General features: G+C 52.1%; 1 long non-coding RNA gene across 1 annotated transcript; it reads right to left on the reverse strand.

The window, feature by feature from the left end:
* Positions 1 to 9,752: 9,752 nt before the first annotated feature.
* LOC140403738 (uncharacterized) lies at positions 9,753 to 89,930 on the reverse strand. The gene is made up of 4 exons (XR_011938407.1): positions 89,902 to 89,930; positions 30,654 to 30,966; positions 10,083 to 10,133; positions 9,753 to 9,840 (listed from the first exon to the last, which is right to left on the reverse strand). It is a non-coding gene; the product is annotated as an uncharacterized lncRNA (long non-coding RNA).
* Between the last annotated feature and the right edge of the window lie 54,249 nt (positions 89,931 to 144,179).

Here is a 144,179-nt window from a genome sequence, read left to right on the forward strand (position 1 = left end):
CTGTTATTAATATAAATTAAACACGTATTGCAGCTCTCGATGAAGTACCCTCTGGTGTTGGACAATTACAGGGATCTGAATAGATGTGTTATCCAATCTATTGATCCATCACACTTTCATTTCATGTTTACTTTGAAGCAGTCTGTGTTTCAAATTACTGTGCAGAGGAATAATGATGTTCATAAAAAGATTACACTGCCCGTAACTTTCAAGATGTGGAGATGCCGGCGTTGGACAGGGGTGAGCACAGTACGAAGTCTTACAACACCAGGTTAAAGTCCAACAGGTTTGTTTCGATGTCACTAGCTTTCGGAGCGCTGCTCCTTCCTCAGGTGAATGAAGAGGTCTGTTCCAGAAACACATATATAGACAAATTCAAAGATGCCAAACAATGCTAGGAATGCGAGCATTAGCAGGTGATTAAATCTTTACAGATCCAGAGATGGGGTAACCCCAGGTTAAAGAGGTGTGAATTGTCTCAAGCCAGGACAGTTGGTAGGATTAGGCCTGCGTAACTTTCAAGACAGACTCATTTTTAATAAATGTGTTTTATTTCAAATTCCAATGTTTTTGTTCCCCAAATCACCAGTGTTTGTCCGTTTGTTTATTTTTCCAAGTGTGAGTGAGGAATGGACAATCTCCAACCTTGCCAGTCACTAGTCAGAAGGTCGATGCAGTATTGAAGCCTCCGCTTGCGCTGTCGTGTCAGCGGCGGCTCGACCGACGGCACTTGTCCCTCTGAGCGTGGAGGCTGAGAGGTTCAGTCCTGGCCTGGGACTTCAAGTCCAACGCGGGACTGTCGGCGGATTGTAAAAGATGTCTGGTGCTGAATCAGAGGGGAGCGGAGTCCTATCCAGGCAAAATGTTTCCCCCTTTAAGAAAACACCGGGATTTCACGAAATCGGAACAAAGTCCCATGGCGAGCGCGTTTAGCAGCCTTTTTCCCGGCCCTTGCAGCGCCAAGAAACACAACGCTATAAAGCGGTACCCGGCTGAGGTAGGGGGGCCTCAGCGGGGAAGGCGTGGCCGAGGCCGCACATGTCCTGGTTTTGTGCACCGAGGAACTCTGCTCGCCGGAACCCCTCAGTGTAGCGAGAGAGCCACGCCAGATCTCTGGAGCCCCCAAAGTGACCCCAAGCCCCAACGCGCTATGGGAAGATCCTTGGGGCTGCCTGCGCCCCCACCCCAACACCTGTGCAGGGCACCCCCCCCGGCCCGATTGCCGCCGCGCAAAATATGCCAGTTGGCCCCTTTGCAGTGCCAACCTGGCAGCCTGGCAGTGCTACCTGGGCACCTTGGTAGTGCCAGGCTGGCACAAAGGATGCCAAGCTGGCACTGTCAGGTTGACAAGGTGCCAGTCTGTCCACGTGGCACCAGCAGTGCCAGGCTACCAGCCTGCCCAAAGGGCATGCATCTGGGGCCTCCAATTCCGTAGGTGACCCCATGAGTGCCATTCTGTCTGGTCCCTGTTTGTGGAGACCAGCACTGAAGGGCACTCACCGACGTCTCCGAGGCGAATGGACACCTCAGAAATATGCACATTAGAGTGTGATTAGCTGTCTCGCTTTACCATGCAGATTTGCCAAAAAGTGATCCCACCTGCACTGGATGGGAATTACATCGCAACGTTTTGGGTCTCGCGAGACATAGGGAGCCGGGAAGATCCCGGGAGCGGGGTCTCCCAGGCTTCTATCGGATACGCGACGCTGCGGCGAGCTGCTTTTCGGGCACAGTGTGGCCATTCGATTGCGCCCCGTATACCTGGCCATCATCACACGCGGTCTCTGGGATCTTGCTGTGCCTTGCCTGGCCGCATTGCTTCCTGCATCACAACCTGGCCGTTGACAGATCGCACTGATTGCACTCCGAGCGGTAGAGCTTTTTTGTCATGGGGTAATCTGAATTTCCAATCAGGTGTCAGGAAGGTTGGATGAAGGCTCCCTCTGACATCGTTAACTTGTCAATGAATGAATGGACAAGCCTGTGTGATCCTGCTGAATAAAGTCATTCCTCATTATAATGCCCAGTATTGTTGTCACGGCGCTGATATTAAAGACCGTTTCCATGGGACCTAAAACCCGACCCTGGTCAATACTGGCTAGTGACTGATCAAACCAGCAAGAAGAAGTCTGGTAACTTTGAAATGAAGCCCTGAGGCTCCAGTCTGAGTGCGTAAAGTGCTTTGGTCATTTATGTGACCACTACAACAACAACTTGTATTTTCAGTGTTAGCGTGCCGAGTCTTGACATCGAGCCGCACGAGATGTTTGGAAACCTTGGTCAAGCCTTGGCAAGTTTGAATGAGCGTTTGAAGGTGTTCAGAACATCGGTGCTTTTTTCTATTCAGGCCCAGGCAGACTGCCTGTTATAAGAAGGTTGTCTGCTCTGTCCTGGGACTGGAGGGGAGTTGGATTGCTTTGTGGCTATTGTTACGATATCCTGGGCTAGTGCGTGGCCAATTCCATCCCCACTTGACCCAAAGTTACAGCACAAGTGAATTCACCAATAATTCTTTTAAAACTACCCCAAGATTTTGGCCCTTGGCTGCCCAGCAATTACCGTCAATAGGATTGTAAATTTAAACACAATTACTGTTTATTTATAACAAGAACTAGAATGAAATCTGCAGCAAATACAACTGGTTAACTATTATCTAATTCCTAATTCTCCGCTTTAACTTTTCCCGCCTTCTACATTATCTTGGACTCCCTGACAACCCCGCCAAATGCTGTTCCCCCTCTCAGAGGCCGACACCCGTTACTGTCTCGATGTCCAGCATGACCCTGCACCCTCCCGTTATCCGAGTCACCTGCTTGACTGCCTCCGTGACCTATCCGATGAGACCTTCACCTACCAAACTCTTACCCTGGACTTGCAGCCACCACCACCCTCCCTGATTGTGACTGTTTCCTGTTTCCTCCTATCACCAGTACCCTGAGTTCTCTCCCAAAGACCCTAATAAAGACACCACTGACCCTGGGTTCAAGCCAATCCACCATCACCACCACCACCACCTCCCTTCAGAACCCTTCCCTGGATACTCTCCCCACCTCACCTTCCCGGATATTCCCGGACATTCTCCCTACCCTTTCCTGTTAGCCTGCCCCTCCTGTCCATCCTTCGCTCCACCCTTCCACCCTAACGCCCTGCCTTCCGGCCTTCGCCTGCCTCACAAAATGCGCCGTGACAGCCAAAGGTGATGCATAGATACACAGATACATAGAAGGTAGGAGCAGGAGGAGGCCTTTTGGCCCTTCGAGCCTGCTCTGCCATTCATCACGATCATGGCTGATCATCCAACTCAATAGCCTAATCCTGCTTTCTCCCCATAGCCTTTGATCCCATTCTCCCCAAATGCTATATCCAGCCGCCTCTTGAATATATTCAATGATAATTTAGCGTTCCTGATAGAACCTGAAGCACCACTGGCCACAGATGTTCAATCATTAATGTGCAGCAATCTGAACAAGAGGAAACAAGGACAGATGCTTTCAGGTATCAATTTTCATTGTGCGCGGTCATCTGTCCAACTCAGTCCCAAAGCTGGACACTTGTGTGCATGGTGTCCTCATTGGAAACGTGTCGGAGCTGGATTCCTGAGTGCACACTGAAGAAAAATCATTGGTAGCTGTGGGGACTGGCCCTTTAAGGGCAACACAGCAGAGTAAGAGTCACCTGACCTGGGTGACCAATCGGGACTAATAGTGGGGAATCAAACCGGGGGGTGAGGAGCTCTCCTTGGCAGTGGTATTGTAGACTCAGCTGCGAACATACTGCTGCTTTACGTGACCTGTTAATAAATCTCTTGTTCAGTGATGAAGTCTCTGAACTCACATCATTCCAGTGACCTTTTTAAAATTAAATTATATTTTGGTGTGAATCTTACTGACTTATCACGTATCAGCTACTTGCGTTCATTAGTATGCATTCCACATTGTTCAGCCACACAATTGAAGATCAAGAGGAAGACTTGAATTTCTATAGTACCTTTCCCTTCCTCAGGGTACCTCAAAGTGTTTTCGAACCAATAAAGTACTTTTGAGATGTTAGCGCTGTTGTGACGTTTGAATTATGGCGGCCATGTTTTGCACAGCAAGCTCCCAATAAGTGGCAACGTGATAGTGGCCAGATGTTAAGTACTGGAAATACTCAGCCTGTCTAGCCTCCACCCCCCCCCCCCCCCCCCGCTCGCCCCCGCTCCATGGAGAGAGAAGTGGAGATCCCGGATTTTTCATCCCCAGGGTCGGGTTTGCCGAGTTGGGAGTTTCCCTGCCTTGGTTAAACTCGACGTTTAAAAATGTCCTCCTTGAGATTGGGTTTTTGGCCGTGGGGGGGGGGGGGGGGGGGGGGGGGGGGGGGGGGTTGGATGAGGAGGACGGAAGCCGCGGAGATGGTCTCTAGGCTGCAGGAATGTATTTTTAAAAAAATAACAAAATATAAGATGTCCCTCCATTCCCCACCCCCATACAATCCCTACGCCTCATCCATGCCAACCTATGCCCCTACCCCCCATTGTCCCCAGATGCTCATGCCACCTCAGTGCCCTTCTGCCCACCCCATTGTCCCATACCTACTATGTTAATTTAATGCTAATTCATGCTAACCCATGCTACCCCACTCACCATGCTGTGTCCTTACCCGCTCCATGCCAACTCACCTATAACATTTGAAACATTCCTCGACAGGTTTGAGACTTCCCCGGCAGCTTTGACAGCTAGACACCTCTTTAACGGTTCCTTGACAGTTGGAAAGCTCTTTGACGCCTTGCAATTCCAATAGGTTTGTCCATAAAAAGTACATGATCATCTTCGCTTTTAACAGTACCAAAGGGTGCCTTACCTCGCCTAAAGTTTTCCTTATCTCTCCCAACGGTGTGCCGGATCCCGATCCAAAGGGGTACCTTGGCTATCCAAACGCACCCACCAAGTTCAGACCTCCTCTGACCTGTTCTAATCTGCACATTCCACATTCCACACTCCTGGTCTTCCAAAATCCCACTTCAGTGGAAGTAGCTAAGTGGTTTAAATGGCCAGCTGCCTTTGGGTATCTCGTCCTACTCCTGTTCTGCTCACATGAAGACGGGAAATGCCAGGTTCGCAGCAGGATTTTTAATTTGCGGCCATTTCTGGGATTTTGGCCACAATGGAGAGCTTCTCGGTCATGTAGACTCTCTGTAGTGTTGAAAATCTGGGCCAGAAATAACATTTGGACTCGGATGTGCCTCCTCTTCAGAACTGCTGATGGGACAGTCTATTTAAATGATGTTAGGTAAGGTGTTTGGCTATGACATTGGGGTGAGTTTTGTCACTCCTCTTAGGAGGACATAAAAAGATCCGCCTCAGAATAAAGACAGGACTTCAGTTTAAGGTCTCCTTGGAGAGACAGCACCTGCAGCAGTGCAGCACCCCCTCAGTACTGAACTGCCCACAACAGCCTAGATCAGTGTTTTTCAAACTTTTTTTCCGGGGACCCATTTTTACCAACCGGCCAACCTTCGGGACCCACGCCGGCCGACCTTCGCGACCCACGCCGGCTGACCTTCGCGGCGCAAGCCGGCCGACCTTCGCGACCCACGCCGGCCGACCTTCGCGGCCCACCATTTTCTCTTACCTTGTTTGTTGCTGACAAAAATGGAGGAAATGGTTTTGGGTCCCTTTGGCCCCAATGATCCCTTTGGCCCCCCAAACTTGAAAAAAAAAGGCTGCGACCATATAAAAAAAATGCGGCCGCACTGCGCATGCATGCCTGATCATCGGTGCGCATGTGCATAGTTTTGCGCGTGCGCACCGATGATCGGGCATGCATGCGCAGTGCGGCCGAATTTTAAAAATCTGTTCCTGGCGATTGCGAAGGATGCTTGCAGCCGGCATTATTAAAAGCCGGCTGCTGCGGCTGTTGCACGCGGATTTGCGCGATCTGGAGCGCTGTGACGGACGGCTCCGCGACCCTCCCCGCACCTGCCCGTGACCCATCTGCGGGTCGCGCCCCCGAGTTTGACAATGCCTGGCCTAGATCTTTGCTCTCAGGTTTCTGGAGCGGGATTTGAACCCACAACCGTTAGCGTTGGAGGTAAGAGTGCTGCCAATCAGTCACAGAGTGAATGCTTTGATGCTCTGCCCTGCACACATGACTTTGTCTCCGAGGTTGAAAAACCTAGAATGGAACCCCTCAGAATAATTGCCAAAGGGACTTTTGCGCTTTTATTTTGTAGGTCAGGAACAGCAACGGAATTCTCTGCCGTTGCGATTCACCTATAACCACGGGCAGTGCACCCCCACTCATGGGTTTCCCAGCAGTTTGGGGGGTTCAATGGGAAATCCCATTGGCAAGCGACGGGAAGAGGTAATCCCGCTGCCAGCGAACGACGCACCACCAAGAAACATTCCATCGAAGAACCAAAGCTGAGATTTTCTGGAAGGTACCGTTTCAGGTGGGATTAGCAAATTTAGGGGTGGGACAGGTAAAGGTGCAAAGATCGCCGCTGAATCCCCCACCATCAACATCCCGGGGCGGGGGGGGGGGGGGGGTCAAAATTACCTCGGAAACCCAAGATGAATAAAAAGTGTTTTTCAATAGAGAAAACAATGAAAGAAAATAACAAAATAACACTAAGAAAATAATGTCCTGTGGATCTTAGTCAACTTTGACTGTGCTGATTGTCCTGTCCCAACAGGGAAGCTCTCATTATTTTCCGATAAAAGGAACATTTTCAGTGTCATATAACTTTCTATTTGCAGCCTTCGGCCATGGCTTGTGTGTTGCATTTTAATTATCAGTGAAATTTTTTATTTTAAAGCTGCCTTCTCTCTCTGGTGAATTAATATTGAAATAGGGCAGTTGATATATGTAGGCCACAGGCCCCAGACTTTTCACCATAACTTCATACTTGTGACAATAACAGATTATTATATGAACCTATCTCGGCAACCTTCTCCAGTCCAATTGCCACCCCCCCCCCGCCCCCCAAGAGCTTTTGTAAATCCCCCCTTTCCTGTGATGGCCCATCATTAGGACTCGGGGAACTGCCCAAAAAACAGTATCCTTATTGTCCAGTTTTTACTGTTTGCGTTCCTTTTGGGTAGAATTTCCTCCTCAAATGTCTGAATCTCTTCACCTTTTTGTTTTATTGTCTGGAGTCACATGTAGGCCAGACCCAGGTAAGGATGGCAGATTTCCTTCCCTACAAGTGAGCCAGGTGTTTTTTTTTACGACAATTGAGTTTCATGGTCATCGTTGGACTTTTAATTCCAGGTTTTTATGGAATTCAAGTTTCACCATCTGCCCTCGTTTCACCATCTGCCCTTATTCACCTCCATTATTACTTCTTGTGCTCGCGAGTTTGACAAGGTGAGATTTTCCAGTCCGTCACACAGGGTGAGATTTTCCAGCCCTTCACACGGGGTGAGATTTTCCAGTCCTTCACACGGGGCGAGATTTTCCAGCCCTTCACACGGGGCGAGATTTTCCAGCCCTTCACACGGGGCGAGATTTTCCAGCCCTTCACACGGGGCGAGATTTTCCAGCCCTTCACACGGGGTGAGATTTTCCAGTCCTTCACACGGGGCGAGATTTTCCAGCCCTTCACACGGGGCGAGATTTTCCAGCCCTTCACACGGGGCGAGATTTTCCAGCCCTTCACACGGGGCGAGATTTTCCAGCCCTTCACACGGGGTGAGATTTTCCAGTCCTTCACACGGGGCGAGATTTTCCAGCCCTTCACACGGGGCGAGATTTTCCAGCCCTTCACACGGGGCGAGATTTTCCAGCCCTTCGCACGGGGCGAGATTTTCCAGCCCTTCACACGAGGCGAGATTTTCCAGCCCTTCACACGGGGCGAGATTTTCCAGCCCTTCACACGGGGTGAGATTTTCCAGCCCTTCACACGGGGCGAGGTTTTTCAGTCCTGCTGACAGCGCAACCCTTGGGAAGATCCCGCTTCTGGCTAATAGCAGGCGCCTCCTGCCACCAAGAGACACGCGGTGGGCAGCACGGAAATCCCACCCACAGTCTCACCGTACTCTGGGCAAAAGCGTTTCTTCCTAATTCATAACTAGATTTATTAGTGACCTCCTTATAACTCTGGAGTATGGTCTTTGGGTTCTTCACAATTGGAAATCCCCTTTGCATTTCCTTCATTGAACCCCTCGAATATCTGAAAGACCTCTCAATCTTGGTCAGAACAATCACAGCACCCTGCTACTTACAGGGATTATGTGTCTCTCTAATAATAATAATAGCTTCTTGTCGCAAGTAGGCTTTAATGAAGTTACTGTGAAAAGCCCCTGGTCCCCACATTCCGGCGCTTGTTCGGGGAGGCCGGTACGGGAATTGAACCCGCGCTGCTGCCTTGTTCCACATTACAAGCCAGCTGTTTAGCCCACTGTGCTAAACCAGCCTCTCTCTCTCTCTCTCTCTCTTCCCTCTGTGCCAACCGCTTCAGGGATTCTGGGAAGCCAAAGAACTTTGAGCCCTCTGTATGTTGGACAAATGCTCCATTAATTCTATTTGTTAAATGGTTAACCATACTCCTAATAGTATACTTACAACTGCTTTTTTTTCTCTTTGTTACCTTAACTGAATCAGTCCTGCCTAACCCGAACAAGAAAAGTTAATTTCCCCACAAAATTAAATGCAGCTTTCTCCAGGTCGTATTGAAGAGCATTTTCTGCCTGGCCTTCTTTGCTTCCTTTACAGCAGAGTTTTTCAAACCTTTTTTCCCGGGATCCACTTTTTGCCCACCGGCCGACCTTCGCGACCCACATCACGTCCACTTACCTTTAATGCGAAAGGGGAGCCTGCTTGGTCCTCACGATCTCACTCCAATCAGGTTCAAAGGAAGGAGAGGACGATGAACGTGTCAGGTACAGTCTTCAGACGGTTCCTTTGTGCTGTTTTCAGCTTTGTGAAAATCCAACCTCACACATGTGGGTTGCCGTGAAGGGCAATAGCAACAAAATGCTTGTTTTACTCAGCACTGGAATCTCCTGGGAGGTGCTACTCCAGAATCCAGACAGCCTCATGGGCTTTTGCCATGTTTTTAATGTGGTATCACAGGTCAGCTACAGCAGCGTAGTCTTTTCATTTAGAGTCAGCTCTAAGTTAATAACTAACACTGGGGTCTCAACCTCAAAAGGAATTTTTCACCCACTTTCAAAATCTGAAACATCCCCTCTCATCTGCCAGTACGTCCCTGCATATAACACACATGGGATTTGCATCCTTATTTGAATTGACAAAATCATACCCCAAGAAATCATCTTTACACTGTTTTGTTCCCAAGTTAAGTTTCTTCTTTGTAGGCTGTTAATCGGAGGCACTGGAGCTCTGTACAGAGATAACGCTGTAATGCTCTTATCTCTGATGTGAACAAGGAACATTTGACCTTGTTTCATAAACAAAACTATTCATTACTAACACTACATTAACTAATAACTAAAATGTCTAAGATGAATACAGTTGGAAATACAACAGAGCTACTTTAGTGAGGGCCACGAGGAATCCAGCACGAGTTTCAAGGATACAAAGAAATAACATTTATTTACGATAACATATATATACACACAACAGCAGCAACCTCACTTGCTGCTTACTCCTTCCTGCTGGTTCCAAACTGGCCAGCTTTATTTATACAGGGAGTCTGCTAATGATTTCTCTGTCCCCCCTCATTGGGGAAGCTCATACTCCCACAGGATTGTGGGATTGTCATTAGTCCCCAGCCAATGGTAAACAGGCAGGTTATAACAGCTACCTTAAACTGTGACTGTCATCGACTCCTGACAAACACCTTCTGATGGAACACATGATGTCCCGGGTCCTGGGACTGCGTACTCGCCCCACCTGCTGGTCGGATGGTAGAATTATAACATTAAAACATATAAATTATAATACACATGCAGATCTTTGAATTTACAAGGATGATGAACTACTCATATTATATACAGATGATAGTCTACTTATCATCATAAACACTAGCACTGTTCTGTCCTGCCCTGGACTCTCCTGACCGCTCTCTCCAGCCGATTCTGTTGAGAGATCCTGGCTAGTAGGTACACTGCCTATTTGTGTCTCCGGCTGTCTCTTACCTGTAAGAAAATGATCCACCTTCACAGTCTTCTTGCCTTGCTTGTTAGAAGCTAGAAAATGGAAAAAGCTCTCCTCCGTGATTTGGCACCAAAAACACGTATATAGAGGGCGCTTGACGTCAAGTGTACGCACAGGACGTGTGACTTTCTCACTGCTGCCACTTCTGGCCGGAGGACTGCTCACAGCCTCATTTCCTTCTCATTTAAAAGGCGAGGGTGGCTGCTGTTCTCAATTTAAAAGCCGGTAGCGGTCTTGGGCTTTTCTCCCGCAATCGGGGCCACCGTAGGAATGCCACAACCCTCCCGACGCCTACCCGCCACTTTGAAAAACCCTGCTTTTAACGCACTCAAAATCTTTTGTTTTCTGTGTTGAGTTACTTGGTGATAGTTCTGTCTCCTGTCTATCTTCCTGCCGCTTATCAATGGGATTTCCCATTGTACGCACCTCACGTTGCCACGGAACTCGCTGCCGGGAGCGCGCAGTCGGCGGGAAAATTGAATCGCAATGACCGGAGAATGCCGGCCGCTGGGGAAGAACAATGACTGCTGCCGAGGTATTTGACTATGGGTGGAATCGCAACCCTATCCAAACTCAGCAGTTTGATGCACACACTTTCAAGAAGGAGTGATTGGACAGCAGGCAGGAGTTGGGACCCACTTTAACTTTTCCTCCATGGAGGCGCTGAAACAAAAGGCAGCACCCCGTGAGCGACAGGGTTGCCAGCCCTCCAGGATTGGGCCTGCGGACTCCAGGACTGAAAGACACTACTGGACGCAATAATCAGGAGTGCCATGGGGTGGCACTGCAAAATAAACTCTCTTTCAATCGCTTCGGAGATGAGGATGAATGAAAGGTTATTTGGCCGACAGTCAAAGATCACCAGATCAGACAATGTGCCTGTTCATATTCCAATTGGTTGGGAAGGCTGACGTGACAAGGATGGACATGATGGCCAAAAAATGGAGGACATTTTGAGGGAGGTTTTAATTGCTAATAAGAAGGTAAATGGAATGTTAGTGCAAAGGGAATGGATTTTATAAGTAGGGAGGTTTTGCTCCACTCGTACAGTGGGTTGGAGTACTGCGCAGCGTTTTGGTTTCCATACTCAAAAAAAAGAACATAACTTCATCCAAAACAATTCAGAGAAGATTTGCTCAATCGATCTGTGGGATGAGGAGAGATTGGACAGTTTGGGGCGGTAACTTTAAAAGAAAATTAATTTGTGGGATGTGAGCGTCGCTGGCTAGGCCCTAATTGCCCCTACGGAAGGGGGTGGTGAGCCACAATCTTGAACCGCTGCAGTCCCTGTGATGCAGGTACACCCACTATGCTGTTAGGGTGGGAGTTCCAGGATTTTGACTCAGCGGGACTGAATGGCTCATATCTTTCTCAGGAGTATGCGTGGCTTGGAGGGGAACCTCCAGGTGGTGGTGTTCCCAGCTACCTGCTGCCCTTGTCCTTCTAGACAGTTGTGGTCTTGGGTTGGGAGTTTAGAAGAGCGAAAGGTGATCTTATCGAAAGACACGTGGGGCCGGATTCTCTGTTCCCCGACGTCAGTTTTATAATCGGCGATCGGGCGGAGAATCCCTTTTTACAATGAAATCGGTGGCGGCGCCGGTTTGACGTGGGTTTCACATGCTCCGCCCCCTCCATTGTCATCGCGACCCATGCCGTTGGGACGGCCTCAGCCCGTCACCCGAATCCCCTCCCACCGATGCTCCGCCCCTGATGGGCCGGGTTCTCCACCGCGCGGGGCACGTGTGATCTCAGCCGTGCGGGAACCCTGCGTGGCGGCTGCGGACTGTGTCCAGCGCCGCCGCAGTCGGGCGGGAGCAGTGCTGCTGGCCGGGTGAGTTTCCACGAGGGTTAGGACTGGTGGGGGGGGGGGGGGGGTGGCAGCGCGGTTGTGTCCAGGGGAGCACTATCTGGCAGGTCGGGTCCGGACATGACCGGCGCCATGTTGTACGGCACGACCACTACAGGTCATTCTCCAGCCGTTTATTTTCGGAGGCCGGGAGTTTAACGTGGCGCGGCTGCTCGCCCCTCACCGATCGTAGCATCAGTGAGGGGGCGCCAACGTTTTTTTCCACGTAAAATGCCACGATCCCCCTCACTTAGCCTCAGAGTCGGAGAATCTGGCCAAAGGTTTTGAGGGGACTTGATGGAGTGGACGATGAGAGATGTTTCCCCTTACAGAGGAGGATAGCACTTGGGGACACAGTTTGGGAATAAGGTGCCTCCGATTTCTCTCAAAGGATCATGAATTGCTGGAGTTATCGGGCAGCACGGTGGCGCAGTGGGTTAGCCCTGCTGCCTCACGGCGCCGAGGTCCCAGGTTCGATCCCGGCCCCGGGTCACTGTCCATGTGGAGTTTGCACATTCTCCCCATGTTTACGTGGGTTTCGCCCCCACAACTTAAAAAGATGTGCAGGGTAGGTGGATTGGCCACGCTAAATTGCTCCTTAATTGGAAAAAATGAATTAGGTCGTCTAAATTTTTTTAAAAAATGAATTGGTGGAGTTATTTCCCCCAGAGACTGGTGGAGGCTGGATCATTGAATATTTTTAAAGCTGAGTTAGATTGATTGACTCAATGGAAATAAGGGGGGTGAAAGGGTGTAGCATTCGACATTATATCAGAATTAGCTTCAAAACTCCAGTTATCCACTAAGTGCTGCTGAGGGGGTTAAAATTATTCCGTCTCAATCTGTACTGAAGTAGTTAGCTACAGAAAAACACATCTTGCAAGTGGTGGGACCCCTGGAAAGACAAACAATGGATGGCCATTATCAAGGATGACAATGAACAATGTAGAACCGTTTCACCATCTGTACTGGTGCCAGGTTGTCTGGGAAGGGAGAAATAATCAGGCAGAATTGTTATCTTGGGAAGGTCATTATACTGAAACAGGGGAGATGATTGATAACCACATGCTGGATAATGGGGAACTGGTGATGAATATTAGGAGACAACATGTACCTGTATTTGCACTGATTGGCTATTATAATTAAGTAAGCGCGCACTTACTTTAGTTGGTCAATTGTTCTCATGTACTATGCATGATGTAAACCTAATTGATAGTCATGATTGGATATAGATAACTAGTAACAGTTGATTGGTATATGCTTCTATATTGTAATCAAATCTTGAGTGTAACTGCCGGTGTAACCCTTGAGTCAGGGCTCTCTGGCATGCCGACCTGGAATGCCATCAGCCCATGCTATAGCATTGTGATAAAGGCCTCACTTGTAACTTCCAGAGTCTTTGTCTGGTTTCTCGTGAATGGGAGAGTGAAGTATATTAAAGCCGAATAGCTGTATTTTTTCTCTGCAACAGGGGGCGATAGGAAGATAGAGACCACAGTCAGATCAGTAATGATCGTATCAAATATCGACGCGGGCTTGAGGATCAAATGGTCTCCTCTTGCCCCTCATTTGCATGTTCGTATGTTCTTATGTATGATCGTATGTTGTATGATGAGACCGCCAGGAATACACCCGCCCAGATGTTTCAACTGTGCTCGGAGATCCCAGCCAGAATGACGATGGATGAGGATTGAACCTGGGGACTGGAAGATGAAACCCGAAGGGGAAACAGCGACTGCACTCAGAGAGCTTATTAGCAACACTGGCAACAGTGGTGGCAGAGAATCAATACTGCGACACCAGTGGCTCAGAGTTTATTCCCTCTCTTTGTTCATTGGGAAGCGTTGAGCTTCCTGCAGTTTCCCCTGAGCCGTGCCCCTCATTGAATAGATTTAACTGTTCGAAATAAGGTGCGATTGTCAATCGACCCAGGCCCACATCGATCTTCCTCCGAAAGACTGCTGTTCTGTGCCAACCCAGGCCACGTAATAGACAAGGGATGTCGTAGGGATCACATGCAACACAGGAGTGAAAAACGCACAAAAACAGCTTTCAATTGATTGGAACAATAACAGAGAACAGGTTGAAAGAACTCTGGATCGATCGGAAGGTGTTCTTCGCAGGAGGGCGATTGCGCAGAATTTACTGTGCAGCATCTGGCCTAACGGCTGGTGTTGATGCTTGACATGAGCCTCCTCTTGCCTGACTTCATCTCATCCCATCAGCTATTCCATTTTCCCCTCTCAAACGCATCCACACTGCTTGCTTCAACGACCCAGTCAGAGCCTCGAAGGGCAGCAGATACCCGGGAACACCGTCACCTGTAAGCTCCCCTCCGAAACACTCACCTTCCATCCTTGGAAATATATATTGACTGTTCCTTCACTGTCGCTGGGTCAAAATCCTGGGGCTCCCTCCCTAACAGCACCGTGGGTGGACCTAGGCAACTCACCACCATTTCTCATGGGCAATTAGGGATGGGCAATAAATGCTGGCTTTGCCAGTGACGCCCACATCCCGCGAACCAATAAATAGCGACAAAGAGGCAGCAGGTTCCACGTTCTGGAAACGGTATGGGTAAATAATTTATTTCCCATTGTGCCCCTTGGCTTCATCTTCGTGTGACACATGGAGAGGATTTAGTGGGATTTAAAAGACCATGGCCGCGATTCACCGACCGCGGGACTAAGTGTCCGCGCCATCGTGTACGACATTGCGTTTCACGACGGCGCAAAACGGGCGCGGGCAGTAGCGATTCAGGCCCCCACAGGGGCCAGCACGGCGCTGGATTCACGCCGCTCCAGCCTTACATCCTGGTGCGGACCGGGGGCGGCGCCAAGCCGCTCATGCGCAGTGGCAAAGCGGCAACCGCGCATGCGAGATAGACTCACGGAACGGTTCTGGGGCCGGAAGCGCAACAAAGTAGGCCCGGGGGGGGGGGGGGGGGGGAGAGAGGCCGGCCCGCCGATCGGTGAGCCCCGATCGTGGGTCAGACCCCATCGGAGGCCACCCCCCCCCCCCGCCCCGGGGACGAAGCCCGCCATACCCCCCACAGGCCGCCCCCTGACCCTTCGCGCAGAGTTCCCGCCGGCGCCGTCCACACCTGCTTTTTCCGCGCGGCCGCTCGGCCCATTCGGGCCGGAGAATCGGCCGCCCGGCCGCGTCCAGCATCTTTCTTACAAATGGGACGGGATTCTCCGATCGGCAACGCCAAAAAGCGCCGAAATCGGGAGCGTTGCCACTTTTGTGATGCCCCGCCCCCTCAAAAAACAGCAGCATCGGTGAATACGTCGCATGTCGTCAGGATGGCCTCAGGACGTCACCTGAGCCCCTCCCCCGATGCTCCGCCCCCCCCCCCCCAATGGACTGAGTTCCTGATGGCGAGGAACACTTATGGTATTTGGTTTGCGGACCCTGCTTGGCTGCTGCGGACTGTGTCCAGCGCCGCCACAGTCGGTGGGGGGTGGGGAGGGGGGGAGGGGAGCTGGGGGAGATGTGCAGCGCCGATTTTGTTGACGTAAAATGCCACGGATCCTCCGGACATAGCCTGGAACTCGGAGAATCCAGCCCGGAATCTCTGACAGTGCAGCACTCCCTCCAGCCTGAAGTGTGCGCAGGGGACTTGAGTCCTCGGGGACTTGAGGCGTGAGCACCCCAGCGGGGGTCTCGCTGGTGGAGTCTCATCACACTTTGAGCAATAAATCAAACGCAAAGAAAAAAAAATTAGCCCCAAATATCCCTTCAGCAGTCACAGAGGAGTCTGGAAAGGAGAGTTAAAACAAATGGTTTATTACCAAAGTGACGCATAAAAAAGTAACTCCCAGTCCCAGCCGGGACTATCTGCAGCTCGGGTCCTACCTGGGCTGGCTTTTAATGTCCTGAATTTCCTATCCCACCCCTCAGTGGGGGAGCTCATACTGTACGAGGCTGACAGGGAGATTAATCGGGGTTTTGTGGGGTTATAAAAGTCCCCATGCCAATTAAGCTGGTGCCCTGGTAACAATTCCAATGAGCGACTGTTTCTCCCCGTGTGGGGGGGGGGGGGGGGGGGGCGGCGGGGGGGCGGGGGGGTTGGGATATGGAAAGGGTGTGCCTCCCCCAAAGTGAAAATTCAGCCCCTGGGATTTTCTGGAGCTTTAAGGAACTGGGAGATGATTTTTAAAAAATCACACTCGACTGTGCCATTACTGTCAGAAGAATTAAGAAGCTAATGGAATTAATGAAAGTGCAATTAAGAAGGCGAATGGAACGCTATCCTGCATTGCAAGAGGAATTGAACATAAAGGTGACGAAGGCATTGCGGGTAAGGTCACGGACCGGATTCTCTAATCTAGAGATTAACAGCGGGATTCTCCGTTCCTGAGATTAGTGTTGAGGCCAGGGCAGGATTCATGGGCCGGAGTTCTCTGGTCTCTGACGCCGAAATCGCGTTCGGCGATCGGCCAGAGAATACCAGTTTCCGACCAAATCGGGGGCGGCGCCACTTTCGCGATGCTCCGCCCCCTCCAAAGTGGCTTGGTCGCAGAGTACATTGCGCGTTGTATCGTCGGCGTCAGGACGTTGCCTGAGGCCCAACCCCCCCCCCCCGATGCTCCGCCCCGGCTGGCCGAGTTCCCGACGGCGTGGGTCTCTCATGGTCTCACCCATCGGGGACTCAGTGGTTAGCACTGCTGCCTCACAGCGCCAGGGATACCGACCAGGCCCGCGAAGTAGTCGCCAGCTCGCGCACCCCGGACTGCCCCACCATAGTGCCCCCAGCCCCGAATAATGTCCCCCCCTGCCCACGGATCGGACCTCCCCCGACTGTGGCGCCGCTGGACTGAGTCCGCAGCCACCGCGCCAAGTTCCCGACGTGTGAGACCACACGCGACCCACGCCAACGGGAACTCGTCCGGTCTGGGGGTGGGGGGGTGGGGGGGGGGGGGGGGCTGAGTACGCCACTCTGGAGGGAGCGGAGCATCTCAAACGCGGCACCACTTCCGATTCTGTCGGGAATTTGGATTTTCCGGCCCGTCGCCGAAGGCTATTTCGGCATCGTCGACCGGAGAATCCAGCCCAGGATCTTTGATGCTCCGGGGTGGCTTCTAGTTAATGGGCTGGATTCTCCGTTATTGGGACTATGTCCCCACGCCGGGGTCAAAACTGTGGAGTTCCACGTCTGAAAAACTGGTGTGGAAGGGCCACATATTCCTCGCCCTGCAGGGGGGTAGCAGGGACCCGGTGTAGATCTAGCAGCTTTTGCTGCAGATACGGGCCCCTGTACGCCCTGGTCGGAGGCTGCGCATGCGTACGGCCTCCAGCGGCCGCGCCGTGCTCCATGCCGGGCTCGGACCGCGGAGCTGGACACTGAAAATATACCCCCCGATCGGCCGCGCGCCCTACCCTGACCGCCCGCCCAAACATTGCCCGGCCGCGTATCAGGCGCTCCCTGCTCTCTGACCGGCCCGCCCCCAACCAGGGTGTCCGCGGACTGAGTCCGCAGCCGCCACACTAGTGTCCTGACCGGCTGGACCACATTACTTCCGCGCCGTCGGGACTTCGGCCGGTCGGGAGCAGAGAACGGCAGAGCGGGCCTCCAGCAACGGCCCCAGGTAGGTGCTGGAGACTACGCTGCATTTCGGGGTCCGCAGAATTGGGGAAACGGAGACGGTCCAGAAGCCGTGCGGGGAAATGGATTCTCCGCCCCGGCGCCGGCCGCCATTTCGGCGTCAGGGTGCGGAGAATCCAGACCCATGTCTTTCTGAAGGTTAGGCCTTTTGATGGGTACTTCCTTTTCCTTAAACGTGTGATGATCTTCACTTCAACTCGATTCGAGGGAGAAATATTAGGCTGTATTTATTTTGACATCACAACACCGTAGGGAGCACTTACATGAACGTTGGAGTTTGGAGACGTGGTAGGACCATTTGGCCTCTCGAGTCTGCTCCGTCATTAGGTAACGCCATGGCTGACTGGAATGTGCAGATGCAGTCAGTGACATCTCCATCAGTGACTTCCTTGACGGCTAACTGCATCGGAAACAACCTCGGCCTTCACAAGAGTACTCCCTCTTTACATCCTCACATACTCTATAGGCCGGTGCTCACTGAAGTGTTGGGTGCTCTGAGATACAGACGAACTAACACGGTTGCGATTGGTACAACGCAGTTTTATTCCTTTAAACTATTTATACAACCAACTTGGTACTCAGCACGTGGTGACTGTGTGAGTGTCTGGCTTGAGGTCCTTGCCCTGTGCCATCTCCTGATGGACTGCCCAGGAAGTGTCGTGTTTCTTGTTTTGTACTGTGTATGCTCTTGTCTGTGATTGGCTGTCGTGCTATGTGTGCTAATTGGTCCGTTGCTCTGTCTGTCATTATGTGTGTGTGTATGTGCTGTGATGTTCACTTGAATATCATGACATCCCCCCTTTTTTTACAAGATTATGTGCCTACGTGGTTATAAATAGAAATGTGTACTGAGTGCAGCTAAATGTGTGTGTGCGCGTAATATTTACAGCATGTACATGGGGCTTAACTATATACAAGGGGCGATGTCGGGTTGTGACATACTAACGAGGTTATACCATAACAATAAAACCCGTGGAAATGTGGAACGATAAAATGAATGCCTGTAACGAGAAGAACATAGACATGTTAAAACAGTGGTTGCATGAGTTCAATGTGTAAACCGTCTCATAAGTCCAGTCTAGTAGGTGGGCGACGAATTCGGGTTGACCGCCTCAAGGGTGGGTCGGGAACCACTGGCTGAGGTGCGGGCCTGGCCACGGGCGGCGACGGAAGGGGCATGGTAGCAGGCAGCTCCACAAAGTCGCTATCAGGAACAGGAGGACACGGTGTCAGTGTAAGGTCTTGTTGCGAGCGTGGAAGCAGGCGAAGAGCCCGGCGATTGCGCCTACGCACGGATCCATCAGGCATGCATACCAGGAACGAGCGGGGAGCCACGCATCGGAGAACTTCGGCAGGTGCTGACCAGACACCTTCTGGTAGGTGGATGCGGACGTCGTCTCCAGGGGCCAGGGCGGGCGTTGCCCGCGTGTCATATGACCTCTTCTGGCGACCGCGCTGCAGTTGCATCCTATGCAGCACCGGAGCATGGTCTATTGTTGGTGCCAGGATGGAAGGCACAGTGGTTCTGAGGGCGCGACCCATCAGCAGCTGTGCTGGCGAGAGACCCGTGGCTAGTGGGGCCGAGCGATAGGCCAGCAGGGCGAGGTAGAAGTCCGACCCGGCAGCAGCAGCCTTGCAGAGGAGCCGCTTGGCAATGTGAACGCCCTTCTCCGCCTTTCCATTGGACTGGGGATGCAGAGGGCTGGACGTCACGTGTGTGAAGCCATGCGAGGCAGCAAACAATGACCACTCCTGGCTGGCGAAACAGGGCCCATTGTCCGACATGACAGCCATCGGAATGCCGTGGCGAGCAAAGGTGTCTTTGCAGGCCCTGATGACAGCAGACGATGTCAAATCGTGCAGGCGTATGACTTCTGGGTAGTTTGAGAAGTAGTCAACTATGATGACATAGTCCCTGCCGAGCGCTTGAAATAGGTCGACACCCACCTTCGCCCAGGGGGACGTCACCAGCTCATGGGGCAGAAGCGTTTCAGGAGGTTGCGCCAGCTGAAACCTTTGGCAGGTTGTACAGTTGAGCACCATGTTGGCAATATCGTCAATGATGCCCGGCCAGTATACCGCCTCTCGGGCCCTCCGTCTGCACTTCTCGACCCCCAAGTGGCCTTCGTGTAGTTGGTCGAGAACCAGCTTGCGCATGCTGTGCGGTATCACAATCCGGTCCAGCTTCAGAAGGACGCCATCAATGACGGCCAGGTCGTCTTGGACATTGTAGAACTGCGGGCACTGCCCTTTGAGCCACCCTCCTGTCATGTGGCGCATCACACGCTGTAGAAGGGGGTCGGCCGCAGTCTCTCGGCGAATACGGGCCAGACTGGAGTCGTCAGCTGGCAGACTTGCCGATGTGAAAGCCACCTGCGCCTCGACCTGACATATGAACCCCTCCGCATCTGGCGGCGTGCTCACTGCTCTGGATAGGGCATCTGCAACGATGAGTTCCTTCCCTGGGGTGTAGACCAGTTGGAAGTCGTACCACCTGAGTTTAAGTAGGATGTGCTGGAGGCGAGGGGTCATCTCGTTCAGGTCCTTGTTTATAATGCTGACCAGGGGGCGGTGGTCAGTTTCGACAGAGAACCGTGGAAGACCATATATATAATCATGGAACTTGTCTAAATCGGTTAGCAAGCCCAGGCACTCCTTTTCGATCTGCGCGTAGCGCTGCTCTGTGGGGGTCATGGTCCACGATGCATAGGCAACTGGGGCCCATGATGCCGTGTCATCCCGCTGCAGGAGCACTGCTCCAATGCCGGATTGGCTGGCTTCAGTCGATATTTTGGTGGCACTAGACGTGTCCAAGAACGCCAATACCGGTGCAGTGGTGAGTTTGAGTTTGAGCTCCTCCCATTCCAGCTGGTGTGTGTGTTGCCACTGGAACTCTGTAGATTTTTTGACGAGGTGGCGCAGAGTCGTTGTGTGGGAGGCAAGGTTGGGAATGAACTTCCCCAGAAAGTTGACCATGCCAAGGAAGCGTAGGACAGCCTTCTTGTCGGCCGGCTGCGGCATGGCTGTGATGGCGCTCCCCTTGTCTGCATCCGGACGGACCCCTGACCGGGAGATATGGTCCCCCAGGAACTTCAACTCGGTCTGGCCAAAGGAACACTTGGCTCGGTTGAGGCGCAGGCCGTTTTCCCGTATGCGGGCAAAAACGCGTTGGAGACGATATATGTGCTCCTGCGGTGTGGTGGACCAGATGATGATGTCGTCCACATATACGCGCACCCCTTCGATGCCTTCCATCATCTGCTCCATGATTCTGTGAAAGACCTCGGATGCCGAGATGATGCCAAATGGCATCCGGTTGTAGCAGAACCTGCCGAAATGGGTGTTGAAGGTGCATAGCTTTCGGCTGGAGGGATCGAGTTGGATCTGCCAAAACCCCTTAGAAGCATCCAGTTTCGGAAATATTTTCGCCTGGGCCATTTCACTAGTGATCTCCTCCCGTTTGGGTATGGGATAATGTTCCCTCATGATATTATAATTGAGGTCTTTGGGGTCAATACAGATGCGGAGCTCGCCGGAGGGCTTCTTGACACACACCATGGAGCTGGCCCACGGCGTGGGCTCCGTGACCCTGGATAGGACCCCTTGGTCCTGGAGATCCTGCAGCTGCAGCTTGAGGCGGTCTTTAAGTGGTGCACGAACCCTGCGAGGTGCGTGATTGACCGGGATGGCGTCCGGTTTGAGGCGAATTCGGTAGGTGTATGGCAGTGTTCCCATGCCCTCGAATGCCTCCTGGTTGTGGGCGAGGAGCGATTGGAGCTGTGCGTAGAACTCTGCATCCGGGAAGTCAGATGTGCCGTCTGGAGAGAGAGAGTGGGCTCGTTGCACGAGGTGGAGAGCCTTGCATGCCTGTGCGCCCAGCAGGGAGTCCTTCGATGAGCCAACTATCTCGAACGGGAGTGTGGCCGTGTGTGTTTTGTGCGTCACCTGGAGCTGGCAGGATCCCATGGCCGGGATAACGTTCCCGTTGTAGTCGACCATCCTGCACCGGGACAGCAGGATTGGTGGTCTGGCCTTCATGGCGTAGAAGGCGGACCATGCTATGAGGTTGGCGGAGGCGCCAGTGTCCAGGCGGAAAGTGATTGGCAATCGGTTGACCGTCAGGGTGGCACACCATTCATCACCCGGATTGATTGTGTTGACCCGGTTCCCATCAATGACCGCAACCCGGAAGGCGTCTTGGTCATCTGTGTCGTCGGTTTGGATGTCGTGATGTGGAGGCTGGATGGTCCGCACGTGTCTGCGAGGTGTCGGAGATGCAGAAGATCAACAGGTTGAGCCGCTCGACAGTAAGCAGCGTAGTGGCCCACCTTGCCACAGCGTAGGCATTGTTGGGTTTTTGCGGGGCATTGCCCTTTTAAATGTGCAGCTCCACAGTTGCCGCACGTCGTGACGTCATGGCGTTCGTTACGCCACTGCGCATGCGCAGTTCGGTCTTGCGTCGAGCGCGCCTGCGCATCACGTCCCTCAGTGTTGCCGTAGGTTTTGGGGCGCACAAGCGCGGGAGGCCTCGAAAAGCGCGCGAAACGGCCGCCCTCGTCCGGGCCATGGGCCGGGAGAAACTCGATCGCCTGGACCCGTTCGGCCTCGTGCGGCACCTGGCTCGCCGATCCGGTCGCGTAGGACCCCCTCCGCGCCGATTCGGTCACCTGAAATTGGGCATAGCGGCTAGTCGCGTTCTCGTGCAGGACACAGGCTTCAACTGCAGATGCTAAGGTCAGGCCTTTTATTTTTAGAAGCTGCTGGCGTAGGCTGCCGGAGGCAACCCCAAAAATGATCTGGTCCCAGATCATGGACTCTGAGGTGGTGTCGTAACCGCAGGACTGCGCGAGCATGTGGAGATGCGTCAGGAAGGACTGAAAGAGCTCATCCTTACCTTGCAGGCGCTGCTGGAAGACATACCTCTCGAAGCTCTCGTTGGCCTCAACGTTGAAGTGTTGGTCGAGCTTGAGGAGGACTGTGTCATATTTAGATTTGTCCTCGCCTTCCGTGAACACCAGGGAGTTGTATACATGGATGGCGTGCTGACCTGCGGTGGTGAGGAGGATGGCAATCTTCCTTTTGTCCGAGGCGCCCTGTTTTTCGTTGGCTTCCATAAAGAGTTCGAAGCGCTGCTTGAAGAGCGTCCAATTTATGCCCAGGTTCCCAGCGACTTGCAACGGCTGCGGTTTGTTGACGGTGTCCGTGGCACAGGATGGCTGATTTGTGGGTCGGTTTTGATTCACTTCTGGTACCATGAACTGTTGGGTGCTCTGAGATACAGACGAACCAACACGGTTGTGATTGGTACAACGCAGTTTTATTCCTTTAAACTATTTATATAACAAACTTGGTACTCAGCACGTGCTGACTGTGTGAGTGTCTGGCTTTGAGGTCCTTGTCTTGTGCCGCCTCCTGATGGACTGCCCAGGAAGTGTCGTGTTTCTTGTTTTGTACTGTGTATGCTCTTGTCTGTGATTGGCTGTCGTGTTATGTGTGCTAATTGGTCCGTTGCTCTGTCTATCATTATGTGTGTGTTTATGTGCTGGGATGTTCACTTGAATATCATGACACTCACTGCTTCCCACTCCCAACCACACACGCCCCTCTCCGTCCTACTCGCCATTCATTCTGCTCTCCGGGAATGGCGCAGGGAACCCCATGCAACTTGACACTCACCCCACCCCCTTACCACTCCCACCCATCCGCCCCCCCCCCACCTCAAAAACCTGCCGGAAGGGCAGTGTAAAATTCAGGCCAAAGTATTGTTTCATGGATAGACATTGGTTCGAAACCCAGCTCAGCCACTGGTGGAATTTGAATTTGATGAATAAAATCTGGAATACAACGCTGGTCTCAGTGACAGCGACCGTGAAGCCATTGTCAGCTGTCGGAAAACCCATCTGGTTGACCAATGGGAAGGAAGCCTGCTGTCCTTACCCGGCCTGGCCTACATGTGACACCAGACCCACAGCCAAGTGGATGATTCCTAAATGCCCTCCTCAAGAGTACAGTACGAAGTCTTACAACACCAGGTTAAAGTCCAATAGGTTTGTTTCGAATCACTAGCTTTGAGAGCACAGCTCCTTCCTCAGGTGAATGAAGAGGTTGTTTCCAGAAACATTTATACAGACAAAGTCAATGATGCAAGACGATATTTTGAATGCGAGTCTTTGCAGGTAATTAAGTCTTTACAGGTCCATACGGAGTGACTGGAGAGAGAGATAATCACAGGTTAAAGAGGTGTGAATTGTCTCAAGTCTGGACAGTTGGTAGGATTTCGCAAGCCCAGGCCAGATGGTGGGGGGGTGAATGTAATGCGACGTGAATCCAAGGTCCCGGAAGAGGCCGTACTCATGTGTGCGGAACTTGGCTGTAAGTTTCTGCTCGGCGATTCTGCGTTGTCGCGCGTCCTGAAGGCCGCCTTGGAGAACGCTTACCCGGAGATCAGAGGCTGAATGCCCTTGACTGCTGAAGTGTTCCCCGCCTGGAAGGGAACATTCCTGCCTGGCCATGGTCGCGCGAGGGCAATTCGGGATTAACAACAAACGCAGGCCCAACCGGCGGCGCCCACATCCCCATCATGACTAAAAACACTCCCCTTTAAAACTGGAGGCTATAGTTCTTCATTTCCAACGAGCCAATTGGCTGCCTCAGTTGGATACGAGTGTGTTAAGAAAGCTGAAAAGTTGCCCTCCGAGCGCAATTTACCATTTGACTGTCACAGTGAATTTGTTTTAATGAGATCTGTCAGTCACAATCTGGCTCAAGCTTTCTTTGGATCTAATGCAGAATGACAGTCGCTGGTATTGCAGCCAATTTAATTATTAATCCTGCGACTGAAACTAAATTAAAACAGCGTTTAAACATCTTTCTGCCGAATTGAGGACTTTATTAATAAGGTCCTGGCAGCAAAGGGCTCCGTAAGCAAACTTTCCAATCTCGGGCGCTGCTAGTAGCTGTCGGGTGTCAAGGAGATGTGTTAGGCATTGCTAAAACGGGTTCACAGAAGCAATGGTGCTGATTACGTTGACAGTGTCAGAAACGCTGATTTTTTTTGGCATGTTATGCTCTGTTACAGGGGGGAAGGATGGGTGGAGGGGGCGCCGGGGGCGGGGGGGGGGGGGGGGGGGGGGGGCGGGGGGGGGGGCGTTGTCTTGTGTCCCTAACTCTGAGATGCAAGCTTTGGGTCCAAGTCTCACTATTTCACTTGACAGGCCCCGGGGGGGGGGGGGGGGGGGGGGGGGGGGGCGGGGGGCAGGCCCGGGAGGGGCATTCATATTGTGGCCAATCAGGTCGATTACCAGCCAGTAAGTCCTTCCGCTAGATTCTGGACGGGATTCTAGACGGGTTTCTAGACGGCAGCGCATTGTCCTGCCCGCGGATTTCCCAGCACCGTGGGGTGGCTTCAATGGTAAATCCCATTGGCAAGCGGCGGGAAGAGAGAGTCCCGCCAACAACGAACAGCGCACCAGCAAGAAACATGCGGCTGGCAGGCGATAAGAGAGTGGGCGAGAATCTCTGTTTGGGATACTGTTCTCCCGCCGGAGGAGAATTGCTACAGATTTATGTACACCACCCCCCCCCCCCACCCCCCCCTACAAACCCCCGCCCCGGGACTGCAAACCAGGAAGCAACTCATTATTCCTCGGCATGCAAATTTATGCAAACATCAACTACATCAAAGAAAGGTATGTGCATTTCAGTCACGTGCTTGAGGTATTGGAATGCACTTAATGATTGGAATGCAGGACAGCACGGTGGCGCTAGTGATTAGCACTGTTGCCTCACGGCGCCGAGGTCCCAGGTTCAATCCCGGCTCTGGGTCACTGTCCGTGTGGAGTTTGCACATTCTCCCCGTGTTTGCGTGGGTTTCGCCCCCACAACCCAAAAGGATGAGCAGGCTAGCTGGATTGGCCACGCTAAGTTGCCCCTTAATTGGAAAAAATTAATTGGATGTGCTAAATCTATTTTAAAAAATTTAAAATTGATTGGGATGCACTTCCCTCTCTTTGATGTGGTTAATGTTTGCAAACATTGGGGCCGTGATTCTCCGCCACCGTGATTCTCCGTTTTGTCGGCGCCCGGGGGTTTCCCGACGGTGTGGGGCTGCCCCACAATGGAATACACCATTGGCCGGCTGGCGTAACGGAGAATTCCGCCAGCCGTTCGCGGCAGAAATGTAGTGTGGCGGGGCAGAGAATCCCACCCAGGGTTTTCAGCACTTTGAGTCACTCACCCATGAAGGGAGATGAATGAATCAAGGCTGCAGAGAAGCTGTCAATCACAGCCCACTACTAGAAACGAATGGCTTGTAGCCCCAGGATCTGAACGCAGGTGGTTGTGAATCCAAGCCGGAGCACTTCCTGGTCAGTCAGACTGCAAGGACACTGCAATTCCGTGCGCAGTGTAATCGTGGACCAATCCAATGGAAACCCATGTTCGCCACCGCTCTCTCAGGACGTGGTTTCTGGAGGAGGATGAGGAAGAGAGGTCTTTGTTCCTTGAAAATGGCTCTGATTTGTTGGGGGCGGGGGTGGGTTCTAAACCAGTTTTAGGGTCGGAGCCAGGGTCAGGGTTGGGGTCGGGGAGGGTAAGCTGGAAATCCCACGTGAGTCCCAATACGCAGCCTACACCCGTGGGGATTCCCATTCCAATTGTACCCCACCAATGAAGTAATGTGAACAGGAATGAAGACGTTGAATGTTGGGGCAGTGCCAGAGGGTAGGTGCTAGAGGGTAGGTACCAGAGGGTAGGTGCCAGAGGGCAGGTGCCAGAGGGTAGGTGCCAGAGGGTAGGTGCCAGGGGCAGTGTCTGGGGGATGTTACTTGGAGGAGGGTAGGAGTGTTGCATGTTGGGTGTTCCATGGGGGGTTAGTTCTATTGTGTGTGGGAGGACTGTTCCATGGGGGAGGGGGGGTGCGTGTGGGGTGTTCCATTGGGGTTGCCTTTGGCGGGAATGGGAAGCCTGGAAAATTCAGCTCAGTGACTATATTATGGGCTGGATTCTCTGATCCCTCAGCCCCAGCGTGCTGTTCGTTAGCGGTGGGACTCTCTCTTCCTGCCACATGTCAATGGAATTTCCCATTGAAACCACCCCTACACCTCCGGGGAATCCGGAGGTGGGGATGCATTGCCGACGGGAACAGAGTATCTCAACGTCCGGAGAATTCCAGCCCAAGTTTATGGTCACTGTTTCCGTCCAGCCTATAATTGAAAACATCTTTACATTTATCGAAGTTTCCCATGACTGACTATCTTATATTTTCAGAAGAGAGACACATGTTGTACTACTTACACAACAGGGTAAAAGGATGCTGTCAATTATGATTGGTGTTGCCATGGAAAAAGTAACAAAGCACTATAGGCTCACCAAGCTCCTGGATAATTCAAAAAGGCGCAAGGTTTGAACATGTTCCTTTTGTATGCATTTGTTTCCATGGCAATTTCTTCCTTTTGTAAAATAAATTTAGAGTACCCAATTCATTTTTTTTCCAATTAAGAGGCAATTTAGCGTGGCCAGTCCACCTACCCTGCACATCTTTGGGTTGTGGAGGCGAAACCCACACAAACACGGGGACAATGTGCAAACTCCACACTGACAGTGACCCAGAGCCAGGATCGAACCTGGGACCTCGGCGCCGGGAGGCAGCAGTGCTATCCACTGCGCCACCATGCTGCCCCTCCATGGCAATTTATCGGGCAATTGAAGTGGACTTTCCAACCTGCCAGCACCCGTTTCCTGCTACAGTACAAAGGGCTGGTTTAGCACAGGGCTAATTCGCTGGCTTTGAAAGCAGACCAAGGCAGGCCAGCAGCACGGTTCAATTCCCATACCAGCCTCCCCGAACAGGCGCCGGAATGTGGCTACTAGGGGCTTTTCACAGTAACTTCATTTGAAGCCTACTTGTGACAATAAGCGATTTTCATTTCATTGTTGTGAGTGTTTGAAATTTGGCATTCTTGCATTTGTCCAGATGAATGCAGGGTGAAAAGCTTCGCCAACATGTCTTTTTTCATGTTCTGTTACTCCCAGGCCACAGTCATATTCATAGCCTGGGGTTTTGGTCTCTTAGGCAAGGGGAAACACCCCCCTCCATTAAAGACCTTCAACAGCTTGAAGATGTCTATTAGGCCATTCTGTCAGAATAATCAGAATACCTGAAACTGAACTTTCTCGTGGGAATGTTCTCCAGGAATGTTCCATGACTATTGCATAGTGATTATCCATCCCAGTTAAACGTTCTGTCGGTTAACGCTGGCTCCCCTCCATTGAATTAACCATAGAATTCCTACAGTGCAAAAACGAGACTGTCTGCGACCACGTAACCCCACCTAACCTGCACATCTTTGGACTGTGGGAGGAAGCCGGAGTACCCGGAGGAAACCCACGCACACACGGGGAGAACGTGCAGACTCCACACACAGTTAACCAATGCCAGAATTGGACTCTGGGTCCCTGGCACTGTGAGGCAGCAGTCCTAACCGCTGTGCCACCGTGCAGACCTAACAGCTCAACAAACGGGCAGTTGTTCGAGTGCAGTTCTTGTGATATTATAGCAGTTTAGCTACAATCAGGTTAGGAGGCGAGTGGGGGTGGGGGGTGGGGGGGGGGGGGGGTGGGGTGGGGTGGGGGGGAGTTAGTTAAGGGTGAACGGGACCAGTCAGGGTAAGGACAGCAGAATTCGGAGCTCGAGCTTGCGTAAGGGGAAGAGTAAGAATTTGTCGGAACATAGAAAATGTTTTCTCAGTGAAATCTCACAAGAAGCTTTGAGGTGATGACCACGTAATCTGTTTCAGAGATGGACGGGGGAGGCGGGGCAGGGGGGGGGCGCGGTGGGGGGAGAGGGGTGTCGGTGGACGGGGACAGTGGGCCAGGTGATGACAACTCTCAGGGAAATATCCGAGTTAGCAATGGGAGTCTGCGCCCCCATTGAGGGAGAGTTAAAATCCCTACAGTACAGAAGGGGACCACTCAGCCTATCGAATCGGCACTGCCCACGCTGAAATGGCCCCCCCCCCCCCCCCGCTCAGGGCTACCTTCCCGCCCTATCCCTGCAACGTAACCGTCTCATCCCTGGATAATAAGGGGCAAGTTAACACGGCCAATCCAACCAAACTGCACATCTTTGGACCGTGGGGGGAAACCAGAGCACCCGGTTGTTCCTAGCCACCCCCCCCCCCCCCCCACCCCTCCCTCCCCCCACTCCCCGAGTCCTACCCCAGGAATTACACCAATATGGAGGCCAAGACAAGGTCAGCAACAATTCCTCCCTGGTTTGAAGGTGTCCTTTTTGCAATACGATTCCTCTGCATCCACTCTGCAGAATAGAAAGCGGATCAGATACCAGGCTTATCTGGGACAACTTGGCTCTCTGTCTAGGCTGCACCTCTTGCTTGATTATTTAATGTCCTTTGAGGCGAGAGAGACTGCCGATTAGAGGAATGATATTTTCCACAGGAATTTGTGCGTGCCTCTTAAAGTGAGGATCAGTCTTATTCGCTGACAGATATACATTGTGATGAGATAAGTACATTCTGTCAGAGGACTGTCAAGCCAGTCAATTATTGGGCGTTTTGTTAAATAAGGTGTCACGTCGAACTCTCACCAAAGGGAGGTGGCCGGATTTAGCTGCCCGCCCAGCGTTCCTCCAAAGGCTCAGAATAAACCTGTTTTGGCCACAAGGGGATTGTGGAGGGGAGGGCGATTTTTCACCCCCGTTTGCGGTGGGTGCGAATGGCAGGGGGGACGGAGAATCTAGGGGGGGTCGGGCTCCCAAAACGAATTTCACGCCAGGGATTTTTCCCCCCTCGACTGTCCCCGCTCCCTCCGGGATGTAATGGGATTCTCGCCATTAAGATACATTTAAATATCATTAGCGGCTTCCCAGGGTATTATTCCCCCAAAATTAGGGGCTGGATTTTCCTCTGGCGGGATTCTCCGTCGCGCCGGCAGAGCACCCATACCCGAGGTTGCCCGAAGGCGTGGGGCTACCCACAATGGGAAACCCTTGGTCGGCAATGCCCACATCCCATGAATGATTCTTTTGAAAACCCACTCACTCAATCACTCACTCACTCACTCACTCACTCACTCCCACCCACTCAGTCACTCAGTCATCTTCTCACTCACTCACTCACTCCCACCCACTCAGTCACTCAGTCATCTTCTCACTCACTCACTCACTGCCACCCACTCATTCAGTCACTCAGTCATCTTCTCACTCACTCACTCACTCTCTCACTACCACCCACTCACTCACTGCCACCCACTCAGTCACTCAGTCATCTTCTCACTAACTCACTCACTCACTACCACTCATTCAGTCACTCAGTCATCTTCTCACTCACTCACTCACTCAGTCACTCACTCAATCACTCAGTCATCTCCTCACTCACTCAATTATCTCCTCACTCACTCACCCACCCACCCGCCCACTCAATCACTCAGTCATCTTCTCACTCACTCACTCACTACCACCCACTCAGTCACTCAATCATCTCCTCATTCACTCGCTCACTCACTCACTCAGTCATCTACTCACTCACTCAATCACCCACTCACTCACACACTCACCCACTCACTCACCCACTTAATCATCCACTCACTCACTCACTCAGTCATCTACTCACTCACTCAATCATCCACACACTCACTCACTCACCCACTCAATCATTCACTCACTCATTCGCCTACATACTCAGTCACTCAATCATCTGCTCACTCAGTCACTAATCCACACTCACTCATTCCCACAATCACTCACTCACTCACTCATTCACCCACTTAATCACTCACTCTCTCATTCACTCAGTCGCTCACTCACCCACTCAATCATCTACTTCCTCACTCTAATCCACACTCACTCACTCACTCACCCACTCAGTCACCCACTTAATCATCCACTCACTCAGTCATCTACTCACTCACTCACCCACTCATTCATCCACTCAATCACTCACTCATCTATTAACTAACCTACATTCATTCATTAAAAGACCCCAGACCTTAAAAAAAAGTACCTGAATACGGCAGCTGTTGCTGTAAAAAGGAGGCGAGTTCTCTCCGTCTCCGCCCCTCCTGCCCTCGCACTTGACTTACCCCAAAGAGGCTGCGCTGGCCCATCCCTGCTTCAGCCGGGATCGTAAAACCTCACTGAAATGGGCAGTTCCCTCGTGGGGCTGAACTATTCCGCGGGCATTGCGTCTGAGCGGAAGATCTGTGTTCTTAATTTGCAGTTTCACTGAGGTATTAAGCTGTTCCTCCCTTCCTTTCTCTTTGATGACTCTCCATGTTACTCTCGCTGCCCATTCGTCGAAAGGAGTGAGTGTAGCTTTGAGCGATCGCTGGGCAAGGAGCCTTCTCAATCTACCTCATCCAGCATGATACATGAAGTTCATCCTTCGCAGGGCACCTAAGTGAATGCATTTGAGTTATTATCTGAATGGAACCTCGTCAGAAAACAAATCTACTTTTGGGCCTAATAATCTTGAGAGGAAATAAGATGGGAAAGTGATACTTAATCAGCCGGCTTAACAAATAGAAATTTAATCAGACACTCTGACTAGAGGTTTAAATTGCAGAGGCTGAACTGTGTATCATCCTGTGTTACACGCCAATAAATCTTTGCTTCATTACGACAGCGTTGCATAAATTGGATGTTCGATAAACGATTGTCCGGGTTCATTAAGTGTGAATTAAGTCCCTGTGGGTGAAAGGTGTTAGAGACTGATTGAAGAAGCGCGGCGTCCCAGGTAGCTCGTTTGGAGACGGGTGAAAATGTAATATTTAAACGGTTGCTTTTTAACGAGAGCAATTTTCCAAGTCCAAATTCTCACAAAATCCGTTTGCTTCCTCGGGCGGCGCACAAATAAATCCACTAAATGTCACTAAAAGTGTATGTATCATAAAAAGACAAAAGGAAATCATTTACATGTCTCGAGTTTTTCATGACCCCCAGCTTGTACCTTCAGAGCCCTGGAGCGAGGCAGGCCGCCAAGGCTACTTGGGCAGCACATTCCAAACCCGTGACCTCTATGGCCTCGAAGGACAAAAAAAACACCACCAGCCGCTCCAAGCCACTCACCATCCTGACTTGGGAATTACATCGCCGTTCCTTCACTGTCGCTGGGTTAATTCCCTGGAAACGGACCTGTACAATGTTCAAGAAGGAGATTTACTACCACCTCCTCAAGCGCAATGAAGGAAGATACAGCCCTGGAATTGTTACAGAGTCACTTCCATTCAGACGCTCCTGTTTGACCAGCAATTTTGAAAACTGGCTCCAGGGGGCTGTACGGAAGGGCTTGGGTGGCACGATGGCACAGCGGTCAGCACTGCTGCCTCACAGCGCCAGGGAGCCGCGTTCGATTCCAGCCTCGGGCGATCGCCCGTGTGGAGTTCTCCCCGAGTCCGCGTGGGTTTCCTCCGGGTGCTCCGGTTTCCTCCCACAGTCCAAAAATGTGCAGATTAGGTGGATTGTCCACGATAAATCGTCCATCAGTGTCCAAAGGATGTAGATTGGATGGGCTGGCTGTGCTAAAGTGCCCCTCAGTGTCCAAAAAGGTTAGGTGGGGTTACGGGGATAAGGCGGGGGATGGGCCTAGGTATGGTGCTCTTTCAGAGGGTCGGTGCAGACTCAATGGGTCGAATGGCCTCCTTCTGCACTGTAGGGATTCTGTGAAGGAGAAGAAGATCGCGCCTTCGCCTCATTAGTAAAATTAGTCTGAGAATTTAGATTGGATGCATTGAAAATGATTTTCACTGAGAAAGGATCATCTTTAGAAATCTTTTGTACTTCACAAAAGCCCTGACCTAACCAGCCGAGATTTGCCACCATTGCATTCCTACATTGGTATCTTATTTTCAGCTGGGCTGTTGCTGAATTTAATTTATTGTGAAGCATCAACATGCTCTGTCTGGGGGCGGGATTTTCCGGTTGGACCTTTAAATTGTCTGCCAAATTCACGATCCCGAACGCAACAATTCCCGAGGCGGGCGGGGCCGGAAGGTTTGAGCCACATGCATGTGTCAGTAGTTTGCACTCTTCATCCTCAGCCGGAATGTTCTAGGGTCCAGTCCTGCAGCGCCAGAGCGAGGCTGACACAGGCGTGTGGTACTGCGGGAGTGCTGCATGGTTGGAGGCCAATCTGAGGCTCTGTCCGGCCCCTCAGGCGGAATTCCCCCATCCTGGCTAGAAGTCCCGTGGCGGCAACTGGGCGCTTTGCGTCGTATTCCGTGGCGGGGCAGGTCTGATGGCACGCCATCCGCCATCCTATCCAGGCGCCATTTTGAAAAGGCGGCCAACATCACTGATCCACCATTGGAGAAAGAAGGTGGATCTGTGTCCGGGACCGCCCTGAGGCTGGAAGGTGGACCTCCCAAGAGAGGAAACGGAACTCCAAGACGGGTATCCCGATCCATGCCGGCGTACAACCGATTTTCGGGCTGAATTCCTCTCCCCCACTGAACCGCTGACGGCGGCTTTTCACAGAGGAGCTTCTTACATTAATGACAACCTTTCATTCGGCTGTACAGCACGTTGGGACGTCCAGTGATCGTGAAAGGTGCTATATAAATGCACATCCTCCTTTCTTTTATGGCGGCAATATATTCAGGATGCGGCCTTTGGATTGGTTGAGAAGCCTTGGAGTCAGTGCTGAGCCAATCGAAATACAGGCTTCTTTGCAGCTTCAAAATGGCCGACCAAATCAACGCAGCTCACTAACGACTCGGAAGGGGGAAAAAACTGTTTTTTCATTCTGGGTTGGGTCTACGGCTTCGGAGGACAAAAGTTATAGGCCAAGATTTTCCATTCTCTCCATCCAAGCCCCAACCCCCTTGTTTGCAGTGGAGGCAGCGCGCCATTGGCTGTCGACAGGATCTTCCAGTTCCTCCGAAGTCAATGCCGCTTTGCTTGGCTGGTCCACTCTCTCGCCAGGGAGCTTTGCCGCCTGTTGGGGGAGGGGGGGGGGTGCTCTCCTAAGGCGGGATCTAAGGGCTGGAGAATACTAAACCTAACCTAACCCAGGTGGCACTGTGGTTAGCACTGCTGCCTCACGCCGCCAACGACCCGGGTTCGATTCCGGCCTCGGGTGACTGTCTGTGCGGAGTCTGCACGTTCTCCCCGTGCCTGCGTGTCCGGGTGCTCCGGTTTCCTCCCACGGTCCAAAGATGTGCAGCTTAGGTGGATTAGCCGTGATAAAATTGCCCCTGAGTGTCGAGGGATGTGCAGGTTAGGTAAGGTTACGGGGATAGGATGGGGGAGCGGGCCTAGGTAGGGTAAGCCCTTTCAGAGGGTTGGTGCAGACTCGATGGGCCAACTGGCCTCTTTCAGCATTTAAAAAAAATGTTTTTATTCTCCATTTTCACATTTTCCTTCAGAATTTACACCCCCCCCCCCACAGACAGTAAACGGTAACAAATACAAAATCAATCCCCTTAACAATACCAACGGTCCCATCCTCCCACCACCCCAAACAACGGCCTACCTGTCAATATATGCATCCAATAAAACAAACCCTCCCACGGTGGCAACAAATAAACAAAGGAGAAAAAGAAAAAGGAGTCCGGGACCGCCCATGGTCACCATTAACCTATAGAGTCCCCCCCCCCCACCCCACTCAACGTCATCCAACCTCTGAAAGAGTACCGTACATGATACCCAAGAGTTGTAAACACCGCGCCCCCCCCCCCCCCCCTCTCCAACTCCTCCCGTCCACTGCCTCTTGGAAAACTCCTTCCCCCTCGGTTTCTTCCCCTCAACTTTCCACCCCGGCTAGACCACTCGGACCCTGTTCTGCCAGGCTCCGATGGCCGCAGCCCCTCCCCCCACCTCACTCCTGTTCACTGGCCGGCTTAAACCGGCCAGCGTGGAGGCCCCCGTCCGGGTCCCTTTCCCCCTTGACCGGCCCTAGGAAAGCCCAGAAATCCCCTTTTTAGCACACAGACCCCGCATATCCACCTACACCCCAAAGAGCCGTCATTTCGAGTGAAAGTCCCATCACTTCCCTTGTCCAAATATATACAACATTGGCTCCTTTAGCCCCTACACCCGCGCGCAGTGAAACAAAAAAATGAAGAAAATACAGTCATGAGGTTACATCGGCACATGGCCATTTCTCAATTTCTCAGTTCTGCCACAATCCTTCTGCCTTCGCAAACTCCTCCGCTGCTTCCGCCGTTCCAAAATAAAAGTCCCTGAGCTTGTAAGTCACCCTCAGCTTCACTGGATATACAATGCCGCACTGCACCTTGCTAATGTACAGTGCCCTCTTCACCCGGTTGAAGGCAGCCCGCCTCCTCGCCAGCTCCACCGTAAAGTCCTGGTATACACGTATACCAGCTCCAGCCCACTGCACCACCCGCTTCTGCTTGGCCCAGCACAGGACCTTCTCCTTCACACTGTACCTACGGAAGCACAGAGTCACTACCCTTGGCGGCTCACTCGCCTTTGGTACAGGCCTCCACGACCGATGAGCCCGATCCAGTTCATATCGGGAGGGATCCTCCCCCTCCCCCAATAGTTTCACCAGCATCGTGGCAAAATACTCAGTCGGCCTCGGTCCTTCAACTCCTTCGGGCAGCCCCACAATCCTCAAATTCTGTCGCCTGGATCTGTTTTCCAGATCTTCCATTTTTCCTCGTAGATCCTTGTTAATCTCCATCACCTTCCGCATCTCCTTCCCCATCGAGGTAAGTTGATCACCGTGCTGCAATAACGTCTCCTCCACTTCCTTCAGCGCCTCCCCTTGCTCCCGCACCTCCGCCACTGCGCTCGCCACTGCCGTCGTCACCGGGGAAATCGCCTCCTCCACCAGCGCACTCAAAACCTCCCTCATCTCCTTCCTCATTGTCTCCATGTATTTTGTAAACTGCCTTTCGAATTCCGCAGCCATCACCTTAGTTATTTCTTCAGCCATAAGCAATGCGGCCTCCATTTTCCTTGGTGACCCCGCGGTGACCTTTCCACTCCCCGACGGATCTTCAGCTGTTTTTTTTACGGCCGTTTTTTTGCTCACTCTCGACATTTTCCTTTACTGCGCCTTCACTGTGCCTCCTCTGTGCCTTCTCCCTGCTTTTGCCGCCTCCGTGGACCCTGGGACCGGGCTTAAAGCCCCGAAAATGCCGTTCCTGAGTGGGAGCCCTGGCTGCCTTCCGCCCGCCGTCACTGGAAGTCGGCCTCTTTCTGCATTGTAGAGGTTCTAAACCTGCCCACCCAGGGAGGCAACCATTTCCTGAGGCATGCCAGCAATCTGTCAGCTCACCGAGAACAGGCCTCAAGATTGAAAATTGAAAATATATAGATAGCACAGTTTTGGATGGAGAGAATAGCAGAGCGATAATAGAAGGAGGGCACAGTTCAAATTAGTTTTCATAGATCATAGAATTTACAGTGCAGAAGGAAGCCATTCGGCCCATCGAGTCTGCACCAGAGCTTGAAAAGAGCACCCTACTCAAGCCCATCTCCACGCTATCCCCGTAACCCCAATTAACCTTTTTGGACACGAAGGGCAATTTAGCATGGCCAATCCACCTAACTCGCACAGCTTTGGACTGTGGGAGGAAACCGGAGCACCCGGAGGAAACCCACGCAGACACGGGGAGAACGTGCAGACTCCGCACAGACAGTGACCCAAGCCGGGAATCGAACCTGGGACCCTGGAGCGGTGAAGCAACTGTGCTAACCACTGTGCCACCGTGCTGCCCTTTTGATCTGCTTATATTCATATTTTATGATTTATATTGGAGTGATGAATTATTTTTCGATATTGGCTTAGATTTTAATATCGCTCTCAGCTTTGTTTCGGCTAGTGTGTGAGCTGAGGGCTTCAAAGGCGAGGCAGTCCAGGAACGTCGTGACTTCCTTCAGATGCGCCGACCATCTGAAGATTAATCGTGATGCGGTTTAAAGAAAAGGTTTTTCCTTGAAATAATTCTTGTTGAAATCTGATGGCATGTCAGGCTGAACAGAGTTCCTGAACTCGGCAGTGTGACAGGACTGAATGGACCGACACACATGATCTGACAAGCTTGCCGAAACATCCTGAATTAATGGCCTCAGCTACGATTGTTAATTTAAGTACTGGCATTGTCAGGTAATCTGGAATATTCATTCTTCAGACAATACATTAAACTCAGATCCTGGCTGCCTGTTTAGTGGGCGTAAAGACATTCTGACATAAATTGCATGCAAGTGAGGCCTCAAACGTCCTCGCCTCCCATTCCGTTTGCCAATAATTGGGATTCAGTATTCAAGCTGAACCACTGAAAGAGTCAATGGGGGTGGGGGTTGGTGGGGGGGGTGGAAACCAGAGCGAGCAGTTGTCAGAATGAGGCATTGCTCTTTAACTCAGAATCCAAATTCAGGAGTGCTGTGCGAAATGAGATCCGACCCACTCGTAGTAATGGGCAACGTGTCCAATGGATCAGAAAGTTGTCAATTTGAAGTTTTTGTTGAGGAAGTGGCAAAGTCTCACTGATGCAGTCCAGGATTCACTTCTGAGGACAGGCCTAAGGCATTATATTAGCAAGGGGAAGCCAGGGGCTTGGCAGAAACTGTGGGCAGCACGTTAGCACAGTGGTTAGCACAGTTGTTGCTTCACAGCTCCAGGGTCCCAGGATCGATTCTCGGCTTGGGTCACTGTCTGTGCGGAGTCTGCACGTTCTCCCCCCGTGCCTGCGTGGGTTTCCTCCGGGTGCTCCCGTTTCCTCCCACGAGTCCCGAAAGAGGTGGGGCTGGATTCTTCGGTCGCTGACGCCGAAATCTCATTCGGCGATCGGCCGGAGGATCAAGGTTCCCAACCAGGTTGGGGGCGGTGCCCCTTTTGCGATGCTCTGCCCCCTCAGAGAGTACGCCGTGCCACGTTGCCTGAGGCCCGCCACCCGACGCTCCGCCCCCGACCGGCCGGGCCCCCGACAGCGTGGCTCTCTCATGGTCTAACCCGTCGGGAACTCGGCATGGCGGTTGTGGACTCAGTCCAGAAGGGGGAGGGCCGATCCGTGGGCAGGTGGGGCACTTCATCAGGGGCTTGGGGCACTGTGGGGCGTGCGAGCCTGCCGAAGGGGGGGGGGGGGCTATTTCACGGGCTGGGTCTGGGAGCGGCCGCCGCCTTGCAGCTGAAACCCCCCCCCACAGGGCCCAGCCTAATGTGTGGTTTTGCATCTAGGCTTTTGGGGCCTGAGTTTGGTGTCGCTTCCAAAATGGGCATCAATTTGATGGGTTCCAGTGCTACCAGGCCTGAAGTTGACAGCGCAGCACCAGCCCGGTTGAAGTGCAGGAGCAGTGGTTAGCGCTGCTGCGTAAGAGCGCCGAGGACCCGGGTTCCAGCCCGGCCCCGGGTCACCGTCCGTCTGGAGTTTGCACATTCTCCACGGGTCTGCGTGGGTCTCACCCCCTACAACCCAAAAAGATGGGCAGGGTAGGTGGATTGGCCACGCCACACTGCCCCTTCATTGAAAGAAAATCGCGGCAAAATTGACACAGTGCGAAGTGGCGGTGCTGAGGGAAGATCAGAAATCCTGGAACGCGAAACTTTAATTAAAATCTGATGAGCTGGTTTTCATTTCAGCCCTTTGAGATTTGATAAAAGCTGTGTGTATTGTAAATAAGATGTATAGATCACAAAAGATATTAAATAATTAAAAGCGATTATCTCAAAGGTCAATGCTATCTTCATCCAGCGCTAACGATCTTATTCATGGTTCGAATGATGATCAGAGGAAGGTGCACACTTTTAGCCCTGACTAAAAGGTGTTTGGTTGACCTAGATTCCCAGCGGAAGTGCGATCCTTCAGGTTTGCCAGGCGAGTATTGTCAGCCAAGTGACAGGTTTTGTTGGCAGTGTAACGCCAGTCACTTACCACGTGGGACCATCGCACCTTCAGCCTCCAGCCTGTACTGTGCACTCCCCTATTCTGTGAATTGTAACATGCCTATCGCCACTCTTCATTTCCTCGAAGCTGCAATGTTCTTCACCTTCCTCCTCCTCCATGTCACATCCTTTATGTTATAATCAGGCACTCGGTTCCGCATTAGTGAGCGGATGTTTGGACGTCTGAGGTATTTTTAAATTTGTTAATTTGATGCGGGCGTCGGTATGTCAGCCAGCACTTATTGCCCATCCCTAATTACCCTTCAGGAGGTGGTGGGGCGCTGCCATCTTGAACCTCTGCAGTCCATGTGGTGTAGGTACACCCGCAGTGCTGTTAGGGAGGGAGTTCCAGGATTTTGACCCAACGACAGTGAAGGAACGGCCAATGTATTTCCAAGTCAGGGTGGTGAGTGGCATGGGGGGGGGGACTTTATGGTTAGCACTGTTGCTTCACAGCTCCAGAGTCTCAGGTTCGATTCCCGGCTTGGGTCACTATCTGTGCGGAGTCTGCACATTTTCCCCCGTGTCTGCGTGGGTTTCCTCCGGGTGCTCCGGTTTCCTCCCACAGTCCAAAGGTGTGCAGGTTAGGTGGATTGGCCATGATAAATTGCCCCTTAGTGTCCAAAAAGGTTAGGTGGGGTTACTGGGTCACGGGGATAAGCTGGAAGTGTGGGCTTAAGTGGGGAGCTCTTTCCAAGGGCCGGTGCAGACTCGATGGGCCGAATGGCCTCCTTCTGCACTGTAAATTCTATGATTCCAGGTGATGGCGCTCTCATGGGTCTATCGCCCTTGTCTGTCCAGGTGGTGGAGATTGTGGGTTGGGAAGGTGCTGTCCCAGGGGCTTTCAATACCCTTTTACGCAACCAGTTTCCGAACAAGATCAATCATTTCCCTTCAGTTCTAGGGTCTTGTACTTGATTCAACAAGCCTTTCTGAGAGAAGCTTTTGGATAAGGAAGAGCTTCTTTACCCAGAGGATGGTGGGAGTTTGGAACTCGCTGCCTGAAAGGGTGGTGGAGGCAGAGACCCTCAGAACATTTCAGAAGTATTTCCGAGGTGGAAGCGCTACCTTTGGATGACTATGTGACACAGTGGCACGGCGGCGCAATGGTTAGCACCGCTGCCTCACAGCGCCAGGGACTCGAGTTCGGTTCCGACCCTGGGTGACTGTCTGTGTGGAGTTTGCACGTTCTCCCCGTGGCTGCGTGGGTTTCCTCCGGGTGCTCCGGTTTCCTCCCGCAGTCCAAAAACGTGCGGGATAGGTGGATTGGCCACGCTACAATGCCCCTGAATGTCAAAATGTCAGATGGGGTTACGGGTTTGCACGGGAGTGGGCCTAGATAGGGTCCTCTTTCAGAAGGTCGGTGCAGATGGGATGGGCCGAATGGACTCTTTCCACATTGCAGGGATTCTATGATTAAGAGCTGAGGTGGGGGGTTTTTCCTTGTTTAAGTAAGTGGGAATAAAGATAGCAGTTGAGGTTACTGTATTTACTGCAATGAGTCTATGATTTAGACACAACAAGAGGAGATTCTGAGTTCCCCAGTTCAAGTAAGGAAGGGGGAAATTTAAACGTTCCCCTCAATGAATGAGAGCACGGGGGCAGAGGAAAAGTGTGACATTTTTATTCAGAGATTCAGCAAATTTTACACAGGGGTGTTTACCAGCTGGTCCCAAAGAGGAATGAGCAGCTTCGCAAGCGACTGTGAAATCCCCCCCAAAAAACAATAGAATGGAGGAGTAATAGAGCGATGTAATGAGATTCACTAATGTCCCAAATAGAGAAACTCCACTGTGCAGAATTCCAATCAAATCACGCATCTTGCCTCAGTCTCCATCCAGCTGATGAAGTAACGACGTTCACAAACGCCTGATGAAAATGGTTAATTATAAATTTTACAGATGGGGAGGTCGAGGAATACACAATGGGCCCAGAATCAGAAACAGACAGATGGAGGGAAAGAGAGAGAGCTAAAGAGAGAGAGCGAGAGAAAGAGAGAGAGCTAGAGAGAGAGCGAGAGAGAGAACCAATGTTTTATCCCACCCGTGATTTTAAGATTCTGGCCTGATTTACATTTGCCAGGAAGGAACTCTGATGTTAAAACACTGAAAATCGGTCCGGATTGGGGTGGGAGTTTGGAACTCGCTGCCTGAAGTGGTGGTGGAGGCGCAGAGACCATCATAACATTTAAGAAGTATTCAGATGTGCACTTGTGATCCCAAGGCATTCAAGGATATGGCCCAAGTGCTGGGAAATGGGATTAGGGTAGTTAGGTGGTTGTTTTTGACTTGCACAGATGCGGTAGGCCGAAGGGCCTTTTCTTTGCTGCATGACTCTATGATTCACTCAAGTGACAATCGGGGTCCTACTTACGTCATAGGACAACAACTATTTCCACATACAATTGCGCCATGTTCTCATGGAACACGTACCGTGCAGAAGGAGGGCATTCGGCCCATCGGGTTTGCACCGACCCTCCGAAAGAGCACCCCACCCAGGCCCGCTCCCCCGCCCTATCCCCGTAACCCCACCTAACCATTGGATGCTAAGGGACAATTTTATCACGGCCAATCTACCGAACCTGCTTTGGACTGTGGGAGGTAACTGGAGCTCCCGGAGGAAACCCACGCAGACACGGGGAGGTCGTGCAAACTCCAGACAGTCACCCAAAGATGGAATTGAACCCGGATCCCTGGCACTGTGAGGCGGTGTGCCAACGTGCCACCATGACGCCCATCTCACGGCATTGGACAGACAACAAGAAGGCCCCTTCCAGAATTGAGACGTTGCTCGTATTTCTGTCTCCGGGTATTTTTTAGCGGAGCGGGAAAGGGGCCGATCAGGAATGCCGCGAGAAGTTGTTGGCCTCACTCTGGCAGGAGGCAATTCAGGACTCTGGCAGTTTTCAAGAGGCGGCCGCGTTCTTTTGGAAACCTTTCAGAAGGAAGACGTGAACCAGGGATTGGAGGCGGGCAGAGTCAGTGGGCATCGGTGAGCACAGAGCTGATGGACAAGTGCAATATGATAGGAGGCGAAGAGTTCAGAGGTAATCTGGGAAGGTCAAAGGGAAATGGGTTGGAGGCTGAGTTAAGATGGCCACTTTCTGGAGGTGAAGATTACGGGACAACCCTGGGGCGTGGGGAAACGTGTGACATAATTATTTTAAAAGCACCTGTTTTCGTATGCTCCGCCACCTCCAAAAACGGCATCATCGGGGAGGACGCCGCACGCTCGCCGCCGATTCTGGCGTGGTAGAACGCCGCTGTTTCCACGCCGACGACGGCACTTAGCCGCAAAATCGGAGAATCCATCCCGGGGACTCTTGTCACCATCCAAGCAACAGATGTTCCAACTCACTCTGACAGCTTGGGTGTTAGTTCAAAATGAGGAAGTTGAAAAAGCCTTTAATCAGTCTTTGACGGAGGTTTATCAAATTTAATCCCATAAAGAGGTGTTAAAAGAGAGTATGATATCTTGTTATCTACAAAAGCCAATGACAGCTTTATGAAAAAAATTGAATCACCCAGGCAGATTGGAAGATATTGATCCTTCACTGATGGCCTGGTCTCTATGGCTTACCTGTCAGGCATACTCCAAGTCCAATAAGCCCTGTTTCCTTCCCCGCTTTTTATTGCACCAGGATGAGATGAAATGGTAAAATTGAAAGGTCTTTGACAATATTTACAGCTCTGTTGTGCGGGATTGCCGAGATTGAAGAATATTGGAAGGGCGATATGTTTGTTGTTTCCAGGTGAGGTGGCAAGAGTTCAAAGGGAGGTTTGAAGTCTGAGGTAATTCCACTTCTGCCTCCTTACGTGTGGAATCCTGGCAGTTGACTCCCCTTTAAGGATTCCGAATGCCAGCTTGCCCCTGGTCCGTCAGGGCTCGGTCTCAACCCAGACATCAGAGTGAAGGCGCTCATTCCAAATCCCTTCCCCCTTTGCCCCAACACTCTGCCCCATCCACTTGGCGTTCAAGCACAGAGTTCATGTTTTAGCTTTTAAAAAAATGCTGGGCCAGCATGAGCGAGTTCCAGGTTTATGACCCGGCGACAGTGGATGGCACGGGTAGCACAGTGGTTAGCACTGTTGCTTCACAGCTCCAGGGTCCCAGGTTCGATTCTCGGCTTGGGTCACTGTGTGCGGAGTCTGCACGTTCTCCCCGTGTCTGCGTGGGTTTCCTCCGGGCGCTCCGGTTTCCTCCCACAAGTCCCGAAAGACGTGCTGTTAGGTAATTTGGACATTCTGAATTCTCCCTCTGTGTACCCGAACAGGCTCCGGAGTGTGGTGACTAAGGGGATTGCCACAGTAACTTTGTTGCAGTGTTAATGTAAGCCTACTTGTGACAATAAAGATTATTAATATTAAAGGAATGGACGATATATTTCCAGGTCAGGATGGTGAGTGACTTGGAGGGGAACCTCCAGGTGGTGGGTGTCATGATATGCAGACATGCAGATAATGATATACAGACAGGCACAAACAGGCAGCTAATGAACACAGAGAACAGGACATGACCAATGAGATAGGCAGGACACTCAGGGGTGGTATCTCACTGTAAAAGGCACTCACATTCCACCTCTTTCCACCGAGAAACATCTACAGAGTGAGTCAGGGTGTATGTACAGTATCACACCTCCAGCACGTGGCTAAGAGCTAGTCTGGTTCAGTCAGACAGAGTAACCACACTTAGGTTAGCAGAGAGTGGAACTCACAGAGAACTGTGCTAACTGTGCTACTGGTTCAATAAATCAGATTGAACTAACTTCAAGGTCTGGAGTATCTTTTGGTTAAAGCTGCATCCAGTTGCAGCCTGTGTTATCCCAGAGTACATAACACAACAGTGGGGTTCTCAGGTATCTGCTGCCCTTGTAATTCTAGATGATAGTGTCCATGGGTTTCGAAGATGCTGTCTAGGGAACCTTGGTGAGTTGCTTCAGTGCATCTTATAGATGGTACACACGGCTGCCACTCTGCGTCGGTGATGGGGAGAGTGAATGTTTGTGGATGGGGTAGCAATCAAGCGGGGCTGCTTCTTATCTTGACTTGTAATGAAAATCTTTAGAGAACAACAGGGGAACAGTTAAAGTCTCATGTATCTGGGATAGAGGCAATCATGGTCAGATAATATGTGTGTATCGTGTTCACATAACAAGCCAGACACAAACGGGGCGAAGTAACAAGACAAAATGCCTGGTCACATATTAAATAAAAGTCGCAGTGGCCACCTTATGAAAGGGAGATTGGTCTCCATAGTTGACACATTCCCTTTTTGATGTGCCTGTTATCTGAGTTTATAGTCGAAATTATTTTTAGCACCTTCGGAATCTTAAGAAGCTGCCACTAATAGCTTCCAGGTTGAATAAATTGATTGAATTAGATGAAAGTGAGCGTACCAGAGAAGCAGTTTTGCAAATTGATAAAGCAAATCTCACTGTTCACTTCTGATTAGGCCGAGCTGTAGAGAATATGTTAATTACTGCCAGTTTAATCACCCATTCTATCCTCTCACGGCCGGGCCACAGCCCTGCTCCACCTGTAGGAGTGGGGCCTACGTTTGGGTGGGACAATGGCAGGAATAGTGCGAGAAATGCAGCGGTGAGGCCCATCACCGCCTCCCCATGGCCACCCTGGGTTTCCCACCAACGCCCACCGGAATCACCATTTTAAAATTCTTTTAGTGGGGCCTCGAAGCATTTATTGCCCATCCATTGTGGATGTGGATGTGGATTGGGCAGCACGGTAGCATGGTGGTTAGCACAATTGCTTCACAGCTCCAGGGTCCCAGGTTCGATTCCCGGCTTGGGTCACTGTCTGTGCGGAGTCTGCACGTCCTCCCCGTGTCTGGGTGGGTTTCCTCGGGGTCTCCGGTTTCCTCCCACAGTCCAAAGATGTGCAGGTTAGGTGGATTGGCCTTGCTAAATTGCCCTTAGTGTCCAAAATTGCCCTTAGTGTTGGGTGGGGTTACTGGGTTATGGGGATAGGGTGGAGGTGTTGACCTTGGGTGGGGTGCTCTTTCCAAGAGCCGGGGCAGACTCGATGGGCCGAATGGCCTCCTTCTGCACTGTAAATTCTATGATAAGTTGTTTCACACACCTCGAGCGGAGGCCATTTGATATAGGTGGAATTGTCCGTTTCCGCCGATATCTACTGCATTTTGTGTGGCTCGTCCATCAGGCTGCGGGGGCTGGGGTGGTCTCTGTCGGCGGGCCCGGAAGATTCCGTCGGTGGGAAGGCCTGGAAAATCCCACCCCACATTTCCACTCGCTCCCTGGATGATCTCGATTAGTCGGTCAAGGACTCCCCTCCTGACTGGTGCATCAGAACAGCAGCCGGGAAGCAAACACTGCTCAAGGTGAGTGCTGACATGTGCGGTGCTAATGAGCTGATTCAGCACGTCCTTCTGTTTGACACACAGCTCCCGCATCAATCAATCAATCAGTCTCAGGTCAGGCATAGCAAAGGTTAGATACAGAGCAAGCTTCCCTATAATCTGCCACAACAGTGCGACGTGTCTGCGAGCAAATGATAGATGATTGCCCCATTTTGCATGGTTGGCTGCTCGGCCATTTCCTATTGCGCAGCCACGGGAGTCAGCAATGTCTGTAGATCTTGCGTGTGTTTGGACTTAATTGGGGGCTGGAGATTTGGCAGTAATCTGCATTCACTCCGAGTTTGTTTTATCATTTGGAATGCGGTGAAGGGCAATTTAGCCCCAGTCGGGTAGCATCATTCCCTGCGTGCTCGCAATGTGGCTTTGTAAAGAGCTGTGCTTTATCTTTGCAGGCGAGCGTGTATCGTTAACAGCTTAACATTGGACAAAGAGCTCCACGGGTTGATTGGTTTGGAACGGTTCACAGGCAGAGAGGGTGAAACGTGTGCAGTCGCCTCTCTGTGCAAGTAGAGTAAGGCAGCAGAAATAATGAGAAAAAAACCTTCTGGATTCAATGCTGAGTTGAACGGTTGTAAATCATAATTTCTGCCTCCATTTTATTTCTTTTTTTGGGGCGGCTGGTTTCGTTTTATCTCCTTTACTTTTTTATTCCTTCGCGTTGAGTTTGGATGGCTACCATGCAAACATTCATACCTCATCTCGAAACATCTTTTGTTTTTTTATGACACTCATTACCACTCCCTTAGGCTTTCGTGCCTTGAAAATTACTGTAACCCAATCTCTCCAGCCTGCCACCCTATCAGAGGCCTTCCCTTATGATCTTATTGTCCCTGACCCTTCCACTTGCTTCAAATGTGTTATATTTCTACCTTCCCTCAGTTCTTTTTGAGGATACAATTTCTAATTTATTTTTCTAACTAGCCAGATTAAATTAAAAAAGACTTGGAACCCTCTAAGAGACAACGGTGAAAATGCCAAGACTGCTATGCTACATTTGTACCCCAGCAATTGGGATGTAAAAACAGACACTCACACCCCTGGGAAGATTGGAAAGCCCCCCCCCCCCACCCCCCCCCCCCCCCCCCCCCCCCCACCACCACCACCTCTCTCCTGTTGGCTTCACGCCACTTTTCAAATGTTTCTAAGATGAGCCATCAAAATGCAATTATCTGTTCTGAAACAATAACTGCAGCAGGCATGAACAAAAATAATTTCTCTGGAATACACAGTCAGCTCAATATGTTAAGGACTCCTTGCCAGGCAGGAGGGAGAGAGAGAGAGAGAACAAAATACATTGCGGCACTGAATACAGGCCGTTGAAGCTCTGCTCCCTCTTTGCTTCTCTCTCTCTCTCGGAAGCGACACCCAGTTTGCAAAGTGACCATCCTGAGAAGAGAAGTCTACTGTGAACCAAGGCATACTTCGACACCCAGGAAGACAACTAAACAACGTGGCCGGCAATGTGGAATCATAACATCGGGGCCAAGGGAGAAACAGCTAACCAAATCATAGAATTTACAGTGCAGAAGGAGGCCATTCGGCCTATCGAGTCTTCACCGGCTCTTGGAAAGAGCATCCTACGCAAGGTCAACACCTCCACCCTATCCCCATAACCCAATAACCCCACCCAACACTAAGGGCAATTTTGGACACTAAGGGCAATTTATCATGGCCAATCCACCTAACCTGCACACCTGTGTTACTTTTCATGGCAAGTATAAATCCGATTACCTATCCTCTTACTCTGCCATGTGTGTTTGTGTGTATGTGCATCTGTGTGTTTGCGGCATCTGCATTTGTGCAAGCACGTGTGTGTGTGTGTATGTGTATTTGTGCAAGCATGTGTGTGTGTGTGTGTGTGTGTGTGTCTGGGTCCAGATGAATGGGTATGACGTATGACTAGTAGTTGCAATGCATCTAGTTTTTGTTTTTCGTTCAATAGCGTCAATAAATCTACTTTGTTCTTTGTTTAAAATAAGGAAACCTGCCTGACAATTTCTTTACAACCTAAAAGTATAAACACGGGGACTCTTACAGAATTGACAAAGCAGGTGTTCTCTAAGCTCACATAAAAACCTGTTGCGGTTAAACAAGTCCTGGCCAATATTCATCCCTCAGCAAACATGACTAAAACACATTATCCAGTCACAATCTTTGAGGCCTTGGTGGAATCTTTCTATGCCGCATACCCTGCAATATATCAGTGATTAAATGTTAAAATAAAAGTACTTCATTTGCCATTTTAAAATATTTAAAATGTTTTTCAAAATTCATTTGCATGGCGTGGGCATCATTGGCTGGAACAGTGTTTATGGGATGGTGGTGGTGAGCTGCCTTCTTGAACCGCTGCAGTCCACGTGGTGTAGGTACACCCGCCGTGCTGTCAGCGAGGGAATTCCAGGATTCTGATCCAGCGACTGTGAAGGAACGGCCGATATATTTCCAAGTCAAGATGGTGAGCGACTTGGAGGGGAACTTTCAGGTGGTGTTGTTCCCAGGTATCTGCTGCTTTTGTCCTGCTATCTGGTAATGGTCGTGGCTTTGGAAGGTGTTGCCTAAGGAGCCTTGGTGAGTTCTTGTGGTGTATCTTATAGCTGCCAATGTGCGTCGGTGGTGGAGGGATTCTTTGTGGATGGGGGAGCAATCAAGCAGGGCTGCTTTGTTCTGGGTGGTATCGAGCTCCTTGAGTGTTGTTGGAGCTGCACTCATCCAGCCAAGTGGAGAGTAGTCCATTACACTCCTGACTTTTGCCTTGTAGATGGTGGACAGGCTTTGGGAAGTCACGAGGTGAGTTACTCGCTGGAAGATTCCTAGCCTCTGAACTTCTCTTGTAGTCACAGTATTTATATGGCTAGTCCAGTTCAGTTTCTGGTCAATGGTAACCCCCAGGATGTTGACTGTGGGGGATTCAGCGATGGCAATTCCATTGAATGTCAAGGGGCGATGGTTAGATCCTCTCTTGTAGGAGATGGTCATTGCCTGGCACTTGTTTGGCGCGAATGCAACTTGCCACTTGTCAGCCCAAGCCTGGATATTGTCAGGTCTTGCTGTATTCGGACATGGACTGCTTCAGTATCTGCGGAGTCGTGAATGGTGCTGAATATTGTGCAGTCGTAAGCGAACATCCCCACTTCTGACCTTATGATGGAAGGGAGGTCATTGGTGAAGCAGCTGAAGATGGTCGGGGCCTCGGACACGACCCTGAGGAACAACTGCCGTGATGTCCTGGAGCTGAGATGATTGACCTCCAACCATCGCAACCATCTCCCTTTATGCCAGACATGACTCCAACCAGCGGAGAGTTTTCCCCCTGATCCCCATTGACTCTAATTTTGCTCGGCCTCCATATGCAGTCAAATGCTTGTCAACGTTGTGAAAGGTGCCATGCAAAGGCTAATTCGTTGCCTCCCTTCATTTGACGTCACAGTCCTTGACATTTAAATAACTTTTGTCCAGTAATGTTTGCCTTTGCCTCAGTGTCCCATTCTTTGGAGGCTGGCTGACCCTGCAGGGCCCCCCCCCCCCCCAACCCTCCCCCCCAACAGTTGATGGCGAGAAGTTAACCGCCCTGCGTCCCCTGGCAACAATAAGGAAGAGGGACAGCTTCCACACAAGAAAATCCCTCATTAAAAGCGGCTGAAAGAGTTCCTGTAAAATAAAAGAGGGCGTGAAAAAATAATCACACAGCGGGAGGTCTCTGGGCAAGCTGTTCACTGCCCAGCCCATTGTGGCGAGCGTTGGCATATCAGGCTTCATAATTCAGATGGGAGCTCGTCCGCTGCAAGGCACACTTAAATCTACCCGCCTTGCCTTCGAAGTCAAACGGAGCAGTCATCAATTGCTGTATCTTCACCACCCAGGATGTCGTTTGCACATAACCGGGCAATGAATTTACTAATATGACAAGTAATGATCCTGCAAGACAGCTAATGAGGGAATTACTCACACAACAAAACAAGAGTTTTAATTATTGTTTTCTCAAGGAATTGCTGCCCAGGCATTGAAAGTGCTAATTTTCTTTGATTAAGACATTTTAACATTGGGATGGTTCGAACACATGCAGTTTATTTATTTACCAATTTTGCTGTAATGAGGTAGCTCAGTGGAAACCAACAAAGGTTGAGTACGCACGTCGCTGTCCAAGACGGCAGTATTAAAACACAAGGAAATGACGCATCTCCATAATGCCTTTCGTGATGCTGGGATGTGCCAATGCGCTGGGCGGACGAAGAGGCGCTTCAGAAATCCGCTCACCGTACGAAATGCCGCAATCGTTCGGCGCGCAGCAAGATCCCACTGGCATTTCAGGGATGAGGGATTAGAATAATAATAATCTTTATTATCACGAGTAGGCTTACATTAACACTGTAATGAAGTTACCGTGAAAATCCCCCAGTCGTCACATTCCGACGCCTGTTCGGGTACACAGAGGGAGAATTCAGAATTCCAATTCACCCAACAAGCGCATCTTTTGGGACTTTGTGGGAGGAAACAAGAGCACCCGGAGGAAACCCACACAGATACAGGGAGAACGTGCAGACTCCGCACAGACAGTGACCCAAGCCGGGGATTGATCCCGGGACCCTGGTGCTGTGAAGCAACAGTGCTAACCACTGTGCTACCGGGCTGAGTGATTGGTGAAAATGGGCTCGTTCTCCTTCCAAGGTTGGGAGTAGGTTTGATAGAGAGGTTAGAGATCAAGAAGAGCTTATTTGGTGGAGTAAAATAAAAGAGAAACAGAAGGGTTGACAAGAAGAAGCCGCAGTAATTCAGGCGACTGACAAAAGGACAAGAGGCGAGCAAATACTTTTTCATGCAGTGAACGTTTAGGGTTTGAAAAGCACTGGCCACTCGTCCTCAAAAACAAAAGTACTTGAAGGAAATATCATGAGAACAGAGCAGGAAGGATTGGGACTAACTTGATTGCTCTTCGAAAGATCCATCACAAACTCAATGGGCCGAATACTCTTCTATGATACAGCACATTTTTTTATGGGCAGAATTTTACGCTCCCCCCAAGGCGGGTTCTGAGGCGGCAGGTATCCTGATGCCCCCTCTCTGGACTCCACAAGGCGTCCCTACCCTCTCGCCCCAGAGACACCCGGCACTTACCTTCAGAACGGCAGCAGGACTCAGTCCCAGGGAGAAAGCTGCAGTACCTGTTCTGGCCACTGCAGTGCGGTGCCGGGCTTGGTCGGAGAGCTGTCGCCATCTGATTGGCTGACAGCTCTCACGGGCGGGATTTGCTTGGCAGATGGAAGTCCTGCCCACTGCCAATCAATGCTGAAGTGAGAGCTAAATGGCAGTGGGCTTCCGAGAGTCGGCAGCAGCGCGTTACCTGTCGACTCTGAAGATAGCGAGTACTGATCACTCGTCATCTTTAAAATTCTGTCCAATGGTGCTGTGAGATTGACCGGTTGTAGCAATTTTGTACCATAAGACCATAAGACATAGGAGCGGAAGTAAGGTCATTCGGCCCATCGAGTTCACTCCACCATTCAATCATGGCTGATTTCAACTCCATTTACCCGCTCTCCCTCCATAGCCCTTAATTCCTCGAGAAATCAAGAATTTATCAACTTCTGTCTTAAAGACACTCAACGTCCCGGCCTCGATCGCCCTCTGTGGCAATGAATTCCACAGACCCACCACTCTCTGGCTGAAGAAATGTCTCCTCATCTCTGTTCTAAAGTGACTCCCTTTTATTCTAAGGCTGTGCCCCCGGGTCCTAGTCTCCCCTGCTAATGGAAACAACTTCCCTACGTCCACCCTATCTAAGCCATTCATTATCTTGTAAGTTTCTATTGGATCTCCCCTCAACCTCCTAAACTCCAATGAATATAATCCCAGGATCCTCAGACGTTCATCGTATGTTAGGCCTACCATTCCTGGAATCATCCGTGTGAATCTCCGCTGGACCCGCTCCAGTGCCAGTATGTCCTTCCTGAGGTGTGGGGCCCAAAATTGCTCACAGTATTCTAAATGGGGCCTAACTAATGCTTTATAAAGCTTCAGAAGTATGGACACCATGGACAACTGTTGGCAAAGACACCGGGTACAATGCATCCTTCGTCAAAGTTATGCCATGGAATCTTTCACACACACCGGCGAGGGCAAGCGGACCACTCGGTTTAACATCTCCCTTGAAAGAGAACACCCCCAGCGGTGCAGCACTCCCTCAGTACTGCACTGGTGCGTCGGCCTTGAGTTTGTGCTCAATGTTTATGAGTGGGACTTGAACCCACGGCCTCCTAACTTAGCGGCGGGCGAGAATCACAGGAAAACGCAGTGGACAAGATGAGCCCATTTGGCCCCGTGAAGCTCATGCTTCTGCGCGCTCCTCACACCATCCAACGACATTTTGAACACCCCGACTGTCTTTGTTGACACTAAGATGCCTGGTCTTGGGTTAAAGCACTTCTCTAACACTTGGTATTAAATATCCAGCAGTCTAAGTTTTGTGAGGGCCACTAAGAATCCAGCACGTGTTGGTCAAGTCAAAGAGAAAGTAACTTTATTTACAACAATATGTGCACAGTACCAGCAGTTCACTGCTGGCCCCCTATCTAGGCGGTACCACACTGGCCAGCTCTATTTATACAGTGTTATAACCTGTAACTTCACAAAGTAATAACTTAGTGTTAATACCTTGTGGAGCTACTTTCAAACAATGTCTTGAACTCAAACAAAACAAAGAACGATACAGCACAGGAACAGGCCCTTCGGCCCTCCAAGCCTGCACCGGTCATGATACCAACCTTTGCCAAAACCCTCAGCATTTCCTTGTGCCGTATCCCTCTATACCCATCCTATCCATGTATTTGTCAAGATGCCTTTTGAACTCAGTATCGTGTCTTCAGTTACTAGTTGATATGCCTCAGGCGTGATCTGAGGTGGGTAAGGTGTGCGTGGTGGTATTGTCGCTGGACTAGTAATGCAGACACCCAGCGTAATGCTCTGGGGACCCGAGTTCAAATCCTACCACGGCAGATGGTGAAATTTGAATTCAATAAAAATCTGTTATTTAAAATGTTGAAAACAAAACAACAACCCACCTGGTTCACTCGGGATGGAAATCTGCCGTCTTTACCCTGGTCTGGCCTACGTGTGACTCCAGACCCTCAGCAATGTGGTTGACTCTAACTGCCCTCTGAAATGGCCGAGCAAACCATTCAGTTTGAGGGCAATTAGGGATGGGTAACAAACGCTGGCCTTGCCTCCATGATAGAAGTTTTAAAAGGACCTGCACTCTTTGCTGGCTCCTTTTGCATTTGGAAACACTCCTGTGGTACCATTTCCTCCAGTTGTAGGTGTATATATTTCACATCATGATGATCGGAACTGGGGGAAAACAGACAGGAAAAAGCTATTTTGCGACAAAAAACAGAAAACGCTGGGCGACCTCAGCAGCTTCCAAAGGCCATTTTTGAAAATGAAAAATTTGAAAGAGTTGGGAAGTGAGTGCCCCCAGTTTGAAAAGTCTCCTCCCTCACTTACCTGCCATTGGCACTCCATTACTGACGTCAAGCTAGGGAGTCTCTGATTGGCCTTCCAGCTTTCAGTGCCCACCTGCTGATTGGCCGCTCTCGAGAGAATCACGATGAGTGACTTTCCCACACAGTACGAACATTTGGCCCCTCCATTTCAGGCTGACATGGGAGTCCAGAAGCTCACGGGGAAATTCTTGCCCGTAGTTGTCAACTTTGAAGACACACCTGTACGATGTGATCGCTACTTCTGTCAAGCTTCCCCCTTGAAGGGCCACAAGCAGCAGAGCAGGTGAGCTGTCTGTAGTGACGGGGCTCAGTGTTAACATGTTTCAGAGAGAGGGGGTAAGTACGTTCTGAAGAATCATAGAATTTACAGTGTATCGAATCTGCACCAGCACCTGGAATGAGCACCCCACCCAAGCCCGTGCCTCCACCCCATCCCCGCAACCCAGTAACCCCATCCTTTTTGGACACTAAGGGCAATTTATCATGGCCAATCCACCTAACCTGCACATCTTTGGACTGTGGGAGGAAACCGGAGCACCCGGAGGAAACCCACACAGACACGGGGAGAACGTGCAGACTCTGCACAGACAGCGACCCAAGCCGGGAATCGAACTTGGGACCCTGGAGCTGTGAAGCAAATGTGCTAACCACTGTGCCACCATGCTGCCCCACGGTCATTTGTTGACGTAGAAACATAGAAAGGTGCAGGAGTAGGCCATTCGGCCCTTCGAGCCTGCACCGCCATTCAATATGATCACGCAGAATCAATATCCCACTCCCGCTTTCTCTCCATAACCCTTGATCCCTTTAGCTGCAAGGGCCACGTCCAGCTCCCTTACCCCTCGCAAATCGGGCAAATGCATCATTTGCGCGGTGCATGGCCGACGACATTAGCACTGCGCATCTAACTGCGGATTGCTGTTCATTCCTCACGCTGATGCGCGGAAACTGCTCACATGGGCCTCGGGCTTCCCTGCGAGGGGCCGGGATTCGAACCCAGGAACGGGCTGCCATGAAGCGCGGAGCTCAGCCAACTGAGCCACTTGGTCCTCAGGTGCCAGAGCAGAGGACAGGAACCCTGATAGATGAGCCGATTTAATCAAAGGGAAAGTACCTTTGGCACTAATGCAGGCACGGCCCTCTCAGAACTCAATTCAAATGCATCCTGTCACCTACACCTCATTAATATTCAAATTTAATGAGAGCGGAGCATTCTTAATGAGGCATAATTTGAATAACACTATGATAATTTTAAATATTGCTCTTTCCCTGAACAGTTGAAGAGTCATTTGTTAAAGAGGTAATTTTCATCAGTGATGATTTCTCCTTCCCTTTTAAAGGTCAAATCTCATTGATGAGATTGAGTTTCAGGATTGATTTTTATTCTAAGGGTGATTTTCATTACTTTGATTTTTAAAAAAAATCCAAATGTTGTCATCTCTAATTGTCGCAATAAAGCAGATTATTTTTATAAATATTCATTCCCTCCGTTTTTAAGAAGTGCGCTGTGAGGGGTGCCGTTGTGTATCTCGGTGTAAGAGCCTGGAGCCACAGTGGTTTTCTACAGAGTGTTTAAAGAATTAAAGTGCCTCCGGATTTGCTATTTTAAGCTGAATGTCCGGTTAGGCCCGCGCCCCGTGCGACGCGCCCTATCGACATGGGGATCAGGCGTTGGAATGAGGTTGAGGAAAAGCCACAATCTTATTGGATGGTGGAGAAGTACTTGAGGTTCGATTTTACTCTGCGGTAAAATACGCTGAGGCTCATGCGAGGAGCAGCTGACCCGGATTCCGACTGCCATTTGAAATGCCTGTGGACCGTCATTAAGCAGGCTGCGTAGTGTCCCGTGTTCAATTATGTGAGTCTGATAACTGACCTGTGCTCACTGTGCTTGATTGGTTCGGCCTGGGTGTGGATTCAGAGCAAACAAAATAGCCACCTTAGACATTATAAGAAGCTATCAGCATGAATGCAGAGATTTTATCATTGCATCGATCTTTTAAACCCTCTTGGCAATAAACCGGCTGCACACTGAGAAAATAGCGGGCTGTATTTTGTGTTTAAAAAAAAAAAATTATTTTCATTCATGGGATGTGTACGTCGCTGGTTAGGCTTAGTACTTATTGCCCATCCCGAGTTGCCCTTCAGAAGATGGTGGTGAGCTGCCTTATTGAACCGCTGCAGTCCTTGAGGTGTAGGTACGCCCATTGTGCTGTTAGGTAGGGAGCTCCAGGATGTTGTCCCAATGACATCGAAGGAACAGCCAATATATTTCATAGTCAGGAATGTGAATGGCTTGGAAGGGAACCTCCAGGTGGTGGGGCTTCCAGGTATCTGCTGCTCTTGTGCTTCTAGATGGTAGAGGTCATGGGTTTGGAAGGTGCTGTCTACGGAACCTTGGTGAGTTGCTGCAGTGCATCTTGTAGATGGCACACACGGCTGCCACTGTTCGTCGGTGGTGGAGGGTTTGAATGTTTGTGGAAGGGGGAGCAATCAAGCGGGGCTGTTTTGTCCTGGATGGTGTCGAGCCTCTTGAGTGTTGTTGGAGCAGCACTCACCCAGGCAAATGGAGAGTATTCCATAACACCCCTGACTTGTGCCTTGTGGATGGTGGTTAGGCTTTGGGGAGTCAGGAAGTGAGTTACTCGCCGTACAATTCCCAGCCTTTGACCTGCCCTGGAAGCCACAGTATTAATGTGGCTAGTCCAGTTCAGTTTCAGATCAATGGTAACCCCCCCCACCAGGATGTTGATTGTCACGTGGGGTCAAATTTCTTTTCACTGTATCTTGTGAAACACCTTGGGCTATTTACTGCGATAAAGGGGAAGACTTCCTGTCGCCCCATGGTGGTGGGCATTTAATCGGGTGGGAGGGTGATGGGTGGGGAACCCTCTCACCACCCTGCCTCTATCCCGATTAAGTTGTGGTTGGGTGGGGCAGCCAGTGAACGGCCTTCCTGTACCGTGCCAATTGAGGCCCTTAAGCGGCCAATTAATGGGCATATAAGGGCCTCATCCAGCTGCTGCTGATGTGCACCAAATGGCGGGTGGGCGGGCGGGGGTGGGGCGGCTCCATGCAGGGAGCACAGCAAGCAAACTCTGTCGTGTTTTTCAATGTTCTGAAGAAGAGGCATACAGACTCAAAATGTTGACTCTGTTTCTGTGGGCAGCACGGTCGCACTGTGGTTAGCACTGTCGCTTCAAGGTCCCAGGTTCGATTCCCAGTTTGGGTCACTGTCTTTGCGGAGTCTGCACGTTCTCCCCCGTGTGTGCGTGGGTTTCCTCCGGGTGCTCCGGTTTCCTCCCACAGTCCAAAGATGTGCAGGTTAGGGTGGATTGGCCATGATAAATTGTCCTTAGTGACCAAAAAGATGGGGTGGGGTTACTGGGTTACGGGGATAGTGGAGGTCTGGGCTTGGATGGGGTGCTCTTTCCAAGGGCTGGTGCAGACTCGATGGGCCGAATGGCCTCTTTCTATGGTCTATGATTCTCTCTCCACAGATGCAGCCAGACTTCCTAAAAATAATAATCTTTATTCGTGTCACAAGTAGGCTTACATTAACATTGCAATGAAGTTACTGTGAAAATCCCCTAGTCGCCACACTCCGGCGCCTGTTCGGGTACACAGAGGGAGAATTCAGAATGTCCAATTCACCTAACAAGCACGTCTTTCGGGACTTGTGGGAGGAAACCGGAGCGCCCAGAGGAAACCCACGCAGACACGGGGAGAACGTGCAGACTCCGCACAGACAGTGACCCAAGCCGGGAATCGAACCCGGGTCCCTGGAGCTGTGAAGCAACTGTGCTAACCACTGTGCTACCATATCGCCTATTGAGTTCATCCATCCAACATTTTCTGTTTTTATTTCCAGATTCCACTCAACCCCTACCTGGTCTCACATTGAGGAAGTAAGAAATATGGATACATTGGTAAGGAATATATACCAGATAGGGACGACTCTCACTAGGGGCGCGATTCTCCGCTCCCGCGCCGGTTGGGAGAATCGCCTGGAGCGCCATTTTTCCCCGCGACGCCGGTCTGACGCCCTCCTGCGATTCACCCAACGGCGAGAACGGCCCCGTCGAGTTCTGCGCGGCGCAGGCAGGAGAATCGCCCGGGACACCCAAAATGGCGATTCTCCGCTACACCCGCTATTCTCCGGCCCGGATGGGCCGAGCGGCCTGCCCAAAACGACGGCTTCCCGCCGGCGCCATCCACACCTGGTCGCTGCCGGCGTGAACAGCGCGTGAACGCTGGGGGGGGCGGCCTGTGGGGGGGGGGGGGGGTGGCGAGGGGGGTTCTTTCACCGGGGTAGAACTCAAAAGGGGTCTGGCCCGCCGGCGCGCCGGCCTCTCTGAAGGAGGACCTCCTTTCCTCCGCTGCCCCGCAAGATCCATCCGACATCTTCTTGCGGGGCGGCCGCGGGGAGGACGGCAACCGCGCGTGCGCGGGTGACGTCATTTATGCGGCGCCGGCCCTGTCATTTACGCGGCGCCGCTTTTACACGGCGCCAAGGCCTGGCACGTGTAAATGACGCGGCGCCGCTCCGAGTCCCCCGGGGGCGGGAGAATCGAGGTCTGGGAACGGCCTTGACGCCGGAGTAAAACACTCCGGTTTTCACTCCGGCGTCGGCACTTAGTCTCCAGATGGGAGAATTGCGCCCCAGGTGTTTTAGACACGACATAGGCTAGTCTCTGTGCTGCTCTAAATTCTCTGGGCCGCCAAAATTTCCGGGGACGCCGGTCTGACGCCCTCCCGCGATTCTCCCAAGCGGCGGGAACGGCCCGGTTGAGTTTCGCGGGCCGCAGGCCAGAGAATCGCCGGAGACACCCAAAATGGCGATTCTCCGGCACCCCCGCTATTCTGAGGCCCCAATGGGCCGAGCGGCCAGGCCAAAACCGCGGGTTCTCCCCGGCGCCGTCCACACCTGGTCGCTGCAGTCGTGGGCGGTGCGTGAACACTGGGGGGGGGGGGAGGCCTGTGGGGGGGCGAGGGGGGATCCTGCACCGGGCTTCACCTGGAATGTGGGGTGGCCCGCGATCGGTGCCCACCTATCGTCAGGCCGTCCTCTCTGAAGGAGGACCTCCTTCCGCGGCCCCGCAAGATCCGTCCCCCATCTTCTTGCGGGGCGGATTTAGAGAGGACGACAACCACACATGCGCGGATGACGGCCGTTATGCGGCGCCGGCCGCGTTATCTATGCGGCGCCACTTTTACGCGGGCGACAAGGCCTGGCGCGTGTAGGTGACGCGGCCCCGATCCGGGCCCGCTGTCAGGGCCTGAATCGGTCGGGACCGGGGCCTTTCCGCGCCGTCGTGAACCTCGACGGCGTTCACGACAGCGCGGCCACTTTGGGGTGGGGGTGGAGAATCCCGCCCAGTGTGTTTCTTATGTAACATCACCCAGCTAAGCGATGTGAAAATTCATGAAGCATTTTTCACAGACTCAATGGTCCAAATTGTCCCATTTTTTTCCTTCTTCTCTTTTCATAGACACTGCCGAGTGTGGTACAGGACATGCCTTAAGGAGATTGTTAACTAGGCCATGGAGCCTGTTCCTTTGACACAAAGCAGGTAATCTATCCTATCCAACCGCCCCCCCCCCCTCCTGCCCCACCTACCCCCCCCCTCCCCCTCCCCCCCCGCCCCCCACCCCCGCTCCCAATCGCCTTTAATGATTGCAGGGTTACAGGGTTAGGCCGGGGGAATGGGCCTAGGGAGAGTGTTCCTCCGGAGGGTCCGTGTAGACACGATGGGCTGAATGGTTCCTTCTGCACTGTAGGGAATCTGTGGATATCATTGTTGGGCTACTGAGGGGGGAAAATATATGCGTCGATGCCCACAGTAATGGCAGCTTTTTAAAATTCATTCATGGGATGTGGGAGTCTCTGTCTGGGCCCAGCATTCATTGCCCATCTCCAATTGCCCCTTGAGAAGGTGCTGGTGAACTGTCCTCTTGAACTGCTGCAGCCCATGTGGTGTAGGTACACCCACAGTGCTGTTAGGGAGGGAGTTCCAGGGTTTTGACCCAGCGACAGTGAAGGAACGGTGATACCTTTCCAAGTCAAGCTGGTGAGTGGCTTGGACAGGAACTTCTAGGTGGCGGCGTTCCCAGGTATCTGCTGCCCTGGTCTTTCTAGATGGTCGAGGTCTTGGGTTTGGAAGGGCCTGCCAAAGGAGCCTTGGCGAGTTCCTCAGCCTAGGAGCACACCGAGATGCAAAAGTGTTGATTATCGCCCTCAGGTAAGCAATATAAAGATGAAGTGAAAAGATATGTAATTCTGAGAGTGCCTCTTCATGCGTACTGTTACCTTGGCGACCGAGAAACCGAAGAGCGCCTGTCCGCTGTGTTCTGTTGTTTCAAAAAGCGAGCTGTGACAATCGTAAAAAATTAAAAAGCAAGTCGAGGGCCGTGGAATAAAGTGCGTCTATAATTGAGTTAGCTCTGTCTGCACTGTTTCATTCTTGTACTTAAACAGTGGTGGTAAATCCATTCTGGAAAAACAAACAATTCCAAGTGGAGGCTAAAATTGAAGTCATTTGTCTTGACTAAAAAATGAACATTGCTATTAATAATTCAGGACATAAAACCACAAAGGTCCAAATCCTGATAATGGAGGTACGACACAGTCCTGTAAGCAACATTCTCAGAGATGGACTGTGTGGCGTTTGTGCGAAATGTGCTTCTTGGCTGAGAGGTTAGCCGTTGCTGTTTGTCAGGGCGAGTATTTCATTTCCGCTGCACTTCACCTGGGGCTGGCCGTACTTGAGATTTTTTTTTAAAAAACAGATGTCGCCCGCAAAGTGTGGTTTCGGAGCCGGGGCCCAATCACTGACATCGCTTCCTACAACTGAGAGGATTGAGCAGAAATAAGAGGGGCGGGATTATACTGTCCCACCGCGCGGCGTGGTGGTGGTGGTGGGGGGGGGTGGGGGGTGGATGCGACGAGCCGCACAGACATCCATCGACTTCGACGGGAGTGTAAATTCCCGCCAGTGTAAACTTCCACCAGAGATCCTGGGTGCCCTCCACTGCTTCACATGCATGCCCCTCCCCACCTCAGTTGCGTCTCCATTCAAGATGGAGGTGTGAACAGCGGTCGGTCAAATGAAAATTAGACCTGGAGGCGGAATTGTGAGGCCTTAATTTTTAAAAAATTCTCGATGGAGCTTACATATTAGATAAACATCAAAGGTGCCAATAAGGGGTGGCACAGTGGTTAGCATTGCCGCCTCACAGCGCCAGGAACCCAGGTTTGATTTCATAGAATTTACAGTGCAGAAGGAGGCCATTCGGCCCATCAAGTCTGCATCGGCTCTTGGAAACAGCACCCTACCCAAGGTCCACACCTCCACCCTATCCCCATAACCCAGTAACCCCACCAACACTAAGGGCAATTTACCACGGCCAATCCACCTAACCTGCACATCTTTGAACTGTGGGAGGAAACCGGAGCACCCGGAGGAAACCCACGCACACACGGGGAGAACGTGCAGACTCCGCTCAGACAGTGACCCAAGCCGGAATCGAACCTGGGACCCTGGAGCTGTGAAGCAATTGTGCTATCCACAGTGCTACCGTGCTGCCCCCAGGTTTGGTTCCAGCCTTGGGCGGCTGTCTGCGTGAGGTTTGCACGTTCTCCCCGTGTGTGCGTGGGTTTCCTCCGGGCGCTCCGGTGTCCTCCCACAGTGCAGAGATCTGCAGGTTAGGCGGATTGGTCACGCCAAATTGCGAAATAACCTGAGGTCGGAAATGAACCCGGGTCCGTGGCGTGGTGAGGCAGCAGTGCTAACCACTGTGCCGGCGCGCCACCAAGAGTCATGAGGTGGCAAGTCCAGGAACATGACCCGAGTTTGGAACCCGTCATTAACAACCCAGCTCGTGGCTTGCAAAATCACGGGTTAATGCTTCAAACCAGCTGGTGAACTCAAACTGACCTGAGATTCCCGACCAGTATTAAAGGTACAATTTCAGGAATATACTGTCGATTGGTTAAGGCATTGAGGCAAGATTCCTATTGGTAGGTCAGCTGAGTATTGAAGATCCCAATGAAATGTTTGAAGTGGGAAAGGGGCTTCTCCTGGTGTTTGGCCCACACTCCCCTCCCCCCCCCCCCCCTCCCGCCTCCACCGCCGCCCTCCCCCTAGCCCCCCCCCCCCCGAACCAAACCATTTCCGTAAAAAGCAGATTAACTGGTCACGCTCTTGCTGTGCGTCGGGCTTACTCGAGTCCCAACAGTCACTGTGATGTGCGGCAAAGTAATTCACTGTACTATTGTGAAACAGCAAGGGCGGGCGTCTCTCAGCCCACGCCGGGTCGGAGAATCGCCGGGCCGGGCGCGATTCGCGCCACGCCGCCCTGACGCTGGTCTACCGATTCTCCGGTCACCGGAGAATCAGCACGGCGCCAGTTGGCGGCCCCCCCCCCACCGGCGATTCTCTGCCTGGGATGGGCCGAATGGCCGCCCAAGGAAGCCCGAGTCCCGCCGGCGCCGTTCACATCTGGTCTTACCCGGCGGTACCGCGGCGTCCATCCTGTCGGGGGCGGCCTGGTTGGGGGGGGGGGGGCGGGGGGAGGGGTCCGACACCCTAGCCTGGCCCACGATCAGGGCCTACCGATTGGCGGGCCGGTCTCTCATGGTGGGGGCCTCTTTTGCTCCGCCCCGGCCCCTATAGCCCTACGCCATGTCACGTTGGGGCCGGCGCGGAGCAGCGCGCATACGCAGCCCCGCGGCGCCCATTTGACGCCGGTATCAGCAGCTGGAGCGGCGTGGGTCGCTCCAGTGCCGTGCCGGCCCGCTGTAGGGCAGAGGATCGCTATACATAGCCGTCCAATGACGCCGCCGTTAAACTCCCCGTTTTTTAAGAATCCCGCCCCAAGACTATGGTAGGAATATTCTGTCTGTTCCCATTGGCAGGATCGTTTTGTCCCCCCGATGGTGAATCCCCGAGGGCAGGGGGGCTGTAAACAATGGAAAACCACAATGACAGCGGCGGGGAAGAAGATCCTGCAGCCGGCCAGTGTCGGGACAATGGAACGGAAAATCTTGCCTGCAGCCACATCATTAAATTAGAATTATCAAAGCTCCTCGTCCTTCAGATCTTACCGAAGCTTTGGACGGTGTGGGAGGGCCAGATTTGGACCCAGACCCCATCATCGGCTGCACTTGGTCAGTGCAAAGAGCTGATGGAATGTGTCAAAATAGTTGTGGTGGTATGTATTAGGGGTAATACGGTACACCACGTGTCGACAGGCTATTGGTGGAGGGATGCCAGGTCCAGATAGGATCTGCCACCTATTGGACTCCACCCAGAAATGCCGGTATAAGAACCCAGTTTTTCCCTCCATTTCCCTCAGCAGCTGTATTCTGTAACCACGCTGCTGGGGATAAAGTTCTGCTTAATAAAGCCTTCAATTGACATTACCTCAACCTGCCTCGCGTCATATTGACGGTGCTACAATTTATTAAGCAGAATTTAAATTGAAGAAAATGACGTGGGAACATGGAGCTCCGAATCACCCCAGAGTACCTGCGCATCGCACCCCAAGCAGCTAACTCGACATCTATTTTCAAGCACTGGCTGGCATGCTTTGAGGGCTACCTCTGAACGGCCCCCGGCACACCGACAGACGAACAAAAGATGCAGGTCCTCTATTCCAGGGTGAGTCCTGACGTCTACTCCCTTATCGAGGACGAGGACGGTTTCACCGGTGCCATCGCCGCGCTGAAGGATATCTACATCCGGCCCGCCAACCAGGTTTTTGCTCGCTACCAGCTCGCCACACGACGGCAATTTCCGGGGGAATCGCTGGACGAGTTTTATAACGCCCTGCAGATCCTGGGTTGAAACTGCAACTGCCTGGTGGTAACAGCGAGTGAACCCACAGAGCTCCCGGTCCGTGATGCGTATGTGGCAGGTTTGGCCTCTTCCCAGATCCGCCAGAGGCTTCTGGAGAAAGAATCTCTGGGATTTACAGAAGCTCGGGCCCTGGCGGCATCCCTCGATGTGGCCTCGCGTAACGCCCGCGCCTACGCCCCCGACCTCACTACAGCCCCTTGGGCTCCGTGGACCCCCGCTGCGGTCGACTCTCCGACACCCCCCCCACCCCCGCAAACCTGCGCAGCCAAAACACCAGACCAACCGGGGGGGCCCCGCTGCTATTTTTGCGGCCAGCCGATACACACTCGGCAGCGCTGCCCGGCCCGCGCGGCCTACCTGCAAAAGCTACGGGAAGAAGGGCCACTACGTGACGGTGTGCAAGCCCCGCGGGGTCGCCGCTATCTCCGGGGAAGAAACGGGACCACAGACCCAGCCCCCCCAGCGATCCACATGCGACCAACGGACGCCGCCATTTTGGACCCCGGACGCCACGAGGGAGAGATGGGCGCCGCCATTTTGTCCACCCCCCGACCGTGCTCGATCCATGGACGCCGCCATCTTGGCTGAAAGACCCCGACACAGACGGCCACATACTGCCTGATTACGATGCTCAACTTCAACAACCACGTCTGGCTTCGACGACCCGCGACCTGTCGCGACCCCGGACGCTCTAGACTGCAACCACTACAGTCCTAGTGAATGGCTATGAGACGCCGTGTCTTATCGACTCTGGGAGCACGGAGAGCTTCATTCATCTGGACACGGTAAGGCGCTGTTCCCTCGTAATTCGGCCAAGCACCCAGAAAATTTTCCTGGCGGCGGGTTCCCACTCCGTTCAGATCACGGGGTTCTGCATCGCTAACCTAACGGTGCAGGGGAGGGAGTTCCGAAATTACCGGCTGTATGTCCTCCCCCATCTCGGTGCGCCCACACTCCTAGGGTTGGACTTCCAATGCAACCTCCAGAGTTTAACATTTAAATCTGGCGGCCCTATACCCCCACTGACTGTCTGCGGCCTCGCGACCCTCAAGGTTGAACCACCTTCCTTGTTTGCGAACCTCACCCCGGATTGCAAACCCGTCGCCACAAGGAGCAGACAGTACAGCGCCCAGGACTGAGCATTCATCCGGTCCGAAGTCCAGGGGCTGCTGAAGGAAGGCATCATCCAGGCTAGCAACAGTCCCTGGAGAGCCCAGGTGGTAGTCGTTAAGACCGGGGAGAAACAGAGGATGGTCAACGACTATAGTCAGACCATCAACAGGTACACTCAGCTAGATGCGTATCCTCTCACCCGCATATCCGACATGGTCAATCGGATTGCACAGTACAAGGTCTTTTCCACCGTGGACCTCAGGTCCGCCTACCACCAGCTCCCCATCCGTCCCGGTGACCGCAACTATACTGCCTTCGAAGCAGACGGGCGGTTATACCACTTTTTAAGGGTTCCATTCGGCGTCACGAACGGAGTCTCGGTCTTCCAAGAGAGATGGACCAAATGGTTGACCAGCACGGTTTACGGGCCACGTTCCCGTATCTCGACAACGTCACCATCTGTGGCCACGACCAGAGGGACCACGACGCCAATCTCCAAAAACTCCTCCAGACCCCTCACGCCCTGAACCTCACTTACAACAAAGAAAAATGCGTGTTCCGCACCGATCGTCTAGCCATCCTGGGCTACGTAGTGCGTAATGGAGTGATAGGCCCCGACCCTGAACGCATGCGCCCCCTCATGGAGTTCCCTCTCTCTCACTGTGCCAAAGCCCTGAAACGTTGCTTGGGTTTCTTTTCTTATTATGCCCAGTGGGTTCCACAATACGCCGACAAGGCCCGTGCGCTAATCCAGTCCACTACGTTTCCCCTGTCGACAGAGGCATGCCAGGCCTTTAGCCGCATCAAAGCGGATATCGCAAAGGCCACGATGCGCGCCATCGACGAGTCCCTCCCATTCCAGGTCGAGAGCGACGCATCGGATGTAGCTCTGGCGGCCACCCTCAACCAAGCAGGCAGACCCGTGGCCTTCTTCTCCCGAACCCTCCACGCTTCAGAAATCCGCCACTCCTCAGTGGAAAAGGAGGCACAAGCAATAGTGGAAGCTGTGCGACACTGGAGGCATTACCTGGCCGGTAGGAGATTCACTCTCCTCACTGACCAACGGTCGGTTACTTCATGTTCGATAATGCACAGCGGGGCAAGATCAAGAACGACAAGATCTTGCGGTGGAGGATCGAACTCTCCACCTTCAATTATGAGATCTTGTACCGTCCCGGAAAGCTGAACGCGCCGTCCGATGCCCTATCTCGCGGCACATGTGCCAATGTACAAGTGGACCGTCTACAAGCCCTCCACGAGGACCTCTGCCACCCGGGGGTCACTCGTTTCTACCACTTCCTTAAGGCCCGCAACCTCCCTTACTCCGTCAAGGACGTCCGAACAGTCACCAGAAACTGCCAGATCTGCGCTGAGTGCAAACCGCACTTTTTCAGGCCAGATAGAGTGCACCTGGTTAAGGCCTCTCGACCCTTTGAACGCCTCAGTTTGGATTTCAAAGGCCCCCTCCCCTCCACCGATTGCAACGCGTACTTCCGTTGACGAATACTCCCGTTTCCCTTTCGCCATCCCCTGCCCCGACGTGACAGCGTCCACAGTCATTAAAGCCCTCGGTACCATTTTTACACTGTTCGGTTTCCCCAACTATATCCATAGCGATAGGGGGTCCTCTTTTATGAGTAACGAACTGCGTCAATTCCTGCTCAGCAGGGGCATAGCCTCGAGCAGGACGACCAGTTACAACCCCGGGGGAACGGGCAGGTAGAAAGGGAGAATGGAACGGTCTGGAAGGCCGTCCTTCTGGCCCTCCGGTCTAGGAGTCTCCCAATTTCCCGCTGGCAGGAAGTCCTCCCGGATGCCCTTCACTCTATCCGGTCCCTGCTGTGCACCACCACAAATCAAACACCTCACGAGCGCCTCCTCCTCTTTCCTAGGAAGTCCTCCTCTGGAACGCCACTTCCGACCTGGCTAGCAGCTCCGGGACCCATTCTGCTCCGGAAACATGTGCGGGCGCACAAGTCAGATTCGTTGGTGGAACGGGTGCATCTCCTTCACTCCAACCCGCAATACGCATATGTGGAGTACCCCGATGGCCGACAGGATGCGGTCTCCCTGCGGGATCTGGCGCCCGCCGGAGCTACCCACACCCCCCCAACGCCAATCACCACCTCCTCACTCCCGCCGGTTCATCCCGCAGCCACCCCTTTCCCGGGGGGTTCGGTTCTCCTCCCAGACCTGCCCAGGAATAAGGACACAGGGGACAGCGCTACGCTCCCAGAGTCGCCGGGACTTGAGCCAGCGCCATCACCACCACGCCCGAGACGATCGGAAAGGACGACCAGGGCGCCCATCCGGCTCAACGAATCACTTTAACTCTCAACGTTTTCAGTTATTGTGTCTTGTTATAGTTATGGCATCATGCCGACCCTGTTTGGCCCGTTGGCCCAGTTGAAGCGATAATTTTGTGTTTTGTTCAAAGTTACGGCACAGGACCGACTCTGTAAACCCCTGCCACCATGCGAACCACCATCCCGCTGGGTTCTTTTTCAACAAGTGGTGAATGTGGTGGTATGTATTAGGGGTAATACGGTACACCACGTGTCGACAGGCTATTGGTGGAGGGATGCCAGGTCCTGATAGGATCTGCCACCTACTGGACTCCACCCAGAAATGCCGGTATAAGAACCCAGCTTTTCCCTCCATTTCCCTCAGCAGCTGCATTCTGTAACCACGCTGCTGGGGATAAAGTTCTGCTTAATAAAGCCTTCAATTGACATGACCTCAACCTGCCTCGCGTCATATTGATGGTGCTACAATAGTGAAAAGGGATCAGCCCATTGGGCCACAGTCCAATGTTTCAACGACTGACATTGCAAGTGCACAGCTCTCCTTGTTAATAAATGCATTTTCTGGATTTTCCTGAGATTTCATTAAAACTTAAGCAGTTAAACCTTCATTTAAGAGTTCAAACTACTTCGAATGGACAAGCAGGTCCCAGGGCACCTTTGGTGTTGAATTTTATCTCGAGGAAGAGAGGGTGTGAGATATTTCTCTGACAAAGCACCAATCATCTTCTCACTCTCCGACCAAGACTAAAGTTCATTTGCGTCAAATTTTTATTCCAGGCGTAAAGTATGTTAAATGGCGCCGGTGTGTCAGCCCATCCCCAAAGGTGTGGCCTCTCTCCTATCAAGCTACCTGATGGGCTGAATGGCCTCCTTTTGTGCTGCCACCATTCTATGTGTCTATTCTATAATTTGGGTTAGATCGGGACTTGTGGAGATTAATGTGTCATGTTGTACACTGCTTCCTATTTGATTCTGCATACATTGTAAATCAGGTCTAGCCATTTTGTTTCTGCTTTAGCGCATTTGCCACATCAGTTGATCTTTGAACGTAATTGTTTTTCGTTCTCCGGTATATGTGCCTCTGCTGCATTGCCCTTTCTCTCAGTTGATGTTCCTCAAGAGCATGCTTTCTGACCTTCCCCACTGATTGAATTTGTTCCCACTTGGCGAAGCTCTACGATTGTTTAGCCTCGGGCCTAGTGTCCCCTCTCTCGGACGCTCGTAGATGAATCAGCTCTTGTAAACATCGTAAGATTCCTCGCTCTCCCCCCCCCCCCCCCCCCCCCCCCCCCCCACTGACTAGGTGAGGCTGCCAGTGCCTCACAACTCTCCAGCACTGCCAATACCAACCCTTCGCAATCGTGGCCTCCCTCCTGGGGTGGAGGCGATGCTGGCATGGCCACCTACAGTGCCCGTGTCTAGATGCCCTGAGAAGCTAGTGCTCAGCTCTCTCCTGGAAGCATTGCACTCTTTGTGGCTCAGATGATGTTGGGGCGAGATTTCTAGCGTATTGATTCAGCGATAGCGACCATGGCAAGTTATATCCGTGTGGGGATGGTGTGTGTGCAAACACTGGATTCAGCTATCCTGACAAATAGAGATCAAGGAATCTGTGACCACAGAAACACATATCACTGAATTGTTAACGGCGCGGACAGAGGCCATTCGGCCCATCGTGTCTGCACCGGCTGCTCAAACGGACATTATGACTTTGTGCCGTTTCCCCTACCCTTTCCCCGTACCCCTGCCCATTGTTTCAATTCAAATAATCATCCAACGCCCTCTTGAAAGCTTCCATTGAACCTGCCTCCCCCACACTACCAGGCAGCGCATTCCAGACCCCAACCGCTCGCTGTGCGCGAAAGTATTATCTCGCGTCACATTTGCTTCTTTTTGCGAATCACTTTAAATCTGCGCCCTCTCGTTCCTTTTACCAGCGGGAACAGTTTCTCCCCGTCTACTCTGTCCAGCCCCCTCATGATTTTGCACATCTCTATCAAATCTCTCCTCTTAGCCTTCTTCAAGGGCAGCCACTCTCACCTCGTCTTTTGTGTTCAGCTCTTTTGTCCATGTTCGAACCAAGGCTGTAATGAGGTCAGGAGCTGGGTGACCCTGGCGTAACCCAAACTGAGCGTCCCTGAGCAGGTTATTGCTGAGTAAGTACCGCTTGGTAGCACTGTTGATGATTCCTTCCATCGATTTAATAATGGTCGGGTTTGATTGGTCCTCTTTCTTGTGTGCATGACATACCTGGGCAATTTTCCACATTGCCGGACAGATGGCAGTATTGTAGCTGTACAGGAACAGCTTGGAGCAGCAATGGTGCTTCGTCCACCAGTCAGTTCCCATCCTGGACGCCATCTTGGAGTCAGTTCCGAATTGTTGCTTTTGGTGCTTGCATGCCCTTTCAATCTATCCACCCTTGTTTGTCCCTCCTCGCGCTCTTCTTCACGCCTTTATCCAGTCTTCTGCACCGAATTGTTTTCCCGGTTTTGCTCAGGGTTCTTTTCCTGGTCCCTCGTGCACTTTCACCAATTTGCTCTTTCATTAAGCAGGTCCCACGTAGGGCCAGAGATCCACCTTTCTTTGTTGGTTTCTCTCGTCCACCGCTGGTGACCTTTGCCCTCCCTTCAATCCCTCTGTTGAAGATATCTTCAGTGTTGCCCAACTTCCGTAGCACAGTGGTGAGCACGGTTGCTTCATTCACAGCTCCAGGGTCCCAGGCCCGATTCCCGGGTTTGGCTCACTGTCTGTGCGGAGTCTGCACGTTCTCCCCGTGTCTGCGTGGGTTTCTTCCGGGTGCTCCGGTTTCCTCCCACATCCCAAAGATGTGCAGGTTAGGTGGGATTGGCTGTGCTAAAATTGCCCTTAGTGTCCAAAAAAGGTTAGGTGGGGTTACGGGGATAGAGTGGAGGTATGGGGATTATGGAGGTATGGGCTTAGGTAGGGTGCTCTTTCCGAGGGCCGGTGCAGACTCGATGGGTCGAATGGCCTTCTTCTGCACTATAAATTCTATGATTCTATGAATATGTTGAAGAGGGCCAACCAGAAACTGTCCAACACACCCTAGTCCTTTAACTTCATGGCTGTTGCCTTCTTCACTTTCAAGTGAATCTAGCTTCACACAAGGTGGTTGTCCGATCCTGCACCAGCACCTTGCCACACCCGGACATCTTGTAGGGATGTTCTCCATCTGCTGCTGATGCTTATACAGTCAATCCCATTCAGGATGTTACCATCTGGAGACCTCAGTGTCCCTTTTTTTGGATGTCTTTGTTTGAAGAAGGTATTCCCACTGCTGAGGCCATTGATGTTGCGGACGGCTACCTAATGTTGGTGTTTGCGTTCAGCACACTCGCATGGGGAGCGGTCGCATTGTTCAGTCCTCGCCGTTTCTCGTTGAGCTAAGCAGTGAGCTCACCAAGCAATACTTTGATATCTACATAGCTGACCCAGCATGCCTTGCAACTGGTGGTGAAACTGATCCTTCTTCCCTTCTGCGTCTGTCTCATGTGTTACGATTCCGGACCGGACCCCAACATTTGTTAGGATATCAGACAAAGACTGTAGAACTGTGAGGGAAGGATACGTTACCCCAGGGGTGATGACTCTGAGCAATAGGTATTTTTTATGTTCAAACAAATTTTAATTAAACACAAAATTAACCACATTAACATCAAAGAAATAGCTTTATAATTATCAGTGAAATAGTTCTGAACACAAGAAACACTCAAACTGATGCCTTGCAACTTCATGAACTTCAATTAAGCAAGCCCAATACAGTCCAAATGCCACTTCTAAATAAAGTGAACAGAACAGGTTTACTTGCTTATCTGTGTCGAGATTTTTTGGAGAGGGAAATTTTCAGGAACAATCTGAACATCCTCCTGTTTTGTCAGAAGCTCCTGTGCAACCTGACAGCATTTGGCAAAGCTGTTCTTCAATTTAAAAACTTCTAGCAAAACTGTAGACAGACTTGGCTCCACCCATTAATTGCTGAGCTAGAACGACATACGTTCCCTCATGAATTATCGACTCTTCAGAGAATCTCCAGCAATCTTAACAATGTTGCATTAAGCATCTCTCTGTAAATAAGTAAATAGTCAAAATCAATAATTACCTCACTGTTTATGACCTCTTAATTACACCTTTAGCAGGCACACAGTCTGGATACCTTAACCTAGGTTCTTTAATAATATTACTGCAACAAATATATACCTTAACCCAGGCTTTTAATGAAATTACTGCAAAAAATATTAAATACATATGCCAATTGCTTATATTTATCAAAAAGGACACGGACTTAAAAAAAACAAGTTCTGGGCATGTGGGCGTCGCTACATGGGCCAACATTTATTGCCCATCCCTAATTGACCTTGAACTCAGTGGCTCGCTCGGCCAAATCAGAGGGCATTTAAGAGTCAACCACATTTCTGTGGGTCTGGAGTCACATATATGGACAACAGATTTCTTTCCCTGAGGGACATTAGGTAACCAGGTGTTTTTTTATGACAATGTTAATTCCTGATTTTTATTGAATTCAAATTTCGACATCTGCCGAGGTGGGGATTTGAACCCGGTTCCCTGAGGCTGGACCACTTGATTACTAGTCCAATGGCAATACTACTACACCACTGTAATGGGTCTTCCCCTTGTTTGCACACTCTGCCGGTGGGAATCCTCGACAATGGTGGGGGGGGGGGGAGGGTTGCTGATGGTGGAAGATCCCGCAGGTGAGAACGGCCAGAAAATCCGACCCCGATATTTCTCTGTTCCTATGTCTGTCCCTGTGTGGAGTTTGCGCGTTATCCCCGTATCTGCGTGGATTTGCTCTGGTTTCCTCTCACAATCCAAAGATGTGTGGGTCAGGTGGTTTGGCTGTGCTAAAATTGTCCCTTAATGTCATGGGATGTGTAAGTTAGGTTATGGAGTTACGGGGATAGGGCAGGGTGGACGGGGGAGTGGACATGGGTAGAGTGCACATTCGAAGGGTTGGTGCAGACTCAATGGGCCGAATGGCTTCCTTCTGCACTGTAGAGATTCTAAGATGTCAAGTCAATAGGTTCTCAAATGCATCTGCGCAGACTGGAAGGTAGGTGGTTTAATCTACGCCGGCGGGACAATCAGACGGGCATCGCGCCGGCCCAAAGGTGCGGAATGCTCCGCATCTTTGGCGGCCTAGCCCCAACATTGAGGGGCTAGGCCGACGCCGGAGGGATTTCCGCCCCGCCAGCTGGCGGAAATGGCGTTTGTTTCCCCGCCAGCTGGCGCGGAAATGCGGCGCATGCGCGGGAGCGTCAGCGGCCGCTGTCAGTTTCCCGGCGCATGCGCGGGAGCGTCAGCGGCCGCTGTCAGTTTCCCGCGCATGCGCAGTGGGGAGAGTCTCTTCCGCCTCCGACAATCAGACGGGCATCGCGCCGGCCCAAAGGTGCGGAATGCTCCGCATCTTTGGCGGCCTAGCCCCAACATTGAGGGGCTAGGCCGACGCCGGAGGGATTTCCGCCCCGCCAGCTGGCGGAAATGGCGTTTGTTTCCCCGCCAGCTGGCGCGGAAATGCGGCGCATGCGCGGGAGCGTCAGCGGCCGCTGTCAGTTTCCCGGCGCATGCGCGGGAGCGTCAGCAGCCGCTGTCAGTTTCCCGCGCATGCGCAGTGGGGAGAGTCTCTTCCGCCTCCGCCATGGTGGAGGCCGTGGCGGAGGCGGAAGGGATAGAGTGCCCCCACGGCACAGGCCCGCCCGCGGATCGGTGGGCCCCGATCGCGGGCCAGGCCACCGTGGGGGCACCCTCTGGGGTCAGATCGCCCCGCGCCCCCCCCCCCCCCAGGACCCCGGAGCCCGCCCACGCCGCCTGGTCCCGCCGGTAAATACCAGGTTTGATTTACGCCGGCGGGACAGGCAATTTCTGGGCGGGACTTCGGCCCATCCGGGCCGGAGAATCCAGCGGGGGGTCCCGCCAACCGGCGCGGCCGGATTCCCGCCCCCGCCCAATCTCCGGGAGCGGAGACTTCGGCGGGGGCGGGGGCGGGATTCACGGCGGCCAACGGCCATTCTCCGACCCGGCGGGGGGTCGGAGAATGACGCCCCTGGATGCTGATGATAGAGCTCGCCAAAGATCGGATATCCTTCCCGCTGCAATTCTGTTCCCTCACACGTACAACCTCGGATCTGCCGTCTTTGCCTGTATGGCTGCTCCTTACTGGGTGCTGCAACCCCATGCCCCACCCTCCTGCTTTTCCAAACACGCTTGGCACAGGCTACCAGGGAGTGGACTGACTTCAGCAGAGAATATGGAACACTGAGATTCTCCAACAGTACTTCAGCAACTCTGCAGGATATCCATCCAATTCTGTCGCCCACGCTGCAGCCAACTTTCGTACATAGTTGACTCACCCAAGATGCCAGGAGCAATAGAACCATATTTGCTCTGTGAGGAATTCGATCATCAATGTCCATCTCCCCCTTAATAATTTTTAGCGCTGCACCTAAACAGATATTTATCCAAGTGTTTTCCAAAATGACTTAATGAATGTTCTGCTCCCGGCCCATCATCATGTATTACTCGTCCTGCAGAGGACAAAAACATTCCAATTTACCGTCTTGCTCGAGGCTTGTTAATTTTAAACCCATATCCTGGGAGAGTGCAGCCTAAGTCAAGCAGCCTGCCCACTCCAATGCCATCCATTCCTCTCATCATTTTTATATCATCGGGATTAAAGCCCTCTAAATCTTATTTTCAGTAGTGGAGACCAAATTAGTTCTCTTCATATTATAGGGCCCAAGGCCTAGGCACTTATCTCCATGCTCTCTCAAATGTACCAATGTCAATTTATGGACAGAGGCCATTGGGGCTAACTGTGATATTTTAAAAGAGAAGTTTGCGGAACACCAAGGTACAAAAGAAACAAGAGCTTTATTGGGAAGGTGTTGTCATACAGGTTGCTAGAATAGACAGCAAGCAGGATCCAGAAACATGCCTTCCCCTCACTCTCCTGTCAGCATTCCCCCAGGGATACCCTGGTCCATTCCTCCATCGCCCCCAAACACCCACGGCACAATCACGTGCAATCGCAGAAGGCGCAACACCTGCCTCTTTACTTCCTCACTGCTCACCATCCAAGGGCCTAACCATACAATTCAGGTGTGGCAGCGCCTCACGTGCACCTCCTTCAATCTGGTCTACTGCATTCGCTGTTCCCAATGCGGTCTCCGCTACACGGGAGAGACTAAACACAGACTGGGTGACCACTTTGCAGAACACCGTTGGTCCGTCTGTAAGGAGGCCCCAGACCTTCCGGTCACTTACCATTTGAACTCACCGTCCTGCTCTCATGTCCACATGTACATCCTTGTCCTGCTGCAATGTTCTAGTGTAACCCAGCGCAAACTGGAGAAACAGCGCCTCATCTTCCAATTAGGCACGTTACAGCCTTCCGGACTTAACATGGAGTTCAACAACTTCAGACTGTGAACTCTCTCCTCCACCTCCACCCCATTTTTATTCCTCTCAATTTATTTTAATTTCTTCCATTGATCGTTTTTTCCCTCCCCATTGTCCCCCCCCCCTCACCCCACTCCACCCCACGGTTCCCTGTTCCGAGTTGTCCTTTGACACACTGCTTACCCTTGTCCTGCCATTAACACATTCTGATCTCTTAATGTGCCACCATCAGCACCCTTCTTTGTCATTATCACCATTTACATTCCCTTTGTCTTATTGTCCATGACATCTTTGTCAATCTCCACCTAACGCTTGGCTCTCTATCCAGCCCCACCAATCCACGCCCCCCGCACCCCCCCCCCCCCCCCCCCCACAACAGCATAAATCTGATCCCACTTCCAGTCCTCTCCAGCTGTGACCAAGCGTCACCCAGACTCGCACCATTCGCTCCCTTCTCCCTCCACAGACGCTGTCAGACCTGCTGAGGCTGTCCACTATTTTCTGTTTTTGTTTCAGACTCCAGCACCCGCAGTAATTTGCTTTTATAGAATAGAACAGAATCCCAGCAGTGCAAAAGCAGGCCATTCAGCCCATCGAGCCTGCACGACCTATCCCATAACCCAGGAACCCGCCTAATCTTTTAGCGCATGGTAGCATTGTGGATAGCACAATTGCTTCACAGCTCCAGGGTCCCAGGTTTGATTCCGGCTTGGGTCACTGTCTGTGTGGAGTCTGCACATCCTCCCCGTGTGTGCGTGGGTTTCCTCCGGGTGCTCCGGTTTCCTCCCACAGTCCAAAGATGTGCAGGTCAGGTGGATTGGCCATGATAAAATTGCCCTTAGTGGCCAAAGTTGCCCTTAGTGTTGGGTGGGGTTGCTGGGTTATGGGGATAGGGTGGAGGTGTGGACCTTGGGTAGGGTGCTCTTTCCAAGAGCCGGTGCAGACTCGATGGGCCGAATGGCCTCCTTCTGCACTGTAAATTCTATGATAATCTATGTTTTGTTAACGAAGGGGAAATTTGGCTCGGCCATTCCACCTAACCTGCACACCTTTGGACTGTGGGAGGAAACCAGAGGAAACCCACGCAGACACGGGGGGAACGTGCAGACTCCGCACAGACAGTCACCCGAGGTTGGAATGGAACCCGGGGCCCTGGCGCTGTGAGGCAGCAGTGCTAACCACTGTGCCACCGTGCTGCCCTTGAACAGGGAGCAGCTGTTCCCCTTGGTTGAAGGGTCAGTAAGGAGGCTTTTTTTTACCCGGAGGGTGATGACGGTCTGGAATGCACTGCCTGGGAGGATGGAAGAGGTGGGTTAAAAAGTACCTGTAACAGCACTTGGCACGTCATAACATTCAAGACAATGGGCTGGTAAATGGGACTAAGTGGACAGGTCAGGTGCTTTTCATGCATCGGTGCAGACTCGATGGGCTGAAGGGCCTCTTCTGCACAGTATTATTCTGTGAATTGGTCAGTTTAAAGTCAGGGGCGCGATTCTCCAACCCCCCACCAGGTCGCAGAATCGCCGGGGGCCGGCGTGAATCCCGCCCCCGCTGTGTCCCGAATTCTCCGCCACCGGGGATTCGGCGGGGGCGGGAATCGCGCCGCGCTGGTCAGTGGAAATCGCGCCGGTCTGCGGGCCCACCCCCAGCGATTCTCCGGTCCGCGATGCGCCGAAGTCCCGCCGCTGTCAACCCACGCCAGCCGGCGTGGATTGAACCAACTTTCGAACGGCGGGACAAGGCGGCGTGGGCGGGCTCCGGGGTCCTGGGGGGGGGGGGGGGGCGCGGGGCGATCTGGCCCCGGGGGGTGCCCCCACGGTGGCCTGGTCCGCGATTGGGGCCCACCGATCCGCGGGCGGGCCTGTGCCGTGGGGGCACTCTTTTCCTTCCGCCTTCGCCATGGTCTTCACTATGGCGGAGGCGGAACAGACCCCCTCCACTGCGCATGCGTGGGGATACCGTGAGCGGCCGCTGACGCTCCCGCGCATGCGTCGCACGGCAAAGTCATTTCCGCGCCAGCTGGCGGGGCACCAAAGGCCATTCCTGCCAGCCGTCGGGGCGGAAACCACTCCGTGCGGGCCTAGCCCCTCAAGGTGAGGGCTCGGCCCCTCAAGATGCGGAGAATTCCGCACCTTTGGGGCGGCGCGATGCCGATCGGCGGACATCGCGCCGATTGCGGAGAATCCCGCCTCTTGTCCGCATCTAACCCTGTTGTTTCCTGACATGCGGTTAGCCTCACAGCGCCAGGGACTGTGGTTCGGTTCCGGCCTCGGGTGACTGTCTCTGTGGAGTTTGCACGCTCTCTCCCTCCTGGTGCTCCGGTTTCCTCCCACAGTCCAAAGATGTGCAGGTTAGGTGGATTGGCCGGGATAAAATTGCCCTTTAGTGTCCGAGGGTGTGCAGGTTAGTTGAGGTTACGGGGATAGGGTGGGGGTGAGCGAGCCTAGGTGGGGGTGCTCTTTCGGAGGGTCGGTGCAGACCCGATGGGCCGAATGGCCTCCTCCTGCCTGGTCGGAATTCCATCGATACACACTGTGGCTGAGCAGCTTGTTGGCGAATTGGAACTGTTGTGAATTTCTCAAGCAACACATTTAGACTCACAGCCGATCCACTGCAAGAGAAAAAGTTTCATTTTAATTAGTAGAGTCCGATTTCATTGAGATTCGATAGTCTGACGGGGCAGCTTTAACCTCGTCAAGGACTCCAGCTAATTAATTTTCAGCCCGCATCCCATTTATCTGGAATATTATCTGCGATGGCATTCTCTGAGTCCTGGGGTACTGTAGAAAGGATAGCAGTTATCAACATATTGGCTAGGGACGGGAGTTATAATTCTGTGCATCGGGCTGTTTTACCATTGGGGCCTTGGAGACGCAAAATATGATATTCCCCCACAGACTGCTCAGATTGCAACAAGCAAGAGGGAATGGAGTCGCTCTGATCTGTAGCCGAGCGGGAGAATAACATCCAGCAAACATTAATTATGAAACACATTGGCTCCCGAACTGGGAATTTGTGCACATTTAGTTTCAGGCGAGCAAATTAACCGTCTGCCTCCACATCAACCTTTGAAGATGTTGCGAGAGCAGCTCCATGCTCCATCATTTAAACACTATTGTGGCAACAGGCCCCAGCGATGACTTGTTTTCCAAACCTCCCATTAACTCCAGGCTCCAGTTTGTGTGCTGATTGTTTGCGACAACTGGGCAATCACCTCTTACCACGTCACACAACTCGAGCATCAGGCTCGGCTGATTCCAAAAAGGGATCAGGATTTTCACCCCGTCGACATTTGAAGCAATATATTCAAATTGTTCCCCTGGTCCTTTCTGTGCATCGCGGCGGCAAGTACGATGCTGCCTGTCACAGCCTGGGCTCGTGAACAGGTTTTAGAATGGGGCCTTTATTCGTGAACATCCCCTGGGAGTTACGGGTTGAGAATCCCTTATCCGAAATTCCAAAGACCGCAAAATTTCGAAATCCGAGTTTTAATTCGAGCGCCGACGTGACGTCTCGAATGGGAAATCCCACAAGGTTCCTGAGCGATGCGTAGTTTCCAGCGCGTGCCGCACAAGCACAGATTCCAACGTGTGCTGCACAAGCACAGTTTCCAACGTGTGCCGCACAAGCACAGTTTCCAACGCTGCCACACAAGCACAGTTTCCAGGGCGTGCCGCACAAGCACAGTTTCCAACGCGTGTCGCACAAGCACAGTTTCCAGCGCGTGCCGCACAAGCACAGTTTCCAACGTGTGCCGCACAAGCACAGTTTCCAATGCGCGCCGCACAAGCACAGTTTCCAGCGTGTGTCGCGCAAGCACAGTTTCCAGCGCGTGCCGCACAAGCACAGTTTCCAGCGTGTGCCGCACAAGCACAGTTTCCAACGTGTGCCGCATAAGCACAGTTTCCAGCGTGTGCCGCACAAGCACAGTTTCCAACGTGTGCCGCACAAGCACAGTTTCCAACGCGTGTCGCACAAGCACAGTTTCCAACGCATGCCGCACAAGCACAGTTTCCAGCGTGTGCCGCACAAGCACAGTTTCCAACGCGTGTCGCACAAGCAGTTTCCAACATGTGCCGCACAAGCACAGTTTCCAACGTGTATCGCACAAGCACAATTTCCAATGTGTGCCGCACAAGCAGTTTCCAATGTGTGCCACACATGCACAGTTTCCAACGCGTGCCGCACAAGCAGTTTCCAACGTGTGCCGCACAAGCACAGTTTCCAACGCGTGCCGCACAAGCACAGTTTCCAACGCGTGTCGCACAAGCACAGTTTCCAACGTGTGCCGCACAAGCATTTCCAACGTGTGCCGCACAAGCACAGTTTCCAACGCGTGCCACACAAGCACAGTTTCCAACATGTGCCGCACAAGCAGTTTCCAACGTGTGCCGCACAAGCACAGTTTCCAACGTGTGCCGCACAAGCAGTTTCCAACGTGTGCCGCACAAGCACAGTTTCCAACGTGTGTCGCACAAGCACAGTTTCCAACGTGTGTCGCACAAGCAGAGTTTCCAACGTGTGTTGCACAAGCACAGTTTCCAACGCGTGTCGCACAAGCACAGTTTCCAACGTGTGCCGCACAAGCATTTCCAACGTGTGCCGCACAAGCACAGTTTCCAACGCGTGTCGCACAAGCACAGTTTCCAACGTGTGTCGCACAAGCACAGTTTCCAACGTGTGTCGCACAAGCACAGTTTCCAACGTGTGTCGCACAAGCACAGTTTCCAACGTGTGTCGCACAAGCACAGTTTCCAACGTGTGTCGCACAAGCACAGTTTCCAACGTGTGTCGCACAAGCAGAGTTTCCAACGTGTGTTGCACAAGCACAGTTTCCAACGTGTGCCGCACAAGCACAGTTTCCAACGTGTGTCGCACAAGCACAGTTTCCAACGTGTGCCGCACAAGCAGTTTCCAACGTGTGCCGCACAAGCACAGTTTCCAACATGTGTTGCACAAGCACAGTTTCCAACGTGTGTCGCACAAGCACAGTTTCCAACGTGTGTCGCACAAGCACAGTTTCCAACGCGTGTCGCACAAGCACACTTTCCAACGAGTGTCGCACAAGCACAGTTTCCAACGCTGCCGCACAAGCACAGTTTCCAACAGATTTGAGGAAAAACTACTTCTCCCAAAGGGCTTTGTGAATCTGGAATTCGCTACCCCACAGTGCGGTGGGTTCTGGGACAGTCAGTTAATATAAGGAGGAGTTAGACAGATTTTTAATTGGTAATGGGTTGTAGGGTTATGGAGAACGGGCAGGACGGTGGAGTTGAGGCCAAGGTGGGATCAGCCATGATCACATTCAGGGTGTTAGGCTCGGGAGGCTAAATTGGCACCTCCCGCACCTAGGTCATGTGTTCTAGGGAGGAGATGCTCTGGTTGATTTTGCAATCCAGCTCTTGGTCTGTAACCCTAACCCTAATTTGGTTGCAGGTGAGGAACATACCGCCATGATAGAATGGCGGAGCAGACTCGATGGGCCGAATGGCCTAATTCTGCTCCTATATCTTATGAACTTATGAGCTTTTGTACGGTGCTGCCAGTGACCGACCTACGCCTTCAGAATTATTAAGGCAACATGCGGCCTAATCGCGGTGATTAATCCGATCGGGTGGGGCCAGTATGCAGGTGCAGCGAAATGTTTTTTTAAACAGGCGCAAAAGATGGCTGGGTGTCAATTTGCCACGGGCATAGAGAACCAGCATCTTTTGACTCCGATTGCATTTGGGAACTTTGCATTACAAAGCTCCCCCTCCCTGTCTCATCCTGCCAAAACAGCATGGCCGCCTTGCCAACAATCTGGAGATTGGCGACCGTTCTGTAATCTCCCTTCTCAGTTTTGCAAAACATGTCATATTGTGACAATCAGAAAGCTCTTCATTAATAAATTTCTCTTTATAATATTTAATGCTTTTTCTGTCTTTAGAAGCCCCTCAACCATCTCTGACACATTAGACGTTTTGAAATGAATAAATGTCCTTTGTCAGCCTGTCTGGAATTTCCCTGGGGAAAGAAAATAACCCTACAATTAACAGACCAAAGATAGAATATTCCGGTCGCGAATTTTGACCGTGGTGCCTCGTGCTCAGTTTGGGTCTTCCAGTCTATTTTTGTAGTTCACTTGTTTTTCAATGGGACTTTGCAAACCGTCTCTTTGGGATTCCAAACACTCAGGAATTGTCTCTCTCACTCTTGGAATCATTGGCCCACAGTTTCCGACCTCCGGACGGACGTGCCCTGGAATCACCCTGGGGCAACCCCTTCAAAGTCCCCGTGCACTGGCTACTTGGGAACAGCACGGGAAGGTTCAACTTCCATCGGGCAATTTCCCAGTGTCTGGAATCCTCCAGGACTCTGAGGTCGAAACCTTCCTGTCCTTCCCGCCAAGGGGTTCTTCGGGGTCCGTCGATGTCGACGTCCCCCCACAGCGGGTCCCCCCAGCAGCGGAGAGTGTGAGTCATGCAAAACCCAGTAGGCAGCTTTTTTTTTTAACGACTCAGCTTAAATCTGTGGCCACTTGTTCACTCACCCTTCAGTCATTGGAAGCAGTTTGGTTTTTCATTTACCGGAGTCTTTTGCATGGAAGATCGACTTTTACCCTTCACGATGTTCCTGCGGGTATTTTACTCTGTCCATTGTGGTACTTAGCTTAACAGAGCAGGTTGGTGCCCACCATCCCTGGGTTTTTACAGACCAGTTGGCATTCGGAAGATTGTGTCCGCTTGTCCGTGTTTGATGTGGAAAATTGGTCGATCCTCATTGGAAAGCCCAGTCACTGAGTCACCCCCCCCCGCCTCGGTTTCTGAGCCCAAGGCCAGTGGCGATGTACATGTTCCTTCTGAAATTCAGAGAAGCTCCAGAGGAAACTAATCACTCAAAATATATCTCCCCAGTGGCCTTTCCTCAAGTGAAGTATCTTCACCCCTCGTGGTCAAAAATAGTTGGCTGCTAGTGAGATTATTCGAACTTTAGGACGTAAGAACTGGGAGAAGGAGTAGGCCTTCCGAGCTCTGAGGCCTGCGATTCAATTAGGCTATGGCTGATTGTCTCCCTCAACTCTACTCTCCCGTACTCACCCATCATTCACATACTCACCAAATACATATCGATTTTATCTTTGAATATGCCCCCTGACTAAGCACCCACAATCTACTGCAGTGTAGAATTCTAAACAGTCTGAATGAAGACAGTGGGCAAAATTCTCCCCCAACGGCGCGATGTCCGCCGACTGGCGCCCAAAACGGCGCCAATCAGACGGGCATCGCGCCGGCCCAAAGGTGCGGAATGCTCCGCATCTTTGGCGGCCGAGCCCCAACATTGAGGGGCTAGGCCGACGCCGGAGGGATTTCCGCCCCGCCAGCTGGCGGAAATGGCGTTTGTTGCCCCGCCAGCTGGCGCGGAAATGACATTCGGGGCGGCGCATGCGCGGGAGCGTCAGCGGCCGCTGACAGTTTCCCGCGCATGCGCAGTGGAGGGAGTCTCTTCTGCCTCCGCCATGGTGGAGACCGTGGGGGAGGCGGAAGGGAAAGAGTGCCCCCACGGCACAGGCCCGCCCGCGGATCGGTGGGCCCCGATCGCGGGCCAGGCCACCGTGCGGGCACCCCCCAGGGCCAGATCGCCCCGCGGCCCCCCCAGGACCCCGGAGCCTGCCCACGCCGCCTTGTCCCGCCGGTAAATACCTACTTTAATTTACGCCGGTGGGACAGGCAATTTCTTGGCGGGACTTCGGCCCATCCGGGCCGGAGAATTGAGCGGGGGGGCCCGCCAACCGGCGCGGCCCGATTCCCGCCCCCGCCCAATCTCCGGTACCGGAGACTTCGGCGGGGGCGGGGGCGGGATTCACGGCGGCCAACGGCCATTCTCCGACCCGGCGGGGGGGTCGGAGAATGACGCCCAGTATTCCTTATCTCAGTCCTACAAGGCTGACCCTTTGTTCTGAGACTATGATGCCTGACTCTCCAGTCGGGGGTACCCTGTCAAATCACCTAAGCGATGGGTACATTTCAATGAGAGCACATCATAGAATTCTTTACAGTGCAGAAGGAGGCCATTCGGCCCATCGAGTCTGCACCGGCTCTTGGAAAGAGCACCCCACCCAAGGTCAACACCTCCACCCTATCCCCAATAACCCAGTAACCCCACCCAACACTAAGGGCAATTTTAAGAACACCCGGAGGAAACCCACGCACACACGGGGAGGATGTGCAGACTCCGCACAGACAGTGACCCAAGCCGGAATCGAACCTGGGACCCTGGAGCTGTGAAGCAATTGTGCTATCCACAATGCTACCGTGCTGCCCGCTATCACTCTTCTTGCCTCCAAAGGATATAGACCCATCCCACTCCACATCTCCTCAGAGTACAATCCTCTCATGGAGAAATCAATCTGGTGAACCCTTCTCGCACTCTCTCTAAGTACCTCCTTCCTTTAGTAACAAAACCCAAACCTTGCATAATCATCAGGCATCAGTGACATCATCATACCTCAATTTTGTGTTTTAAAAAAAATTATTTTCATTCATGGGATGTGTACGTCGCTGGTTAGGCTTAGTACTTATTGCCCATCCCGAGTTGCCCTTCAAAAGATGGTGGTGAGCTGCCTTATTGAACCTCTGCAGTCCTTGAGGTGTAGGTACGCCCACTGTGCTGTTAGGGAGGGAGCTCCAGGATGTTGCCCAAACGCCTTCAAAGGAACAGCCAATATATTTCCAAGTCGGGATGGTGAGGGACTTGGAGGGGAACCTCCAGGTGGTGGGGTTTCCAGGCATCTGCTGTTCTTGTGCTTCTAGATGGTAGAGGTCATGGGTTTGGAAGGTGCTGTCTACGGAAACTTGGTGAGTTGCTGCAGTGCATCTTGTAGATGGTGCACACGGCTGCCACTGTGCGTCGGTGGGGGAGGGTTTGAATGTTTGTGGAAGGGGGAACAATCAAGTGGGGCTACTTTGTCCTGGATGGTGTCGAGCTTCTTGCGTGTTGGTGGAGCTGCACTTATCCAGGCAAGTGGGGAGTACTCCATAGCACCCCTGACTTGTTACCTTGTAGATAGTGGAGAGGCTTTGGGGAGCCAGGAGGTGAGGTACTCCCCACAGCATTCCCAGACGCTGACCTGCTCTTGTAGCCGAGGTATTTACTTGGCCGCCCCAGTTCAGTCAAATATAACCTGGGCCAGTCGGAAAACATTTTTATTTACACTCTCTCCCTCACCCACGACCATAAAACAAAATCTCCACGAGGGGAATTTTGCCTAAATGCAGAGAAGAATAGGAAATTAGTTTTTTAAAAATTTGATAAATTGTGCTTTTGGAGGCTAAAGGCAGAATAAAATGTTTTGACCAGTTCCATAAGCCTTGTACTCATGATTGAGCCTCAAGGTAAATCAGGTACCCTCAGTTACAGAGGATTATGTGCGTTTAACAGACTGTACAGTACATTGTAGCATCGCTATGAACTGGATATTAGCTCAATATTGGACCTTATTTATAAATCTGCTCTTGGGCACTATCAGGAAAGTATGATATAAAGAAGACACTTGATAATGGTTCTTTAATGAGGAAATAATCATGGTAAAATGAGGTTCTCACCAGAGGTCACGGTGCTTCAATGAGCATTGTCAAGGTTTAGTCAGAAAGCCTTAAGGATTCTGTTCAGTTCGGGGATGTATAGCGAGAATGAAAGAATAAAGCAAATTAATCTGGTCAAAGTTAATCCAACTGGAATTGCATGAGGCACAAAAGGCATTTTGCGTTGAAGTGTATTGATTCAAATTGACCATAGAACACAAGGCACTGTGGCTGGGTTTGAAGAGGCGATTTTAACCCTGAATACTCAAAGGAAACTGGACAGATGGGCAGGTAAAATTGGTGACATGTTGCTTCACCAAGAGTCCATATGTGGCTGGGAGACCTCACCATGGCGCTGTTTACCACAAACCTGGACCAGGCTTAACAGTACCTGCTGTTAGAGATCCCCGGGCGATCGGGCTCTGGGCAGGTGGCACCCAGGTAGTCCCGCTGGCACCCGGGCACATTGGCACTGCCAGCCTGGTACCTTGGCACTGCCACCCGGGCAGTGTGGCAATTCAACCCCAGCACTGCCTAGGGTTTTCGTGTGGCAGGCTGGCAGGGGCACTGCCTTGATGCCTGGTTGCCCATGCCAGGGATTGGGCCAGTGGGGGGTGCCTTGCCCTGAAGATGTGGGGTGAGGAGAGGGGAAGGACTCTAGGACCCCGGAAGAGGTACATTTTATTTGATTCGATTTATTGTCACACGGATAAAAATACAGTGAAAAGTATTTTTCCGTGGCCGAGGGAACGTACACAGTACGTACACAGTAGACAAAAAAGAATAATCAACAGAGAACATTGACAAATGGTACATCGACAAACAGTGATTGGTTACAGTGCAGAACAAGGGGCCAAACAAGCAATACATGAGCAAGAGCAGCATAGGGCGTCGTGAATAGTGTTCTTACAGGGAACAGATCAGTCCGAGGGGGAGTCGTTGAGGAGTCTAGTAGCTGTGGGGAAGAAGCTGTTCCAATGTCATTAGTTGCAGTGGGGGGTCCAGAGGTCAGGGTGGGGTGGCTGAGAGAGGGTCGAAAGACCAGGGTGGCATTTAAAAATGGCACCCCAATCCGCGGGTCATCTTCCTGCACTGGCCAGCTGGGCCCGTGGGGCGTTCCCTGTCGAGGCCAAAAAAAGGGCAGAGGGCTGTTAAATAACGGGGTCTTTCTCGGTGCTGCAGGAGATGAGAAAGGTCCCGCTAAATACGCCTGGTACGAAACTCTCTTTTCGTCCCATTAAATTGCGCCCTGCCGTACTATTTGAGGGATGTTTTAAGAGATTGAGAAAGTGGGAGACGGAGCAGGCCTCTGTTGCTTTGCTGGTCTCTGTAGACAGATTCATCACTTTTAATAAATGGTAATACAGTCACCAGACAGAGATTTCTCCCATTAGCAATGGTTCACGTATTACTGAGTTAGAAATGAGGTATTGTCAGGCTCAGTAATGAGGAGAGGGAGTCTTCAGACCGAATTGATACGCTATCTGCTTGGAAACAGTAAAAAACATTGCAAGATAAAATCTGAGGGAGTGCTGACAGGAGGAACCAAAGGAATCATGAGTGACAGGAGTTCAAATTTAGGTAAGTACACTGCTTCACGCTTTAGAAAGCTTCAGTGGTGAAGCAGAGACTGGCTGGTTAGAAGGCCCAGCTCTATATCCCAGGGTTTAAAGACCCGTTAGGGCTCACCTTTCACATTCCTCAACCCCATCCACTCTCCCATGCCATCCCATGGGGCATTTGTACATTCCATGTATCCACCTTGGTCCTCTGATCACCCATGCCACCCCATGCCAACTCTTGTTTAAGCTTCTGGATTGCTGTAGAGTAAACATAGAACATAGAACATAGAAAATACAGCACAGAACAGGCCCTTCGGCCCACGATGTTGTGCCGAACCTTTGTCCTAGATTAATCATAGATTATCATTGAATCTACAGTGCAGAAGGAGGCCATTCGGCCCCCTGAGTCTGCACCAGCTCTTGGAAAGAGCACCCTACCCAAACTCAACACCTCCACCCAACACCAAGGGCAATTTGGACATTAAGGGCAATTTATCATTGGCCAATTCACCTAACCCGCACATCTTTGGACTGTGGGAGGAAACCGGAGCACCCGGAGGAAACCCACGCAGACACGGGGAGGACGTGCAGACTCCGCACAGACAATGACCCAAGCCGAAATCGAACCTGGGACCATGGATCTGTGAAGCAATTGTGCTATCCACAATGCTACCGTGCTGCCCTTAAGAACAAATAAATCTACACTATATAATTTTCCCGTAATCCATGTACCTATCCAACAGCTGCTTGAAGGTCACTAATGTTTCCGACTCAACTACTTCCACAGGCAGTGCATTCCATGCCCCCACTACTCTCTGGGTAAAGAACCTACCTCTGATATCCCTCCTATATCTTCCACCTTTCACCTTAAATTTATGTCCCCTTGTAATGGTGTGTTCCACCTGGGGAAAAAGTCTCTGACTGTCTACTCTATCTATTCCCCTGATCATCTTATAAACCTCTATCAAGTCGCCCCTCATCCTTCTCCGCTCTAATGAGAAAAGGCCTAGCACCCTCAACCTTTCCTCGTAAGACCTACTCTCCATTCCAGGCAACATCCTGGTAAATCTTCTTTGCACCTTTTCCAGAGCTTCCACATCCTTCCTAAAATGAGGCGACCAGAACTGTACACAGTACTCCAAATGTGGCCTTACCAAAGTTTTGTACAGCTGCATCATCACCTCACGGCTCTTAAATTCAATCCCTCTGTTAATGAACGCGAGCACACCATAGGCCTTCTTCACAGCTCTATCCACTTGAGTGGCAACTTTCAAAGATGTATGAACATAGACCCAAAGGTCTCTCTGCTCCTCCACAATGCCAAGAACTCTACCGTTAACCCTGTATTCCGCATTCATATTTGTCCTTCCAAAATGGACAACCTCATACTTTTCAGGGTTAAACTCCATCTGCCACTTCTCAGCCCAGCTCTGCATCCTATCTATGTCTCTTTGCAGCCGACAACAGCCCTCCTTACTATCCACAACTCCACCAATCTTCGTATCGTCTGCAAATTTACTGACCCACCCTTCAACTCCCTCATCCAAGTCATTAATGAAAATCACAAACAGCAGAGGACCCAGAACTGATCCCTGCGGTACACCACTGGTAACTGGGATCCAGGCTGAATATTTGCCATCCACCACCACTCTCTGACTTCTATCGGTTAGCCAGTTCGTTATCCAACTGGCCAAATTTCCCACTATCCCATGCCTCCTTACTTTGTGCAGAAGCCTACCATGGGGAACTTTATCAAATGCCTTACTAAAATCCATGTACACTACATCCACTGCTTTACCTTCATCCACATGCTTGGTCACCTCCTCAAAGAATTCAATAAGATTTGTAAGGCAAGACCTACCCCTCACAAATCCGTGCTGACTATCCCTAATCAAGCAGTGTCTTTCCAGATGCTCAGAAATCCTATCCTTCAGTACCCTTTCCATTACTTTGCCTACCACCGAAGTAAGACTAACTGGCCTGTAATTCCCAGGGTTATCCCTAGTTCCTTTTTTGAACAGGGGCACGACATTCGCCACTCTCCAATCCCCTGGTACCACCCCTGTTGACAGTGAGGACGAAAAGATAATTGCCAACGGCTCTGCAATTTCATCTCTTGCTTCCCATAGAATCCTTGGATATAACCAGTCAGGCCCGGGGGACTTGTCTATCCTCAAGTTTTTCAAAATGCCCAACACATCTTCCTTCCTAACAAGTATTTCCTCGAGCTTACCAATCTGTTTCACACTGTCCTCTCCAACAATATCGCCCCTCTCATTTGTAAATACAGAAGAAAAGTACTCATTCAAGACCTCGCCTATCTCTTCAGACTCAATACACAATCTCCCGCTACTGTCCTTGATCGGACCTACCCTCGCTCTAGTCATTCTCATATTTCTCACATATGTGTAAAAGGCCTTGGGGTTTTCCTTGATCCTACCCGCCAAAGATTGTTCATGCCCTCTCTTAGCTCTCCTAATCCCTTTCTTCAGTTCCCTCCTGGCTATCTTGTATCCCTCCAATGCCCTGTCTGAACCTTGTTTCCTCAGCCTTACATAAGTCACCTTTTTCCTCTTAACAAGACATTCAACCTCTCTTGTCAACCATGGTTCCCTCACTCGACCATCTCTTCCCTGCCTGACAGGGACATACATATCAAGGACACGTAGCACCTGTTCCTTGAACAAGTTCCACATTTCACTTGTGTCCTTCCCTGACAGCCTATGTTCCCAACTTATGCACTTCAATTCTTGTCTGACAACATCGTATTTACCCTTCCCCCAATTGTAAACCTTGCCCTGTTGCACGTACCTATCCCTCTCCATTACTAAAGTGAAAGTCACAGAATTGTGGTCACTATCTCCAAAATGCTCCCCCACTAACAAATCTATCACTTGCCCTGGTTAATTACCCAGTACTAAATCCAATATTGCCCCTCCTCTGGTTGGACAATCTACATACTGTGTTAGAAAAGCTTCCTGGACACACTGCACAAACACCACCCCATCCAAACTATTTGATCTAAAGAGTTTCCACTCAATATTTGGGAAGTTAAAGTCGCCCATGACTACCACCCTATGACTTCTGCACCTTTCCAAAATCTGTTTCCCAATCTGTTCCTCCACATCTCTGCTACTATTGGGGGGCCTATAGAAAACTCCTAACAAGGTGACTGCTCCTTTCCTATTTCTGACTTCAACCCATACTACCTCAATAGGGTGATACTCCTCGAACTGCCTTTCTGCAGCTGTTATACTCCTATACTAAAGGAGACTAGAGTTCTGCTTCTCCACAAGACAACTATATTCCTTTGATCCAAATTCACACACAAATCTCCACCAACAAATAGTGCCACCTGCAACCCCTTTATATACCAGTGACTTCTATTGGATAATTGACATCAAATTAGTATTTAATTGGAAGGTCTGTTTAACCAATTCGTAACAGTCACCCCTTCCTTGGAGGAAAAACAAAATATTTTGATCAATATTGGTTTTCCCAGAAAAACAGAAAATACAAGAAGCACAAAAGACACAACTCTATAGTTAACAGGATCCAAGATGATCGGTGAAGTCGAATTCTCCGGCCGTTAGGATTCTCTGCTCTCGCCGGCAGAGCACGCCCGCCCGCAGGTTTACCGGTGGCACGGGGTGGCTTCAATGGGAAAACCCCGCTGACAAGCGGAAGGAAGAGAGAAACCCGCCCCCAGTGAACGGCACGCCATTGACAAACATGCGGCTGGGGGTCCGGAAAATCCAGCCCATGGAGCTTCTCTTTATCGTGAGTGTTTATCGAGAGTTTTACACCTCTCCCCGAACACAACCCAGTGTCTCAGATATCCCCGATTTATAGGTGCTCAATGTACTCAACTAAACAATACTCTTGTGAATCTTAACAGTATACTTACAAAGAACAAAGAAATGTACAGCACAGGAACAGGCCCTTCGGCCCTCCAAGCCCGTGCCGACCATGCTGCCCGAGTAAACTACAATCTTCTACACTTCCTGGGTCCGTATCCCTCTATTCCCATCCTATTCATGTATTTGTCAAGACGCCCCTTAAATGTCACTATCGTCCCTGCTTCCACCACCTCCTCCGGCAGCGAGTTCCAGGCACCCACTACCCTCGGTGTAAAAAACTTGCCTCGTACATCTACTCTAAACCTTGCCCCTCTCACCTTAAACCTATGCCCCCTAGTAATTGACCCCTCTACCCTGGGGAAAAGCCTCTGACTATCCACTCTGTCTATGCCCCTCATAATTTTGTAGACCTCTATCAGGTCGCCCCTCAACCTCCGTCGTTCCAGTGAGAACAAACCGAGTTTATTCAACCGCTCCTCATAGCTAAAGATGAAAATGGCTTATTGTCACAAGTAGGCTTCAAATGAAGTTACTGTGAAAAGCCCATAGTCACCACATTCCGGCGCCTGTTCGGGGAGGCTGGTACAGGAATTGAACCGTGCTATTGGCCTGCCTTGGTCTGCTTTCAAAGCCAGCAATTTAGCCCTGTGCTAAACAACCCCATGTATCCCTGTGCTAAACAACCCCCTTATCACCCCATTCATTTCTGTGCCACCCCCCAATGTGTCCTCTATGCCTCCTCAGATCACTAATGCCATCCCATGCCAACTCTATGCTCACCATGTATCCTCCATAGCCATTCACCCAGTTTGGATTATGTACAGTCCACAGGTTCCATGCAATATGAAATAAAATCTTTTACACCCCATGGGAAAAAATAAACCTCTCATCTTCTAATAAAAGCCACCATATCATTGGATCTGAGTACAAAATTCATGTGAAAGCCTTGTAATCGCAACGATCCAGAAACCACATCAAAGGTACAATCTTTTATTAAAAGCTCTTAAACTATCAGTCATTCACAGATGAATGGAGCATCATTTCTTGAAATCCATTAGGACTTGAAACTCCGCCAAGCATTGGTAATGGCCACAACTGTCCAAACAATAGATTATGTTCTGAAAACAAAAGGACAGAAGGTTTCATTTAAATTTCAAAGCAGAGTTAATAAACATAAGGTGGTTCGAATGGGGGTGGTGATGGCACAGTGGTATTGACACTGGACTTATAGCCTAGAGACCCTGGGGTCCCAGCATCAAATACCACCATGACAGATGGTGACATTTTTATTCAATAAAAATCTGGAATTAAAAATCAAATGATGATTATGAAACCATTGTCAATTATTGCAAAAACCCATCTTGTTCGCTCATATCCTTTAGGGAAATAAATCTGCCATGCTTACCTGGTCTGGCCTACATGTGACTACAGATCCACAGCAATGTGGTTGTCCCTGAAATGGCCAACATGGCAGTCAGTTCAAGCAGGGAATTAGGGATGGATAATAATTGTCTGCCCAGGAGTGATGCCAACATCCCATGAATGAATAAAAGTAACCTTTTCTCAGGCTTTTTTAGGTATATCTAAAGTGATCTATAGTGAGCATTTTCTAAAAATTAGCTCGAACTATTTAAGTCACAGTAGAAAAGATGACAGCAGAGGTTGACAGGACATTTTCTAACATTCTTCACTGCATTATGGTGCTTTCTCAATTTGCAAAAGTACTGTAACGCATGTGAACAAATGCACAAGGCTGGTTGCTGCATGGGTAAACACCCTTTGAAAGGATGGATCTCAATGATGAATCACTGCTTTACAAACACATCCATATTACAATACAACACATAATAATGACATTTGAAAGCATGAAAACAGTTTACACTTACCATTCAGAATGTTCCAGACTGTTCGGCAGTGTTTGTTTATTTTCTTCGCAAACAGTCAAACCTGGCATGCATTGAAAGGGGTTCCACCGCCAGATAAAAATGGTCAGCGTGGGAAAATCTGATTTGCGCTCCTCCTACGCCAGCAGAGGGGTGGGAGGGAGGGTGGGTGGGAGGTGTGCCTTTTGCACACTAGGTATTCCTGACCTGCAAAGGGACAGAGGAGCATGACACGTGGTCAGGAATGTGGTGGAAAGTATGGACATTTGTGCTCCCAAACACTTCATCAAACCCTGACCAAAAATTGGTTCAGGAGTTCAAATCCTACTGTTGGGGAACTTGAATTTACTCAATTAAGTACTTCTGGCATTAAAAGCTAGCGTTAGGAATGCTGATAGTTTCATTTGAATGTAAGAACATGAGAAACAGGAGCGTGAATAGGCCATTTAACTCTTCGAACTTGCTCGACCGTAGCTTAATTACAAATGCTTGCCTTGAGCACCTCTACTCCTTTTCACCGCTCAATTCTCCCAGACATGCTGTCTCCATTAACCTTTCCCCAGCTTAATTAAACCAGTTACAAACACGCAGGCACACACAGACCTCTTTATAAAATATTCCGCAAAACTATTAAAAATACATTCTCACACAAGCCCTGGAGAGGGACTGGAACCGTGGGCGGGATTCTCTGAACCCCCCCGCCGGGTTGGAGAATCGCCGGGGGCTGGCATGAATCCCGCCCCCGCCGGTTGCCGAATTCTCCGGCACCGGATATTCGGCTGGGGGCGGGAATCGCGCTGCGCCGGTTGGCGGGCCCCCCCCCCCCCCCCGTGATTCTCCGGCCTGCGATGGGCCGAAGTCCCGCTACTGGAATGCCTGTCCCGCCGGCGAGAATCAAACCACCTCTCTTACCAGCGGGACAAGGCGGCACGGGCGGGCTCCGGGGTCCTGGGGGGGGCGCGGGGCGATCTGGCCCCGGGGGATGCCCCCACGGTGGCCTGGCCCACGATCGGGGCCCACCGATCCGCGGGCGGGCCTGTGCCGTGGGGGCTCTCTTTTCCTTCTGCCTTCGCCATGGTCTCCACTATGGCAGAGGTGGAAGAGACCCCCTCCACTGCGCAAGCGCGGGGATGCCGTGAGCGACCGCTGACGCTCCCGCGCATGCGCCGCACGGCAAAGTCATTTCCGCGCCAGCTGGCGGGGCACCAAAGGCCTTTCCCGCCAGCTGGCAGGGCGGAGATCAGTCCGGCGCGGGCCTAGCTCCTCAAGGTGAGGGCTCGGCCCCTCAAGATGCGGAGAATTCCGCGATACCAGACTGATTCGTGCCGTTTTTGGCACCGGTCGGCGGACATCGCGCCGATTGCGGAGAATCCCGCCCCTTGTTATTCAGAGGTGAGAGTTCCAATTACGTCACCCTGCCGTTCTCTCAGAAGAATTGACCTGGTTTGGAAAGGTTGAAGTTTATTGTTCCAAACCAGTCTACGCAAACTAACTAACGGTAGCGGGCTTCAAATGCAAGGGAGGCCGTAATTGGATCACTAAGTTAAAAGAACCTGTTCTGTGTTAGTCGAAAGATATTTTATGCCAACTTTCTTCAGGACAATTGTCATGCACAGGCCAACAATTGAAAATCATGAATTGAAATGAAAATCGCTTATTGTCACAAGTAGGCTTCAAATGAAGTTACTGTGAAAAGCCCCTAGTCACCACATTCCGGCGCCTGGTACGGGAATTGAACCGTGCTGCTGGCCTGCCTTGGTTTGCTTTCAAAGCCAGCTCTTTAGCCCTGTGCTAAACCAGCCCCAGTGATCATGATCCCCATGATCCATGATCCCCAAATCATGGGGAGAAAAGCACCTACACTGCCCTATTAATGCCCGAGAGCTGCTTAATGCAATTTCTAGGTTGATCTACAGAGAGTCATTGGAATTCCAGGTTGGAATTTGCTTCATTACAATTAATAGGATTCCTACTGCACTGTTCAGGTACCAATGTGCCTGAATGCCCCACCTATTTCTATCAGGCGTTGAGAACCTCACTGATCAACCTGAGAAATTAGGCGGTCTTATTGCTGTCAATCCTTGCCAGGTTGGTGTCTGTTCCAATTTCCACCTTTATGGCAGCACAGTAGCACAGTAGTTGGCACAGTTGCTTCACAGCGCTGGGTCCCAGGTTCGCTTCCCGGCTTGGGTGACTGTCTGTGCGGAGTCTGCACGTTCTCCCTGTGTCTGCGTGGGTTCCCTCTGGGCGCTCCGGTTCCCTCCCACAAGTCCCGAAAGACATGCTTGTTAGGTGAATTGGACATTCTGAATTCTCCCTCTGTGTACCTGAACAGGCGCCGGAATGTGGCGATCAGGGGATTTTCACAGTAACTTCATTGCAGTGTTAATGTACAGTAAGAAGCCTTACAACACCAGGTTAAAGTCCAACAGGTTTATTTGGAATCACAAGCTTCCAAACAAAGCTGTTGGACTTTAACCTGGTGTTGTAAGATTTCTTACTGTGCCCAGTCCAACGCTGGCATCTCCATATCAGTCTTCATGAGCCTACTTGTGACACTAATAAAGGTTATTATTACTATTCTAAGTTGATAAGATAGAGGAGCAGAATTAGGCCATTGGCCCATCGAGCTTGTTCCACCCTACGATCGTGGCTGATCTCATCCTGGCCTTAACTCCACCGTCCTGCCCGTTCTCCATAACCCTTCAACCCATTACCAATTAAAAATCCGTTTAACTCCTCCTTAAATTTACTCACTGTCCCATCATCCACTGTACTCTGGGGTAGTGAAATTCACAACCCTTTGGGAGCAGTAGTTTCTCCTCAAATCTGTTGTACATTTGCTATCTCTTATCATAAGACCTCGGGCGGTACTCCCCCCACCGCCCCCCCCCCCCAACGGGTGGGAGAATCGCCGGGGCGCAGCGCGAACCGCGCCACACCGCCCCGTCCCCCCCACGCAATTCTCCCAACCCCCGAAACCAGCGGCGCGCGGACCGCGCCACACCGCCCCGTCCCCCCCACGCGATTCTCCCAACCCCCGAAACCGCGACTCGCGGCGGGCCGCTTGGAGAATCGCCGCAAATGGCATAAACGGCCTACTCCCGCCGGCGCCGTCCACACCTGGTCGCTGCCGGTGGGTACTCGGCGCGAAGGCTTGGGCGGCCTTTTGGGGGGTGGGGGGGAGGGGGGAGGGGGGGGGGAGGGGGGCTCCGTTCCCGGGAGGGGCCTCGGGAGTGGCCTGGTACGCGATCGGGACCAACCGATCGGCGGGCCGGCCTCTCTGTCGGCGGGCCTCCTTTCTTCCGCCGGCGAGCCTGGATCCATCCGCCGTGTTTGTGCGGTGAGGCCTGGGGAGGACGGCCACCGCGCATGCGCTAGTTGGCGCCGGGCCAACTGCGCATGCGCCGGACCCAAGGCGCGGGGTCTCTGACGTCGCGCCGAGGTCCCGCCCCCGCAAATCGCGCGACGCCCCTGCTAGCCCCAAGGAGGGGGGGAGAATAGGGGTCTGGGAACGGGCACCGATGCCGGAGTAAAACACTCCGGTTTTTACTCCGGCGTCGGCACTTAGACTCCCGTTGGGAGAATCCCGCCCCTCATTCTAGAATGCCCCACACGGTGAAGCATCCGCTCCAGGTCTACATTATTCATAAATGTGTGAGCTGAGGAAAGCTGGACTTCAGGTGCCAGAGTTCATCGCCGACACATCCACGAGGCCTAGGTTTCATAACGGCATGAGAAGGTAGGTCACGCAGTCCCCCACTTGATCCCTGTTTTAGTGACTGCTTTAAATTCACCCTCCCCTGCCCTGTCTGCAACCAGCTTCCAACCCACGGCACAAGCTACCTCCAATTCAGAAGCCTCGTCATTTTAGTCAGCAGTCTTTTGTGCAGAATATTATTGCTCACCTTCTGAAAATCAATCAGCTATCCATTCTCCCTCTGCCACCTCAGTGACTGTGCAAATTGGCGACCACATTCCTTAAATTGCAACAATTATTTCCAAATTGGTCGTCTCGTCTGCCCTCCCAGGCACGTGGCCATTAATGATCCTCTGACACTACATTGAAGAGACGCAGAGCTTCTGTGTCTGTGCGTCAGTCAACATTCACCCTCACCCAACGCACAGTTAAAAGGCGATCAGGTCGTTATCACATTCCTGCCTGTGGGAGCTTGCTGTGTGAAAATTGGCTACTCCATTGCCGACAATCGCCAACAGCACTTCAAAAAGTACTTCATCCGCTGTGAGCGCTGTCTTGCAGCCGTGAAAGATGTTATACAAATGGAAGTCTTCCTTTCTAAAGAGCTCTATTGATTCGGTTGGAACATGTAACAAAACCATTCTGACTTTTCCACATCGACTTGTACCTTTCCGAGTCTCACTGGCGAGCGATCTGATGGATTTGTGGAACTAACGGTGAATCCTTTCTCTTGTTGTTTCTCGTCTTTCAGTTTTTTCTCAGTGACGGTGTAAAAACTTACTCCTGTCCAGTCCTCTCGTATTCTCTCCCAGTATGGTGAATTATTACGAACCTATTGCCAATTCCCAGAGGTATTACTTGCTCATTTAACCGAAAGTCACATTTGGATATTGCTCCGGCTTCAATTCGTGGATTTAAAGACGTTCACAGCACTGAAGGAGGCCATTCGGCCCAGCCTGTCCACTCCAGCCAAAAAAGGTCTGACTGCGCTAATCCCATTTTCCAGGACTTGGCCCATCGTCCCTGGAGGTTACGGCAGCGCAGGCGAATATCTAAGAACTTCTTCAACGTTACGTGGGTTTCCGACTCAACAACACTTTCAGACAGTGAGTTCCAGACCCCCCCCCATCCCCCACTCCCCCCCCCCCCCCCCCTCACCCCCCATCCCCCACTCACCCCGCCCTCTGGGTGAAAAAGCTTCTCCTCAACTCTCCTCTTAGCCTCCTGGTGCTTACCTTAAATCTATCTGGGGCTGGTTTAGCACACTGGGCTAAATCGCTGGCTTTGAAAGCAGACCAAGGCAGGCCAGCAGCACGGTTCAATTCCCTGTAACCAGCCTCCCCGAACAGGTGCCGGAATGTGGCGACTAGGGGCTTTTCACAGTAACTTCATTTGAAGCCTACCTGTGACAAAAAGCGATTTTCATTTCATTTCATTTCATGTCCCCTGGCTATTGGGGGCTGGTTTAGCACAGTGGGCTAAACAGCTGGCTTGTAATGCAGAACGAGGCCAGCAGCGCGGGTTCAATTCCCGTACCGGCCTCCCCGAACAGGCGCTGGAATGTGGCGACTAGGGGCTTTTCACAGTGACGTCATTGAAGCCTACTTGTGACAATAAGCGATGATTATTATTGTTGACCCCCCCTACTAATGCCTTCCTATCCATCGTATCTATGCCCCTCATAATCTTATACACCTCTATCAGGTTCCCTCTCATCCTTCGGTACTCTCAATAAACCAGCTCCGCCTATCCAACCTCTTGTTTCAGCTCTCGTGTTCCACGTGGTGTCGATGCTGCCCCTGCCGATCGCTGAATCGGTCCAGGTGTGGCGGCAGTTCTGCGACTGTGGAAGTCCACGAGTCCTGCCCTGGCATCAACATTTAGGGCTGAATTCTCCGCTGTAGAGATGCTCCGTTATGCCGGCAGCCCGGGGGGGGGGGGGGGTTCCCGACAGCGTGGGGCTGCCCCACAATGGGAAGCCCCATTGACCAGCCGGCGAAACGGAGCATCCCGATGGTGTGCTGCACCAGAAATCTGGGGCGTGATTCTGCGGGAATTGGCGGGGCGGGCAACTCCGGCGGGAAGGAGTGGCGGGAACCACTCCGGCGTTGAGCCGCCCCCAAAGGTGCGGAATCCTCCGCACTTTCAGGGGCTTGGCTGGCGCCGGAGTGGTTTGCGCCGCGTCGGCCAGCGGGAAAGGGGTTTGGCGCCACGCCAACCAGCGGCGGAGGGCCTCTGCCGGCCGGTGTGAGTTGGCGCATGCGCGTGAGTGCCAGCGTGTGCTGGCACCATCCCAGCGCATGCACAGGGGGTGTTTATCTTCTGCGGAGGACCACAGCAGCCGGCGCCGTGGAATAGAGTGCCCCCACAGCACGGGCCCGCCCGCGGATCGGTGGGCCCCGATCGCGGGCCAGGCCACCATGTGGGCACCTCCCGGGGCCAGATCTCCCCGAGCCCCCCCGAGGCCACCTGCGCAGCCAGGCCCCGCCGGCAAGTACCTGTTGTAATTTACGCCGGCGGGCCCGGCCTAAAACGGGGCGGAGAATCGCCGGGGGGGGGGGGGGGGGGCGCTGCCAGTGGCCGCCGATCGGCGTGGCGCGATTCCCGCCCCCGCCAAATCCCCAATGCCGGAGAATTCGGCAGCCGGCAGGGCGCGATTCACGCCGCCCACCGGCGATTCTCTGACCCGGTGGGGGGGGTCGGAGAATCCCCCCCTGAAATGAGAAAAATGAAAATCGCTTATTGTCACAAATAGGCTTCAAATGAAGTTACTGTGAAAAGCCCCTCGCCGCCACATTCCTCCGCCTGTTCGGAGAGGCAGGTACGGGAATTGAATCCGCGCTGCTGGCCTTGTTCTGCTTCACAAGCCAGCTGTTTAGCCCACTGTGCTAAACAAGCCCCTCTGGTGCGGCGGAAGGAGAAACCCGCCCTTAGTCTCAGGACCGGAGAATGTCGCTGCTGCACTTTTGTTTCCAACTCCAAATCTTAGTGGGTAGACAGGAAAGTAGATGGAGATTTTTGGGAAGTGAGCGATGTGGAGCTCAGACAGGAAGGTAGAATTGAGGTTAAAGATTAGCCATGATGGTATAGAATGGCAAAACAGGCTCAAGGGGCCTATTCTGGTCTGTGTTTTTTCTGCTTGTTTCATTAGTTTCCCCCGTCTTACTTGAAAAGTAACGCTTCAGATATTACAGCAGTTCATTTCTGTTGAAGATGGTACAAGGTGACATATTTTTAATATGTTGCATCTGGTCTCTGGTTGGCAATTCACAAGCAATGTATGTGTATAACAGAGAGTTATAAAAGAGGTCATTAATTTCAAAGGCAGTCACCACCAGTCCTATCAGTATGACCAATGTATTGGTGCGTGACATTTCATTTATGACAATGCTGTGTACATGCTGATTAAACTGTCATTTACAATACACTCGTGTCCCTTGTAACCATTCCTGTCCACCCCGATTGCTTAGACTTCATAAGGCACTCTGAGATTGCACTTGCAAATAACGTATCTTCTCGGTAACCCCAATTAACCCCTTCTCTTTTCCGAGCTTCCGCTGTCTTCTTTCTCCCTCTTTCACAGAAAGCATCAGTGTTCATTAGAGCCGGAGACGAGGCAATTATTGCATATTTCGACGTGGAAGCTCACTGGCCAGGCATTATGTGAGCACAAGGTTAAACATTGGCAATGGGAAGAGGAACTCTGCCGCATTATCGGGGGTGGCACGCTAGCACAGTGGTTAGCACTGCCGCTTCACAGCTCCAGGGTCCCAGGTTCGATTCCCGGCTTGGGTCCCCGTCTGTGCGTTCTCCCCCGCATCTGCGTGGGTTTCCTTCGGGTGCTCCGGTTTCCTCCCATAGTCCAAAGACTTAGGTGGATTGGCCATGATAAATTGCCCCTTAGTGTCCAAAACCAGGTCAGGTGGGGCTACTGGGTTATGGGGATAGGGTGGAGGCGTGGGCTTAAGGAGGGTGCTCATTCCGAGGGCCGGTGCAGACTTGATGGGCCGAAAGGCCTCCTTCAGCACTGTAAATTCGATGATTCTATGAAACGGGAATAGGTTACCAGGAAAGCTCACGGAACCAGTCGATATAAGGGTGATCAGTGGATTTCGGAATGACAGGATGTCGTGGGAGGTTTTCCCCCTTTCTGCACCCGGGTTCGAATGTGGAAAATCCCAGCCCTCGTCTCTAAACAACCGTGAATTCTGTCCATTTATTTGCGGGACATAAACGTTTTCCCACTGCGAGTGGTTCAGGGTCTGGAATGCACGGCCTGGAAGTGTGGTGGAAACGGGTTCAATCTGATATTCGAGAACGCATTAGATGTTTATTTGAATAGAAGCAATGCACAGGGGGCACGGGGGAAAAGGGCAGGGAAATGGCGCTGATCCACAATGCTCGTTTGGAGAGTCAGCGATGGGCCGAATGGGCCCTTTCCATAAAAATTCTGTGATTCCGTGATATTTGGCTGGGCGCCTGTTCCCCCCCATCTGATCACGCAAACAAAGAAAGAGGGAGATGCAGGTCATTCAGCCTTTCATACCTGTGCTAGCTCTTTTTAAAAAAAAACTACCTAATCAGTTCCACTGTCCCCAAAATCCGGTTAATTCTTCCCTTCATTTTAGGTGCGGAGAATCAGTGCCATTAGCGCTGGCCGCGGGCCGCTGGAATCGGCAGGGCCGCCGATTCTCCGGCCCGGATGGGGCCGCGCGGATCTGACAGAGTCCCGCCGGTGCCGTTCGCCCCTGCCGACGGGAACTCTGCGCGAATGGTCGGGGGCGGCCTGGGGGGGGGCTCCTTCACGGCCCCCCCCCCCACCCCAGGCCTACTTTCTGGCGCGGCTGGCCCCTGAACACCGACGCCATGTTGAGTCGAGGCTGGCGCGCTAAAGCAGGCCCCCCCCCGCATGCGCAGGTTGACGTGGCCCAACTGCGCATGCGCGGGTTGGCATGGCGCCCATTTGGTGCCGGGAAAGGAGGCTGGAGCAGCGTCAACCGCTCCAGCACCGTGTTGGCCCCCTATAGGGGCCAGAATGAGTCACGACGGCGCGAACACTTGGGCTCCATTTGGGAGAATCGCCCCCCACCTTTCTGGAGAGTCTGTGAGGGGATCCCTTATTTAGGGGGTCTGGGGAGTCTCTTTATATAGAAGTTTCTTTTGGGGGGGGTCTCTTAATTTAGTGGGTCTCTTGTGGGGAGGACGGTGGTGGTGGGGGGGGGGGGGTGGGGGGGGATCTGGCGGGGGTGGGGTGGGCAAGTCTTGCATTGTGGGCAGGGGCATCGGATGGATTTTGGGGGCGAATCCCTTCAAGAGTTAACCCCTTCAGGCCAAACCTCGTCAGGACCAGCAGTAATTCTCGCCCGCGTGAATCCCGGCCCGGAGGATTGGAGAATGCCGCAGCCCCAGGGCATATGGGGCCCGGCCCCCTAAGTGGATGCAAGTGGGTCTTAATGACCCATTTGCATCCCCCCGGTGACCGGAAAATCTCGCCCAAAATTTGTTTCAACATAAAAGATACCGATTGGTCAGAGTCAGCAGTTCAGGGGTGAAATATCCTTTCCTCACAGTTTTATGAATTGAAAAAAAATTGTTCGGGATTCTTGGCCGTCATCCTAATAGACGTTGGGGTCTGGTCCCGGGATCCTAACGCCAACCAAGTCTAACAATTGGAGTGAGTGCCTGATTGACCGAGAAAATAAATCCCATTGGATGGAACGAGATTTCAATTGAATGGAAGGATTTCATTGAGCAGGAGAACAAAGCTCAAATAATTTCTGAACTTTATTTGAACTCAAGAGATTAAATTGCAGCACTCAACTCCAATTCGCTCGTCTGTTTTTTTTTCAAATTACATTTATTATGGTGTCAATGAAAATTGGACTAATGGCAGTTGAAATCCACACTAGCATTATCCCTAATACAGACTGTAATAAGCCTTAGAAAGCTCCCACGGTGGACTAATATTGTCACTCCATTCTCATCAGGGTACAATAAGGGAATTATTGTCAACTGCAAAGACAAATTGAAATGATAAGAGTGTCATGCATTAATGCTGATGGCTTTGGATAGTTATTGTTCAAGCATAATTTTAAAGAAGTTTTAATAATGAACTGAAGGTTGAGGAGGTGTACAATTACTTAGACTGAGGGAAAAGTGCCATTTTTTGAAAACGTTTAGTGTTCAGTGGGGGGGCGTTCATGTCATGTGAGTGTATCTTTAAGAAAGGTTTGGTCTCTTATCATGCGGCTTGTAGCACAGCTTCAGTGATGTCATTTTGTGGGTGGAGCTGGGCTGTGGCTGTCAGGTGAGAGGGTTTTTTTTTTTTGGTTTCAGTTTTTGTTTGGTTGCTTTGGACTGCAGAAGGGCGAAGTGTTTTCCCTGTTTTTCTCTGTTTTCATTTTAAAAGTCGCCTCCAGTGAAAATGACATTGGGTGTGGGAAAGTGCCTCGGGTTGGAAACGGGTGCGGAGGCAGATGTTGTAGCCTTCGCCTCGTTGATCGCCCGAAGGCGGATCCTGTTGGGATGAGGAGCGACCTCTCCACCCTGTGCCCTGGCGTGGCGGGGGGACCTGTTGGAATTCTTGACTCTTGAGATGGTTAAGTTTGAACTGAGAGGGAAGGATGGAGGGGTCGTACAATTCATGGGCGTTATTCATTATACACTTTCAAGAATTGGATAACATCGAACATTAGGGGGGGCGTTGGGAAAGGTTGGGGGGAGGGGGTCTGTATGTTTTAATGGTGACTATGGGTGAATCCTGATTCCTTTTTGTTATTTGTTTACGTTAACATGCGGGCTGCTGTTTGGGGGTTTGGTGGGAGGATGGGATTGTGGTTGATATGGGGATTGGCATTGTATTCATTACTGCTTATTGTTTCTAGTTGGTGGCTGTAACTTTGGGAAAAAATGTGAAAAAGGAGGAGAATAAAAATATTTTTCAAAAAAGATAGAGTTGTTTTCTGGCAGGAGTTTGAAACTGCTGTTTGAAACTGGATCAGAATCTCAGGGAAAGGACCAGTCCCATTCAAGTGAGAATACAGTGTGCTGGGTCACGCCCTTGAAAGGGGTTTTGGTTTATTGGATTTTGTTAGTGAATTGGAACAGTTAAGGGGGAATTCATTAAGTGTTATATATATCGATTACTGTAGCTGTTGTGTTGCCTTTATGTTTGCGATTGATAAAAAATATTGTGCTGTGTTTATATATATATATGTTAACTACATTCTTAGAATAAACTTTGTTTTGATAAAAGCGCCGAGGAAGTCTGGTGAATCACACCTGAAGCAAAGGCTTTTATGCTCATCCTTGCCAAATTCAACATAAAGGTTATAGGTCAGGTGAACATCATAATACACCTTGGAGTTTCTAAGCCCTGGCCCATAACAGAAGCATTTATTGTCTGTTCCTAAACGTTCAGTGGTGGTGTTGCGGTTCTGTCTCTGGATGAGAATTTCAGAGGACCACTGGCTAATGCCCTGTGGGACGTGAGTTCAAATCTCACCACGGCAGCTGGTGGAAGTTAGCACTCAATTAATAAATCTTGGAATTAAAAGCTAGTCCATCATGGTGATCTTCATCGACTGTTGCAAAAGCCCACTTGGTTCATCAATGCTGTTTGGGGAAAGAAATCTGCCGCCCTTACCGGGCCTGGCCTATATGTGCTAGATCCACAGCAATGTGGTTCATCCTTAACTGTCCCTCTCAAATGGCCAAGCAAGCCATTCCGCTCATGGGCAATTAGGGATGGGCAACAAATGCTGGCTTTGCCCAGTGGCCCCCCCGGCACATCCCAAGAAAGAAGATTTTGAAGAAAAAAAAAGGGTGTCTCCTTGAACCATGTAGTTATGGAGCTCCCACAGTCACATTCGAAACTCTCGGACTGTGACCCACTGATGATGAGGGACTGACAACTCAGGTCTAGGTTCAGCTCGGAGGTGCAGTCGGAGAGATTTTCCCCTCACACCCGCCACCTATTTCATGCGGCGGCAGGGAGAACGCACTCAGGAGGCCAAAAACATCCAAAGAACCCAACCAGGCTGATGACGTGGAGCTTGTGACAATCCTAATGGACCTCACGTCTTGTCGCTCTGCACACAAGCTAGTTAAATAAGGGGCATGGCTGTAGGGCAGGATGGAATGCGAAGGGCGGGGAGGAGGTGGGGGGGGGCAATTAGTGGACCCAGGTTGAGACCCACTGGGAGTTAGGGCTTGAGAGGAATACCCCAATGCATACCATCATACAAATGACAAGTGGCGAATGCGCAGAGGGCCAGTGTCGAGTTGTCTGTGTTCCGCATTCTGACATCTCTCTCCTCCACCTGCGCCAACCCTTGCCCAGAGGTCCTGGTGAGGGGGTGGGATTGGGGTCATTGATTCTCCAGGGTCAATATTTGCCTGAAGTGGTTGTCTGTTGTCTGATTCTTGTGGAGGTTAGCGGGCGGTCAGGTTAACAGAATCTTCATGTTGGTCACAAAGGGTTTGACTGCAGGGCCACCTTGTAAAGGCCTGTCAAGCTACAAATCCTTAAAGGCAGATTGCATGACATCTCTGGAAGGGAGGTGTGTCATGTTACAATCCATTAAAGACATTTTACAACAAAGCTGTGCAGCTAACTCCCACTCCCAAACTGAACTCCCCAACCTAAAATCCCCCTGACAACTGACCTAGCTCGACCTCTCTGACCCCTCCCAAGCCCCCCGATCCCCAAACCCAAACCCCCCGACACAACACCCCCCGCCACAACACCCCCCGACACAACATCCCCCTCGACACAACATCCCCCGACACAACACCCCCCGACACAACACCCCCCGCCACAACACCCCCCGACACAACACCCCCCGACACAACACCCCCCGACACAACATCCCCCTCGACACAACATCCCCCCGGCACAACACCCCCCGACACAACAACCCCCCCGACACAACACCCCCCAACACAACACCCCCCGACACAACACCCCCCGACACAACACCCTCCGACACAACACCCCCCGACACAACATCCCCCCCCGACACAACATCCCCCGACACAACACCCCCCCGACACCGACACAACATCCCCCCCGACACAACACCCCCCGACACAACACCCCCTGACTCAACACCCCCCGACACAACCCCCCTCCCGATACAACACCCCCCGACACAACACCCCCCCGACACAACACCCCCCGACACAACTTCCCCCCGACACAACATCCCCCCCTGACACAACATCCCCCCGACACAACAACCCCCCGACACAACATCCCCCCCGACACAACATCCACCGGACACAACAACCCCCCCCGACACAACACCCCCCGACACAACACCCCCCGACACAACACCCCCCGACACAACACCCCCCCCGACACAACATCCCCCCCGACACAACATCCCCCGGACACAACACCCCCCGACACAACACCCCCCGACACAACACCCCCGATACAACAACCCCCCCCGACACAACACCCCCCGACACAACATCCCCCCGACACAACACCCCCCGACAGACCACACCCCGACACAACACCCCCCGACACAACACCACCCAGACACAACATCCCCCCGACACAACATCCCCCCGACACAACAACCCCCCCCGACACAACACCCCCCGACACAACATCCCCCCGACACAACATCCCCCCGACACAACACCCCCCGACACAACATCCCCCCGACACAACAACCCCCCCCGACACAACATCCCCCCGACACAACTTCCCCCCGACACAACAACCCCCCCCGACACAATATCCCCCCCGACACAACATCCCCCGACACAACATCCCCCCGACACAACATCCCCCCCGACACAACATCCCCCCGACACAACAACCCCCCCCTGACACAACATCCCCCCGACACAACACCCCCCAGACACAACATCCCCCCGACACAACTTCCCCCCGACACAACAACCCCCCCCGACACAACATCCCCCCCGACACAACATCCCCCGACACAACATCCCCCCGACACAACATCCCCCCCGACACAACATCCCCCCGACACAACAACCCCCCCCTGACACAACATCCCCCCGACACAACTTCCCCCCGACACAACAACCCCCCCCCCGACACAATATCCCCCCGACACAACACCCCCCGACACAACATCTCCCCCCGACACAACTTCCCCCTGACACAACAACCCCCTACCGACACAACATCCCCCCCCGACACAACTTCACCCCGACACAACAACCCCTCCGACACAACATCACCCCCCCGACACAACATCCCCCTGACCCAACAACCCCCCTGACACAACATCCCCCCGACACAACAACCCCCCCGACACAACTTCCCCCCGACACAACAACCCCCCCCTCGACACAACATCCCCCCCGACACAACATCCCCCGACACAACATCCCCCCGACACAACATCCCCCCCGACACAACATCCCCCCGACACAACAACCCCCCCCGACACAACATCCCCCCGACACAACTTCCCCCCGACACAACAACCCCCCCCCGACACAATATCCCCCCGACACAACACCCCCCGACACAACATCTCCCCCCGACACAACTTCCCCCTGACACAACAACCCCCTACCGACACAACATCCCCCCCCGACACAACATCCCCCCCCGACACAACTTCACCCCGACACAACAACCCCTCCGACACAACATCACCCCCCCGACACAACATCCCCCTGAGCCAACAACCCCCCCGACACAACATCCCCCCGACACAACAACCCCCCCCGACACAACATCCCCCCGACACAACAGCCCCCCCGACACAACATCCCCCCGACACAACAACCCCCCCCTCGACACAACACCCCCCGACACAACATCCCCCCGACACAACATCCCCCCGACACAACACCCCCCGACACAACATCCCCCCGACACAACAACCCCCCCCCCGACACAACATCCCCCCGACACAACTTCCCCCCGACACAACAACCCCCCCCGACACAACATCCCCCCCGACACAACATCCCCCGACACAACATCCCCCCGACACAACATCCCCCCCGACACAACATCCCCCCGACACAACAACCCCCCCCTGACACAACATCCCCCCGACACAACTTCCCCCCGACACAACAACCCCCCCCCGACACAATATCCCCCCGACACAACACCCCCCGACACAACATCTCCCCCCGACACAACTTCCCCCTGACACAACAACCCCCTACCGACACAACATCCCCCCCGACACAACATCCCCCCCCGACACAACTTCACCCCGACACAACAACCCCTCCGACACAACATCACCCCCCCGACACAACATCCCCCTGACCCAACAACCCCCTACCGACACAACATCCCCCCCCGACACAACATCCCCCCCCGACACAACTTCACCCCGACACAACAACCCCTCCGACACAACATCACCCCCCCGACACAACATCCCCCTGACCCAACAACCCCCCCGACACAACATCCCCCCGACACAACAACCCCCCCCGACACAACTTCCCCCCGACACAACAACCCCCCCCTCGACACAACACCCCCCGACACAACAACCACCCCCCCGACACAACTTCCCCCCGACACAACCTCCCCCTGACACAACAACCCCCCCCGATACAACACCCCCCGACACAACATCCCCCCCGACACAACATCCCCCCGACACAACATCCCCCCCGACACAACTTCCCCCCGACACAACACCCCCCCCCGACACAACATCCCCCCCCGACACAACTCCCCCCCGACACAACAACCCCCTGCCGACACAACATCCCCCCCCGACACAACATCCCCACCCGACACAACACCCGCCCGACACCCTTCCCAACACATCTCACCCTGACAACACCCCTCAATACCTCCCTGACCCTCCCCGGCACAACACCCCCAACACTCCTGCCAATACACCCCACCCTGACAACCCCCCTCAACATCTGCTGACACCACCCACCCTGACATCCCACCTCTGATCCTCCCTAACACCCATATCCCATTCACTGACCTGAGACACTTACCTTCGCCCTGGCCTGTCTATTTGGCTGGGCCTTTTAAGCCCGAGTTGCTTTATTCCAGCCAGTGCATGTAGAAAAGGGGGCATGGCCTTGCTGGGTTCCACGTTGTTAGTCTACGTTGGGACCTGTGGGGACTCTTTCACTGCAGGCTCCATGCAGCTCCAGCCATCGGAGGTTTCAACATAGCTTTCAAGGGCATGTAATTGCGTTTTAAACTCTTGTAATTCCAGCGAAGCCTTAATGTTTCGACTAATTGGAAGTTATGGCCCGTTATTGTTCCTGGCTGGGGAACGTAGAACACAGGGGCTCAGTCTCGGGATAAGGGCCTGATCAGTTCGGACTAAAATGAGGAGCGGTTTATTTACTCAAAGGGGTGGAATTGTCTGACCCAGACGGTCCTGGATGCCCCCACGGTTGAATGCATTTAAGGTTGAATGAAATCGATGGAATTCAGGGGCGGGATTCTCCCTTCTGCGGACTAAGTCCCCTCGCTGGCGGGAAAACCGGTGCCAACCACTCCGGCGTCAACAGCCCCCAAAAGTGCATTTTCGGGGGCTAGGCGGACGGTGCGAGTTCGCGCATGCGCAGACGGGCCGGCATATTTTCGTGCATGCACAGGGGCGGGGGGTTCTCTTCTCCGCGCCGGCCCCTGGGCAATGTGCGGAGCCCTACAGGGGCCCAGCGCGGAAGAAAGAAGTCCCCCCACGAACAAGCCCGTCCGCAGATTGGTAGGCCCCGATCGTGGGCCAGGCCACCGTGGGGGCCCCCCCTGGGGTCGGATCCCCCCCCCCGCGCCCCCCAAGGACTGCCCCCGCATACTCACCTGCCAGGTCCCGCCGTGCGTGAGGTGAGTAATTCACGCCGGCGTGACTGTTCCAAAAATGGACAGCCGCTCGGTCCATCGGGGCCCGGAGAATCGCCGGGGGGGGGGGGCCGCTGTCAACGGCCCCCGACCGGCGTGGCGGGAGAGTAGAGCAGCCGGCGGCGGGGCAGGATTCGCGCCTCCCCCTGGGGATTCTCCGACCCGGCGGGGGTTCTGGCCCAGGTCTCTCAGGGAATCAAGGAATATGGGGAGCAGGCGGAAGAGTCAAGTTGAAGTCAAGTTGAAGCCCCAAGATTAGCCAGGATCGCATTGAATGCCGGTGCAGACCAGAGGGACTTGTTACGCTTTTATTTTTTTTATTGACAGTCAGTCGCCATGTTCCATAACGTTCACACCCCCAGGCCCTAACTAAGTTGCAAAGTCGGTCATGCTTAACCGCAGGGTCGTGAAGAATCCGCGACGGAAATAACAAACTCATGGGTGGGGTAAGACTCCTTTGAAAGAGAATGTTGATTTCATTTTAAACGTGTCACACAGAGCTGACATTATAGTTAGTGAGCTTCGCTTCAAAGAATTAACATCTTAAATGTCACGGAACTAAATTGGAACATCAAGGGATTTTAACACTCGCCACACCATACTGCTGTGCAAATAACCCATTGCACTAAAAAAATAACAGGCTAGGCCTGGTGTTAAGTGAAGGGTGAATGATCCTAGATGGGCAGCTAGTGGGCCTCATCCTGCTGGTGTGTAGATTGATCCTGCCCTACCCTGTCTTTATAATCTTTGCGTTGTGCGTTTACAGAGCAGAAACAGATCATTTGGGGCACTGTTCCACACCAACTTCCTCTCACCCCACTCCATTTAACATATTGAATGTTCCTTTGCTCCTCATGTGTTTACCCAGCTTCCCTAGAAATACTTGTCCCAGCAACTACCCCATGCCAACTCTTCTTCACCCGGCTCAAGAAAGCTTCCGAACAAGAGGAGGACAAAGGAAGCGCTTCAGAGACACCCTGAAGATACCTCATGAAATGCAGCATCGACCTTAGCACCTGGGAGGCCCTTGCTCAGAAGAGGCCGACTTGGAGGAACCTCCTGATTGAAGGGACACAATTCTTCAAGGACTCCCGACGGTAAGAGGAGGCCGGGAAAAGGAGCCCGAGAAAGGAATACCGGCCACCTAGAGGCCAAGGACCGGACCCACCTCCCGGAAACACCTGCCAAGTGTGCGGTTGAAGATGAGGCTCTAGGATTGGGCTCACTAGCCATGCAAGAACCCAAAGAAACCATGGCCCAGTGACAAGGAGAGTCTTCGGTGGACAATCATTAGGGAGTGATCGCTGAAGAAGAAGGCTCTATGGGTAGAGAAAATTCTCCTAAATTACTAAATGGATTAATTATAGATGAGATTTGAACACCAACACCCGCCCCCCCCCCACCCCCACCCCCAAGCAGAAACATACAGCGGGACTTTTGAGATGTTCACTCCGGCGAGATCTCCCAGTCGCACCGGCGGTGATCCCGCTACGGTGCTGGTTGCCTGGCGGCAGGACATGCGGTAAAACGCGAGACCCCGTTGACAGAGGGGGGGGGGGGGCGGAGGATTCCGCCAGCGGCCAAAGTTGGGCTGCCTCCACCATCGCAATACATGGGCAGATCCTTAAAAATGGCGGACGAAACCTGGATGTAGAAATCCCTGCCCCCATATCCGGTAAGGCAAGAGGTGATTCACAAAAGATGGAACCCTGAATCAACAGGGTCATCTGAACTCAATGCTGAATTCCAACAGACCTCATTTTGGTTGTTGGGCCTTAATCTGCAATGGGATAGTCATGAATTGATGGTGTAGACATGAATGCTCTTGAAGGATGGATAAGACTTGCATAACTATCATGATCGGAAGTTTTTAAAAAAAAAACCCTGCTCTTTATCCTTCAAAAGAAAACAGGCTGCAGCTGCCACTAAGAGTTGAAAACAAAAGAAAAACCTCTGCTGGACTGGTTTGGTTGGCAGGCCGCCTGCTGGAGGTTAGTGAACAACAGTTCATACAATGACTACCATTACGTCATTATGAATTCTTGGCTGAGTTTCAAATGCTATTACTATCTCAGCGGGCAGCTCTGAACTTAGAGGTTGATTGATACTTTAAAGAGTCTATGAAAGGATCAGCTGTCTTTGATGAGTGGTCTGAATAGAACTCTGTGTTCAAAAGAGATAAACCACTTGAGGAGATTTAAAAGATTTGAATGGTTTTATGAGTGGGAGTTTTTTTACTATCAAATGTGTGGAGGTAAAACTGAAGCACATAGATTGGGGGCGGATGTTTGAGGGTAAATCAACATCTGACATGTGGGAGGCTTTCAAATGTCAGTTGAAAGGAATTCAGGACTGGCATGTTCCTGTGCGGAAGAAGGATAAATATGGCAAATTTCGGGATCCTTGGATAACGAGAGACATTGTAGGCCTCGTCAGAAAGAAAATGGAGGCATTTGTCAGGGCTAGAAGGCTGGGAACAGACGAAGCCTGTGTGGAATATAAGGAAAGTAGGAAGGAGCTTAAGCAAGGAGTCAGGAGGGCTAAAAGGGGTCACAAAACGTCATTGGCAAATAGGGTTAAGGAAAAGGGTAGCCAGGGAAAGGGTTGGCCCACTGAAGGACAGGGGAGGGAATCTATGTGTGGAGCCAGAGGAAATGGGCGAGGTACTAAATGAATACTTTGCATCAGTATTCACCAAAGAGAAGGAATTGGTGGATCTTGAGTCTGGAGAAGGGTTTGTAGATAGCCTGAGTCACATTGAGATCCAGAAAGACAAGGTGTTGGGCGTTTTGAAAAATATTAAGGTGGATAAGTCCTCAGGGCCTGATGGGATCTACCCCAGAATACTGAAGGAGGCTAGAGAGGAAATTACTGAGGCCTTGACAGAAATCTTTGGATCCTCACTGTCTTCAGGTGATGTCCCGAAGGACTGGAGAATAGCCAATGTTGTTCCTTTGTTTAAGAAGGGTAGCAAGGATAATCCAGGGAATTACAGGCCGGTGAGCCTTACGTCGGTGGTAGAGAAATTACTGGAGAGAATTCTTCGAACATGATCTATCCCCATTTGGAAGCAAGTGGTCATATTAGCGAGAGGCAGCACGGTTTTGTGAAGGGGAGGTCGGGTCTCACTAACTTGATAGAGTTTTTCGAAGAGGTCACAAAGATGATTGATGCAGGTAGGGCAGTGGATGTTGTCTATATGGACTTCAGTAAGGCCTTTGACAAGGTCCCTCATGGCAGTCTGGTACAAAAGGTGAAGTCACACGGGATCAGAGGTGAGCTGGCAAGATGGATACAGAACTGGCTAGGTCATAGAAGGCAGAGAGTAGCAATGGAAGGGTGCTTTTCTGATTGGAGCGCTGTGATTAGCGGTGTTCCGCAGGGATCAGTGCTGGGACCTTTGCTGTTCGTAGTACATATAAATGATTTAGAGGAAAATGTAACTGGTCTGATTAGTACGTTTGCAGACGACACAAAGGTTGGTGGAATTGCTGATAGCGATGAGGACTGTCGGAGGATACAGCAGGATTTAGATCATTTGAAGACTTGGGCGGAGAGATGGCAGATGGAGTTTAATCCGGACAAATGTGAGATAATGCATTTTGGAAGGTCTAATACAGATAGGGATTGTACAGTGAATGGTAGAACCCTCAAGAGTATTGACAGTCAGAGAGACCTTGGTGTACAGGTCCACAGGTCACTGAAAGGGGCAACACAGGTGGAGAAGGTAGTCAAGAAGGCATGCGGCATGCTTACCTTCATTGGCTGGGGCATTGAGTATAGAAATTGGCAAGTCATGTTGCAGCTGTATAGAACCTTAGTTTGCCCACACTTGGAGTATAGTGTTCAATTCTGGTCGCCACACAACCAGAAGGATGTGGAGGCTTTAGAGAGGGTGCAGAAGAGATTTACCAGGATGGTGCCTGGGATGAAGGGCATTAGCTATGAGGAGCGGCTGAATAAACACGGTTTGTTCTGACTGGAACGAAGGAGGTTGAGGGGCGACCTGATAGAGGTCTACAACATTTTGGGAACACCACCACTCGGAGGTTCCCCTTCAAGCCACTCACCATCCAGACTTGGAAATGTATTGGCTGTTCCTTCACTGTCGCTGTGTCAAAATCCTGGAACTCCCTCCCTAACAGCACAGTGGCTGCACCTACACCTCAGGGTCTGCGGCGGTTCACGAAGGCGGCTCACCACCACCTTCCACCAGCAACAGATGCTGGACTAGCCGGCGATGTCCACATCCCGTGAATAGATTAAAAATTTGATGAACCAGCTGTATTGACCACCACAACACCACAAAAACGCGGCTCCGTAACAGGAAGAAATTCTCACTGAAGAGGGTAATGCTGAATACCACGCCTATTGCACTAAAAAACAAACCTCTAATCTCAGATTATTCAACTCATCGTAATGAGGATACCTGATCTCTTCCAACACTTCTCGCCTTGTCGCTGAATTAATGACGATACAGGAACACAGCAACAGAAGTAGGCCATTCTGCCCCTCGAGCGATTTAATTTGATGGAGGCTGATCTGTTTCTCTCGTGCTTTTACCCGCTATTCCTCCAGATCTTTTGATAACCCTCACGTAGCAAAGGTTTGTTCATCCCCATCTTCAAAATTTGAATTAGCACTTCCAGACAATTGTGGGCGAACGTTGACTGTACCGTGTTCGGGAAATGTTTCCTGATTTCATCGGCCTCATTCTGAGCTCAAGGTTGTGGTGCCTTTTGCAGGATTTACCTTCTGAGGAACTAGTTTATCCCCGTGAACCCGTATCTCAATTGGACCACTGTCTAAACTCAACGACAACTCAATTTGTGCTCTTTTTTTAATTCACATGGAACAGACATTTTTGACGAGGCCAACATTTGTTACCCATCCCTATTGGAACATAAGACCATGCAAAATAGGACCAGGAGGAGGCCTTCGAGCCTGCTCCGCCATTTAATAAGATCGTGGCTGATCCAACTCTCATTAAGTCCGCATTCCTGGCTAGTCTCCGTAACCCTGAATTCCCCAACTGATTAAAAACCTATCGATCTCGGCTTTGAAAATGCCCGAGGACTCGGCCTCCACGGCTTTATAATAATAGGGCGGCAAGTGGCGCAGTGGTTAGCACTGGGACTGCGGCGCTGAGGACCCGGGTTCGAATCCCGGCCCCGGGTCACTGTCCGTGTGGAGTTTGCACATTCTCCCCCTGCCTGCGTGGGTTTCGCCCCCACAACCCAAAGATGTGCAGGTTAGGTGGATTGGCCACGCTAAAATTGCCCATTAATTGGAGAAAAAATAATTGGGTACTCCAAAATTATATAAAAAACGAAAAAGAAAAATCCTATTATTGTCGCAAATATGAAGTTACTGTGAAAAGCCCCGAGCCGCTGCATTCCGGCACCTGTTCAGGTACGCTGGTGTGGGAATTGAACCCATGCTGCTGGCCTTGTTCTGCATCACAAACCAGCTGTCTAGTCCACTGAGCTAAACCCCCTCAGAATCATACATGTTTCAATCATATAGCCTCTCATTCTTCTGAACCCAAAGGAGTGCAACCTAACCTGTTTAATCTTTCCTCATATGACAATCCCTCCTTACCAGGGATCATCCTCGTAAACCTCCTCTGTACGGCCACCAATGATAATATATCTTTCCTTAAATGAGGGGACCAAAACTGCACACAGTATTCCAAATGTGGCCTCCCCAGTACCTTGTGCAGTTGCATCGCCTCTTTGCATTTATACTCCAGCCCCCTTGATATATAAGCCACCATTCCATTTGCCTCCTCTATTACCATCTTCACCTCTATACTAGTTTTTTGGGTTTCATGAACAAGGACCCCCAAGTCCCTTTCTGCAGGCTCTCTCCATTTACTTCGCATCTACACTTGAGGAAGTGGTGGTGAGCCATTGGCTTGAACTGCTGGTTGCCTGGTGTACGTGAATGTCTTGCAGGGGCATTACGAGTTCCATAGAATCCCTGAATCATAGAATTTACAGTGCAGAAGGAGGCCATTTGGCCCATCAAGTCTGCACCAGCCGTTGGAAAGAGCACCGTACCCAAGCCCACACTTCCACCCTATCCCCAAACCTCCACCCTATCCCAGTAACCCCAACTAATCTTTTTTGGACACTAAGGGCAATTTATCATGGCCAATCAACCTAACCTGCACATCTTTGGACTGTGGGAGGAAACCGGAGCACCCGGAGGAAACCCACGCACACACGGGGAGAACGTGCCGACTCCGCACAGACAGTGACCCAAGCCGGGAATCGAACCTCGGATCCTGGAGCTGTGAAGCAACTGTGCTAACCACTATACTACCATGCTGCCCAGAAGGAGGCCATTCAGCCCATTGAGTCTGCAGCAACCTTCCGAAAGAGCACCCTGCCTAGACCCATTCCCCCACCCTATCCCTGTAACCCCGTACATGGCCAATCCACCTAACCTGCATATCTTTGGACCATGGGAGGAAACGGGTCACCCTAACCCAGATCTCTAGCTCCGTGAGGCAGCATTGCTAACCACTATGCCACCGTGCCTCCCTGCTGAGGGCCTGGAACCGTATGTTGACCAGCCCAGGTTAGTAGATGTTTTTCCCGTGTGGGGAATTTGATAGGTTTTCTGAAACTTGCAACTGGACACAGCGGGTGAATCCTGGGAGAGCCCAAAATGGGGATTCTGCGAGTCACTCGACTTGCTCCATTCGCGGGATCTGGAGCATGCCCTCACTGGGCCATTATGCTCATTTTAATATCCTGACACCTCATTCACCTGGTACCTGGGAGTCAACGGCCACGCCTGCAAGGCCTCAGTAGGAAGGCAGGCACCCTGCCAGTGCCACATGGGACCCTGACAGTGCCATGCGGGCACCCTGGAAGTGCCAATGTGGCACTTCCGGGAGACCATGTTGGCACTGATGGTGCCAGTCTGGCAGTGCCAAGGTGCCCAGGTTCCAGGTTGGCACTGCCATGGTGCCAGTCCGGCAGTGCCAAGGTGCCCAGGTTCCAGGTTGGCACTGCCATGAGTCAGGCCTGGGAGCGCCATGTCCATGAAAGGTGGGGGTGAGGAGGGATGGAGGGGGGGGGGTCACAGAATGGTTGGAGGAAGGTGAAGGGGGGGGGGCGTTGGGTCCTGAAAGAGGTGGGGAGCGGTGTAGAGATCGGGGCAGCCTTCCACATTGGCACCCCGAACCCAGAGGAGCCTGATTCATCTAGGAGCCCGGTCCAGCTGGCGGGTTCCGCTCCCAGTGGCGGAAAAAGTTCCGAGGCGTGGCCTCGACTTGGAGAAACATCCCGAGGCCCAAAGAAACGGCTAATTGCAGTTGAATAATGATCTTAGTCTCGGCCATCGAGAAATGTTACTAACTTTTGGTTGGTTCAATTGGCTCTGTTTTAGAACCTTTGCTCTCGAGTCGCCAGGTATCTTTATGAACATATCTCTGCGCTGTCTCACTCAATTCTTCCCAATCAGGGCCATCTTCCTCGTCTAACTGTAATCCAAAGGTTTCCTGGAATCCTTTGTGAACTGAAAGCAGAGATTGCAGGTCTGCAATCTGCTTCCGGCACTTTGCGTGGTCTAGTGAGCTTTGTCTTTGCTCCCTGGTGGCAGCATGGAGTGCTCTTAACGCTGCCTTCAGGTCACTACATTGCCTCTGCAATGCCTCTACCTATTTCTAGGTTTCCTCTTGTACCAGGACTGCACGTTGCGTGTCCTGATAGGCCTTTTTGTACTGGGATTGGAAACTGCTTAGGTGCGCCAGACAAGACTGGTGTGCCATCTTGGCATCATCCACCTCTCTGTCTTTTGCTGCCAACTCCCTCCTTAACTCTACGTTCTCTCTTTCTACCTCACTGACATCGACCTTGCTCATTCGATGTATGCCTTCTATCTCTTTCCGGAGCGTCCTAACGACCTCCTCTGTGCCTCGCAATTGTGCCAAACAGGACACGATTGCCATCGGCTTGCGAGCATTTCCTAAGTTCTTCTTGTGAATCTCGCTCAGGTTCTCCCACCAAGTATGTCCTATACTCCCGGGACCTATTTCCTCATTGTTACAGAATTTGCTCCAAAGGGGCCATCCTTTCCCTTTGAGGTACTTCCTGATTTCTTCTTCCCAAACGGGACATTGTCCTACTCTACTGCTGCTCACTGCGACCACGAATTTTTCGGGGTTCATGAGGCGTTGCATTGCCTACATTGCCATCTTTCCTCTCTAAATACTCTTTTAAAATTTGGAACAAGGGGTACTAAGGCGGTGCTGTAATTACGGGTACGGCTTTCGCTATTTTCCGGAATACAAACTCCCGACAGTTTTGTCGCAACAAAAAGTCTATCAGTATTACCTTATCGCCCTGTTAGTTACACATGCATTAACACACTTCCGAATTATGAGGATTGATCAGAACTGCTTGAACACGTGGTTTTCTGTTCCCAATTGGATTTCTAATTCAAATTTATGGGTTCTCCCGGAGTGGTGAAGCCACTTCTAGATCGGGTCCCGTCAGGATGTCGCCAGTCATATGTTGCTAACTTTTGGTTGGTTCAATTGGCTCTGTTCTATAACCTTTGCTCTCAAGTCGCCAGGTATCTTTATGATACCGCCACGAGGTTCAAGTTCAAGTAATGATCAATAACTCAATACACCAATTAGTAAGATTCAAATCAAAGCATATTTATTTACTCACAGTCAAATCTACTCATGCATAAATTCTACTTCTAAGCTATTTCTATCGCTAACCGGCCAATACTTAGCTTCGGACTGGCCCACCAGGTCTGGGGAACAAATGGCCTTTTGTTCGGGTTCTGAGTCTGCGGGATTCAAAAGCTGGTATGGACTGGTAGCTAGGAGCACCTATCTCGTAGCGAGCGTTGATTTGAGACTTACGTTCTTCGGCGGCAGCTGAACAGGTCACTGTCAAGGGTCAGTTTGCGTTGCTGAGTGACCCTGTCAAGAACGACGATTTGAACTTGGGGGCTTTACTTTATAGTCCCCAGGGGCTTCCCGCCCTTTCGGGGCGGACCCCGTACCTGGTTCCAAGTGATTGGACTTCGTTCCAATCGCTTGGTTCGATTTCTCCAATACTGGAGCGGTTCCCTGATCGTTGGGCGGTCTTTAGGTGTCCGTTAACCTCTTTTGTGTTGGCTCCTGCTGGAGCTGAGGAGTCTGGCTTGGCCTTGTTTATCTCAAATGTTTTGATTGTTCCCGGAGATCGCGCATTAGTATGTAGATGGCTGCTACATTATTACGCAGATGGCGGCTTGTATCGATGCTGTCTGGGCTTTTGCAGAGTTTAATACACAGTAAACTTGCACCTGCTAGTTTCTGCCTGTGTTGGCTGAATTTCCCTACAGCCTTTGCTGTTCTCCATTTTACATCGGGAATTGGCCAACCCAGGTGGCTACAGAAACACGGGCCAAAACGTGTCCCAGACCCCACTTCAAAACTTCTCCGGTGAATCGGGCCCCCAGACCTTATGGTTAAAGCCCCAGAATATTTCTGACGCATCTTCAGCTCTGAAAGAATAAACTGGGACCCTTTTCAAGGTGAACACTCTTTTCGCTAATGCGTAGATGGTGATCAAACCTGAAGACAAATATTCCACACCGCGTCTGACCAAGGCAGAGGCATCACGTCTTCATTTCTGAATTCCAATCATTCTGAGACAAAGACCAACATTCTATTAGCCTTTTAAATTGCTTTTTATTCCTCTGCGCTCACCTCCAGTGATTTGTGTACAGAAAAACCTCAAAGTCTTTGCTCTCCCAGAGCTCCTGGTCTCTCACATTGAGAAAATACTCGGAGTAATCCCGCTTGGAGCCACGATGGGTGATGCCATGTTTCGCTGCATCAAATTTAACCCTATCGGCCATCGTTTTAACCATTCAACTCGTCTGTCTGTGTCCCTTTGTAACTTTAAGCTATCATCTTACTATGCCTCTGAACTGTATTATAGGGTCATAGAGTCATCGAACCATACAGCACAGAAAAAGACCCTTCGGCCCATTGCGTCTGTAGTGGTCAAAAACAAGCACCTAACCATTCTAATCCCATTTGGGCAGCACGGTAGCACAGTGGTTAGCACAATTGCTTCACAGCTCCAGGGTCCCAAGTTCGATTCCCGGCTTGGGTCACTGTCTGTGCGGAGTTTGCACATCCTCCCCGTGTGTGCGTGGGTTTCCTCCGGGTGCTCCGGTTTCCTCCCACAGTCCAAAGACGTGCAGGTTAGGTGGATTGGCCATTCTAAATTGCCCTTAGTGTCCAAAAGTGCCCTTAGTGTTGGGTGGGGTTATTGGGTTATGGGGTTAGGGTGGAGGTGTGGGCTTGGGTAGGGTGCTCTTTCCAAGAGCCGATGCAGACTCGATGGGCCGAATGGCCTCCTTCTGCACTGTAAATTCTATGATTTCCCAGTACTTGGCCCAAAGCCTTGTCTGCCATGGGATCACAAGTGCGCATCTAAATACTTCTTTTGATGTTCTGAGGGTCTCTGCCACCACCATCCTTTCAGGCAGCGAGTTCCAAACTCCCACCACCCTTTGGGTAAAAGAAAAGGTTTTTCCTCACATCCGCTCATGCCCCTTACCTTAAATCCTGGTCATTTACCCTTTCACCGAGGGGAAAGGGTTGGTCCTGTCCACTCTATCTATGTCCCTCAGACATCTCAATAAAGTGCTGGTGGTCAAGGATAAGAGTGGTCCTAGGGTGAATGTGCTAAATTGGGGGAAGGCTAATTATAACAATATTAGGCCGCCTCAGTCTCCTCTGCTGTAAGGAAAACAACCCAAGTCCATCTAATCTCTCTATCATCTGCAAACCTGGGTTCACAGCTCCCCCCCCCCCAACCACCCCACCGCCTGCCTCAGCCCCACCCTGTTCCTTCACCTAGGTCGCTGTGTTATGGGCCAGGGTTTAGAGAACCCCAAAGTGTATCATGGAGTTCACCTGACCCACAACTTGTAATAGATTGTGGTATGGGGAGCACACGGCCCACTCTACAGGTGTGGTACAGCAGAAATGGAAAAGTATTTTTTAAAGCAAAACAATGTTTATTCTATGAACTCAAGTTAACCTTTTTAAAACATACAGTGAACATCTTAGCAACCATTAATTCAAATACAACCCCCAAAGAATACAACATTAAGTAATCCTTGATAACTTCCCAAACAGCATCTAGAAGACAAAATAAACACCTTTTAACAGAAGCACATTAGCTTTACAGTCACTACTGAGAACATTTCTCATTCTGAATTCACTAAATGATCAAGAGACAGTCTTTTCATGGCAGAGAGATCAACAGTACACCTGTTCTGTCTGGCTTCAGCTCCAACACTGAAAACAAAACTAAAACTAAGACATACCCTGCAGCAAACAGCCTAAAATGAAAGTAAAAAGCTGACAGACAGCCCAGCTCCACCCACATTCTGACATCACTGATAAACACCCATTTCTTAAAGGTACATTTCTTAAACACCCATTTCTTAAAGGTACTCTCACATGACAGTTGCTAAAGGCAGTGAACAGCCGAGGTACCATTACAATCCTGCGAAGGGACACCATTGATCACAGCCCAGCCACCAGAGTATTCTCGCTATCGCGGATCTGCCTCCGACCTCCCAACTGATTGTCGCAAGATGACACCTGTAGCGTTTTGAAAGATGGGCGACCAACCAAGTGGATGAACGAATAAACGGTTTATTGAAGCAAGGAACTATATACAAAGAGCGGGACGAAAGGCTACCATCTCGCTATCACGGACAGAACGGTAGCACAAGTGGGGGGCAGCATGGTAGCACAAGTGGATAGCACTGTGCCTTCACAGCGCCAGGGTAGCAGGCTCGCTTCCCCGCTGGATCACTGTCTGTGCAGAGTCTGCATGTTCTGCCCGAGTCTGCGTGGGTTTCCTCCGGGTGCTCTGGTTTCCTCCCACAGTCCAAAGATGTGCAGGTTAGGTGGATTGGCAATGGTAAATTGCCCTTAGTGTCCAAAAAAGGTTAGGAGTTATTGGGTTACGGGGATAGGGTGGAAGTGAGGACTTAAGTGGGTCGGTGCAGACTTGATGGGCCGAATGGCCTTCTTCTACACTGTATGCTCTATGTTCTATCTCCGAACCCTTAACTAATTGGGAAACCCACACTCAGCCCCCAGTGATCCCCTGCACCCGTTTCTATTTCTGATAATAAGCTCTTGTGTTGAACCATATCAAGTGCCTTCTGAATGCTGGCAGAATGTCCACATGTACTACTAATTCATCCACTATCCCTCCTAAAAAAATATTCTTCAAACATACATGGTGGCACAATGATTAGTACTGCTGTTTCAATTGCAGCCTTGGCGACTGTGTTTTGATGAATGTAGGAACTTTTTATAGAGATTATATCTGTTGCAGTAATGTTATTAAAAGCCTGGATAAAGGTATATATTTTTCTGTTATGAAAATGAAAATCACTTATTGTCACAAGTAGGCTTCAAATGAAGTTACTGTGAAAAGCCCCTCGTCGCCACATTCCGGCGCATGTTCGGGGAGGCTGATACGGGAATTGAACCGTGCTGCTGGCCTGCCTTAGTCTGCTTTCAAAGCCAGTGATTTAGCCCTGTGCTAAACAGCCCCTGTTACAGTAAAAGTTTTGTAAATCCTAGTTGAACATACGGGCAGACTCTGTGTCTGCAAAAGGTGTAATTAAGATATCGTAAGTGAGATCATCTTTCATTCCAACCATGCAATTATTCACCTATATATGGCCTAATGGGATTTAGTTATGATTTCTGTTGATTCGCTGGAGGATATATAATTTGAGACACAGTATTTTGACATACGTAAGCAGGTCAGGGGATCTGAGTGCGATAAAGGTGATGCAATTGATGGGAGGAGCCAGACCTGTAGCGAGCACTTCAGCTTGTAATCTGCTCGGAACGTGAAGCTGGGCAGCAGATTTTGCCAAAGGCTGTCAGGTTAAGCAGCCTTATACAGGCAGAAGGGTCTACAGGCTGTTCTCTTGAAAGGATTTCTCTCTCTCTGTTCAAGCAGTATTTCCAAGAAATCTCCAATCAAGCGTGCAGCAAGGAACACTGTGTTTGCTAACTTTATTTGTAAGTGGCTTTTGACCTGTGATGGGCTTTGCTTAATTGGAAATAGAGAAGGTATAAGTCAGTAGTAAAATGTGTTTCCTTTTATTTTAAGAATTGCTCAACTGTTAATTGAAAAGCTATTTTATGTGAAGCTAATGTGTTTAATCCTGTGTTAAGAATAAAGTTTGTTTTAATATAAAAGATACCTTCTGGTCAGTGGAATCCCTCCTGGAGCGAAGTATTCCTTCCTCACAGTTTTGTAAAATTAAAATTAAAATGTTTCGGTTTCGTGTCCAGTATCCTGACAAATATTGGAATCTGGGACAGGATCTTAACCATGTGGAGTTTGCACGTCCTCCCCATGCGGGTTTCCTCCCACTGTCCAAATGTGCAGGTTGGGTGGGGTTATGGGGATAGGGCGGAGGAGTGGGCCTAGGTAGGGTGCCCTTTCAGAGGGTCGGGGCAGATTCGATGGGCCGAATGGCCTCCTTCTGCACTGTAGGGACCCCGCGACATTTGTTTTTTTTCTAATCCAAAGGAACCATTCCTGCATCTGGAGAGTGTAGTGTTCAATAGCTCAATGGTTCGACCCTGCGAGTCTGCTTAAAATTGATGCTCACTGTGCTTGTTTCGGGTGTGGACTCAGGGGAAAGTAAACCCAAGTTGTGCAAAGAGCTGAAAGCCGCGGTGAAGCATGGAGTCGACATTTTAAAATCAATGTAAATGAAACCCGTTCATCTCTGGTCAAGATTCTTTGAGGGGGGCAGGTCTGGAGTGAGTGCTCGTTAATGTCATGGTAATGTGTTAAAATGCGGCGTGATTCTCGCTATTCCACCGGGATTGCGGTGTGTGGGGGGTGGGATTTCAAAACCCAATTATGCCACGGAGTACCTTTTTTCAATTTTCTCCTGATTTTGAGCCCTGGCAGAGTTTCTCACAGAGGGAGCGTGTGAGCTCAAAATGGCCCTCGTATGTTTCTCGTGTTCCTTAGGGAAGGAAATCTGCCCTCTCTCGCTCTCTCCAGCTCAGGCTCCTCACTCAGAGAACTCCAAGTGTGACCTCACCACGGTTCAATAGGCGAGCCGAATCACAACTGGATGGACCAAAAAGATTCCTTCCGGTCCTGATATATTCACAATGGTGATAGTCGGGTCGAGGGATGAATTGGCATTGAGGACCTCCTGCGGGGGTGGCCTGACGGCTCCGCTGCTAATTGGCCCCCGACACCCGCAGCCTTGGTGCCACACATCTTTGACAAAGCAAATAACAATCCCATATGCGCACGCATCAACTCTCCTCCGTCAAGGGTACATGGTGTTCCTGCACTTGCTCCGCTGTCGCACATTTGCTGAGATTTAAATCGAAAAGACGATGAATGTGTTCTCTAAGTGTCGTCCTTTAAATCGTGGCACTAATTCGTGCAATTGGCAGTCCCAGCCCAGCTGTTTGAATGCCTGAAATCAGCCTGATGCAAATTGCACGAGGTGCAGCGGGAGCAGACCGCATCTCCAAGGGCGACTCGGTGGCACAGCGGCTAGCACAGCCGCCTCATAGCGCCAGGGCCCCGGGTTCAATTCCGGCCTCGGGTGACTGTCTGTGTGGAGTTTGCATGTTCTCCCCATGTCTGCGTGGGTTTCCTCCCACTGTCCGGAGATGTGCAGGTTAGGTGGGTTGTGGGGATAGGGCGGGGGGAGTGGGACTAGGTAGAGTGCTCGTTCAGAGAGTCAGTACAGACTCGATGGGCCGAATGCCCTCCTTCTGCACTGGAAGGATTTTATTCTACGGTTGTCAGGATTACAGCAAACGGCCCGGAAAACGCCTCTGCAATGTGTGGTGTTTCCACCAGGGGGTGCTCGTGTTACAGCAGACTCTCTCTCTGTTCCGGGATAACAGTTTTTGCTGTGCTTTTCTTCTATCTCTGCTCAATTTTCCTTCTGCCTCTCCTGCCTGGCACTGAGTAATGTTACGGGAGGCTTTACCTGCCTTCCGATGCCTCAGGTGTGCACCTGCTTCCCACCTGGACTCACTCACACACACACACACAAACCCTGGCAGTGTGCAGCGGAACAGGGGATGATACACCCAGCTCGTCCATCAAGCCTGGACCCTCAATGCAGCTCCGCCTCCCTTAGCCTCCAGAACTCCCAACACCTTCGCTAAAAAACATCTTAGCCTTGATCACCCCCATTTACATTTCCTTTGTCTTTATGTCCATGACAACTTTGTCAATCTCCACCCACAGCTGGGCCCCTATCCCGCCCCAGCACTCCGGGGACGCCCCCCCCCCCCCAGCCCCAGCACTCCGGGGACCCCCCCCCCCCCCCAGCCCCAGCACTCCGGGGACACCCCCCCCCCCCCCCCCAGCCCCAGCACTCCGGGGACGCCCCCCCCCTATCCAGTCCCAGCACTCCGGGGACACCCCCCCCTATCCAGCCCCAGCACTCCGGGGACGCCCCCCCCCCCCCGCCCCAGCACTCCGGGGACACACCCCCCTCCCCCCACCCCCACCCCTCCCCCACAACAGTACATATCTGATCCAGGGCTGGAGTCTCCGATTTTGAGGCGAGGTCCGGAACATGTGTCTGGTCTTACGGCCAGATGCTCCGATGCTCCGCCTGGTGGGGGAGGGGGGGGTTAGCAGCCGGCGGCTTCACCTGCCGATATGGACGGAGAATTGCCGGGTCCGTGGCCGCGAATGCGCACGGTGGCGGCCTGCAGCGGTTACATCGAACATAGAACGATACAGCGCAGTACAGGCCCTTCGGCCCACGATGTTGCACCGACATGGGAAGTCAAAAAACAAAAGCCATCTAACCTACACTATGCCATTATCATCCATATGCTTATCCAATAAACTTTTAAATGCCCTCAATGTTGGCGAGTTCACTACTGTAGCAGGCAGGGCATTCCACGGCCTCACCACTCTTTGCGTAAAGAACCTACCTCTGACCTCTGTCCTATATCTATTACCCCTCAGTTGAAAGCTATGTCCCCTCGTGCCAGCCATTTCCATCCGCGGGAGAAGGCTCTCACTGTCCACCCTATCCAACCCCCTGATCATTTTGTATGCCTCTATTAAGTCTCCTCTTAACCTTCTTCTCTCTAACGAAAACAACCTCAAGTCCATCAGCCTTTCCTCATACGATTTTCCCTCCATACCAGGCAACATCCTGGTAAATCTCCTCTGCACCCGCTCCAAAGCTTCCACGTCCTTCCTATAATGCGGTGACCAGAACTGTACGCAATACTCCAAATGCGGCCGTACCAGAGTTTTGTACAGCTGCAACATGACCTCCCGACTCAGGAACTCAATCCCTCTACCAATAAAGGCCAACACTCCATAGGCCTTCTTCACAACCCTATCAACCTGGGTGGCAACTTTCAGGGATCTATGTACATGGACACATAGATCCCTCTGCTCATCCACACTTCCAAGAACTTTACCATTAGCCAAATATTCTGCATTCCTGTTATTCCTTCCAAAGTGAATCACCTCACACTTCTCTACATTAAACTCCATTTGCCACCTCTCAGCCCAGCTCTGCAGCTTATCTATGTCCCTCTGTAACCTGCTACATCCTTCCGCACTGTCGACAACACCACCGACTTTAGTGTCATCTGCAAATTTACTCACCCACCCTTCTGCGTCCTCCTCTAGGTCTTGATAAAAATGACAAACAGCAACGGCCCCAGAACAGATTCTTGTGGTACGCCACTTGTAACTTAACTCCATTCTGAACATTTCCCATCAACCACCACCCTCTGTCTTCTTTCAGCTAGCCAATTTCTGATCCACATCTCTAAATCACCCTCAATCCCCAGCCTCCGTATTTTCTGCAGTACCCTACCGTGGGGAACCTTATCAAACGCTTTACTGAAATCCATATACACCACATCAACTGCTCTACCCTCGTCTACCTGTTCAGTCACCTTCTCAAAGAACTCGATAAGGTTTGTGAGGCATGACCTACCCTTCACAAAGCCATGCTGACTATCCCTGATCATATTATTCCTATCTAGATGATTATAAATCTTGTCTCTTATAATCCCCTCCAAGACTTTACCCACAACAGACGTGAGGCTCACCGGTCTATAGTTGCCGGGGTTGTCTCTACCCCCCTTCTTGAACAAAGGGACCACATTTGCTGTCCTCCAGTCCTCTGGCACTATTCCTGTAGCCAATGATGACATCTTATTTGGTTGCTCCGTACAAGATGACTTCGGCCGCGCGTGGACCCAGCCTGCCGGATAGTGCCCCTCAGTATCCCCCCCCCTCCCCCCGACCACCAACCCCCCCACCCTCCCCCCCCAGTCCAACGGCGCCGCCCCAGTATTCGGGGTAAAAACGGATTCTCCGGCCAATCGCCAACCGCGATTTCGGCGTCGGTGGTCGAATAACCCAGCCCCCTATTTTCCAGTTCTCCCCAACTTTGGCAAACGGATTCGAAACGTCGGCTCCCCTCTCTCCCCCCCCCCCCGGACGCTGTCGGACCAGCTGAGAATGCCCAGCATTTTTCTGTCTTTGTTTCTCAGCACCTTCGTCCCGCCAAAATCCATCATCCGCAGCGTTGGCGGGTGCGAAGGAACCCTGCCATTCTCACTCGGAACTTTGGCCGCTGGGGACGTCACAAGATGGAGGAGCGAAGACCTCGAGGAGGGTTGATCGAGGTGTTGAAGGTCATGAGGGGCCTGGACAGAGTAGATAAGGAGGGAAACTGTTCCCAATTGGTGGAGTGATCAGGGAGCAGAGGGCACTGGTTTAAGGTGATTGGCAAAAGAACCGGAGGGGGCGGGGGGGGGGGGGGAGGCGACATGAGGGAAAAGTCCTACTTATTCAGCTAATTGTTAGGGTCTGGAAGGTGCTCTGTGGTCGGGGGAAGGACAGGGAATGGGACGAGCTGCTCTTGCAGGGAGCTGGCAGAGACACAATGGAACAAACAGCCTCCTTCCGTGCTGGGACCATTCCATGTATCTATGTGCAGGTGAGGTGGATTGGCCATGCTAAGTTGCCCCTGAGAGCCCAAAGGTGTGTCGGTTAGGTGGGCTGCCAGGGTTAGGGGGACAGGGCGAGGAAGTGGGCCTCAGGTTCGGTGCTCATTCAGAGGGTCATTGTAGGCTTGATGGGCCGAATGGCTTCCTTCTGCACTGTAGGAATGTCTATTCCAACTGACCCTGATATCTTCAAAAGTGCTATTTCCAATGTGACTCATCGACTAGTGAAATAATAGCTGATTTTACTGTGCGGCTAATTCAAACAAGTACCCAGACTATTGATTCCAACGCAAGAAGGCCACACAAGATGGCTGACGACACCCATCTGTGCCGCCCTTGTCCGCACATGCACAGAAAACCAATGATCCCATTGGCCAGACACGTCAGCAGCAACAGCATCCTGGTTAAAAAATGTTGGACAGTAACATCACGGCAGCACGGTAGAATTGTGGATAGCACAATCGCTTCACAGCTCCAGGGTCCCAGGTTCAATTCCGGCCTGGGTCACTGTCTGTTCGGAGTCTGCGCTTTCTCCCCGTGAGTGCGTGGGTTTCCTCCGGGTGCTCCGGTTTCCTCCTACAGTCCAAAGATGTGCAGGTTAGGTGGAGTGGCCATGATAAATTGCCCTTAGTGTCCAAAATTGCCCTTAGTGTTGGGTGGGGTTACTGGGTTATGGGGATAGGGTGGAGGTGTGGACCTTGGGTAGGGTGCTCTTTCCAAGGGCCGGTGCAGACCCGATGGGCCGAATGGCCTCCTTCTGCACTGTAAATTCTATGATCACGCATTTCCATGCTTAGTGTGAACAAAACTACACGTGTTACAGATTGCGTGGGAGAAAACAATGGGTTGTGTTTGACTTCATATTTTTTTTAAAACAGCGATGGGAATCAAACAGTAAAATCCCTCCAGCGTAGACGCTGTTCTGGGACTCCAGCTCAATTCTCTGCCCCTTCTGCCGTCCCCCCCTCCCCTCCCCCACCCGGCCTCCATTAACTCGGTGTCTCTCTCTCTCTACAGATGCTGGCGGATCTGCTGAGGATTTCCAGCACTGTCTGATTTCACCGACTACAGTGGAATAGACAAAGTTAACGCATTGCTTCTGAATCTCCCTGCTCACTTCCTTCCTCCAGTACGCCTGGGGATTTAATGGATTCTGTTTGATATTGCTGACATCCAACTGGATCAAGCCTGAGTGACAGCTGCTGCCATCTGCCACCCATCCGCCTGCTGGTCCTTCTTTACAGAATCGCAGAGCTGAATCTGGGCAACGCCCTGTCCACAGACAGCAGGTGACAACCCAACACCCAGCCATTTAAACAATTATTCCATGGAATGTGGGCATCGCAGGCTGGGCCAGTATTTATTGCCCATCCCTAATTGCCCTTGAGGAGGGCATTTAAGAATCAATCACATTGCTGTGGATGTCTGAAGTTGCATGTACGCCAGGCCAGGGTAAGGAGGGCAGATTTCCACTGTTACATTTTTAAAACTTCAGTTCAAATCTCACCATCCGGGATTCGAACCCGGGTCCCTAGAGTAGTATCCTGCTCTCTGGATTTCTCATCTAGTGAGAATACTACTGCTCCGCCCCGCCAATAAAAAAGAACGCATATCACATAGAAGTCAGAGAGTGGTGGTGGATGGCAAATATTCAGCCTGGATCCCAGTTACCAGTGGTGTACCGCAGGGATCAGTTCTGGGTCCTCTGCTGTTTGTGATTTTCATTAATGACTTGGATGAGGGAGTTGAAGGGTGGGTTAGTAAATTTGCAGACGATACGAAGATTGGTGGAGTTGTGGATAGTAAGGAGGGCTGTTGTCGGCTGCAAAGAGACATAGATAGGATGCAGAGCTGGGCTGAGAAGTGGCAGATGGAGTTTAACCCTGAAAAGTGTGAGGTTGTCCATTTTGGAAGGACAAATATGAATGCGGAATACAGGGTTAACGGTAGAGTTCTTGGCAATGTGGAGGAGCAGAGAGATCTTGGGGTCTATGTTCATACATCTTTGAAAGTTGCCACTCAAGTGGATAGAGCTGTGAAGAAGGCCTATGGTGTGCTCGCGTTCATTAACAGAGGGATTGAATTTAAGAGCCGTGAGGTGATGATGCAGCTGTACAAAACTTTGGTAAGGCCACATTTGGAGTACTGTGTACAGTTTTGGTCGCCTCATTTTAGGAAGGATGTGGAAGCTTTGGAAAAGGTGCAAAGAAGATTTACCAGGATGTTGCCTGGAATGGAGAGTAGGTCTTACGAGGAAAGGTTGAGGGTGCTAGGCCTTTTCTCATTAGAACGGAGAAGGATGAGGGGCGATTTGATAGAGGTTTATAAGATGATCAGGGGAATAGATCAGCACTCCGCCTCTTTCCACTGGTGATAGCTGTAGTGACAGTCAGGGTGTACAAATCATTCAACACCTTCTACACGTGGATCAGAGCTAGCCTGGTCGAGATAGTTAATGGTAGTTTACTTAGAGTAGTAGAGAATCAGACCCACACAGCTGTGTGTTTCGTTACTGAAGTTCAATAAACCTTATATTGAACCAATGCCCACGGTTGGTGTATACTTGATCAGTTAACTGCAGCATCCAAAGGCAGCCAACAATTCTCCCGTCGGCCTGCCAGTTGCTCGACTTCAATGGGAATGCCATCACTGCGTTAGGGTTCTGTCACTTGCATATATCCAACAAGGCCAACAAGGCCGCTTTACGGTTTGAGATCGTCCAGCCCGGCAAGGCTTCTCTGCTGGGTGCCCATGCATGCAAGCTGCTCCATCTCGCCCAGCGTGTACATGCCATGTCCTCTGCCAACAGCACTCTTCAGGGCGACATTGAGGAGCTACTATCGCAATACCCGGATGTGTTCAGTGGGATGGGTACGCTACCCTACCACTGTAAAATTCTGCTCAGGCCTGATGCCAAGCCTGTCATCCATGCGCCACGCCGGGTGCCGGCGCCCCTCAAGGACCGTCTAAAGGCGCAGCTGCAGGAGCTCCCGGATCAAGGAATAATATGCAAGGTGACGGAACCAACTGACTGGGTCAGCTCGATGGTCTGTGTCAAGAAGCCCTCTGGAGAACTGCACAATTGCATCGATCCCAAGGATCTGAACCGCAACATTATGAGGGAACACTACCCGATCCCGAAGCGGGAGGAGCTGACGAGTGAGATGGCGCATGCCAAATTCTTTACAAAGCTGGATGCATCGCGTGGCTTCTGGCAGATACAGCTGCACAAGTCCAGCCGAAATCTCTGCACATTTAATACACCCTTCGGAAGATATTGCTGTAACCGCATGGCGTTTGGTATTGTTTCGGCCTCCGAAATCTTTCATCGAATAATGGAGCAAATGTTCCGAGGGCATTGACGGTGTGCGGGTTTATGTTGACGACATCCTCACCTGGTCCAGGACCCCGGAGGAACATATCTCTCGTCTGCAACAAGTCTTCAGGTGTATACATGCCAACAGCCTGAAGTTAAATAAAACCAAATGCTCCTTTGGCAGGTTGTCAATTAAATTTCTGGGTGATCAGGGGCGAAATTCTCCGTTATCGGCGCAAATCCAACTTGCGTCACGTCGGAAAAATGGTTCGAATGTCTCCGGCCCGAAATGGGCTAGCAGCGACGTGACGGGATCCGCGCTTGCGCACGTGGTTCACGCCGTGCAGCGTCATACGCGCCGCACGGCGTGACGGCTCATAATGCCGCGCTGCTCCCCCCCACCCGACCGGAACACCCGACCGGAACACCCGACTGGATGGCTGGCCGTCGCTCAGCCCCGAGGTTCGAGTCACGCGATGTGGAGGCGCTCCTGGACGCGGTGGAGCCCCCATATCCCCCATAACCCCCCTCCCCATATCCCCCCTCCCCCATATCCCCCCTCCCCATATCCCCCCTCCCCCATATCCCCATATCCCACTCCCCCATATCCCCCCTCCCCATATCCCCCCTCCCCATATCCCCCATATCCCCCCTCCCCATATCCCCCCTCCCCCATATCCCCCCTCCCCCATATCCCCCTCCCCATATCCCCCTCCCCATATTCCCCTCCCCATATCCCCCATATCCCCCCTCCCCATACCCCCCTCCCCCATATCCCCCCTCCCCCATATCCCCCCTCCCCATATCACCCCTCCCCATATCCCCCCTATATCCCCCATATCCCCCTCCCCATATCCCCCCTCCCCCATATCCCCCCTCCCCCATATCCCCCCTCCCCCATATCCCCCCTCCCCCATATCCCCCATAACCCCCCTCCCCCATATCTCCCCTCCCCCATATCCCCAAGTGAATCCAGCCCTAACCTTAACCTTTGCAATGCACGCGCAACCGATGGCGTGCATTCATATACCTGCCTAACACTGTTGCCTTTTACCCCTGCCACCACCCCCACCCACCCCCCCCCCCCCACCACAGGAGAAGCGCGCACACAACAATAGGGAGCATGTGAGGACTGGAGGAGGCCCGCTGATGAGAGGCCACTGACCGAACACGAGGAAAGGGCCCTGGAACTGGCTGGCGGACCTGACGACCGGGAGGTTGCTGATGCAGAGGTCGGGGGCGTACTAGCAAGTGAGCCACCGACAGCCCGTCCCCATATCCCCCCTCCCCTATATCCCCCTCCCCCATATCACCTGATCACTGCCTGCGTGTCTAACCATGCATGCTTCATTGTGTATCGCAGGACCAAACGTCCAGGCACCCATCCCCGCAGATGCAGACCGCCCACAGGATGCCCCTCGGAGACCACGGGACACGGAGAGACCCGGACCCTCCAGCATGCGACGCCCGCAGGATGCCCCTCGGAGGCCACGGGAGACGGAGAGACACGGACCCTCCAGCATGCGACGCCCGCAGGATGCCCCTCGGAGGCCACGGGAGACGGAGAGACCCGGACCCTCCAGCATGCGACGCCCACAGGATGCCCCTCGCACACCACGGGACACGGAGAGACACGGACCCTCCAGCATGCGACGCCCGCAGGATGCCCCTCGGAGGCCACGGGAGACGGAGAGACCCGGACCCTCCAGCATGCGACGCCCGCAGGATGCCCCTCGGAGGCCACAGGAGGCGGAGAGACCCGGACCCTCCGGCATGCGACGCCCGCAGCTTGCCCCTCGGAGGCCACGGGAGACGGAGAGACCTGGAGCAACAAGGAGACGACACCCCCGTCACGTGCGGGAGCGACGAGGCAGGCGTGTGCCACCCAGCGACGAGGGGGGCAGCCACAGGCCCCCGTCACATCCGAGCCAGGACACCATTACCCAGGACACCACTACCCAGGATACCACTACCCAGGACACCCCTACCCGGGACAGCACTGCCCAGGACACCCCTACCTGGGACAGCACTACCCAGGAAGACAAAATACCGGACAGTGACTCAGAGTGGATGGGTGGAGACGAACCCCCACCCCAAAGTGCCATGGACTCAGAGTGGGACGAAGAGCACGACACAATGCCACTGCTGTCACCAACACCCTCCACCATCGCAGAAACACTCACCTCGGTTGGGCACTTTAGTGATGAGGCGTCTGGTACACTCACTGGTGCGCACAACACAGCCGTCCCGGTACAGCAGGTGGAGGTAGGAGCAGCAGAGGGGCCGGGCGGTCGGAGGGCAGCCCAGCCCAAGCGAACATCTGCCGCCCAGATGGATCCCGGGTTCCTGGAGTTACCACACCCACACATAGATCCGATGCAACCACCGACCCGGAGACGAGCGAAGAGGGTGACGGCCGGCTTGCAGCGGCTGCAGTCGCAGGTGGAGGAGTCCACCCGCGTCCAGGAGCTGGGAGTGGTGCCGGTCATGCGTGCCGCCCAGGCCGACACCGCACGGGTGGCGTCCGCGGTGGAGGCAATGGGTGCGACGGTGTCAGACATGGGGAACGGTTTGCGAGGCCTGGGGCTTTCCGTGCAGGTGGCGTCTGTGGCCCAGGACATGGCTGCCCTCTCACAGGAGGCCATGAGCCAGTGCCAGTGCCAGATGGCAGAGGTGCTCAATGCCATGGCCCAGTCTCAGCAGTCCATAGCCCAGTCTCTGCAGGCCATGGCCCAGTCTCAGCAGGCCATGGCCCAGTCTCAGCAGGCCATGGCCCAGTCTCTGCAGGCCATGGCCCAGTCTCTGCAGGCCATCGCTGAGGGCATCGGCGCCAGTGGCCATGTGCGAGCCGGCGTCGCACTGTCAGAGACAGGGTTTGCCAACCCCCTGGGCTCCATGGCTGCAAACCTGCAGACCCCTGTCGATACCAGCACGGGCCTCCAGGACTGGCAGCGCCAGATGTCGGGGGGGCGTCGGATGGCCAGTCCGTTCGCATCCCCCACCCATGTAGAGGCCTGGGGGCCATCGGGCACCCTGAGGGAGGAGGAGGTGGTGTGGTCCGTCCCGGGTCCCCCTGTAGGGGAGGTCCGGGAACACCACGACACCTCGGACTCCCCCCCCCTTCCGTCCCAGGTGCATCGGGTGGGCAACGGGCAGGACAGGCTGGCAGCTCGCCATCCCAGTCGCCCGGGCCGCAGCCTGGCCCATCTAGGCCAGGACGCCCCAGGAAACGGCCGCCAAAGGGATCCAGTGTCAGAGGGCAGGAATCACAGGAGTCCACCTCCAGTTCTGCTGTACCGTCTGGGGAACCACGTAGACGTAGTCAAAGGGCCCGTAAGGCCAAACAATTAGACACTGAGTAAGTTGGCACGGGTGCAGGGTACAGATAAGTTTTAGGGGCTAGGGCACGTACATGAACTCGTTTGGTTATTAAAGTCAATGTTACACCTACAGAAGCTGCCTTTGTGCTCTGTCCAAAGTGTGCGGGCGTGTCATGTACGTTGAGCGCAAGTGTGTGTGTGAGGGGTGGTCTTACCTCAGCCCCAGGTGAGTCTGCCCCCTTCCCCCTGGGCCGCCATCAACATCCCCCCGGGCACAGAGGACGGGACCGTGCGCTGCAGTGTCACAGCCGCATGCAGGGATGGTCCGGGTGGATGGTGGTACTGTGGCCATGGGTCAGACATAGTCCAACGATGTGGAGCCAGGAGCTCACCGCAGGGCGGGTTGTCATCATCCTCCATGGCCTGCAATAGACACGCGTCCACCCGTAACTGTGTGAGCCCGGCCGTTGTGCCGCAGGTGGATCGGCAATGGGGGGGGGGGGGGTGGTGTGCATGCGGGTGGGGTGGGTGGGGTTGGGGAGGGGGGGGGGAGGGTGCTGGGTGGGTGGATGGGTGGGGGGTGTGGGTGGTCGGCTGTTGCCATGGTGTGCGGTCTGTGGCCATACTACCCGATTCCCACGCCCATCTAGTCAGTGAAGCGGGCGGCTATCAGTCTGTCCCGTGCCCGCTGGGCCAGCCGGTAACGGTGGACAGCCACCCGCCTGTGTCTAGCCCGTCTGCCCTGACCATTGCCCCCATCCCCCTCATCTGGGGAGGACTGCGCCTCTTTCTGCTGCTCCTCCACTCCGCCCTCCTCTGCCTGCGGCACATCGCCCCTCTGTTGGGCTATGTTGTGCAGGACGCAGCACACCACAATGATGCGGCCGACCCTATCTGACCGATACTGGAGGGCGCCCCAGAGAGGTCCAGGCACCTGAAACGCATCTTCAGCACGCCAAAGCACCTCTCTATCACGCCCCTTGTCGCTACATGGCCATCATTGTAGTGGTTCTCCGCCTCATTGCGTGGCCTCCGTACAGGCGTCATCAGCCACGATCGCAATGGGTAGCCCCTGTCGCCCAGCAACCAGCCCCTCAGCCGGGGATGGCGTCCCTCGTACATGCCGGGGATGGATGACCGCGACAACACGTATGAGTTGTGTACACTGCCTGGGTAACGGGCGCAGACGTGCAGGATCATCATGCGGTGGTCGCAGACCACCTGTATGTTCATCTAATAGGTCCCCTTCCTATTGGTGAACACGGCCCTGTTATCTGCAGGTGGCCGCACGGCGCCGTGCATCCCATCAATCGCGCCCTGGACCATGGGGAACCCGGCCACGGCAGAGAAGCCCACGGCCCGGGCATCTTGGCTGGCCCGGTCCACAGGGAAGCGGATGTAGCGGTGCGCCATGGCATATAGGGCATCTGTCACTGCCCGGATGCATCGATGCACCGATGTCTGCGATATGCCGGACAGGTCCCCACTCGGTGCCTGGAATGACCCCGTTGCATAAAAGTTCAGGGCAACCGTAACCTTGACGGACACGGGGAGAGGGTGCCATGCGGTGACAGGTGTGCCAGCAGGTGGCAGATGTGTGCCACGGTTTCCCGCCTCATCCGGAGTCTCCTCCTGCATTCCCGGTCCGTGAGGTCCTGGTATGACTGCCGGGGCCGGTACACACGGGGCGCCCTCGGGTGCCTCCGTTGCCGTGGGGCCGCGACGTCCTCCTCCCCCTCCTCGTCCTGTCGGTCAGGTGTCCCTCCAGCCTGGGCGGCTGCCGCCTGCCCTCTGCGGCAGCCTGCGCCGCCTCTCTGGCACGCTCCTCCTCCTCCTCCTCACCCAGGGCAACATGGACATTAGCGGCTGCCGCCACGGCGGCCAACATCGCTGGATGATCGGAAAACATGACGGCCTGTTGGGGGGGGGGGGGGTGGGGGGAACGACGACATGTCATCATTGCCCATATCCTCTCCTTCCCCCCAGCCAGGTGGCATGGACCGCATGTGTCCAACTGTTGGAGGCTGGCACCTGGCCAGGTGGACCAACTCACTTGCCCCCCCATCCTCCTCCCCGGCACGGACCCCCCATCACCCTCCCCGGCACGGACCCCCCCCTCCCCCTCCCCGGCACGGACCCCCCATCCCCCTCCCCGGCACGGACCCCCCATCCCCCTCCCCGGCACGGACCCCCCCATCCTCCTCCCCGGCACGGACCCCAACCTCCTCCCCGGCACAGACCCGAACCTCCTCCCCGGCACGGACCCCCCCCCATCCCCCACCCCGGCACGGACCCCCCATTTCCCTCCCCGGCACGGACCCCCCATCCCCCTCCCCGGCACGGACCCCCCCATCCTCCTCCCCGGCACGGACCCCCCCCCCATCCCCCTCCCCGGCACGGACCCCAACCTCCTCCCCGGCACGGACCCGCCATCCTCCTCCCCGGCATGGACCCCCCTCCCGGCACTCCCCCGGAGCCCAGCCCACTCTAACCCCCCCCCCCCCCCCCCCCCCCCCCCCCCCCCGCCGCGCACACACACACACAACCCGAGACACACCTCTCCCCACACATTCAGACTGCGGCCACGCCATCGCCTGCCCAGCGGCCAACCCCCCAGGCCGTCACTCACCTCCACGCTGGTCGGCGTGAGCCTGGAGCACCGGGTCACGCCAATGAAAAGGAGGTTTGATTTACGTCGAGGTGAACGGTCATCACGTCGAAGGGACTTCGGCCCATCCGGAAGGGAGAATATCGGCAGGCCGAAAATCGGCTGCCTTGCGCACACCCGTGCCATTCTCCGACGTCAGCGGCGCCATTCACGCCCCGCCGACTTTTCTCCCTTCGGAGACTTCGGCAACCGGCAGGGGCGGGATTCACGGCGGCCAATGGCCATTCTCCGACCCTCTGGGGGGTCGGAGAATGACGCCCCAGATCTCCCAGCAGGGCGTGCGGCCAGACTCGGATAAGGTCAAGTCAATCAACACGATGAAGACTGCAGACAAGAAGGCGGTCCTCCACTTCCTGGGGATGGTGAATTTTCTGGGGAAGTTCATTCCCAACCTCGCGCCACACACCACGGCCCTCAGACACCTGGTGAAGAAGTCCACCACTTTCCAGTGGCTGCCCGCACATCAAGCAGAGTGGCTTGAGTTGAAAGCGAAGCTGACCACCGCTCCTGTCTTAGCTTTCTTTGACCCAGCAAAGGAGACTAAAATCTCCACAGATGCCAGCCAGGACGTCATTGGGGTGGTGCTCCTTCAGAAGGACGACACCACCTCCTGGGCTCCAGTGGCCTACGCGTCAAGGGCCATGACCCCCACTGAGCAACGATATGCTCAAGTCGAGAAAGAATGCCTGGGCCTTCTCACTGGCATCGTGAAATTCCACGATTATGTCTATGGTCTCCCGACCTTTACAGTAGAGATGGACCACAGACCCCGAGTGCACATTATACACAAGGACTTAAACGACATGACACCCAGGCTCCAGCACATTCTCCTTCGACTCCGCAGTTATGATTGTGACCTGGTTTACACACCTGGAAAGGAGCTAATCATCGCGGGTGCCCTGTCGCGTGCCAGCACCTTACCATGTGAGCAGGTAGACTTTGTACACGACATCGAGGCGTAGGTGAAACTGTGTGCCAGCACCCTCCCGTCATCTGACGAGCGACTCGGCGTCATTCGAGAAGAGACCGCCAAGGACCCTCTGTTGCAGCGGGTCATGCATCACCTCACGAATGGCTGGCAGAGAGGGAAATGTCCCCAGTACTATAATGTAAAGGATGGCCTAACTGTTGTCGAGGGGATCCTCCTGAAATTGGATTGCATCGTCATTCCACGCAGCCTCCAGAGCTTGGTGCTCACGCAGATACACGAGGGACACCTTGGGATTGAGAAGTGCAGAAGCAGGGCCCGGCAGGCTGTCTATTGGCCTGGCGTCAATGAGGACATCTCAGACATGGTCCTCAATTGCGCGACCTGCCAGTGTTTCCAGCCTGCTCAGCCCAAAGAAATGCTCCACCAGCATGAGATTATGACCTCCCCATGGTCTAAGATCGGAGTGGACCTTTTTCATTCCAACCGGCGTGATTACGTCCTGCTAATTGATTACTTCTCCAGTTACCCCGAGGTAGTGAAACTGTCGGACCTAACATCCAGGCCTGCAAAGAGGCATTCGCCAGGCATGGAATCCCGTTCACGGTTATGAGCGACAACGGTCCGTGTTTCTATAGTCAAGAATGGTCCAACTTCGCAAAGCAATACCACTTCCAGCACATCACCTCGAGCCTGCATTACCCACAATCTAATGGGGTGGTCGAAAAAGGGGTCCGCATCGTGAAGCAGATGCTCTGTAAGGCTGCGGACTCAGCTTTGGAGTTTAATCTTGCTCTTCTGGCACACATGGAAACCCCTCTATCCAACGGTATGTCTCCGGCACAGCTCCTAATGAATCGTAACCTGCGGACAACTGTTCCGGCCATTCATGTACCTGACCTGGATTACCTTCCAGTGCTGCAAAAGATGCAGCAGATCAGAACCCGGCAAAAGTTGGCATATGATGCTCTGGTGCTCTCTCCGAAGGACGCTGTTCGCATCAAAGTTGCCTGATGGAGGCTGGTCAGCTCCAGCTGTTGTGGTTCGACAGGCTGCTCCCAGGTCGTTTGTGCTTCGCATGGCTGATGGATCCATTGTAAGGCGCAACAGAAGGGCGCTATGCAAACTTGCCTGACCGCCACCGGATCTCACTTTCCCAGATGTCCTTCTGCCCTATCCGGACACCTCGCTCAACGAGGCCACCAACCTGACTGCATGCCAACCGGTCAAGACGCCATCATCCCTGCCTCCACCTCTCAGGCGGTCCACAAGAATCTGACGACAGCCTCAACGACTGGACTTATAAATAGTTCCTTTGTATATATACTGTTATGTTTCTGCACGCTAGACACCTTACATGTACATATCCATTCACTCACCACTTGCTGTATATAGTTACTTTTGTAAATATGTCGTTTATGCTCTAAGCAGCCGACACATTTTTTAAAAAAAAGGGGGGATGTCATAATATGCACCCATGCACATCATGAGGTAAAAGTAGGCAGTGACAGACACCCAGTTGTGCCAATCAATGTACAGAACAGAACATAACCAATCACAAGACAGGACACCAGAGGGGGGGCTTCCAACTATAAAACACACGAGGCATCAGCACTCTGCCTCTTTCCACTGGTGACAACTGTAGTGACAGTCAGGGTGTACAAATCATTCAACACCTTCTACACGTGGATCAGAGCTAGCCTGGTCTAGATAGTTAATGTTAGTTTACTTAGAGTAGTAGAGGGTCAACCCACAGGCAGCTGTGTGCTTTGTTACTGTAGTTCAATAAACCTTATATTGAACCAACGCCCACGTTTGGTGTATACTTGATCATTTAACTGCAACGTGTGCAGTCCGTGTTACCCCAGGGTGAACAACACGACAGCCCCAGTGACAGTGAAGGAACGGCCAATATGTTTCCAAGTCGGGGTGGTGAGTGACTTGGAGGGGAACCTCTAGGTGGTGGGGTTCCCAGGTATCTGCTCCCCTTGTGACATGATTGTGGCAACCCATTGGGTGGGATTCTCCACCCTCCCCCCTCACCGTGGAGTTATTCCAACCAATGGAGGCAGCTCCCCATTGAACGCTGGCGGGATCTTCCGATGTCAAGGCGTTTTTCGTGACTCACCCGTCCTACTGCTGGGAACCAGCCGCGTGGCAGGTGGGGCCGCCTTCGGCGGGACTGGACGACCCCATGGCAGGACGGGCCAGAAGATCCCGCCCAGTGTGTAAAATTGTTTCCCCGCATGCTCTTCCTTGATTCCCTTACTTGAAATCTGTGGCCTGTGATGCCCGACCCTTCCGCCATTGCAGACAATTTCTCTCTGTCTACGCGCTGAGATATAGTTTATTGAATCCCTGCAGTACAGAAGGAGGCCATTCAGCCCACCGAGTCTGCACTAGCCCTCCGAAAGAGCCTACCTAGGCCCACTCCCCCATCTTGCCCCCGTAACCCCTCACATTGATATAGGCCAAACCCCCTAAACTTTGGACACTAAGGGTCAACTTTAGCTTGACCAATCCACCGAACCTGCACATCTTTGGATTGTTAGGGTCTCGGGTTTGATTGATAGGCTCACCTTGCTAACCAAACAGAAGTATTATCATGAAAAGCTATTATGCATCGTCTATATTTGACTAATCAATGGTCCAATGACATCATCTGAGAACCCTTGGGCTTTCAAATTAATAATGAGCTTCCTGCGTGGGACTTAATTAAATTCTTGCTTAAAGATAAGATGAGGAATTTCTACTCCATTATCTTTAAATACTAATGCCATTAACACACACAAACAGTTCCGCTGAATTTGTTGCGGGAGCGATAAATATTCCTTCCCTTGTCCTTACCTTGGATTTATAACCTGTTCAGTTGAGCATTTTACAGTTTTGCCTTTCTTTGCAATAGATTCCAGTGTTTTTCCAATTATAGACGCCAAGCCAACTGCGCAATAATTCCAGCAACCAATGCTTTTGACCTTTTTAAAAAAGATTGAAATCACATTCAATATCCTGCAGTGCTCTTGTTTGACCCACGCACCTAATGAGGTCTGTAAAATCTCCATCACTGAAGTGGCCTGCTCCAAACATCCAGTTCTATTATATTTCAAATATTTTCATGCGCTCCCGGTGATTTATACAATAACGTCTTGTGGGCCTCAAGCCTCGAGTTCACAGATTTCCCATTGGCTCAGTCCTGGTGTTTCATGAACTGCTTTGCCAATTTGACGGCAAAATAATACGTTCACGGGGCGCAGCGGTTAGCACTGCTGCCTCACGGCGCTGAGGACCCGGGATCGATCACGGCCCCGGGTCACTGTCCGTGTGGAGTTTGCACATTCTCCCAGTGTCTGCGTGGGTCACGCCCCCCACAACCCAAAAAGATGTGCAGGGCAGGTGGATTGGCCACGCTAAATTGCCCCTTAATTGTGACCAAAAAAGAATTGGGTACTCTAAATTTATATTTAAAAAAAAATAATACGTTTGCTTCTGTAAAACACTCAATTGTGTCAAAAGTTGCAAATCTGTCACATGACATATTGCTCCTTAAAGGGACCAAGTCTAAAATAAGGTGAGACAGGGCGAATAGGGGCTGGAGAATTGCAGGGATGAGCAGGGGTGTAGGGGCTTGACAGGGTAGATGCTGAGAAGTTGTTTTCCCTTGCGAGAGAGTCTAGGATCAGAGGGCACAATCTCAGATTAAGGGGGTCACCCATTTAAGACAGGGATGTATTATGGGCCAGGGTTCAGTGAACACCAAAGTATATCATGGAGTTCACCTGACCCACAAATTTTAATAGATTTTTGTTATGGGGAGCACAAGGGCCCACTTTACAGGTGTGATGCAACAGAGAGCTACAAGTATTTTTAAACAAAAACAATGTTTCTTCTATGAATCCAGTTAGCATTTTATAAACACCCAGTAAACAGTTTACCAACTACTAACTCAAATAATCCCCACAGATACAATACTCTATAGGTAACCCTTAATAACTTTCCTAACAACATCCATAAGTTGAATGCCCTTTTTAACAAAGACAGCAGGTTTGAATTCTCTATAGAAAGCCGTTATCACTTTTAAATTATCAAGTGATCTGAACACATTCTTTAGCTTGCAGAGAGAGAGATCAAAATACAGCTTCTTGTTTGAATGCAGCTCCCAACTGAAAACAAAACCAAAAACTCAGCTACAAAACAGCTTCCAGCTCAAAACGAAAGTAAAAGCCAGAAACACAGCTCAGCTCCACCCACACAATGACATCACTGCAGCTATTTGATAAACACACTTTTCTTAAAGGGACACTCACATGACAGATGAGGAGACCTTTCTTCTATCAGAGGGTAGTGAATCTGTGGAATTCTTTACCGCAGAGAGCTGTACAGGCTGGGTCGTTAAGTTTGTCCAAGGCGGAAAAAGGATTTTAATCAGTGAGGGTTATGGGGCTAAGGTGGGAAGTGGAACTGGGAATTATCACATTGGATTTTCCCCCATATCCTCAAGCTAAGATCCCTAATTCGGGGCTCCCCCACCCTCGGGAGTATGGGAGGCAGTGGCTTAGTGGTATTGTCGCTGGACTAGTAAACCAGAGACCCAGGTGAATGATCTGGGGACTAGGGTTCGAATCCCACCATGGCAGGTGATCAAACTGAAAATCGCTTATTGTCACAAGTAGGCTTCAAATGAAGTTACTGTGAAATGCCCCTAGTCGCCACATTCCGGCGCCTGTTCGGGGAGGCTGGTACGGGAATTGAACCGTGCTGCTGGCCTGCCTTGGTCTGCTTTAAATGCCAGCCCTTTAGCCCTGTGCTAAACTCATTGTCGATTGTCGTAAAAACCCATCTGGTTCACTAATGCCCTTTAGGGAAGGAAATCTGCCGTCCTTACCCGGTCTGGACCACATGTGATTCCAGACCCACCGCAATGTGGTTGACTCTTAACTGCCCCTCTGAAATGGCCGAGCGAGCCACTACGCAAACACAAGGAAGGAATGAAACCAGACGGACCACCGAGCATTGAACCAGGCACCGGAAACGACAATGGCAAGCCCAGCCATTGCCGACCCTGCAAAGTCCTCCTTACTAACATCTGAGGGCTTGTACAAAGGTTGGGAGAGCTGTCTCACAGACGAGTCAAGCAAGAACCTGACATGGTCATACTCACAGAATCATACCTTACAGCCAATGTCCCAGACACCAGTATCATCATTCCTGGGTACGTCCTGTCTCACCAGCAGGACAGACCCAGCAGAGGTGGCGGCACAACAATATACAGCGGCGGCACGGTAGCACAGTGGTTAGCACAGTCGCTTCACAACTCCAGGGTCCCAGGTTCGATTCCCCGTCTGTGCGGAGTCTGCACCTTCTCCCCGTGTCTGCGTGGGTTTCCTCCGGCTGCTCCGGTTTCCTCCCACGGTCCAAAGATGTGCAGGTTAGGTGGATTGGCCGTGTTACGTTGCCCCTTAGTGTCCAAAAAAGGTTAGGTGGGGTTTTTGGGTTACGGGGATGGGGTGGAGGTGTGGGGCTTAGGTGGGGTGCTCTTTCCAAGGGTCAGTGCAGACTTGATGGGCCGAATGGCCTCCTTCTCCACTGTAAATTCTATGATACAATCAGAAGGGAGTTTCCCTGGGAGCCCTCAATATCGATTCTAGACCCCATGAAGTCTCATGGCTTCAAGTTAAACATGGGCAAGGAAACCTCCTGCTGACCATCAATGCGACAAACAATACTTTTCACTGTATACTAATACATGTGACAATAATAAATCAAATCAAATCAAAAACCTTACCGGCCACCATCAGCTGATGAATCAGTTCTCCTCCATGTTGAACATCACTTGGAGGAAGCACAGAGGGTGGCAAGGGTGCAGAGTATGTTCTGGGTGGGGGACCCCAATGCCCATCACCAAGAGTGGCTCGGTGGTACCACCACAGAACCGGCTGGCCGGGTCCTAAAGGACACAGCTGCCAGACTGGGACTGCGGCATGCGGTGAGGCAACCAACAACAAGCAAAAAACAAAGAACAAAGAAAAGTACAGCACAGGAACAGGCCCTCCAAGCCCGTGCCGACCATGCTGCCTGACTAAACTACAATCTTCTACACTTCCTGGGTCCGTATCCCTCTATTCCCATCCTATTCATGTATTTGTCAAGATGCCCCTCAAACGTCACTATCGTCCCTGCTTCCACCACCTCCTCCGGTAACGAGTTCCAGGCACCCACTACCCTCTGTGTAAAAAACTTGCCTCGTACATCTTCTCTAAACCTTGCCCCTCTCACCTTAAACCTATGCCCCCTAGTAATTGACCGCTCTACCCTGGGGAAAAGCCTCTGACCATCCACTCTGTCTATGCCCCTCATAATTTTGTAGACCTCTACCAGGTCGCCCCTCAACCTCCGTTGTTCCAGTGAGAACAAACCGAGTTTATTCAACCGCTCCTCAGAGCTAATGCCCTCCATACCAGGCAGCAACCTGGTTAATCTCTTCTGCACCCTCTCTAAAACCTCCACATCCTTCTGGTAGTGTGGCGACTAGAATTGAACACTATACTCCAAGTGTGGCCTAACTAAGGTTCCGTACAGCTGCAACATGACTTGCCAATTCTTATACTCAATGCCCCGTCCACTGAAGGCAAGTATGCAAGTGGGCAGCACGGTAGCATAGTGGATAGCACAATTGCTTCACAGCTCCAGGGTCACAGGTTCGATTCCGGCTTGGGTCACTGTCTGTGCGGAGCCTGCACGTTCTTCCCGTGTGTGTGTGGGTTTCCTCCGGGTGCTCCGGTTTCCTCCCACAGTCCAAAGATGTGCAGGTTAGGTGGATTGGCCATGATAAATTGGACTTAGTGTCCAAAATTGCCCTTAGTGTTGGGTGGGGTTACTGGGCTACGGGGATAGGGTGGAGGTGTTGACCTTGGGTAGGGTGCTCTTTCCAAGAGCCGGTGCAGACTCAATGGGCCAAATGGCCTCCTTCTGCACTGTAAATTCTATGAAATGTCGTATGCCTTCTTGACTACCTTCTCCACCTGTGTTGCCCCTTTTAGTGACCTGTGGACCTGTACACCTAGATCTCTCTGACTTTCAATACTTTTGAGGGTTCTACCATTCACTGTACCATTAGCTACCACTCTACCATTTCCCAACTAGAGGGAAAAACATTCTTGACCTCATCTTCACCAATCTGCAAACCTAGATGCATCTGTCCATGAAACCCCATCTTCAGATTGAAGATATCCCCCATCGCGTTGTGCGGCACTACCACCTTGCTAAATGGGATAGACTTTGACCAGATCATGCAACTCAGGACTGGGCATCCATGAGGCGTGTGGGCCATCAGCAGCAGCAGAATTGTATCAACCACAATCTGCAACCTGATGGCCCAGCATATCCCCCACTCTACCATTACCACAAAGCCAGGGGATCAACCCTGGTTCAATGAAGAGTGCAGGAGAGCAGGCCAGGAGCAACATCAGGCCTACCGAAAGATGAGGTATTGACCTGGTGAAGCTCCAACACAAGACTACTTGTGTGCTAAGCAGCATGAACAGTAACAGTTGGAGCTAAGCAATTCCACATCAAACGAAAGAGATCTAAGCTCTGTAATCCTGCCACACCCAGCCGTGAATGGTGGTGGACAATTAAACAACTCACTGGAGGAGGAGGCTCCACACATAGCCCCATCCTCAATGAAGGAGGAGCCCAGTACAAATGTGCAAAAGATATGGCTGAAGCACTCGTAATAGTCTTCAGCTAGAAGTGCCGAGTGGATGATCCATCTCGGTCTCCTCCGGAGGGCCCCAGTATCACCGATGTCAGTCTTCAGCCAATACGATTCACTCCAGGTGATGTCAAGAAATGGCTGAAGGCACTGGATACTGCAAAGGCTATGGCCCCGAAATATCCCGGTAATAGTACTGAAGACTTGTGCTCCAGAACTTGCCGCACCCCTAGCCAAGCTGTTCCAGTAGCTACAACATTGACATCTACCCAACAGTGTGGAAAATTGCCCAGCTGTGTCTTGTACACAAGCAACAGGACAAATCCAACCCAGCCAATTACCGCCCTATCAGTCTACTCTCCATCATCAGCAAAGTGATGGAGTGACCATCAACAGTGTTATCAAGTGGCATTTATTGAGCAATAACCTGCTCACAGACGCTCAGTTTGGGTTCCGCCAGGGTCACTCAGCTCCTGATCTCATTACAGCCTTGGTGCAAACATGGACAAAAGAGCTGAATGCCAGAGGGGAGGTGACAGTGATTGCCCTTGACATCAAGGCAGCATTTGACCGAGTGTGGTATCAAGGAGCCCTAGCTAAACTGGAGTCAATGGGAATCAGGGGGAAAACTCTCCGCTGGTTGGAGTCATACCTGGCACAAAGGGAGATGGCTGTGATGGTTGGAGGTCAATCATCTCAGCTCCAGGACATCACTACAGGAGTTCCTCATGATAGTGTCCTCGGCCCAACCATCTTCAGCTGCTTCATCGATGACGTCCCTTCCATCATAAGGTCAGAAGTGGGATGTTTGCGGATGACTACACAATGTTCAGCACCATTCGCGACCTCTCAGATAATGAAGCAGTCCATGTCCAAATGCAGCAAGACCTGCACAATATCCTGGCTTGGGGTGAGAAGTGGCAAGTTACATTCATGCCATGCTAGTGCCAAGCAATGACCATCTCCAACAAGAGAGGATCTAACCATCGCCCCTTGACATTCAATGGTGTTACCATTCCACAATCAACATCCTGGGGGTGGTGGGAGGCGAATGCAACGGGAAGTACCGTTGACAGCAGCAGGTCCAGAAGATCCCATTTCCAGCCAATGGTGGGCCACCTCCTCTACACCGCCCCCCGCCCCCCCGCCCCCACCATGGGTGGGTGGAGTGGGGGGGGGGGTGTGGAATCTCCCGTCCTGTGCCAGCTCTTTGAACGAACAATCCAATCTGTCCCACTCCCCTGCCTTTCCCCGTAAGCATTTCCTCTTGGAGAACTTATCCAGTTCCTTGTTGAAAATTAACATTGGATATCCTTCAAAAGGTCTTGTGCTCCACATCGTGAAAAGTCACCATGCGAAAGAAAAGTCTCCTCACGTTCCCCCTCTGATTCGCAAACTTTAAATTTGGGTCCTCTGGTTCCCCGACGTTCCCACTGGTGAAAAAGGGTTTCTCGTCGTTTCCTCATATCCAACTGCTTCTTTATTTCCATTTTGTGGTCAGCTCGCGGTCCCCAGACCCTCCAGCCTTCACCAGATTCACCACACGGCTTGGATGGGGCTGTTATATTTCAGAGGGTTCAATAATTGCATCGGCAACCCCGTCCTCGAAACAGTTAACCCCACCCCCCCCCCCGCCAACAGGAGTCAAAGATGCTGGCCCGATTTTAACGCTGGGTGGGTTGATCGGCTGTGGATGCCCAGAGGTGGAGGATACTCGGCTGTTTCTCTGGAAATAAGGGGCG

Source organism: Scyliorhinus torazame, chromosome 29, assembly GCF_047496885.1.
Source record: "Scyliorhinus torazame isolate Kashiwa2021f chromosome 29, sScyTor2.1, whole genome shotgun sequence".
Classification (NCBI taxonomy): domain Eukaryota; kingdom Metazoa; phylum Chordata; class Chondrichthyes; order Carcharhiniformes; family Scyliorhinidae; genus Scyliorhinus; species Scyliorhinus torazame.